General features: G+C 40.2%; 4 protein-coding genes across 5 annotated transcripts; 1 reads left to right on the top strand and 3 right to left on the bottom strand.

Annotated features, from left to right (window-relative positions):
- The first annotated feature begins 33034 nt into the window (after positions 1–33034).
- DAPP1 (dual adaptor of phosphotyrosine and 3-phosphoinositides 1) lies at positions 33035–63492 on the top strand. Its single transcript, XM_053461550.1, has 9 exons — positions 33035–33241; positions 48945–49067; positions 51907–52040; positions 60009–60139; positions 60616–60663; positions 61917–61979; positions 62244–62329; positions 62631–62718; positions 62931–63492. The coding sequence occupies exons 1-9, from the start codon at positions 33138–33140 to the stop codon at positions 62961–62963; spliced, it is 810 nt and encodes a 269-aa protein (XP_053317525.1). The 5' UTR covers positions 33035–33137; the 3' UTR covers positions 62964–63492.
- A 7198-nt stretch (positions 63493–70690) lies between these two features.
- DNAJB14 (DnaJ heat shock protein family (Hsp40) member B14) lies at positions 70691–82224 on the bottom strand. Its single transcript, XM_053461549.1, has 8 exons — positions 82027–82224; positions 77019–77181; positions 74353–74498; positions 73147–73332; positions 72843–72937; positions 71988–72097; positions 71499–71671; positions 70691–70960 (listed from the first exon to the last, which is right to left on the bottom strand). Exons 1-8 carry the CDS (start codon positions 82157–82159, stop codon positions 70836–70838), a joined length of 1131 nt encoding a protein of 376 aa, XP_053317524.1. The 5' UTR covers positions 82160–82224; the 3' UTR covers positions 70691–70835.
- A 1692-nt stretch (positions 82225–83916) lies between these two features.
- On the bottom strand, positions 83917–86337 carry LOC128486866 (histone H2A.Z-like). The gene is made up of 5 exons (XM_053461560.1): positions 86223–86337; positions 85427–85504; positions 84879–84992; positions 84360–84489; positions 83917–84262 (listed from the first exon to the last, which is right to left on the bottom strand). Exons 1-5 carry the CDS (start codon positions 86223–86225, stop codon positions 84201–84203), a joined length of 387 nt encoding a protein of 128 aa, XP_053317535.1. The 5' UTR covers positions 86226–86337; the 3' UTR covers positions 83917–84200.
- Positions 86338–112311: 25974 nt separating this feature from the next.
- Positions 112312–114700, bottom strand: DDIT4L (DNA damage inducible transcript 4 like). Of its 2 annotated transcripts, none has more exons than XM_053461556.1 (2): positions 114575–114700; positions 112312–113251 (listed from the first exon to the last, which is right to left on the bottom strand). In XM_053461556.1, exon 2 carries the CDS (start codon positions 113238–113240, stop codon positions 112767–112769), a length of 474 nt encoding a protein of 157 aa, XP_053317531.1. In that variant the 5' UTR covers positions 113241–113251; positions 114575–114700; the 3' UTR covers positions 112312–112766. The 2 variants fall into 2 exon arrangements, with proteins under 2 accessions (XP_053317531.1, XP_053317532.1); XM_053461557.1 differs by lacking the exon at positions 114575–114700 and adding an exon at positions 114387–114438.
- Between the last annotated feature and the right edge of the window lie 29479 nt (positions 114701–144179).

Raw genomic sequence — 144179 nt, 5'->3', positions numbered from 1 at the left:
ATATAGCATGCTGCCAGACAAATCCACCCACTGGCTGTACGTTGCAGCACCTGATCTGGAACAGTCTGTGTGGTTTAAACACACAAACTGTGAAGTGCATGATGCAGAAGGTAAAAGGTGTTATCAGAGCAATTCTTGAAGAATGTGAGAAGTTCTATCAATACATCTATGGTAGACCTGCAAAAACTGAGACAGATCACAAAGCACTAACTGTATGAGTATAATGAAAAAGCCATTAGCCAGTGGTCCGCCACGGCTACAGAAATGATATCAGATTTGCAAATCTATGATTTACAGGTTTATGTACCTTGGAAAGAAATTCTAGAATATTCAAATCAGGTCATGATGACAAAGAGCTATATAAATACAAGATGATAATAATAATAATAATAATAATAATAATAATAATAATAAATGTGTAACAATTGGTGAATAGTGTGATAATTGTAACATTCTGTTTTATTGCAGTCATTGTTCTTTGCCACTAGGGACAGTCATCCGTTAAAGCAGGGCTCTCTCCACCTAATATATGTATTGTATTAAGCGCTGCATAAATTGTTGGTGCTATATAAAAAAGATAATAATAATAATAATGAGGAATGGAATTTAGAAAAATGTGTACAGTGTTCTAAAGCATCTACAAGTCAGTAATACAAAGCTTAGTGAAATGTGGCAGAAAAGGGACAGCTCCATGCAAAATCTAACACAAGTCAAGCGTAGCTGCATATGAAAAGTAGATTACCTGCCGAACACTTCTATTTCTGCCAACAATGCCTGCTTTTGTACCTCCTTCATCTTCTCCCTGTTCTTCTTTTCCATCTTCAATATGCTATCTTCTTTCTTTGTCTGCATCTCCATTGACATGACACTGGGGGCAGAATGGGGGTCACTGCAAGTGGCGCCATTTTGGCAGAAGTTCCTACCAGGTTATGTCTGTGGACATGAGGACAAAGAAAGAAGAATGCAGACTGATGATAGAATGGAGACGATAAGGGAGAAGATAGAAGATGCGGAAACAGAAGTGGTCGTCAGAAACAGAAGTGGTCGGCAGAGAAGTTATGGGAAATATTTAGAGAGCATGAGAGAGAGCGAATCTTTTGACACTACCTCTGCTGCTCTCTTACAGTGGTCTTCACTTCAGCCACACACCTAGACCTGGAGACAGACAGGAAGAGGGTGTTGGCATTCTGCTATCCTCCCCCCACACCGCTGCACCTTTCAATGCCTGCCACCAATTCCCTCTCTCTCTTTTTGTCTTTCGAAGTAAACTCTGTCAATCTCTTCTCCCCAATTTCTCTTCGTGTTGCAGTGATCTACCGGCTTCCTGGCCCTACTTCCAAATTACTTTGCTGCATGGCTCTCCCAATTTCTTACCTCCCCCATACCTACATTAGTCATGAGAGACTTCAATATACCTGTTGATGAACCATCCTCATCTGCTGCTTTCAAATTACTTTAGCTCTCCTCCTCTCTCAGACTCTCACAATGGACTACCTCTCCCATGCACAGTTATGGCCATCAAATCGACCTAGTGTTTTCCCACCTTTATTCTACATCTAATTTCTCCCTTCTGTCTGTCTGACCACAGCCTGCTAACATTTAACCTTGACATGCCGCCCTCACCTCCTCTACCCAAGACAAACCTACAGAAAACAAAACCTCTGTGACATCAACACTCTACAGCGTTGGCCACTTCTCTCAAGTATCTGTCCTGAGCAGCGACAGCTCATTATAACCATACTCTAGTCTCAGTCCTAGATATGATTGATCATGTAATTGTGCTCCATCCCCCGTGCCATCAACCCAGGGCATGGCATTCCAAACAGACCTGTCTCCTCCAAAGGTGTTCACGTACCACTAAGGACCTGTGGAGGAAGTCTCATTCACATGAAGACTTCACTCATTACAAACTCATGAAAACAAACACGAAGGGTGCGTTTTTGTTGTTCAGCCCGAATACCGAACAAACGAACATGGCAGCGTGAAAACGTATACGAAGAATCCTCGTCTTCGTTTACTAATCTCCCTGATCCCATCCCCATCTAGCTTGTTTGAGTCCCCCTCCTTTGTTGTGCTCTGCTGTATTACCTTTGTTCGAGACCCCTGCTTGATCCCCGGATTTCCCCTTTGCCTGCCAGTTGCCTATTACCTGGACTGTTTCTGGTTAACCATTTATTTGCCTGCTGCCTGCCTTTTTGAACCCTGGACTGTGACTCGGATCTTGTGTACCTGCTGCCTGCCTTTTAAACCCTGGACTGTGACTTGGATCTCGCTGCCTGCCCTTTTTGACCCCTGGACTGTGCCCTGGATATTCTAATTTCGTTTGCAATGTGGTGGGACTTTGTAATTATATCTATCTTACACCTGTCTCTTTTGGTGTGGGTGTCTCTGGCTTTGTGTCCCTATATATATATATATATATATATATATATATATATATATATATAAATATATTCCTGCATATCCCTTTCTCAGGGACATTACATCTGCTCTGTCCACTATTCCTGACAAATCTCTTACTGTTGACAACTCCACTATTCAACCGACAGGTCAAGTTTGCTGCCATGGTATCATACTTCACTCTGCTCTCTTTTCCATCCCTCACATCCAGTCCCTCACCAAATCCTGCCGCCTTCACCTGAAAAATATCTCCCAAGTCCGCCCATTCCTCTCACAAGAAATCTCTTTTGATATCCTGTTTGGACCTGTCTTTCACCTCTCCAATCCATCCTCAACACTCCAGCTTGATTAATATTTCTCTGACACCATTCCTCATCTGCTGCTCCATTATGCCAAACTCTTCATTGGCTCCCCATACCCTTCAAATTTAGACATGACCTACAGAGCCCTTAACAACTCCACACTCCTCTATATCTCTACCCTCCTATCCAAATACACCCCTAATTACTCTCTTCTTCTTCTCATGACTTGCGGATCTCTTCTACTGTCCATACCTCTTTTCACTCACGTATTCAAGATTTCACCTGTACTGCACCCCTTCTGTGGAATTCCCTTCCACGTCCCACCACTTCAGTTTCTGCATCTTCTTGCACTTCATCTTCTCTCTCCTATGTTCTCTATTTCATCTTCCCTCTTCTATCTTCATCTGTGGACATAACCTGGCTTGAACTTCTGCCAAAATGGTGGCGCTTCCAGTGTGCTCTCCCCTATCCCCAATGCATGCCTGGACACATTTTTATGCTCATATAACATGTGGTCGGATATATCCAGCCCCTGGCTGCATGCTGCAGGACTGACTGGAGCTGCAGATCAGGTGGGTGGGTGTTGCTGTCGAACAGATATTATTCAATTGCCCTTGAAATATTCAGAAAAAGGGATATTGATATACACGGTGCCTTTTCACAGCTGATTGGTTGAAAAGGCATATTGATACTGTCATCAGGCCCAGAACAAGCATTCTGACAGTACTAAACACTCATCCAGTCTACTGCTTCATCTGCAGAGTGTGGCACTGTCAGCCAGAGGCCAGCTGACCATTTGCCCTGTGTGCCAGATGTCCAGTCCAGGTGACAGTATCCTGTTCAACAGATCAGCTGTCAATAAAAAGCACTGTGTCTCGCAATATTTCAAGGGAAATTAAAAAATAACTGTCTTATTTCACAGAAGCAGAATTTAATTTAAAACTTTGCTATGATATGATTCATTTGTAGCAAGAAAAGATATTAATGCATATACCTTTGAAACTAAATAGCTGTTAGTAACTGCCATCATTGTTAAATGAATCAAACCTTAAGTCATCTCAGTAGATTTGCTAAAAACAAAATGTATTCTAAAAATTGCAAAGGTATTCAAGAAGACATGCTTGCTATATAATTCTATTATCTAATCACAAGTTAAAACAGATTTGAAGGGAAGTAGAGAATAGAGAATAAAATCTACTGGATACAAAAGTTAATTCATTCTTATTCCTGCATGCAATTTTTAAAATATTTTTCCAAGCCTCTATGTATTAGCCTAAGCCCTACTGTAATTTTTCCTAGAAGAATTACGCACGTTAACAGAGCTTATACTTGTCATTTTATCTTAAGTTTTGATTAAATGTTCCCTAATTTCCTGAAACACATACCTGGGTAGCGGAGTTCAGCAAACAAATATATTACCTTGAAGAGTTGTTTTTCTCACTGCTACACTATTTATGTTCCTGCCTCAAAAAATTAAATTAACAGATTTAAGACTTTGGGATTTAAGTCAGCATTAACACCAAGAGTGGATATGATCGAGTCTCCTTTTCCAGGCACCTACAGGTGTTTGTGTATTGCACAGTACACTCCATTTTTAGAAATGTTTTGGGCCACTGGTTCATTGCCCGAGCAAGCTGGGCTAAAAGTTACCAGAGCTCCCTTGTTGTTTGAACTCTAGTATTGATGCACTAGTTACCTTTTATTCTAGACCCCAATAAGAGATCAACAGCAGTGCCTGCACGACATGGGGCAATGGCATCACGGAACAACAATTAAAAATTAAGGGAAAAAAGTTAGGCTTATATTAAGCAAACTAGAGCTACTGAATTAAAATGTGATGTTCTCATCTTGCAACTTGCGTTTTTGGCTAGACACAGGGTTTCGACAAGGATACCAGTGCATACAACAAAATGTGTGGATGTAATTGTTCTTTATGAGGTATTTTGTAAAAAAAAAACATCTGACACTACCACAGTGCCCACCCAGCTTGTATCTCTTCTTTTTGACTGGTTGCTTATTTTGCACATTTCATTGACACATTTGCTATCTGTGGGGGAGAAACAGTATGCATTTAGGTGGAATTATACTAACAGGATCCTGTTGAGTGGGTAATTAACAAATAGGCATGTTTAGCTAGTTTATTTGTAAGTGATTGATTTTACTAGTTAGCATAGCCTTCTAATAGCTTTAACATTTTTGTCCCAAAGACTGAATGTACAGTGCAGTTGGAAGAAGAGAACAGGTGGTGGATTGAGATGAATCTAGTTACCTTGATAGAGAGTAAGGTCACAGATGGTACTTGGCTGTGAATCTCAGTAGCAAAGGAAAGACTATAATGCAATTTCTGAGAGCTGAATATACCAGCTGTATACTGGTGTAATTCAAATCAGTTTATTTGCCAAGAGTAAAAATAACCCAACATATCATGACAATGATTATTTATACAGATAATAATCCCCACAATTGTAACACATTTACCTTCTGAGTAAATCAAAGTAAATTATTACAGAGATATCTAGAGCAGTGGTAGTGGTTTTGTAGATTTGTAAACCCATGGTTTTGCATTGTGAATACATTACTTATATATGGTTACCAAGAAAATGAATATGGTGTGCCCACCAAAATGAAGAAAATATCTGCACAAAGCCCCTTGTGGTTTTGTTAATCAGTCAGTTAGTGTAGTAGAGTTGGGGTTGAATAAAATATGGATTTTGATGATTCTTGTCAGCCTCTTATATTAAGTGGTTTTTAAAAGCCCGCTAGTAGACCTATAAAGTTTGTCTACCTTTTTTTGTTCGTTGAAGACCTGGCGGAAATGCCAGCAGCAGCGGAGGTTGTATGCATTGCGCAGATGTCCACCTGCTGCCAGAGAGGAGGATTCAGATCCCCTGCAGCGCTGCGGGGGATCTGGATCCTAACCCTGCTGCAGTGCTTAATGATAAAGAAAAGAAAAAGAAAACACCTGCCCTGTGCCCGGACCTGCATGTCCCAGGCGGAGGGCGATACGAATTGTGCATCCATATGCTAAACCCCGATTATAGGTTGCACACCCACTTTAAAGACTTAAAGTGGGGGGAAAAAGTGCAGCCTATAATCGGGCCAATACGGTACTAAAGAGCGTTCATAATATAAAAACCATATGCTAAATACGATAAGAAAACCAACTGATCAACAGCTTTTTTAATATTCAGTATTTTATGTAAATAGTGTGTAGTTTAACGCATAAGATAGAATTAACATGATTGTAGATACAGGAGTTGTTATGACAACACCTCAGTGTTATAAATAGAAAGGTTGGTGTTTGCTTTGCGATCTAATTTCACTGCTCGTAAACCCCAAATAAACCCTTCTGCTTTCAAGATTTATTGTTAATGACAAAGATGGGAATTTGAACTCCTCTCATATACTCATTAAGGGGCTTGTGTAAATAAGCAAGTGTGTTTATGTGTGTATTTTTGTCTATATATACAAGTAAAGCAAGCAAAAAGCTTATATCAATATAAGTGGTCATCACGCTGACATTGAGGTAGGTTCCCAAAAAGGGGGATGTCTGCAGGAAGGATGTAGTTTTATAAATACCGTATTTCCTCGATTATAAGACAAGGTTTTTTTCAGAGCAAATGCTCTGAAAAATATCCCTCGTCTTATAATCAAGGTCGTCTTATAATCAGACCTCAAATAGAAGTCTGACTATGAGACTAACATCCAGATCCCTCACGGTGCTCCTGCCTGGTAATCTCAGCTACTGCACTTCCACTGGGGCTTCTATCACCGAGCGCCGGCGAAAGTGCCAGCAGCAGAGGAGGTTGTCTACGCACATTGCGCAGACCTTCCCTGGCTGCCAGAGAGGAGAATTCCCAGCAGCGCTGCAGGGATGTCTCCTATCTGAACTAATGCTGGCCTCCACCCACTGACCCCACTAGGCACCAGGGAGTCAGAAGCACGGGTAAGTCGGGTAGGGGGAGTGATGATGTGCCTTTTAACCGCCTTTATGCCACTCTGCCTCCTGAAATGCCTTTTAACCACCTAGATGCCACTCTGCCCCATGATATGCCTTTTAACCCCTATATGCCACTCTGGCATATAGGGGTTAAAAGGTATATCATGGGGCAGAGTGGCATATAGGAGGTTATAAGACATATAAGGGAGGCCGAGTGGCATATAGGGGGTATAAGGCATTTCTGGGGGCAGAGTGGCAGGTTGACAAATAAAAGGAAATAAAAACAAAAATATATATTTTTCTCAATCATAGCTTTTATTAAATATGAAAAAATTGTTTACATTAATTAATATTTACTAGTACAACTTTTTTCCTATAGGGTAGTCTTATATTCAGGCTTCTTCTTTTTTTTTGCCTAAATTAATATTCAGATTTTGGGAGGTTGCTTATAATCAAGCAAATACAGTATGTGTGTATATATATATATATATATACACTGTATATATTTGGTTATGTTAATGACCTAAGGTCATAGGCTAGCATTACTGTTTCTAATTACTGTAAGTAATATAGTTAGAAGGCAATGTAACATATTCCCTATTGTAATATGAGATTAGGTCTAAAATGGAGGCATAGTGTGCATGTACATTCTCCAGGCCTTTCATTCTTATTTGTTTGGATAACTTTTGCAAATGGCAGGTCTGTCCTCAGATTTGCATGGCCTGGGACAAGGAAAGTTTATGCAGTCCCTTTCCTTTCTTAGGAAGGGGCAAGCACGGGACCTGGTAGTTGTGGACTCTGTTTCTAAGTGATAGGAAACAACAACATATTTTAGGGCTACTCTTCACTCAGTGATGCGGAGACCACAAGTGTGAGAGAGATGTGTGGATGTAGTGGCACTACAGGGCCCACCTAAGTGCGATGCCTGGTGCGTGAGCTACCTGTGCGCCGTACCCTGGGGCCGGTTAACAATGGGGCAAATGGACCAATTGCTCCAGGGCCCCTGGTGTCAAAGGGCCACACTTGCTGCTTGCATGCTGCACTGCACAGCATGCATACGGTTCTTGTTGTGCTTAATGATAGAGGAGGTATATGAAATGTACCACATATCTTCTGCAGACAACATAAGCATTACCTCTAGTTATTAGTTGTATCCATGCTAATTTATGCAAATCAGAAAAGATACTTACCGGTATGTCTTTAAGATACAATTTTTCTCTTCTAGTGCAATAAATCACCAGTAGATGGCACTAAAACGCAAGTAACAGCCTCTTAGTTCAGACCAATACAGTTCAATTGCAAGATTAAAAACAATCACTATCACTGAAAAAGACATTTATTTTTTTTTACTTTTTCATTTAGCCCTGCTGCGGGTTAGGATCCAGATCCCCAGCAGCACTTCCGCCATGGCTTCTATGACAGAGCGCCAGCGTGACATTACTTTCCACCATAGAAGGCCCGTCAGAAGTGCTGGCGGAGGTTATCTGTGCAGAGTGGCATGTCTGGGGTGCAGAGTGGAATGTCTAGGGGGACAGAGTGGTTTCAGCAGTCAGCCCTGGCTCACCTCTCCCTGATTGGTCAGTCCTGGTCAGATGTGTCCTGCATGAATAGCCTTGTCTATTTTGTCATATTAGCAGCTCGGTGTAGTTTGCTATCCCAGTTTGGAGGTAATGGAAGTATGGAAAATGCTACACCCAATCACAAGTGATTGGAGTCTCGCTGAGCTAATAGAGATGCAACTCCCACCTAGGAAGTGACTTGGAGTGGCACATTATGGAACTTCTCACATTTTTAATCTGTTATGGAAATAAAATAAATTATTTTTTTTTATATATTCCTTTGGTTTGTAGTTGTAGATTGTAGGAAGTGCTAGCGCCTGCAGCTTTACAGGGAGGCTATAGAACAGGTGTGTCCAAGTTTTTTTCTGCAGTGGGCCGCTTCATCACAATTGTATACGTGTGAGGGCTGCACTCATTTTTCACTGTGAGAAAATATGGCCTTTAATAAGATATGCAGACTGAAATAATGTAAATGACACAAAACCTTTACTTTTGCTCTCATTGATTTCTGGGCCTAGAAAGTTTTGTGACTACAAATTCAGGATTCAGGATAATTAAAAATGAAATAGTTCTATTTATTCTAGGGATGAACCAAAATGAAAATTCTGGACCAAAACCGAAAATTCAGGGTTCACTTAGCCGAAACCGAAAATGACCCCCCACCTTTAAAAAGAATTAAGAAAACCCCACACTTTTAATAAAAGTTAGTAACACACCACAAATGGACAAAAAAATTCAACAATATGACTTGGCATGATATCATACCCAGGCAACCAGTAAATGATAGAACCTAGGCATGATGGGACTGATTGCTGTTAGCAATCACACTCCTATCATGCCAAGTCAGCCAGTACATGCTGGTAGAGGGTGGCTGTAAGTGATGTGCAGACCCCATACTGCTAGCAGCATCAATACACAAGGGGGGCAGCTAGCCAGGTTTCAGCATGTACTGGCTGACTTGGCATGATAGGAGTGTGATTGCCAACAGCAATCACAGTCCCATCATGCCTAGGTTCCAGCACTTACACATCCATTCTATCACACACACACTCATTCATATACTCATTCATTCACAGATTAATTCCCTCAATCACGCATACTCATTCAAACACCCTCCCCCACCCCCTTACCTGTACTGCAGCTCCCTCGATGCTGCTCACACACTTCAGCAGGGGGCGCGGCCTCCCTCTGCATTCTCCTGTACTGCACAGAGGAAGCAGGACTGGAGCAGAGTCATGTGATATCACGTACATTCACGTGACTCTGCTGGGTTCCACTTCCTCTGTGCAGTACAAAAGACCCTCCCACGGGTAAGTAGCCCGGCTCTTGTGATCCCGGTTGCCCTGGCTGCCGATCTCACGCGGGCTGCATTTGGCCCACGGGCCGCATGTTGGACGCCTCTGATATAGAAGATAGCCTCATTTGGTTAGTGAACCAGCTAGGTGAAGCCTTCTGCTTTCCCTCCTCCGGTGTGAGGATTTGTGGACTGTTGTACAAAAGCAAACAAAGGGGTTTAATAGCTAAGTTAATGAGATGTTGCTGGAAAATCACTGACCTTTTAATTATGCACTACACAGGAGCAGCTCAGCCCTTCAAGTACGTATGGACTCTCCTGTCAACCCTCCTTCTAGGGAACACTCTCCAAAATATTGAATGTAGAATACTTCTTCCCAGCCGATGAACCAAGACAGGCTTATACTAGTCAATCAGCAGCTGCCCCTCAGCCCCTGATTGATGGGTGGTGTCACCTGACCAATCAGAGAAAGATGAACCTGGGCCATCTGCTGATTGGTTGCTGGAATCAACTGACTAGACTCCAATCAGAATATTCAATAATATTGCATGCTACTTTATGCAACAATTTTTAAAATTTTTGCTTGAATTTATGATGACGGTAATTGCAACATGGTTAACAACTACCACCACTTTTGCCAAGGAGAGTTTACCTGTGCCATTACTAGTGTGACAACAAGCCAGCAGTAGCAGGATTTGAGGTTACAGACAACCAGGTGGAAGTCCAACACCTTAACTACAACTCCATGTCAGAGATACAGGACTTTATTGGGGATAGTTACTAAGCACTCTTATCATGAGTCTCTGTATTGTAATAGTTTAGGACGGTGCTAGACTTGGATTAGTGTGGTTCTGTGTTCAATACCCTATATCTTAATTTTCACTTTTTCCTCAATCTGGTTTTTTTTTGTGGTTTTCTGCATTTGGTAAGGGAGAAAAAAGCGATTCTGAGCAACCACGTAGACCAAAACATATGCCATTTTGTCTCTGCCTTACATTCTACCACTCTTTAGATTATTTAGTGTGCTTGGGAGTATGTCCAGCGAAAGATCCATATTAGGGTAAAAACTAAAGGATTTCTTCTCAGGCATCTTTATGATTGGCTCTGTAGTGTGGTGGTTAAGGTGTTAGACTGTGTTGTTTGAGGTTCTGGGTTCAGTTCCCTAAGCTTTCACCCTTTCCTGGATCTTCCTTTTTTTTTTTTTTGCATTTTATAGGGGAGAAAAAAAGCGATTCTGAGCAACTACGTAGACCAAAACATAAGCCGATTTGACTCTGCCCTTACAAGCCACCCTTCTTTAGTTTATTTAGTGCGTTTCTTTGAGAGTCAGGCTAGCCAAAGGACTGTAAAAACTAAAGGATCGTTTCTTCACACTCACACCCTATTCTCTGTGGTGCAATGGTTAAGCTGTGTGATTTGGGAGCTCAGATTCTGGGTTCAATTACATAATGCTTTATCTTCCCCTTTTCCTGAATCTCTTCTGGGGTTTTTTTTTTTTGCATTCGGTAAGTAACACATAAGCCATCCAGTCTCTGCCCTTGCAAACCTCCATTCCTTGGTTTATATAGTGTGTTTGTTTGGGAGGAAGGCTAGCTCCAAGACTGCATTAGGGTAAAAAGTAAAGGATTATCTCAAAGATTTTCTCATCTGGCTATGTAGAGTAATGGAGGTCCTGGGTTCAACTCCCTCAGACTTCATCTTGAATGTTCACTCAGCTCTCTTCTACATTTTGTTTTTATGTGTTTGGTGAGGGAGAAAAAATTCCATTGTTAGCACGCAGGTAGACCAAAACACAAGCCACCCAGTTTATGCATTTAAATTGAATGATTTAGTCAAAAGGCTTTGGGTCACTGTCAGTTGGGAGTATTCAAATCTTACTGGAATGGGGTCTATTATGTCACATTAAAAGCTGGGTGGAGTAACACGTATAATACATAGCTAAATCAATGAGATTTCTCCAGAAAATCCCTGACCTTGTTAATTATGCGCTATACAGGAGCAGCTCAGCTCTTCTGGCAAGAACCTGCGAGTTTGGGCCCTTTAGAAGGTATAGTGCACTATCCTGCTGAAACCTTTTTTTCTTCCAAGGGCCATTTGGATATTTATTTTATCATTCACAGGCCATACAAAATCATCAACTTATAAATTAGCCCTTACTCCTGCCTTCTGATTGGCTGAACCTGGTCAAGTGACTCCACCAGCCAATCAGGCATTTGTATTGAGTACCAGGGGGTTTGTAAGCTTCACTTTCATCCCTTGTTTCTTTTGATGTTCATTTTCTTTGAGAGATCCAGGTGCTGTGGTTGCAGTGGGATGTGTCCAGGCCAGGGCTTATATTTGTAAAGCATTTCCACTGTCTTTGTTTTTATGCTGCCATTTGTTTTTTTCCTGCCTCCACCTTTGCTCTTACTGAAGGTTTATCAGACCCTATAGTCTCCAATAATACTAATGTCTTTTCCTTCACTTATCATGAGTAGTTCTCCTTTCCATAGCTTTAATGTATCCTGTTCAATCCCTTTCTGTTGTGTTGTGTCTCTGTAGCTAACTGGCTCATGTTGGTTTTTATGCCTATCGCATGCATGTTTACATTCCCTCACTTTATTAGCCTCCACCGCTTCTGCTGGGAGTCTGTTCCATTTCTCTACTGCTCTCAGAGTAAAACTTCTTTACATTACATTTAAGCCTCTGACTCACTACTTTCAGATTATGACCTTGTTTAACCATTTCTCTTCTTTTGAAACAAACATCTCTCCTGTTTTTGATTTGTTAAATGCTTTTAAGGATTTGAAGTATTTTCTCCAAACATATCGAGATTCCTTAGTCTTTCCTGATCCCGAGCCTGCATTATTCTTATCTACTCATTTACTGTAACTCATCTAGCGCTCATCGTTTTCTCAGATAATTGTGTTGCTTCTTTACATGTGGAGTTACATATAGTTTATTGGTTTTGAATTGCAATTTGTGTTTCTCTTTTTTTGTCTTTTTTATTGCTTTTTCCCGCCATTGTCTTTATCCCTTTTCCCAAGGTCTGTATCTCTTAGTATTCTAGCCTATCCTCTCTCATTGTTTTCCTCCTATTACCCCTATCCTCACTTTTTACCCTTTTTTTGCTTATAACTTTTTGTTGCAAGAATATTGTTGCATCAGCATGAGATAATATCCATTGTACATGTTCCAGATAATGAAACCTGTTGTCACATAAATTATACAATGTTTTGTTCAGTGTAGCATACACACTGTAATCAAAGTACAGATTTGAGACATATAAGAAAATGCAGAATGCATGTAAGTGTCGTGTTTGATCAAATATGAACCATTGTATGGTTTATAGACTGGGTCATCCTCTCCATCTAATAAATATGTTTGAGCGTCACCAACACTTCCCCAATAGAAGGTGGCTCAGTCTGTTTCAGTTTCTTGCAATCATTACTTTAACAGATAAAAGCAGGAACCCTAGTAACCTATGATATTTAATTTTGATATGCTGAGGAATGGCCACCATAATGTGCAATTGTGGTGAAGAACTTTCTTGGTAACTTCTGAATAATTGACACATCTAAAGACTTTTGCTAAATGAATAAAACTAGACCCCAAATTTCTGGAGAATATCGCACGTTAAGCTCTGAAAACCCCACTTCCTGATAAACCTAAAAACGTTTGGGGACGAGAAATCTTTAAAAATAGACACACACACAAATATAAATATAAATATATATATATATATATATATATATATATATATATATTATAACCTATAGACATGAAACCATGTGAATATGCAGCGTGTGTTGGCCCAGGACAGCACGGGTACATATAATAATTAACAATGTTGCAATTGTGAAAAACACATTTATATAATTTTATCCAGCATTTCTTGTCATTTTTGAAATTAGGCAAAGATTCTTATGTGGAACAGATCTACCAGTTTGTCTATTTTGTTATTATTATGGAACCCCCCCCCCTCAGTACTGTATGTCCCATTATGCTCTCTCCTGCTTGCTTCTATTAAATTGAGAAGTCTCCCTCAACAGTTTGTTTCCACTCTGCTTTTAGTTCCTTGGCCAAATGTTCATTCTCCTAATCTTTTTGCTTTCCCCCTTGTGAGTACATTTATTTATAAAGAGTCCATGGAGCTGTGCCATTTTCTGCCATGCCATGATCATTTTTGGCTGTGAGTGCACCGTCTTCATCTCACATCCCTTTACCAGGGGATTTCCATTGGAGATTTCCACTATCCCCTTTTTCCTTCTGTCTGTGTCCATCCTCAGTCTCTCCATGTCTGTTCTGGTCAGTCACATGGATCCTGTATATGTTTTTTCTTTCAGAAATGTAATTCTTTTGTTGGAGGGGGTTATAGATCGGCGGTACAGCCTCTCAGTCAGAAGTGGTAGAGTTTAGTAGGGTAATGGAAGTTAAACATTTGCCAGGAAATCGTATAGTTGCCCTGAAACAAAGACAAAGACTTCAGCCTTAAGAAACACACAGGCTAGATGGGCCCTGTGGTTCATATTGTAATTCAATCTCTCTATGTATGTTCGTTTTGGAAGAAAAAATGGCCAATGTGGTCATCCTAGTCTGTGTCCCACAGGGTAGCTCACAATAGCCAAGGGAGTGTGGCACCACAATATCTCTTAAGAATATTGGCATCTTAATTACAGTAAAGTCTTTAACACTGTCAAACTTTCTGTGGACACTGGCTATAGAGAAGACTAAGCCATCCATTAAAGGTAAGACCTTTCTGCTTAAAAAAAGACATTGAGAACGCATACATCTTCCCCTCTGTGTGTAAAGATACTTCTGGGTGGGGATGTATTAGAGGACTGAACGGGATTGGGTTATGGAATTATTTTTTTGAGGGGTTTGCAACACTTATGGGATTAAGCAAAGAGAGAAGTATGCAAAAGGGCAATGAAACCGGGATGCAAGGAAGCAGTTGTATCAAATTGGTCATTTTAGCATCTTGGTTTAGAACATTGCCTATATAGAAAATGCTGCATAGATACCATTTAGTCAGATCTATATCTCTGATAAAATAGGGAATGTCATCCAAAGGAGTACAAGAGAAGAGGGGATCTATATATCTTAGCTTTCCGTTTAAATTTAAGCACCATTGTGATCGTATCATATATTATAGGGTTCAAATTAGATAAATCTTTTAGTTGAGTTACATCGGCCCAAAACAAAAGATGTATTTTTTAGATGTTTTATCCCTTGCTAAAAAATGAATCAACATAGCTTCATGAAGATTAATGATATTTGGATACGATATTCCCCCTTTATGTGTTTTTTCATTAAGGAGTTATACGTAATTCTCGGTCTCTTATGCTGCCAAATAAATTGGTCGATAGTTTGTTGATACTGCTTCAAGATAGGAGGGTGCACTCTCAAAGGTATTGTTCTAAAAAAAAAATTGAGAATTTTTGGGAAAATGATATCTGTTCGAGATTTATGCGGCCAAGCCAAGAAATCTCCAGGTTTCTCCATCCAGAAAGATGTATCTTTTTTTACAATAATTTTTTATAATTGCGATGAATTAATAAAGATATATCTTTTGTGATATTAATTCCCAAATAGTTCATGGTTCCAATTAAGTCCGTACTGAGACCCAAGTTCGTTTTTTTTTTTTTATTATTTTTTTTTTTTCCTTTCATCTTGGGTAAGACAGGTCATAATGACCTGTGTTTTCCCGAGATTTATTTTATAATTAGAGAATGAGCCAAATTGATGTACTAATTTGAAAAGAGCAGGGATGGAAAGAGAGTTTCGTCAAAGACAGAAGTATATCATCTGCATACAGATAGGGCCGGTCCTGCCATGGAGCAGAGTGGGGCAATTGTCCCCAGGCGACACTTTGCCGCCCCAAGCGTTTTTTTTTGTTTTTTTTTAAGCGGAGGAGAGAGAGGGGCGCCGAGTGGTTTTTCGCCTATCAAGTTGTTAGTACCCACTTGGCGCCCCTCTCTCTCCTCTGTGAGCCCTCTAGCTCTCTCGGTGCTGGCTTGTAATGCTGAGTGCCGGAATATGACGTAATTTCTGGGGCTCAGCAGTGAAGCAGCGCGCACCGCGGCAGAGTAGGGAGACTCTCGCCGCAGGACTGCTGGAAGGTAAGTGAAGTACAGTGAAGGGTGGGGGGATAGGGTAGATAATAGGGAAGGAGGGAGGGAGGAGGGTAGATAATGAGAACATAGGGAGAGGAAGGGTAGATAATGAGCAGTGGCTTAGGCCTGGGGGGTGGTGGCATTTCAAACTTCGCCCCAGGTGGCAATATGTCTTGGGCCAGCCCTTCATACAGAGATATTTTAAACGTATCAGAGTTCATATGTACCCCAGATATCTTATATGATTGTCTTATCAGTTCTGCTAGGGGCTCTATACTAAGTGTATATGTATGTATATTAGTAGTGGGGCCAATGGACATCCCTGGTGGGTTCCATTTTTTATTGGGAACCAGTCAGAATCCAGTAGATGGCCTATGACTGGCAGTTGGGTTAGAATAGAGCGTCATAACATAATCTTTAAATAATCCATCGATGCCAAAATTTATTAAGACAGACTCTAGGAATCTCCAGTTCACACGATCAAAGTCTTTTTCGGCATCCAATGCCAAAAAAGCTGATTTAGTTCGGGGAAGGTTAACCTTGTGATCTTCTGCCCTCCACAACTCTGGTCTGGTCTTTATGAACAATTTGTGGTATCACATGTTTTAACCTTTGTGCTAGTATTTTAGAATAGATTTTAATATCTAGGTTTATTAATGATATGGGTCTATAATTGAGTGTTGAACTTGGGTCTTTACCATCCTTTGAGAATTGCAGCTTGGAGGAGTTCCTTATGGAGAAGGAAGAAAATAATCTCTAACAACGGAGCTGTCGTCTGCTGTAATGAAACATAGGAGGGAAGAAAAACCATCTGGACCTGGCGCTTTACCTGGTTTCATATCCTTTATAGAATTATTAATTTCAGATATTAAAATTGGTTGATTTAAAGATTGTGCTTGAGAGCCTGAAATTTTAGGGAGATTTAATTTCTGTAGGAATTTAGCTATTTCCAGATCGGAATGCGAGCGCTCGGCCAGGTTATATAGAGATTTATAGTAATCAGCAAAAGCGTTGGATATTGCTTTCGCAGTAAGGAATTGATTGTTTCCCACAGTAATCTTTTTAATTGTGTCGGATTTATATTTAGATTTCATCTTATTAGATAGTATTTTACCGATTCTATTACTGGAGTTAATAACATTTTTGAAGAAGTTGTAGTAACATCCAATTGATTTTATCCATTTATTTTCCCCCTATTTCTTTCCTAATGCTTCTTATCTGTTGCAAAATAGCGGAGTCAATGCTATCTTTGTCAATTCTCTCTAATTTAGCCAATTTTATATGTAGGTCTGTCAGTGTAGAGCCCCTCTGTAACTTCTCTCTGGTTCCCATTTTTATCCGATGGAATCCGATATTTCTCCATTATCATTTTCCCGAAGGAATTGCTGCGCTTCCTTTGTTAGTTCTTGTGGATTTACTGTGTTTCTCAAAGATTCATTTAATCTCCACTTATTCTTTATATTATATTCTGGGTTGTTATTGATCTCCAGAAATACCAGAGCGTGGTCCGACCATGTGATGCTTCCTATGCGCGAGTAAGTTTGCTGCGCATTTGAGTAAAAAGTGTAATCTCTTTCTAATGGATGGGTAACTCTCCAACAGTCATACAGAGAATTCTTTAATAGGAAATCCTGGATTCCCAAAGGGGGACGTGTCCCTTCATGCAAGGCCGACTTAGGATGGCTACGATCTATTTTAGGCTCCTGGAACAAGTTAAAATCTCCTCCAATCAAAAGTATTCCCGATTGAAGGGAGTCCATTTTAGTAATTAGTGAATCAAGAAAACGAGGGGATCTCCGATTAGGAGCGTACACATTAACTAATGTGTACATAATATCATTCATTTTTACAATTAATATTATAAAGCGTCCGTTTGGGTCGAGTTCCTCGTAAATAGGTTCTATTTTAAGTTTGTTTGAAAATATTTTTGCAACACTCCTTTTCTTCTTAGTCCTTTCCAAATTAGCTAAATAAATATAGGGGTATTTCTTAAATTTCCCTAATAAAGTTTGAGGTTTGATCCAGTGTGTTTCCTGAATAAAGGTGAGACCAATATTATCTTGGAGCGTTTTATATAAGACACCTCTCTTCTGCGGAGAATTTAGTCCCTGTGCGTTTAATGTTAAAATCGTAAGGGTGATAATAGTTAAAGCAGTGATATATTACCCCGAATGTCTCAGTTCTCCCTCTTCCATCATACAGGCAAACCAAACATTCATCCCATACTTGCAACATCTTTAGAGTTTAGAGCTCCCTAAGAGTTTCTAACCCTAAAAGGTCCTGTTACCACCACAGGAACTAGGTGGGGGGGGTATATTTGAAGCTACCAAATTCAATATAAGATAAATTGTATTCTACAGCCCATTTTGCGGTCTCCAATGCAGTCTCTAATCGTAGTATCACATTAATGGAAATAAGTTCCATCAAAGGATGGTAATAACATTAATAAGACTTAAACGGTTTGCCAATATCGAAAGAGAGAGGGAGAGAGAAAGAGAAAAAAAAACACAAAGAAAAGAAGAGCGTGTCAAGCCTCAGAATTAAACAAATATGGTTAACGGTATATGGTTGTATGTACAAACTCTGAGCAATCGACAAACTTATAATATCCTATTTTAGGTAAGGCTTAAGCCAATAGTAATTATAGCAGGTCCAGTCCAAGCCTCAGGATTAAAAACAGAAACGGTAACATATGATTGTAAATACAAACTCTGAGCAATCGGCATAATTCATCTCGTACAAGTTAGAATACATGTCAAACCTCAGCTTAAATACAGGTATGATTATGGGTACAGGCTTGAGCAATCGACACATAAATAAACTCATAATATCATATTTCAGGCGAGGCTTAAACCCTAAGCCAGTAATAATTGTTACAAATCCAATATGTAAAAAAAAAGGAAGAATACGTTTCAAACATCAGCTTAAATACCGATATGATTATGGGTACAGACTTTGAGCAATCGACATAAATGAACTCATAATATCATATTTCAGGTGAGGCTTAAACCCTAATAATTGTTGCAAAAAAAAAAAAAAAAAGGATAAATTTAAGTTGGAAGTGACAAAGTGAAGTGTAAACTGTGGGCTTAGAACAGAGGCGTATCTACTGAAAATAGCGTCTATGGCAAGCACTGAAATTGCGCCCCTGTTCAAATATCTAAAACGCATCTTTTAGATCACTTTCACAAAAAAGAAAAAAAATCAGCCGAGAAATACAAGTTGTGATGCTTGTATTACATTTTATATATGTGTATATTGTTTGTATTATGCATATGTACATGTCCATTAATGCATGTGTATTATACTCATGTTTGTGCATCTATTATAAACAGTGGCGACTCTAGAAACAATATAATGAAGGGGCACATAAGATACCACAGTCAAAACTGTGGGGCATTAATAATTTCCACCATTAAATCATATAACTGAAAAACACATATATATACATATATAATACTTGGTCATTCAACATAGGAAGTCTGAAGCCATAATTTGGTGCGACAAATCCTTGAAATAAATATTATAGAGTAAATAACACAATACCTTATCTTTTCCACTAAATGGATTTTCCACACTGAATTGTCGTTGATACCCCCCTTAGTGTTTTTGCCCCTTGTGTATTGATGCCTCAGCCAGCACCTTTGTAGCAGAGGTGTATCTAGGGTATGGCACCTATGGCTCGTGCCATAGGTGCCATTTGAAGGGGGCGCCAGTGAGCGGCATTCAAACGCCGTCTTTTTTTAAAAAAAAAAATTTTGATGCGGAGGAGAGAGAGGCCACGAGGCCTCTACCTCCGTCCCCGTCCCGGCGCCGGCATTTCATGGTGAGCGCCGTAATATGACATCATATTTCGGCACCCAGCAGTAGGGAGGGAGACGGTATATAGTTGGTGGTGGGAGGGTATATAGTGGGTGGGGGGAGGGTATATATAGTGGGTAGGGGGAGGGAGAGGGGTTAGAAAGTGATAAGGGAAGGAGAGGGGGTTAGAAAGTGATGGGGGAGGGAGAGGGGGTTAGAACGTGATAAGGGAGGGAGAGGGGGGTAGAAATTGATAAGGGAGGGAGAGGGGGTAGAAAGTGATAAGGGAGGGAGAGGGGGTAGATATAAGTAAAGAGTGTACATTAATGTGTGGATGCATTGAGTGAATGAGGGAGAGCATGAGTTAATATGTGAATGTATTGTCTGAATGAGGGAGAGCATGAGTTAATGTGTGGATGAGTTGTCTGAATGAGGGAGAGCATGAGTTAATATGTGAATTATTGTCTGAATGAGGGAGAGCATGAGTTAATGTGTGGATGAGTTGTCTGAATGAGGGAGAGCATGAGTTAATGTGTGGATGAGTTGTCTGAATTAAAGTGTGAATTAGTGAGTGACTGTAAAAGTGTTTGTGTATCATAGATGTATAATTGTGGAAGGGCAAAGATGGCACTAGCAGGAGGTTTGAGCCTTGGGGACCAAGATGGCACAGGCAGGGTGTATATGGGACAAAGATGGCACAGGCCAGACTGTTTGGGGACAAAGTTGACTTGTGCTGGGCTATTTGGGGACAAAGATTGCAAATCTAATGTGTGTTATCTGGGTGCTGGTCAGGTTCTATGTGGGCAGTGTGGACGCCAGGGCTGACTTTGGGGTGTGCAACCTGTGATCTATGCCTGTAATTTAGGGGTTTTTCAATATACCTTTAATGCTGTGTTTTTATGTGAATTCCAATTGATCTTTACCTGCAAAGCTGGGTTTGTGTTATTCTGTAGATCCATATCTGATATGCTATGTTTCCATACATTATTTATGTGTACCTGCAAATACAGGGTTTTTATGTCATATTCAGTTAATTAATACCTGCAATGCTGTTTCCATGTATTTATTTGATCTATACCTGCGATGCTACGTTTCATATATTATTATTGTATACCTGCAAATACAGGATTTGTATGTCTGATTCTGTTTATTTGATATATACCTTCAGTGCTGAGATCACAAGTGAATTTCAATTGATCTGGGTTTGTGTGTTGATCTATACCTGCTATTGGCAGCAGGGACTAATATTTTTATATATATATATATATATATATATATATATATATGGGCAGCAGGGGCTAGTAAATGGGTTTTAGATATTTGGACAGGGGCGCAATTTCAGTGCTTGCTATAGGCGCTATTTTCAGTAGATACGCCTCTGCTTTTTAGTATAAATTAATGTGGTGCCCCCAGGCCCTTGTATGATTGCCTCCAGCCAGCACTATTTGTAAATGCCCCCAGCAAGCCCCTCCCTTTATTATTGATTTATGTGATGGCCCCATCACATATACGCATTAGACATGCATTTTTAACTACATAATAAGTATTTATCTCTTAAAATTGAAATATGATTTCAAAATAACAGCTGAAGGTATCACTGCATACTTTGCAATACTCTGTTTTTTGACATTGTGTAGATATATATATATATATATATATATATACCGTATTTGCTCGATTATAAGACGACCCCGATTATAAGACGACCCCCCAAAATCAAAATATTAATTTAGGAAAAAAACAAAAAGCCTGAATATAAGACTACCCTATAGGGAAAAAGTTTTACCAGTAAATATTAATTAATGTAAATTATTTTCATGTTTAATAAAAGCTATGATTGAGAAAAATATATTTTTTAAATTTCCTTTTATTTGCCAACCTGCCCCCCCCAGTTATGCCACTCTGCCCCCAGAAATGCTTTATACCCCCCTATTTGCCACTCTGCCCCATGATATGCCTTATACCCCTGTATGCCACTCTGGCATATAGGGGGTTAAAAGGCATATCATGGGGCTGAGTGGCATATAGGGGGGTATAAAGCATTTCTGGAGGTATATAGGCATATCATGGGGCTGAGTGGCATATAGGGGGTTAAAATGCATTTCTGGAGGTCCAGAAATGCATTTTAACCCCCTATATGCCACTCAGCCCCATGATATGCCTTTTAACCCAGCATGTACTGGCTGCCTTGGCTTGATAGGAGTGTGATTGCTGTTAGCAGTTTGATATATATATATATATCAAACTGCTAACAGCAATCACACTCCTATCAGCCAAGGCAGCCAGTACATGCTGGAACCTGGGGATGATAGCAGTGGGATTACAGCCTCCATATGCCATGCTACAACCCCCACCCCCCTTACACATCCATGCTATCACACACACACTCACACTCATTCACAAACATTTAAATACTCATTCATTCCCTTAATCACACACACTTCACACATACTCAAAAACCCTCCCCCACCCCCTCACCTGAACTGCAGATCTCCCACTCGCAGACTTCTGCAGGGGACCGGCTGTAGCAACTTCTCTGGCCCCGCCCTCAGAGGAGGGAGGGGGAGATAGAGCTCTGTGAGGACGCTGCAAGCTTCCTGCCCTGCTTCTAACAGAAGAGACGCTGCTCGCGACCGGTAAGCAGCATGGCGCCAGCATTTTTTTGGGGTCTGATTAGAAGACGACCCCGATTATAAGACGAGGGGTATTTTTCAGAGCATTTGCTCTGGAAAAAACCTCGTCTTATAATCGAGCAAATACGGTATATATATATATATATATATATATGTATTAATATCAGACCCTGCTGCCCATATATATTAATATTAGCCCCTGCCACCAATAAATACATGGAAACAGCATTGCAGGTATTAATCAACTGAATAAGACATACAAACCCTGTATTTGCAGGTATACATAAATAATATATGGAAACATAGCATAGCAGATATGGATCTATAGAATAACCAAAAAACCCAGCTTTGCAGATATAGATCAATTGGAATTCACATAAAAACTCAGCATTAAAGGTATATAGCATATAGATAAAACCCCTAAAACCCCTAAATCACAGGCTGCATACCCAATCCAAATTATACACATAGGACTTGCCCCAAACAGCCCAGCATGAGTCTAATCATAGATCTCCATTCAATAATAAACGGGTACCATAAATGAGCCTGTTACTCCTTTCAGTGTACTGCCTATAACTACAGTACAAACAATATGTACAAACGATATGTAATATGAATGTTGCCAGGAAGGCTTTTTCTATATGACTTCATGGTTATTATTGGGAAACTTATTTCCTGCAGAGTGCATAACCACAAAGTTCAGCTGCTACGCTTCCTGCACTAGCCACTTTCAGTTCTTCTTTTTAATCTGGTACATATTGATAATGTTCAAAGTATTAAATGTTATGTTTTTTATGCATATTTATATTTTTTTTATAGTTATTAACATAAAGTGTTTATATTATATGTATAAATAAGCTTATATGTTAGATGTACGTTTTATGTATTGCACTAAGCATACATATGTTGCAAAAGGGACATGTATCAAAACCAATAGATAAGACCAATAAGAGATTGTGGGGGGAAAAAAACCCACACAAACAAAAATACTTTGTTGGTGAGAACAGCTTCTGTAATTTACGCTAGCCTGTTCCTGATGTAGAGAAGAATACTTAGGGGGAAGTATAGCCTCTCTTTAACACAATAAAAAATTATTTACCACCAAATGCACACTCACACCAACCACCCTTGCTCAACCTGGCTGCATTGTATTTTCTTTTAGGGTTCTTATTAGATTGTATGTGATAGCAATACCTGAAACTAAGATTATGAGTCAACAAATACACTGATACTCACCCACACAGAGACTCAGGAAACAATGGCAATAAGCCATGTTCATGATACAAAGACACACCTAAACAGCAAGCCATACAGACGACTTGTTATGCTGACAACTGGTAATAAACTTATGGCATAACACAAATGCATTCAGGGTGTGCAAGTACAGGATAAAGTGCACAAATCACGGTTGTTCATTAGTGATATTTTATTAGCAATTAAGCATCTTTCTAATTTTTCAGCAGGCTTACACTTAACCTTGGATGAATATGGCAAGATGTCATTTTGTAAAAATTTATACTTTGTGATGCTTCAAAGAGGCATCTGCTCTTTTGACCTGGAAGTCCTAAACAATACTAGAAGTATAACTACAGGAAAACATTCTGACCTATCTGGGTGTCTAGTTGGCACATGTGAAAAGATTGTTTAAAGTTCATTATGCTAAAGTGTTAGATGCATGCAGTAAAAGGAAATTTCAGATTATTTTTTTACTAAAACTTTGCTATCAGTTTTACACAATTCCTCAATTCTTGCTTAAAACAAGATTGGTTAGATTTCCACATATGTTTCATGCATGTTTGGTCCTGTAAGAAGGCTAGAAATCAGGCTACAAATGAGCCCTTTTTTCTGCCTTGACTCCAAAAACATACGTTTTTATTACCTTAATGCATCTAGCTACATTCCATTTCACACTCCTAGATGTGTCTCCTTGGAAATCTGGTTTTGTACCCAGTTACATTTCACATGTTGTGATTTACTGTTTCAACATCTACCTTGAATATGATGATGCCTTGTGGCTCAATATGGTTCTCTTCATAGGCTTTTTCCATTAGGTTTTTGGAAGGCAATTCATTTGGTCCATGGTCTACTGTACATAAGAACTTTGACATTGCCTCCTATCAAGCAACTAACTACTATCCCTGGTAGGTAGACAATATAACTCTCCTCAAGCCTTAATTAAGCGCATTTTTAACGTATTAATTTTACAATCTTACAAAAACTATAGAAAACTATAGCCCAAAGCTTCCAAATAGCTCTATTAAATATGCTGCTGCCAATGGTAACACAAGCAAACAAATAATGGACATATTAATAGTGGTTAAAATATAGGTGGCAGGCTTGGTAGATGCTAACAAACCTTGTGAGTATGCCAGGGCTTCCAACGCCCTATAATCACACATTAAAATATGGTCTCTTCTGTTTTATTGTTTTTTGTTTTTTTTTTGATGAGGGGGTATTTCCCTTTTTTACAGGATATATGGTAGGGTTTATTGCTGAACTATTGGATCCAAAGTTGTTCCTGGACGCTGTATATACCTGGAGGTATAATTATGTGGAATTATGTGGAACACTACTCTTTTATCATGTGGGACCAGTCAAAGTTGAAGGAGTTCCTAGTAAGAAATTTGTAAAGCCCGCTAATAGCCACAAAGTTTGAAAAAAATAATGAAAACAATAATATTCTAAATTAAATACTCAGAGTATACAGTTTTGATTGCTTGCTGTGCATAAACTTTAAGGCCAACATAGTCACATAGGTTGAAAAGCCATGCGTCCATCAAGTTCAGCCTTTCCCATATCTGTTCATTTCTTCCTGGCAGGCAGAGAATTCCACATCCTTATTGTCCTTACTGTAAAAAACCCTTTCCTTTGTCTTATACTAAATCTCCTTTCTTCCAGTCTAAATGCATGACCACGTGTCCTATGCATAGTCCTGTTTATGAATAGATTTCCACACAATGGTTTGTATTGGCCCCGAATATATTCATATGCTATAATGCTATCATATCCCCTCTGAGACGCCGTTTTTCTAAACTAAACAGATTAAAATTAATTAACCTTTCTCCATAACTAAAGTGTTCTGTTCCTTTTATTAATTTTGTAGCCCGCATCTGCACCTTTTCCAGTGCTATAATATCCTTCTTTAGAATAGGTACCCAAAATTGCACAGCTTATTCAGGGTGTGGTCTTACAATTGATTAATAAAGAGGCAAAATTATATTTTTAGTCCGCTAATTGAAGCCCCTTTTTCTACATGACAATACCTTACTGGCCTTAGCAGCTGCTGACTGACATTGCACATTGTTTCCTAGTTTTGTCTATAACAATTCCCAAATACTTTTCATTTGTCGTTATCCCTAATTCACTACCTTTTAGGGTGTAAGTTGCTTATGCATTCCTTACCCCCAAGTGCATAACTTTGCATTTATCTACATTAAATTTCATCTGCCATTTGTCTGCCCAGTCTATCTAAATCCATCTGCAGCAAAGTAGTATCCTGCTCACATTGTATTACTTTACCTAGTTTAGTGTCATCTCCAAACACAGAAACATGACTATTGCAAACACCTATTGCAAAGTCATTTATAAATGTGTTGAATAAAATTGGTCCCATAAAAGAACCCTGAGAAATAACACTTAATACTTTTGTCCAGTTTGAAAATTTACCATTTATAACAACTCTCTGTACTTTATCACTAAGCCAAACAAGAATTTGCATCTAGACCAATTTCTTTCAGTTTGAATACTAATCCATTGTGTAGAACCGTGTCAAACGCCTTGGCAAAGTCCAAGTAGATTACATCCACTGACAGGGCCGGCCTTAGGTGTTCAGGCGCCCTGTGCGGACTACTCCTCTGGCGCCGCCATCCCACACAAAAAAAGGAAAAACTAGTCCCTCTATCCCAATTTATGTCTGAGTAATTAAAATCTCCAATAATTAGCGTATTACCCAAATGTGTTCTTCCTCATCAGTATTAACATTAGGTAGTTTATAACATATTCCAACCAGTAGTTGATTTCCTTTTTTTTTTTGCCTCAAGCTAATACCTACCCATAAAGCTTCCACATTTTCCTTGTCACATTCAAGCAGAGCTGTAGCTAGCTCCTTTTGCACCCGAGACAAGAATGGAAAATTGTGCCCCGAGCTATTTTTTTTTTTTTAGAGAGGTTATTTTATTCTTCAGGCGTCCCGTCCCATGTATGATGATTTTTTTTTAGTGTAAACTAATCAACTCATTTGGCCTCCAGTGTCATCTATATGCAGATGATACCCAAATCTACCTGTCTTCTCCTGATCTCTCTCCATCTCTCATGTCCCGTATTACCAATTGCTTGTCTGCTATTTCTTCATGGATGTCACAACGCTACCTGAAACTTAATCTTTCTAAAACTGAACTCATTATCTTCCCTCCCTCCATCTCCACTCCACTACCTGAATTCTCTATCACCATTAACAACACGACTATCTCTCCTACTAACCAGGCACGATGCCTTGGGGTCATCCTTGACTCTAACCTTTCCTTCATCCCTCATATTCAGTCCCTCGCCAGATCCTGCCACTTGCACCTAAAAAACATCTCTCATATCCGTCAATTCCTCACCCAAGAATCCACAAAAACTCTGGTTCATTAACTTATCATTTCCCGTCTTGACTACTGCAATACTCTTCTGGTTGGCATTCCACTATCTCGACTCTCTCCTCTACAGTGTGTCCTAAATGGCGCTGCTAGGCTTATCTTCCTTGCACCTCGCTCCTCTTCTGCTTCCCCCTCTGTGAAACCCTCCACTGGCTCCCAATTACATTTAGAATTAAATTTAAAATCCTGGTACTGACATATAAGGCCATCCATAATACTGTTCCTCCATACATTTCTGACCTCATTAGCAAATACTCTCCTACTCGATCCCTACGTTCTTCCCATGCGCTAAGGCTCTCCTCCTCACTTATCACCTCTTCCTTTTCCTGTCTACAAGATTTCACTCGAGCTGCCCCATATCTCTGGAATCTACTCCCAAGGAACCTTCAGCATTCACCCTCCCACCCGACATTCAAGAAACATCTCAAAACCCACTTCTTCAGAGAAGCTTACGATCTTAGCTGCTAGAACTTCCTTGTCATTGATACAACCACCACACTACCTCTCACCCTTTCTCTGTGCCTTATGTTTGTCACCCCATTCCCTCAAGATTGTAAGCTTGCGAGCAGGGCTCTCTCGACCTAATGTATCAGTTTGTCTTAGTCTGTCAAGTCTTATCTTGTCATATCCCTTAAATATATGTATTGTATTAAACGCTGTGTAAACTGTTGGCGCTATATAAATAAAAGATAATAGTGTACAAGTGTAATAGTGTAAAAGTGTACTGATGTACTCCCAATCCCATCACATTACATCAACATGTGTTCGAAAATCAGGAAAAGATGGGCATGGATGGTGGGCTGATTCGGTAGTGCAATGGGCCACTTGACTAGACTTGCCCCCCAGGCTGTAGGCAGCCAGACCTCCCCTGGTGGCCACACAAAATATTGACACTTTGGGGCCAATTTGGACATTTCCACTTAGGGGTGTACTCACTTTTGTTGCCAAGGTTTAAACATTAATGGCTGTGAGTTGAGTTATTTTGAGGGGACAGCAAATGTACACTGTTATACAGGCTGTACACTCACTACTTTACATTGTAGCAAATTGTCATTTCTTCAGTGTTGTCACATGAAATGATATAATAAATTATTTACAAAAATGTGAGGGGTGTACTCACTTTTGTGAGATACTGTATATGAACTTGTTGGACATCTCATTCCAAAACCATGGGCATTAACACGGAGTTACACCCCCCCTTTGCTTTTCGGCCAAAAGAACATCTGTAAGGTTAAGTACAGATGTTGGACGAGAAGGCCTGGCTTACATTTGGAATTCCAATTAATCCCTAAGATGTTCAATGGGAACTCAAGTTCCTCCACACCAAACTCATCAAACCATGTCTATAGATCTTCCTTTGTACACAGGGGCATACTCCTGCTGGAACAGGGTCTTCCCCAAACTGGTGACACAAAGTTGGAACTAAATTGACCAAAATGTTTTTTTGTTCTGTGACATTAACATTACCCTTACTGGAACAAAGGGGCCTAGTCCAAACCTGGAAAAATATCCCCAGACCATTATCCATCCTCTACCAAACTTTATAGTAGGCACTATGCATTCTGGTAGGTACTTTCTTCTGACATCCACCAAAATCTCTTTAGTTCCCCCTGTCTCGCTACAGTTCCCCCTGTCTCGTTACAGTTCCCCCTGTCTCGCAACAGTTCCCCCTTTGCTGTAATCCATTCCTGGATTTCCATATGCTCTGTTCTGTGATTCCGATTCCAGTTCTGCTCTCTGCTTCAGCTCCGTTTCCTTTATAACAGGGGCGTCCAACATGCGGCCCGCGGGCCAAATGCGGCCCGCAAGACCTCGAGCTCACCTGACCCCCTTCGATTTGTTAATTATGTGCCATGTCCCTGCCTATAATTCTATGCAAATCAGTCCAACCTGACAGCCTGTGCTCCTCTTCACAATTTGTGAAGAGGAGCACAAACTGTCAGGTAGGAATGATTGTCATAGCTGGTTCAAATAGGGGCACATCTTAGTTAACTACATTTTCCATGATTCCCAGGGTGTCTTAAGCGTGACTGAGAATCATGGGTCATGTTGTTCCTATAGATGTGCTATTCCTATCTGAGCCACTGACTGGTGAGCAAGAAAAAAAACTACACATGCAATAAGTTTTGATTTTTTTTCCCATTAGGGTAGTCGTATATTCAGGCAATTTCTTTTTTTTTTCCAATAAGATCCAAAATTTGAGGGGTCGTCTTACAATAGAGCAAATAGTACTTATCTCTTTGAAGTAAAGACTGTGATTGAAGAGCTGAACTGACAGTTAGTTTTCATTATTTAATATCAGATCCTGCTGCCGATGTATATTAATATTAGCCCATGCTGGCAATATATACTAATATTAGCCCATGCTGGCAATAATTACTTATATTAGCCCATGCCGATAAATAGAAGACCCTGCTGTCAATTTTATATTGAAATAATTAGACCCTATGCAAGCATTTATTTGGGCCCCAATCCACACTCCCTAGAACACAATAATTCCCTCCACTACCACACCATAAAAATTATTTGCCACACTCACTACAGATTAGGGGAAGACTGTGAGAGTCAGTGCAGTCTTCCCTACTTCTGACCCTACCGTGACATTGAGAGGTCCTCTCCCCCATAATCATCCCCAGAATCTACCCTATAGCTCAGGTATAAACACATAATAAACACATAAAACAGCACTTGTATAGATCAACTGAATAAGACAAACAATCCCTGTATTTGCAGGTATACATAAATAATGTATGGAAACATAGCCGGTGCAGATCAACACATGAACACACAAACCCAGCTTTGCAAGTATAGATCAATTTAAATTCTCATGTGAACTCGGCATTTAAGATGTAGATTAAATAAACAGAATCAGACATACAAATCCTGTATTTGCAGGTATACAATAATAATGCATGGAAACATAGCATTGCAAGTATTGATCAATAGAACACACAAACCCAGCATTGCAGGTATAGATCAACTGGAAATCAAATGTACAGCACTGAGGCTATTGATCAAATAAAAAAAACACATGGAAACATCTTTGCGAGTATTGATCAACTGAATAAGACATACAAACCCTGTATTTGCAGGTATACATAAATAATGTATGGAAACATAGCATTACAGATATGGATCAACAGGATAACACACAAACCCAGCTTTGCAGGTATAGATCAATTGGAATTCACATAAAAACTTAGCATTAAAGGTATAGATAAACCCTCTAAATTACAGGTATAGCTGACAGATTGCACACCCCAAAGCCAGCCCTGGTGTCCACGCTGCCCACACAGAACCTGACCAGCACCCAGATTACACACATAAGGCTTGCCATCGTTGACCCGAAACATCCCATCATGAGTTAACTTTGTCCCCAAACAGCCCGCCCTGTGCCATTTTGTTCCCCAAGGCTCAAACACCCTGCTTGTGTGATCTTTGCCATTCTACAAATCTATTATACATTTAGGATACAGCACTTTTACAGTCACTAATTCACGCTTTCATTCACATAATTCATTCACACAATAATTTATTCTTTCGCTCATTCACACTATTCATCCACACATTAATTCCTTTCAGTATTCTTACTACCCCCTTTCTCTCTAGCTACCTCTTCCTCCCTTTTCTCACTATCTATGCCCCCTTTTTCTTACTATCTACCCCCTCTCCCCCTTCTCACTATCTAATACTATCTATCTATATACACAGCCCTTACAATCCTTTCTCCCCATCTCTTACCTTTCTCATCCTTCATCATCTTCAATCATCCTGCATCCTCCATCATCTTCTTTCTTCCATGCTGTAATGAAAGCCTCTGCTTTAGTGCTCCCTCATCATTACGCACCGGCTATTGATGCAGAGCACCGGGGGTGATGTCATATCCCCGCGCTCTGCATCATTGCTGATGCGTAGTGGTTAGGGAGCATGGAAGCCGAGGTCTGAATTGACAGACCTCGCACTCCTTAATGTTGTGCCTTTTAGAGGGGGATTGTGATCCCCAACCAGCCCTGCTCATCGGATACCTCATACCCAGACCAGCGCAATGTCCACAGGGCACCCGATGAGCAGGGCTGGTTGGGGAGAGCACAATTGTGCAGCTGCCTCTATACTCCCCTGAAGACCGCCCCAGGGAGGTGGCCTTTGATCACCCCTTCCCTATATAGACGCAATTTTTTTAGGGGCTTTGTGGTGAATCACATTGCTGGCAACTGCCCAGAGTGCCCATGCATTTACATGGTTTTCTAAATGTTGGGCTGGTTAGGGAGATCCGTGATCTCCCCAACCAGTCCTGGAGGCTGCAGCTGCTGATCGGGCGGCTGTGCGCCCCCTCGCAGTTGCGTCCGACCATGTTTCCGTTATGCCTATTATATCATATTGCTTAGTGTATGCCATTGCCTCTAGTTCCCCCATTTTGTTATTTAGGCTCCTTGCAGTAGTAAGCATACATTTAATATTATAATGAGTCTCTTGTATTTTATGAGAATTTTTATTATTACACACCTCCTCTGTTCTGATCTTGCCCCTCCCCATCTCCGCCCCCTTGTTCTGATCTAAAGCCCCTCCCTCTCCTTTCTGTGCTGTCTACATTTTCTAGATTCCTGTGCCCCCACAACTAGTTTAAATACCTTGCTTTCATGTGATATTGTACCTTTCTAGAGGACTGTCATGGTTGCTGGCTTATGAGAAAGCTAGACTTCCAATCTATCATCCCTGATAACACCATTCTGTTCTCATGCAACTTTCGAGGAAGTGATTATCGTAAATAGGGCAACACCCCCGGGAACGTTGCACAGAACTACTAAACAGCATCTCTCTCATGATCTAAAACTCATGCACTTAAAAACTAGTGCACTTGAGTCTGTAGAAGTAGAAGCTCCAACTGAGTATTAAATGTTCTTTTAAGACGGACAATTAAAGGGTCAACAAAGACTAATAATTATACAATATTTTTTCCTGAAATTATCTTTAAATAAATAAAATTATTGCATGAAAGGTAGGAAGAAAGGTAAATAGATGTGTTCTGATTTATAATTCATCTTGACTTCCTTTCATGTGAGGGGGAGAGGATGAATATATTCATAGCCCTTCAGTTTAGATTAATTTAGCCATATTTAAAATACATTAAGGATTGACATTTTTCTTTAAATCAATGTATTTTTTATTGCTTTCCCCTAAACACTTGCCCACCGTATTCTGTGGGTACTTATTGTAGCTGAGTTTTTTGTTACTTGTCCACACCTAAACATTAGGCATATGCCTTACTCCCAAAGATATTTGCCAAGGATGGCCTTGTCTTTGATTTTTAAAAAGCCAGAAAAAAAACTTCAAAAAGGCTGGCAATCTCTGGTCATATCAATGTCAGAATAAGATATCCTCAATAAATGAATGATGAATTTTGCAAACATACAATCCATTCAGTGAAACGTTTGATGAGACTTGTTGTGTGACGATGAAGACTTTCATGTATTAGTCAGAGGTAGATCATGGGTAAATATTTATGAGATGTTCCCGTGCAATAAGATTGCATTATACAGTGGAAATAGTGACTATTGCAAGTGGCACTGTATTGTACCATCCCTTGAATATCCAGGATTTCATAATGCATTGCAAAAAATATTTTACCAGGCATTCGTAAAGGACAATTTCCATATTTTGTGCATTTTTGGCATTGTCTTCCATTCATTTAGATACTAATTTACAGATTTTTTTATTCATTTTGTAAATATATGAGCTTGAAAAATCAGTGAGCATTTTCACCAGGTTCCCACTTCTCAAGGCTCCCTGAAAGCTTAGTTCTATTGTGGTGGCAGTTACCTTTTGTGAAAACCTAAGGTTTTGATTATTTTACCGTACAACTTACTTATGGTAAATAATCAAGGTTTAAGTCTGACAGCTGAGGAGCAGCTTCAAGAGGAAGGTGTCTTTACCTAAGAACCGAAGAACAGGACTGCATCCCTATGATTATTAATGGGTAATGATTCCAAAATTACTAATTAAACCTTAGGACTTCTCCTCTTAGGACTCCTAGAATATTATAGGTCCCAGGAATATATCAGATTTGCTTGTCAAATTGGAAATTGACAGGTTAGTGTCCCACAAAGCCCCACAACTAACCAATGCATACTAAAGTACTTTGTAAGTAAGTTACACTACTATCAGTTGAATTAATTGTGGTTACACATCCTTTGCCTTTTCAAATTAGTTATAGCATGAGAAAGATGGCTAAACATAAGAAGTTTCACCGTTCTCATATGTGTGGCATAATCAAACTCCATTTGATTGTTTATGTGGTATTTCCTCTCCTGGGGTTTTGGTGACTTTTGTAGTGGGATGGGCTTGAGACACTTCCTTGTTTGTGTTGCATTGTGGCAGGTCTGGCTTGCAGTGTCTGTGTAACTATCTAGCAGGTGCTGACTGAGACAAGCAAGGGCTGTGCCTTTTAAGAAGTGAGATCTCATGGAAAAGATTAAAACATGACATTCTATACACGTAGAGCAAGCTGGAGAGAAGTGAAGTATGAACCTGAGGATGGGGATGAGGAGGACCACCATGAAGTCAATGAGCTGGAGTCTCTGCGGTAACTTACATTCATAATATTTTCTAACACAGGTGAAGATTAAGAGAGGAACCCAACTCAGTTCCCACTGCCTTAAAGTGGTTTGATAAAATAGTGCTATGCATAGATGTGGTTTATGAGTTATTTTAGTAAACTGTGCTTTATACAGTATACACATTAGTTGGAATATGCTTGGACATGTGTTACATGACATCAGAAAAGAGAGATTGCATTCTGATTTTGAGATGTATTTAAGTGGTCTATATATAAGCTAGAAGACCGTTTTTTCTGCATAAACACGTGTTTTTCTTTGATTTATCACTAAAAGTTTAAGCAGAGGGAGGATCTGATGAAATCCATGTCTGTGTTGGTTTCTTGCTCAGCCACAGTCACACCCACAGTTACAGCCACAATCACACTGGAGACATTCCATGACATGTGTGTGAGGTTGACAAACATGGAGTGCAGCGTTTTAGTTACACCTCCTCTAAAGCTTGTGTTTGTGCATTCTTTTCAATACAAGGCAAACCAGCTACATGTTTACAAAATGGTCTGTTAAGTACTTAATGTGATGGCTGATGGTCACTTTAAATAATAAAGCAAATGGAGAACTCAAAATTAACAATGTTCCTTGGGTAATGTGCGTATTGTATGTCCCGCTGATGGTCCCTTGTCCAGTACTCCATAAATACAGAAGTACCACGCAGTCCAATAATAAAGGTACACCTATGTCTGAGCATTTATTCACTAATCACCACCGTTGTGGGGGGGGGCACGGACACATTTACTACTGGAGTGTGTGGTACTATGTTTTTTTTTAATTTGCCTTGTGGTACTTGAGTGTTTAAGTTAATCATGTGTTCCTTAAATGATAGTTTAGTACACAAAAGGAGAAATTAACATAAACCTAATGTTCTTATTAGTAAAGCAACTAATATTTGTGGTTTTGTAATTCAATTTTGAGGTTTGTTTTCAATTTTTCTGAAAAAATTATGCATCTGTGGTATTTCTTGCATACAGTTAATATTGACTACTACATAGTTAGTGGTTTTCTAGTAAAAAAAAAAAAGCCTAGGTAGTAACATTTATTAAGTAATACCATAACTTCCATTGGGAAGAGAGAGGTGCTAATCATAGCAAGATAAGGGGGGCGCTTGAGTCGCTTGATGGCAGTCCTGTGCCACATTGTGCTTCCCTCTCTTTTCGAAAGTAGATGTGACTAGCACTGGGCACAACCTCTGACCTTGCCCCAGACACCAATATCCCCAGTTTTGTGGCTTTGATATTGGGTTAAGCTAGCTTATTCCTGAGCCAGGCTTGTGCCCAGTACATGGTTAAGATCATCTTAACAAAAATGAGTTAAAATGCTTCTATTTAGTATTTGTTCCTCGTATGTATCCTTATGGTTACATGTGGTTGTCTAATCTGCACCTTAACTATACAGGCTTCTTGCTTGGCCCACGCTTGGGTAATGCCACTCTACTGGGTATCTATGCCACTCTAGAGACTAAAGGTGTTTCATCCTGTAAATAAATGTATTCAATTTAACGTGTTTTGCAGATTCAGAATCTTAAATTGTAAGACAATTATTGGTATTGGTAATTTTATGTTTTTGCATGAGTGATACACAGTTTTAGGAAAGCTACCTTGCTGTTAAGGTTTAATAACTAATATTTATTGTTCCATTAAAACAACAAATCCTAAAACTTATAACACCACGTGTATAACTACAGCAGTTGTTTTATTATTAAAGTCAAATGTAGGAAATGAAGGATTTTTAATTCTCTCATATAGTGTGAAGTTGGCCAGTGTCATGCTCTTATCAGGCCTAAATAGTGGCTATATCTGCCTATTAATATTACAGATTCTGCAGCGCTGTCAGAGTCAGTAGAACAAATTTCACATACAATAACAAACTGGTGCAAAGGAGAGGAGGGCCCTGCTCTTACGAGCTTACAATCTAGTCGGTGGTTGAGGGGAAGTGAGACAAGAGGACTGCTTGGATGGGGATGAGTTGCTCTGGTTCGGATGATGTGTTGAAGCTGCTTTCTGCAGTGGTGCTTGGTATGTGGTTTCTCTCCTGTTCAACTCCAGTGTAACTCTTATGAGGAGGTCACTGGGGAAGAGGCCACAGCAGCTGCATTTCCAAGCAAGCCTTGGCTAACAAGTGCAATTAAGCTATACTAGAGGGCACCAAATTTAACCCTTTGAGAGCAGCAGGGTATGGAGACATGCAGGATGAAGACATACCGGGTGGAAAACAGGGGTAACAGCAGGACATGAGAGGTTCAAATGAAATATGTTATATTCATACCTGTAAGAGAAGGAGCTATGGCAGACATTAGTGATTGCCAGAGGAGTAGTTGGATGAAAGCATGAAGACCAGTAATGGATGTCTGGATAGTCCAGTGTAACTCTTAACCATTCATGAGGAGGCCACTTGGGAAGAGCTACATTTCTATTTCAATTAATAGAAGATACTTCAATGACATGTAAATAAGCTGTATCTGTAAAGGCAAAGAAAACAAGTAAGACTGAAAAATAGATATACTGTATGTGTTAAATAATTGTAGTGGTGCTTGGTTCGAGTATGTAGTTTTTTTTTTCCTCAAATCACACACATTTAAACCTCAGATGAAATCCAGACTTACTGAGCTGTTATCCTTATGGGGGCATATTAATTGGGGGCCTCTTTGAAATATCCATTTTTCCCACTGATTAAAGTTTCTCTGGTTTGTCTTGATCAAACAAGGGAAAATCCTGAAATCAGCAGGGCTATGGGTTTTTTTTTAAAAAAATGGTTCATGGTGAATGCATCTATTAAAATAATACGTTCCAAAAAGTCGTTACATTGGAACATGTCATTAAAGAAGATCCCTATGTATGCTGGCCTGGTAGGATGACAACTTAACCCCTTCAGGACCGAAGTGGCAAACTGCGCCTTCCCTTGAAGACCGCAGGTTTTTTTTAAATATTTAAATTCCGTGCTCGTGATTCGCTTCAAAGCATACACGTGCACGGAATTGAGGGGGAGTGGCTGCTACGGATCACTGGGGACACCCAGCGGTCAGTAGCAGTCGCCCCTTGCGATCCCAGCGTATCATCGATGACGTACCTGGTACGTCCCGGTCTGCCGGTGACCTTTGACCCGGAAGTACCAGGTACCAGGTTAAATGTAAAAACCCTCTACTGTGCAAAGTACAGAAAGTGAAAAGGGACAACAACAGCATTTTTAAAATAAAATTATATACCTTGAGGAAACATATGCAGGCTCTTTGGTTTGGTACTGAAAATATGCAAAGTTTTTTGTTTGCGTTATGTCTATGGTAATGCTTATATTGAAATAAGAATACCTTCATGCTTACTTGGATAAACAGGAGAGTTGTAGAACAGGCTCCCATACACAGTTTAGTGGCGAGATGTTCTTGGAAAGTATGAAGAAGCTTTTCTTCACAGAAATAATGGGGAAATAGTAAAATGCTCTGAAAAAAAGTTTGGAGTCTGCAAACTTTCCACCTATTTTATGTATCCTAATTATGTAAGTGTCTGAATATCTCCAAATAATAACCTTGACCTCAAATTCTTACTAAAATCTTTTTAAATTGAGTGATTTGAGAAAGCAGTGGTTCCAGATCACAATGTAATTGATATCCAATACCAATGCCTGCATTAGGGGTTAATTATAATAAAAAAAACAAGTTATTTACTTACTTGCTGTATAACATGATTTTATTTCTGATTATGAATATTATTCAAAGAGTAAGCATGACACGAGGCAGCATTTTGTGCCATGTATGTGCTCTGCTATGTTTGTCTTGAAGAAGGACAATACTTGGAGGAAGATGGGACTTGTGTCTTGATTCAGGCCCTTGCAGCGTAATTTGGCATATTTGGAAGCATTCCATTTGTATTTTCTTGTATTCTAGGCATTTTAACTGATTTAATATTTTGAAATATCAGATCATACTACATAATTGGCATTATTCTCCTTTAGGAATACAGTCACCAAGCATTAAAGTCCGGCCTGTCACAAGCATAGTCTGACGACCTCTGGATGCACATGTCCCTGACATTTATAATGCACACAACAACCCAAAGTCACAGAAGCTAATAAATAAGAACCATTCAATCTACTGTGACTTTTTCTAGTTTCAAAAACAAATGTTTTTGATCTTCATTTTTAGCATAGCCTTAGTTTATCCCATGCATGTAGATATTACCTTTAAAATGTGAGGATGCTTTTGCTGCCTCATGCTCATTCCCTCCAGGGCTTGAGCCCATTTATGCTCACCAAGCTCTATTGTCACACGGGTCTGCCTTACTTGCAGTGGAGGCTCCTCCATAGGAGCACATGCGCACGTGAACCCCCAAGCACAAAAGGAAAAAAGAATTCGCAAAATTCATCAAAAATCCATTTTAATCTAAATTAGATTAAAGAGGATTTTTGACTAATTTTGCATTAATTTTTTTTGTTTTGCGCTTTGGGGTGTTCAGGTGCCATGAAGCCTCCTGTCCCCTGATGTAGCCTACGAAAGACCCTATATGGCTCAATTGCTGCTGCACTCGATAAAGCGCTGGCTGAGCCGCCGATTTGAACCTTGTTCGCGCAGTAAAAGCTGTGCGAGCGGGGGAGGAGCTCCCAGCCGTCAGCTCCCAGACAACACAGTCCCCGCCCAGCCCGGAGTCCCCCCTGGTGACTAACTGCAATCCTGTGATTGCACCAGAGTGACATATCTGGTGGTATAAGGCATATCAAGGGCACAGTGGCATATCAGGGGGTCTAAGGGATATAGGGTATGTAAGGCATATGTGGGAGGCAGTGTGGCATATCTGGGGGTATAAGGAATATCTGGGGAGGACGGAGTGGCATATCTGGGGTATAAGGCATATAGGGTATATAAGGCATATGTGGGGAGGGCCGAGTGGCATATCTGGGAGGCATGTGGCATAACTGGGGGTATGCGGCATATCTGGGAGGCAGTGGGGCAAGCCTGGGCTCAAATGTGCATAACTGGTGGGGCAGGTTGGGAACTAAATACAAGAAATGCATTTTTATCAAAGTTTCTTTTTATTCTGCCGTTTATTTTTAACATCTTCTTTGTTTATTAAATAATTTTAAATGAAAAATTTACATTTAATTTTGTGTCCGATTAATCGAAAAAATAATCTGCCAACTAATTGATTATGAAAATAATCGTTAGTTGCAGCCTTAGATTTTTTTATTTTTTTTATGAAGCGGAGAAGTCCGATATATTTCATTATTTTAGATTTAAATATGTTAAACACACTGAACAATTGGTTGTAAAATAAATATTGACAATCTGTATTTTTATGGTACTGATATTAAGACTAATGTACAACTTCCAGGTCAATATCACATTCTAATAATGTATATTGTTAAATAGAATAAGCAGAAGCAATAATAAAATAGTTTAAAATTATGAGCCTCAATGGTGGTATTTTTATGACCATTTAAAATATTAGATGTATATACTTGTTAATGGAAACCTTAAAGTTCTTTCAAATTTGTAATAAAGTTGTGCTAACAGCATTAAAAATCTGCATCAACAAATTACCAGTAAAAGGTACTTTCTGCACCAGTGTCTTCACATTTAAAGGGAACTAGTGTTACCTTTGTTTGTTCACTTTTGTTATCGTCGTTATCAAAGGATTATATTTGCATATGGTGTGTATTTATAATTTACCGGTATAATCTTGTACATGAAGACCTAATACACAGAATTATCAAACTATGAAAACTTTAGAACGATAATATTCCTCATTTCAATGCCGATTTAGAGTTTCTGGGCGTTTTGTAGTCAATGAAAAGACAAATGTACATCAAGAGTACAATATAACATGTTACAACGCTTATTACAAGAAAATAAAGCATAATATTGCGAAAGCTGTTTGTGGACATAGAACAACCAATTAAATATATATTTCAGAAACTATCCCTGGCTATCATAGCTGCCTTCCTCATAACAAAAGCCAGCTACAAGATGGGTAGTCGCTCTGGCACAAGACTTATTTCATCATACAGACAACAATGGCAAATACATTACACAACAGAGGTAAAGGGATTGGGGAAGTAACACTGAAATGTAGATGAGCAAGACATTCTTAATGTATATACAGATGGAAACGAGTGAAAACACAAAATGTTGCAACTTAATCCCTGCAAGTCAAAGTAAAATTGCAGTCTAAATAATGTTGCTAAAATGGCATGTTGTTGTCACGACACAGCGTACAGAGGAGACTCCGTAGTCAGGACTGCAGGGATGGTCCAGAGAGCCGAGGTCAGGATACCGGAGAGCAGGAAAAACGAGGAGCAAGCCGAGGTCAGGATACCGGAGAGCAGGATAAACGAGGAGCAAGCCGAGGTCAGGATACCAGAGATCAGAATAGTCAAAAACAAGCCGAGGTCAAATACAGGAATCAAGCAGAGGAACGCTATCTGGGTGCTAGCACAGGGCATAGACGACCATCAGAAGGCAAGGTCTTGGTGTTCTGAAGTCTCTTAAGTAGGCACAGGAAGTTAGGCACTAATTGGAGATCTCCCGCCAAAATTTCAAAGTGCCGTTACGTCACTTCCTGCGCGGCCATCTTGTGGTTGGCGATTGCGTAATCGTCCTATATAAGCAGGTGCAGTTTCCTCGGGCGCCACTAGGTGGCGTGAAGAAGAACGCGTCCGGATACCAGAGCTGGACCTGTGAAGCTGCTGGGAACGCGACGTGGAAGAGGTAAGTTCCCCTTCCATCTGCAGCGGCTGTCTCCGCTGTGCAGAAGCGGGGGGTCTCCCCCTTCTCCGCGGCGGCTGCGCCTGCCCTGCAGAAGCGGGGGGTCTCCCCCTTCTCCGCGGCGGCTGCGCCTGCCCTGCAGAAGCGGGGGGTCTCCCCCTTCTCCGCGGCGGCTGCGCCTGCCCTGCAGAAGCGGGGGGTCTCCCCCTTCTCCGCGGCGGCCGCGTCTGCTGTGCAGAAGTGGGGGGTCTCCCCCTTCTGCGCGGGGACCGAGGTTGCCGTGCGGGAGCAGGGGGTCTTCCCCTACCTCGCGGCGGCTGCTGCTGCCGTTCAGAAGCGGGGGGTCTCCCTCTTCTTCGCGGCAGCTGCGGCTGCCGGACCGAAGCGGGGGGTCTCCCCCTGCCTCGCGGCGGTTGCTGTTGCCGGCCGGGGGACCCAGCGGATCTCCCTGCCGGTAGCGTGACAGTTGTCAATTAACTTCTGGGCCACATCGTGACTGATGGCAGCCCATTCTTGCATAATCAATGCTTGGACTTTGTCTGAATTTAGTGGTTTTTATTTGTCCATCCGCCTCTTGAGGATTGACCACAAGTTCTCAATGGAATTAAGGTCTGGGGAGTTTCCTGGCCGTGGACCCAAAATGTTGATGTTTTGCTCCCGAGCCACTTAGTTATCACTTTTGCCTTATGACAGGATGCGCCATCATGCTGGACGCAAAATCAGCGGGAGCGGGATTAAAAACAGTCCCGCGCAGGGCTCTAGTCTGAAATCGGGGGTATAATGGTTTTTTGGAGGCAGAGTGGCATATAGGGGTTAAAAGGCATATCAGGGAGGCGGAGTGGCATATACAGTAGGGGTGTATAAGGCATATCTGGGAGGGGGAGAGTGGCAAATAGGGGGTTAAAAGGCATGTCAGGGAGGCAGTGACATATATGGGTAATGTATGGTTAATTGGCAGTAATTGTGTTTTTCTGTTATTTGCCTGGTACTTCAGTTGTCACAGAGGAGTTAAGAACATATTTTGTTATTTTGGTGTTTTATATTAAAATATCATCCAATAAAGTGCATATAAGGCTTCCTAGTTTTTCATGGAAAATTATATACTACCAAACCATTAATGAGATTTACATGCTTTCAGGAACTGACATATAAAATCATCTGTAAGCCAGTAATTCATGTTATTTGTGTTAACATAATTTGCCACATATACAAATCTGTACACAGCACAGGGAAAAAATGTTTTTGCATATCTTCCACGTGCCCCACTTTAAGGTGATCAGATCTTTTTGGGGACCAAGATCACTCTGTCCATATTGCCCCCTGGTGCTTCGATTTATCCAGGTCCATACAATTGTGAGTAACAGTGTTGCACAGCCCTAAAAGTCAAAATCTTGTGTATATGAAAGAAGAAAGGAGTTACACTGTGTAAATAGAATATAAAGGCTATCAATTGGTTACAATACCATATAAAAAAAAGTATTGGACCCTAACCATGCATCTAACTACATCTCCTATAACAATATCACCAATTGTTGAGCTATGAGTAAAAAAAAAAAAAAAACAGTTCTGCTACAATGAATTGCTAATTTGACAGCACTGAACTGTCTTCTACTGTCTCAGTATCTCACCAGTTTTAGTAGCCAATCAAAAGCCAAGAAAGGTGTTTGCATTGAAAGTCTCATTAGACCCCTTGGAAATCTTATGCAAGCCAAACCTGTGCATGTGCTTTGGAAAGCAAGAGCTAAGGAAATTGTGAATTGTTGTTCTCCCAAGCAGTCTTTCGCTAGTTGTAGATTGAGAGGTCCCTAAACAACTCCTCATTTCATCATATCATCAGTTTGGCCCTAATGTAATGTACAGCCACTTGCATGCAATATAGCTAACCCATTCCAATTTGGCATCTTTGTGTCCTTTTTATTAATAACCCACAATGGTTTTCCACTGAAAATAAAACAAATTCTACTTTAATAAAATATGCTACACAAATATCCCCAAGAAATCTATACTGCCATGTTTGACTTCCAAGAGCTCATTGGAATGGAAAGGGTGTCGAGAGAGTTTAGAAGGCCATTCCCACAATCCCGCATTGATGTCTTTAATCCTTCATCCCTGGTAGGATGTTGTATATTTTTAGTCTCTGCCCAGAACCTGCACTGGAACTAATAAGCCCTCTGCTTTGATATGGATATGTGACCTTTAACTGTTAATTAATCTGGCTCTTAGAAAGCCAGTTTTTGCCAGTAGATGATTTAGCAAAGGATCTTTGACCTTTAAACAAGTATTATGTTTTAGGTTTAACTGTGGATGTTGTTCTAGGAGTTAGAGCTACAATTCACTATCGCACAGGAAGTTTCATTGCAATTGTATTATGTTTCCAATAGCCATGGTGGGTTACAGTATATATAGTTTGCATACGAGTCCATGTGTGCCTGGAAAATAATACCCAAAGAACCATGTGTATAGTTTGGGAGGTAGCCATCTGTTGGTTATGAAATGAGCATAAACAGAGGTTAAGTTACTTCCGCCTAGAATTACAGTACCGTATGTGTAAAATGAAAAACACTGCATTATATAATAATTATGTTATTATTTTGTTGTCAAACTACGCATACATTTTATGTAATTATTCTTTGTAGGATTAGCTGGTTTACTGTTTTTTTTTTTAATACGTGAATATTTGCCTACATTCTGTAGAATTTTACATGTAGACAACTCCTTGCTAACTGATCTTACAACTTCCTATGTCTCTCCTCTGAAATCCATTTTTAATTTAGCCGCGACGCTAGAATAATCTTTCTTTCCGCTAGAATATTTCCTCTAGAACACCACTTAATCTAAAAACCCTATAAAATGGTGCATCGCCATCAAAATCTTCCATCTTCCAACCTTATCTATGAAATTCCCTACAACTGGACATTCACCTAGCTTCAGTTCTCCACAACTTTGGAAGGCAATTCCCCACGAAGCCCCTAAACCTGAAGCGTATCTCTAGGGGAGGGGTGAGCGGAGAAGCCGCCTCCCCTGGGCTGGTCTTCATGGCCGCGCCGAGGTAGGTGCAAGATCGTGATCTCCCCAACTAGCCCTGATCAGCGGGCGCCCGATAAGCAGGGCTTGTTGGGGAGATCACGACCTCCCTCTAACTATCCCAACATTAGGGAGCTCAAGGTCTGGCACTTCAGACCTCGGCTTCCGTGCTCCTTAATCACTATGTGCCGGCTATTGATGGCGAGCGTGGGGATGACGTCATATCCAGCCGCTCGGCATCAATTGCCGGCGCGTAGTGATGAGGGAGCAGTAAAGCAGAGGTCTGAAATGACAGACCTCACGCTCCCACAACTGGATGGAAGATAGAAGATGAGAAAGGTAAGAGATGGGGAAAAAGGGTTGTAAGTGCAGTGTATGTGTATATATGTGTGTGTAAGGTCAGTGTATGTGTATGGTCAGGTGTGTGTAAGAGCAGTGTAGGTATTTGTGTGTTTGTAAGCTGGTGTGTGTGTGTGTGTATATATATATATATATATATATATATATATATATACAGGGGTGTGTGGTGAGGGCAGTATATAAATGTGAATGTATGGACAGGCGTATGTTAGTATGTGTAGATATATATATATATATATATATATATATATATATATATATGTGTCTAAGGGCAGTGTATGTATGTATATGTCTGTGTATGGGCAGTGTATGTGTATGGACAGGTGTGTGTAAGGGCAGTGTATGCATATATGTGTGTGTAAGCTGGTGTGTACATGTATATGTGTGTAAAGGAAGGGGTGTGTGAGGGCAGTGTATGTCTATACATGTGTGTGTGGACAGGCATATGTTAGGGAGAGCTGACCCACCCAATCCAAGCAGGCTTTGTATACAACAACCAGCCAATCACCGGTAAGGTACATCGCTTGCCGTGATTGGCTGGTTGTTGTATACTGGGTAGAGGGGTAGTCTTATACGGTGAGTATAGCCAAAACTCTATATTTTAACTGGAAAAGTTGGGTGTCGTCTTATACGCCCAGTCGTCTTATACGCCGGAAACTACAGTAGTCCTTTCTTCCAAGAACCCCCATCCCTAATATAATCATACTTCATTCAGTGTACAGCAACCATAATAGCAGTAGGTATACTGTACTTTTGATACAACAGCACTTATTGTACTGCCCTTTACTGTATTAAGTACACGTTTATCTGTGAATTACCTGGGACTGATTTTAGCTTTGTGGATGAGGGCTTAGTCATTTTTAACAGTTAGGATATGAAACAGAATGTTTCAGGTCTCAGGAATAATTTATATATGAACAAAGGTGAAGGGGCCTGTGTAATATCTGTAGAATCAGAGAGAGATAAACTAGGTATTTTTGGAGTGGTGGATCATTTTTCAATACATTTGGAAAGGTGGTTTAGTTCAAACAGCCAACACATAGTTGGGCATTTGCCTTGACTTATTAAAGCTCTTAGGGAGATTCCCTATGAGTATATAATCTGTAATGGCACAAGAGCTGTGACTAATTTGAGACAGCCTGCACTGAGTACCATCCCTTAGGTCAAGCCGTTAAGATTTGTCCATTCTTGGTTGAGCATTCCTTGCTCTTTAGGATTCTCCAGACGTGTAGCCCTTGCTCATGGTGTCTTAAAAGCCAGACATCAGTCTGCTCAGGTGGAGCGTTCCCCTGTAATTAGGACTTTTTTGGGTGCCCCTAGGCACAATAATACTGGCAGCCCTTAATCAATTTCTTTATTTTTTAAGGTGTTGTTGAAAGGGAACAGATTTTGACTGTGTAAATCAAGTTATAAATGTGGCCCAGTATGCTGAAAAAGAGGTGTTTCCAATATGTCTTCTCCATGCAATCTGACTCTTACTTTGAGCAAGAGGGATCTTATCAATGGTAGTTTAGATGAGTAAGAGCCAGATGTCTGACCAATACTGGTAGATATCTCATAGCTCCATCACAGTAATAAGAGACTGAAAAGAAAGCAAACGGCTATGACCACATGACTTGGGAACCTGTATTCCTAGGTGACAGGCAATGCTACAAAATTTGTGTTAGCAGACAGATCTCATGATACACCTCAAATCACAGAATAAGCTTGGAGCCTCTTATTAGGAAAACCTTCGAGAACTGCCATATTAGACTTAGCAAAGCATGTACAAAAGCGCTAAAAGCTGTTTACTATTCTATGGTACAAATTGCTAAACTAGGTCTGGTTTGGGTGTTCAGTTTGAATATATGCTTGGCTCTTATTAAGTCATGCTTAACATGTCTACATTTTTACAGTATGCTATATAATTTAAAGTCAATTTGTAATTGATATAAAAGTGTTAATTTGCAATGACTTAGATGTATAATTTATAATAACAATATGTTAGTAAGAGGCGTACTAACCTGGTGCAATTCCTTGGCTAGGATTTCTGGAGTGCATGTCTGTCAACAGAGTAAGATCTGTTCTGACACTGGGACAAAGTGAACATGTCACGCAGTGTATTCACTTACAGTCGCTTGCATGCAATATAGCTAAGGCCACCTGGGTTTTGAAGCATTAACCCTTCTAAAAAAAAAAAAAAAAAAAAAAAAAAAAAAAACAAATCTTGTGCTTCATATAATTTCTATCCTGTGTAATTTGAACAGTGAATGAACAGTGTCATGGTGTCCATTTAAAAACGCGTATTTATATAAAATTACAGCTCCACTTCCGTTATGTCCTATTTTGAAAGCACATTATACCACCTGCAAGGACACCAAGGCCTCGTTTTTCAACACGCATATTATCTTCCCATGTGACTTGTGGTACAAAATGTATGTAGACAATATAGTCACACTATTATAGAAAGGCACATTGGTCTCCACATACTTTTTGTCAAGGTTTTTTCAATCTAAGTTAAAAATAAATATTTTAGTTTCATACTTCTATTCCCTCTTTGTTTTACAGCCCGGTCTCTTTGTTACTGGTTTAACTGCTTCTTTCAACTCGCGTATAAAATTAAAGGGTCACTCCAGCCATCATAGGCACTTTTAACACGGCCTAATAACTTTGTGGCTCAGTTGACGCTGCAGGCAAGGGTCTGTTCTGACCCCCATGCACATGCGTGGAACTTTATTTATCTACTGACAAGAATAGGTGGACCATTGAGGAGGTAGGAAGCTGCTGCTGCAGGGCTGGCTTTTGTGTCTCATGTATGTGCTCTATTTAAAAAATATATATTTTGGAAGAATGCTCATTAAAGTACAATGTTGCTTCAGTTCATCGAGGTTTGCTGTCATTTGTTTATGGACAGCTCTCTTAAAGTCCTGCCACAGAATTTAAATCGGGTTAAGGTCTGGACCCCGTCTGGGCCTTTGCAACACCTTGATTCTTTTCTCTTTTAGCCATAATTTTGTAGATTTGCTGTGTGCTTGGGATCATTGTGCTGTTGCATGACCCAATTTCGACCAAGCTTTAAATGTTAGACAGATGGCGTCACATTTGACTCTAGAATACTTTGGTATATAGAGTTCAAAACAAGCCCAAATAATTACCCCTCCACCACCATGCTTGACAGTTGGTGTAAGGTGTTTGTGCTGTGTTTGGTTTTCACCACATATGGTACATGGCCAAACATAATTGCAAAAACATTTCTTGCAATTTCTACTGATCATTGCACGGTTGCTGGGGCGTCCACTGCTGGGAAGATTGGCAACTCTCTTGAATGTTTTCCACTTTAGAATAATCTTTCTTATTGTAGAATAATGGAAATGGCATTGTAACCCTTTGCAGATTGATGGGCAGCAACAATTGCTTCTATAATATCATTGCTGATGTCTTCCCTCCTTGACATTGTGTTAACACACACATGGAGTGCTCCAGACCAGCAAACTGTTAATTTTTGGCTTTATTTTTAATAAATCATGACACGATATAATACACCCCCCCCGGGCCCCCCATTTTAAACAGTCTGTGCCATCATTGCCCACACACAACTGGTCTGTGCCTTTTTTTTTTTTTTTTAACCCCTTTCCCAACATATACTTACTCATACTCACTAACACACACTCCATCTCACCCCACTTACACATCTATGCTCACACACACAATTACAATCCATTCTTACATATATATATATATATATATATATATATATACATATACATATATATACATACACACGCAAACACATATACCACCTCCCTCTTGCCCCTGCTTACATCTAACGGCTCCTGCAGGGTCACCGCTCCTGCAGGGTCACATGATGTCACGTGACCCTGAGACACTTCCAAATTAGTTTAGGGCCCTTCCGAACTGGATCGAAACAATTTTGAAAAGGCACGGGGAGACTGGAAAAAGGGGTCGCACCGGGCCCCCTAGAGGCACAGGCCCTGTGGCAGATGAAACCCCTGTAGTTATGCCAGTGGTGTCACCAACATGAAGTGCTGTCTGCAACTTGGTTTCATGCAGAAAAATAGGACACTCGGGCCCAAAATCATTTGCCGTCACTGTGGATTATTATTATTATGCAAATGAGGGGGAAATACTACATGTCCTTTGTCTTGATTACTAAGGATCATTAATCAAACCTTGTTGAATGTGTGCTTGGTTGATTTAGTGTATTTATGGTTTAAAGATTTTTAACTGAAGAACTGCTGGATGCTTAGGTTATGAGTTGACACATCTTGTTATGGTTCATTATTGGGGATTGTAAAACATCAGGGAATCATGATAAAGTGTTTTACTTTCACTTGAGTAACACAGACAGAATTAAACATTCCTAACATTAACATTTGTTTTACCTATTATTTGTCATTTTTTAACTTTTGGGTTGGGGGCAGGAAAGGGAATTTTTAATTTACATTTCTAAAGGAAGCGGTACAAGGCACGTATTTTATACATTTAAGCACGGTTTGTATTTTTTTTATTATTATTACTTTGTAATGGAGACTGTGGGTCAAACCCAGGGATTTCCCAGGTATGGAAATAACCACGTGTACACTTTTTAATCATCAATATTAACAGCATAAAGGCAATGAAGTATAGTTCAGTGCGGTACAATATGCAGTTATACAGTATAATGCCTAAGAGCAGTGAGTTTGTTTAAATGTAATGGGGATACCTAGTGGCATTGCCTTTTGTAGGTATGTACGACAATATGATGTACATTTGAGATTGGTGTGATGTAATTTGTGATCAGGTCTGAAATTATATAGGTGTCAATTGCTGTAAATTGAGTCAATGTGAAATAAGCACTGCCTATACTACTACAATATTTCTATACTTTTTTTGCTTCCCGTTTTTAGTATCTGTATGTTTATGAAGTGAAATGCATACACCAGCAAAACTTGCTGTCATAAGGGTTGAGATTGTGACATTTTGTCATTGCACGGAAGTGATTTGTCTACTTAATTTTGCTGAAACTGCAAAAGATTGTTGGGCAGCACAAATCACTCTATCTCCCTTAAAACAGAAAAAGAAACATCGAATAAGACAAGAATAATTCAGCTCATTTAGTCTACCCATTTTTCCTGATGATTGGTCAGGTCCTATAGTGAGTTTAGCTTTATGTCTATCCCATGCCTGTTTAAAGCTTCCACCACTTCTACTGAGAGACTGTTCCATTTATTTATTTCCCTCTGAGTAAAGTAGAACTTCCTTACATTACATCTAAGCCTCTGATCCTCTAGTTTTAGACCATGACCCCATGTTCTAACATTGCTTCTCCTTTCAAGGAAGCTTGCCTCCTGTACTTTGTCGAACCTCTTTAGATAGATCTCTTTCCGTAATTTCTGTCCTGCAAACCACTTACCATTTTTGTAGCCCTCCTCCGAACTCTCTTTAACGTGTCAAAAAAAAGAAACATTTGTCTTTAGAGCTGATTTAAGAATTAGAACGCAGCACAAGAAATCAATAACTGGTGTTTAAAAATGGAATAATCAGATGGTTTGCTCTTATAGCATTTTGTTTTACTATCACAAGTTTGGTTTCTCATCTGCTACTTCTTCATTTCCTGGTAGGTGGTACCATGAAAACCTGTCACGCCATGCAGCTGAGGCACTGCTTCTTACAAATGGGAAAGATGGGAGCTACCTCCTGAGGAAGAGTGACTCCAAAGCTAACGTATACTCGCTCTCAGTGAGGTAAGTGGCTCTTTCATGGGCACTACCGTAATAGAAAGCTGCTTATAATGTGTCTCACAAAAGTGACTCTACTCTTAGAAATGCATCAAATAGCTTCTAAAAAAGTTTGATTAGAATATACGTTAGTATGCGTGTGTGTAAGTATGTCAGTGTGTATACAGTTGTGTTAAGTATATTATGTATGTTTATAAAGCGTTAGAGTCAGTGTGTGTGTTTTAGATATAATATACACAGTGACTCCAAACCTAGACTAGTGTGTTAGAGTACCACGTTTGGCTGTGCAGTTACTGAACAGGCTACATTCCTGGCCTCAGAGGGGGATGTGGCAAGTTCTAGCTGTAGCTGACAGGGGGAATGTCCTACTGCCTGATATCAAGTCCTCATTGGTGGAGATGCTGGCAATGCTGAAGAAGGGATGTTCCTGGCAATCATGATCTGCAGGAGGTGGCATCCTGATACTGGTGATATAAGTCTTGAATCTACTTCCCTAATTTAACCCTGCTCACCCTTCATTCTACCCTTGAGTGTTGTCAAGCTGTGTTATCTGTCTCTATAAAGTCATTACCCCTACTTAAACCAGCTTGACCTCGCTCGACCTCTCTACTTTTGACCTTTGGCTTGACACCTGGATTACCCTGTCTGTCTCCTGTTCTATGAACATGACTTGTTAACCCATTGTGACCCTGTGCTGCCTGCATTGACCCTCTTGACTGATTATTGACTGTTTTTTTGGTGTTAGGGACTGCCAGCTCCTAGGTGTCTACAACTCCTGCCTCAGAGATCCCAACCCTGTCCCAACAGATTGTATGATGTTATCATGAGTTTATGTGTCAGCATATGGTGGTGGAGTGTTGGGGGTGAGCATAGAGTTAGTGACCCCTGGGAGGGGAGAGGAGGGGCAGGATAAAAAATGTGTATAGTGGTAGATCGAGTGGGTGTTAAAGCGAGTTTTTGTGTTAGTATGGATGTGTGTTGGTTATAGGGTGCCTTGAAGAAATACTGCACCCAGGCACCACTAACCCTAGGCTTGCACTTAAGCGGAGTGATAGGTGAAGGAATTTGTAGGCCACTGGGATGGACATGGGGCGGGCTGATGGGATTGGCATGGGGGCCCAGGCTCTAAACATGTAGTAGCCCCTAAGAATTCTGATGGCGGCCCTGGAGCCAGTGATCCATTAAATAAAGGCACTGTCCTAGGTCGGACCCATACCCAAACACATGGATATTTATTGCAAAGATCCCTCCATTGTGAGAAAACAGTAAATTATATTACCTTGATTTTTTAATTTTATATTATCATTTAGGTTATGCAGTATTTTACAATAAGAAGTACGGTATATAAAATAACGTATTTAAACAGGTGTGCAGAGGGGCTATTCCCAAAAGCTTATAACTGCAAACATTTCTAAAAATCTTCTGATTCCTGAAAATTATGTATGGAAAAACTTTCTCTTCGTTAAGCATCTGCAGCTTTTTGGGGTTATCCATTACCAACTCCAATTTCCATTCCCTACATTACACACTTGAACTGAGTCACATTTTTTCTAAGCCTTTGCAAAATAAGAAGTTTGTGGTTTTAGTCAGGCATCTAGAGCATTGTGTGATTATTTGCAACGCAAATAACATTTTATTATTTATTATAGAAATGTACTTTTCATGCAAATAAGTAGAACTCATGTGCTATTTGGTAGAACTGTCTGTACAAATGACACTATTCCTACACACTTTTGTTGATTTAGTATAAATGGTAGCACTCTGATGCTGCCATCTAGTGGAACTTTGCCTGGCTCAGACATTCTTGGGTTTTGTAACTGTGGTACTTTCAGAATAGTGATTGATTAGATTATTAATACTTTTATAACTAGTTCTAAAAAAAAAAAAAAAAAAAAAAAGATGTTGCTGGCTACAGTAGGAAAATTGGAACATATGGCTACAATCTGGGTAGTGATTAATATTGGGCTACATGGCTACATTCTGGGTAGTGATTAATATATATAAAAATGATCAGAATAAAAAAGGATGAAAGTAAAGAAAAATTGGAGCTCTGGGTCACATCACGTTATGGAGCCACACCTAGCCTTGACCTGGTGGAGCGCCCCAGCCGCCCCCCGAGTCTGCTGATTTATACTGGCTGTCCTTTTTCTGGCACAGAGCTTTGATCTTTCCATCCAGACAATTGAGTTGAGGCCAACTGGGGATTCTAAACATCCAGCAAGGCAATCTGTTCCTGGTAAAGTGATTGTGCCTCTCAGATCTGCCTCTCCAGCCCTAGCCAACCTGAACCACAATGCACCACTGCCTGGGTTTTTTGTTGATCACATATATAGCATGTTCATCAGCATGCCTATTCTATAAATATCTCCTTCAGTAAGACTGGAAAATTCATCCTCGTTAATCTGCAGTGAGAGGGATTGCTGTAAAAACTGCAAGCATAGCCATTTTTACGCTGAAATTTATTTTTTTCTCTACATTGGACTTTTCACATTTTACCTTTTCCTTATCATGGGAATGCTGGTATGCTGCGTCTACTTCCAAATGTCTTATTCAGTTATATAACTAGCTATGGGTTGTGAATATAACACAAAAAGTTGTGGTTAAGTCCAGTCCTCATGCTTCTTGCCACAAACCTTATTCAAGTGCGCTTTTTAGGCTTTTTGTGATGACCGGAAGAGTGAATAAAATCTAGGGGCGTATTGTATTGTACGGCATTTGATGATATGTTTTGTGTTTTGTTTTCACACACCTTGTGGATCAGAATGCACAAAATGCAAGAAAATGGCAGTTTCTCTCCTTAAAGAAATACATTCACTAATTGTTTTTTGTTTGTTTTTTGTTTTAGGGCCAAAGATTCTGTCAAACATTTCCAAGTTCATCAGTGTGGAACGTTATTGAAGTTTGGTTTCAATGAGTTTGCAACTATAAAAGATTTTATACAGCACTTTGCTAACCAGCCTTTAATTGGAAGTGAATCAGGTAATTTTAAGATGAGCTATTTAGTGATACAAAGATTTACAGTCCTTTACATCACAACATAATAACCAGTGATATATATATATATATATATTATACAGCAAGTTAATACTGCTTTGCCAGAGATACACAGAACTGCTCTCTGTTTGTGGCCCTCAAGGACTGGAGGTGGAGGACTGTAATAATCATATCTGATAACTCTCAGGGGAGTCTCTCAGGGTTTTTGGCCCAATGTCAGGGTCTCACATTGAAGGAACTGATTTTCAGTCTGTCTTCTTCCAATTCTACGTTGCTGTAATAATATCTAAGACTTCCAATATGTGCTTTTACTTCCAGTAAAAGCCATTGTCATTATTGATATCCCTGCTTGATTGCAGGTGACTCAAGCGTATCTTTAAATAGTGACAAGGTTTCCAAGAGGTATTAGAGCCATTTGGTTATGCGATTTGGCGAGTCACTACAGAATCTTCATGATATTTCAAGAGTTTCAGGCTCAGCTCATTTAGAAGGCTCCCAGGTAGGGCAATAATCTGAGTGTACCATGGATGCACGTGGCAATGTGTATCCAGCTGGTGAATGCACTCTGAAAGACGGCAAGTGCGACAGTAAAGGTATGTGGGAGGTACCATCGTTGCAGACATCTACAGGTATCAGGACAACTAGTAATACAGGAACAAGTTACACACCCATATTGTGTTCTTATGAGACAAGCCGTAAAACCTGTCTTACCACACATTGCACAATGATTTCTTGGGAGGATAGGATATCTGTGTCTTGATATAATAATGGAAATTCCTTACAGTGTCACCCAATGCATATTTCCTAATGCTGTCTTCTTTAATTATATGTTTATTTTAAAACATCAACTAATGCGTGGCTTAGAATAGGTTTATTAACTTCCTAAGTATATTGAGGCACATTATCACACCTACCGTATTTGCTCAAATATAAGACGAGGTTTTTTCATTAGTCTTATATTCAAGGTAGTCTTATAATCTGACCTCAAATAGAGGTCTGACTGAAAGACTAAGATCCAGATCCCAGCAGCCCTGCAGGGGACCTGGATCCTCCTCTCTGGCAGCCAGTGGACGTCTGGATGATGCCCGCTGACAAGCTCTGATGCTGCCCGGCACTTCTGCCGGGGATTCTTTGATGGAGCGCTGGCATGACATGACCTTCCAGTGCTCTGTCATAGAAGCCCTGGTGGTGCAGGGAGTCTAGAGCACAGGGGCAAGTCTGGGGATGCATTAGTAAGTCTTGGGGGGCACAGAGGCATATCTGGGGACAGAGTGGCAAGCCTGGGATCAGATGTGCATAACTGGGGCAGGTTGGCAAATAAATGGGAAAAAAAAACAAGAAATGCATTTTTCTCAATCATAGTTTTTAATAAATATGAAAAAATCGTTTACATGTGAAATAATATTTACTAGTAAAACTTTTTTCCTATATATTCAGGATTATATTCAGACTTTTTTTCCTAAATTAATATTCAATTTTTGGGGGGTTGTCTTATAATCAGGGTCATCTTATAATTGAGCAAATACGGGAAATGATATTGTCACAGGCAGTGGTGAATTAAAATGATGAAAGGCCTATGCAGGGTTGCCATATTTTAATGACATGTATACGTTTCACACATGCTGCTCTCCAGATTCTCAGTTTCTCAGTTATACATCCCACACACTGGAGCAAAAAATGGCTAATAAGGTAACCCTTAGACCCAGCGACTTCCAAACCCTACAGGCAGCTTAGATTTTATGTCATCTCAGACCTTGTCTTTGTCTTTCCATCAATGGGGTTTTTTCAATGCACAAAGCGTTTCAAATAGTTTAAAGTTAAGTTTAAAATGATTCCACTGTGCATTATGTACTAACCCCGGTATTTCTTTCAAAATGAGCTGAGTTGTTAATGGGGGAGATTTATTTCAAGGCCTCCTTTCCATATTTTCTGTCTTTGCTCCTACCTGATGTGTTTTATCCATATCCATGGTGGTCTATAGGATCAAAACCTGCACTAACACAGCTGTCTCACCATGGCTGGCCCAAGACATAATGCCGCCTGGGGCGAAGTTTAAAATGCCACGGTGCGCGCTGCTTTACTGCTGAGCGCCGGAAATGATTTCATATTCCGGCGCTTCAGCATTACAAGCTGGCACCAAGACCGAGCTAGAGGGCTCGCAGACGAGAGAGGGAGGGGCACCGAGCGGTTACCGAGCGGGCGCCCCTCTCTCTCCTCCGCTTAAAAAAAAAATAAAAAAAAAAGGCGATTGGGGAGGCAAAGTGCCGCCTCTTCAAAAGTGCCGCCTGGGGCAATTGCCCCACTCTGCTCCATGGTAGGGCCGGCCCTGTCTCTCACATTGTGCGTGCCTAATTTACGGTTGATAATGTAACTTCCCAGCAAGGTTGCCCCAGTACACAATGGACAAATAGAGCATGATTTCACTAGTCACCCAGACACAGTGAACAGGTACTGCTTCCAATCTAAATTATTACATTTCTACCACTGGCACCTGAATGCATTTTTGATATTAAATAAATCACTTTATGACCTGACCTCATAAGTGCTGCTGACATTAAAGTTTGAAAATCCTTCAGACAAGAATTTAACCTTACCATGCCCCTGCACACACATCACAGTTATGGAAGGGAAATTAGCATGTAAAGTATGCCCCAAAATTAAAGAAATTAAGGAAAGAATTCGATTTTGTAGCTGTGACAGTAGCCACTTTATAGGCAGCATATGAAGAGGTGTACTGTTCACAATCCTGCACCCCGTAGAAGAAAAGGTTCCTTATTTTTGAGCGATTCTAGATTTTAGCTACATCTGGCCTCTGTCACCTGCTTTAATGTTCCGTGCCTCTCTGCTGAAACACCATTTAAAAAAAGGATCAGCACCAGCAGTGAGTGGGCGGCTTAGCCCTGTGGCCAGCAAGTCCCTGTGCTGCCAGCAAGCATAATGTTTTTGTGGGATGTGGACACCTGTCTGTTGGGAACTGGACTGAGACCATAAACTCGTTGCACACAGTTCACGAACCAGCTGTCAGCCACAACTAATTTTATGCTGTACTTGAGCAGGGTCAAATTGGAGGTTGATTCCTCGAGTCGAAAGTTGGTTAATCAAACTGTCTGCACGTTTCCCTCTTCCAGTAATGGAGAGGCCTACTAAAGCATGGCATATTAATGATGCTTTCTTTAATGGACAAATGTCAACAGTTTACATAAGAAAAAGAATATATTGATACTTTGTGTATATATATATATTAGACTTGTGCATTCGTTTGCGGACGAATGAATGCAACATTAGACGAAAGAAACGAAAAATGAATGCGCACAATATGAAAATTTTTGTTTACAGCTGCCATTTTAACTACACTAAGAGGAGGAGAATCTCACTAAGAGGAGGAACGTTGAGTGAGCTGATCATCGTTTGTCAGATCGGCTCAATCCTGTCACATCATACTGAGGGCTTATACAATGGCTGTGCTGCATCTTTCAAAGAAAGAAAAAGAAGCAGACTAGTAAGGTAGAGAGCCTATAAAAGAGCAGAGCAGCCTGGTGATCCGTTCATTTCACTGTGATTGCTTTATGTGACACTGCTGTGCTGCATCCGAGCATTTTATACAGTGAGATTCTTCTGTGTGGGACTTGGGGAGCCTCGGCCTGCCATTTCTAACAGTGTCTAAGACTCTATAAAGTTTTAATTTAATTAAGATCATTAATTGAATTAAGATCATTTACCCAATCCACTGCTATCCTTCACCTTAGCCCTATATAATAATAGTTTGCCTATGGCACTAGAAACGGCTGGTTCTGCTTGCAATTTTATTGGAAGATTAATGTAACATGCTCAACTGCAGCCTCTCAGATTATGTATATAAGTGTATAGTAAACTGGTTTATTTACTGAATAAATCCACCTGACCCCTGAATTTTATTATGTTTGTTATATCCATGTTTTTATGTTTCCCTCCTGTTTTGATTGCTTGTTAATCTACCATGACTATGTTGTGCTGGACAACAATAACATGTTGATAATGTTGTCATAAAACATACCATAAACGTAATTATCCCAGGCTATCATCAGTAACAACAAATTAGGGGAGTTGGTGAGGGTTATCTTTAACGTTGGGCAAAGTGGACAACTTCTGCGGGCCCAGGCTTACCTTAGAGGACACCATAGCCTATGGTAGCTGCTGGTGTAGCCACACTACCTGCTTTGTGGCCACACTACCTGTTGATATGGGTATACAGTGTAATATCCCAGTGTCCAGCAGAGGGCATCATGGAGACAGCGAACAAGCATGTGATTGTACAGAGGTCTCCGACTGGTGTAGGTGAGGCCCACGGGGGAAGTTTGCGACAAGCCACATTCTATAGAGAGCCCTGGGTTTTGTAAATGTGAAGCAGAAAAGTGGAACTAAAAAGACAATATGACCATATGCTGAGATTTCAGCGCTTTCATTTTACTGTATAGTGAAAGGCATTCTAACTTGACAATTCCCCAAATGACACACGTGTTTTAATAATATCCTCCTGTAAGTAGTATTCACCCTCTATTCACCTATGGATGTAAAGCTGGAATATTCTATGTCAGCATTCCCACAGAACACTACACCCAATAATCAGGACAGGCAGAACCAGTGCATAGGGTTTTGTCATCCAGTTGTGTTGTGCTTGGCGTGAAACATCATTTAGTTTCTCCTAAATTAGGGGAGGGCTGGCAAGGAGGGTAGATGGGCAATCACTCGAAGCATTGTCAATTTTACATGTATACACTGGTTTGCATAGTATAACAATGAATAAGGACACCATTTACATCTTTATTAGATCCTTTCTGTGTTCCTTTTCGGCTTTCTATGCATTTTCCCTTTCGACAAAAGATGTCTTTTGGATAGGGCTGTATAGTATACACAGAATGTGTTGTCTGTCAAATATGCCCTTAGTTGTCTTTTCCTGAGCCAATTGGCCACATTATTATTGTACAACTATTGAACAACAGTAGATAAAGAATCAAAACAAATCTAGATTTATAATAATGACGTTCTACCCGGAATCTTTAAAGTACAATCTCACGTGAGATTTCGTATATTCATGATGTAGCTTAAATGTAATTATTGCAGTATTAGCCTGCCAAGCATTGTTTGAAGCCATCGAACCATCGGTATTTTGCTCTTAAATATATTAGAACAATGCTTGAAAAATGTCTTCATACTTTGTACATGATTTTCTTTTTCTGTTTTGAAAAAAGGAAAATAAGTTGACCTTTTTTTTTTTTTTTTTAAATGCTTTGGAGGTTAATATAAAAAAAATATTTTTGTGTTTAAAAATATACATTAGCTAAAATCTTTTTTAAGTTTCTTAGAACCCTAGCTTGAAGGAGATACAGATCCGCAGTGTTGTCATTTTTTTTTTGAATTCTTGAACCTGCAAAGCAAGGATATGATCTAGATAATTATCTTTGTGCATTATAGCGTTTTCATGATAGGTGACAGGTGAAAACATGCTATATTAACTGTACATATCAGTTATATGAGATGTGCGCCATAAGCATGTGTGAACGTTTTGATGGTTTGCATGGCCAGGAATAACACACCCGCGATTTGAACTGTGACTCAGTAGTGGTACTGTAATGAGGGGAACAGCTGGGGTTTAATTTATTTACTGGTGTCCAAGACTGCTGCCATCCAAAGTTTTGAGAGTAAAGTAACAGCAAACATATCAGAGTCCTGTTGGGCGTGAAATGCATGTGTTAAGTCGTGCTTGTGGTCTCAGAGAATACACACACATCCCTCTTTTCCCAGTGGGCTTCTTCTGCAAAAAGGCTTGAAAGGGCCTTGTATGCTGCATAGGGTCATGTTAAAATCCTTCTTACCGATTAACCTATGCATTATACGGAGCCAACTCAGCCCTTCCTGCGGACGAAATGCAATGGGTTCGCCTTTGATGCATAGCTGAAATATTCAAGCTCGCTCTTTAGTGAATAGACCCCTCTAAATACGTCATGCAGGCTCCTCACACAACCAGGTAGTTTTTTTATGCTGATCATGTCGTTGTAATGATATTCGGAATTAATTGCTGTGGAGCTTCTGAAAAAAGTTTCACGTTATGAAATTTACCAGCTTTACATTAGTCATAGGATCCATGATTGCTTGGTAGGTTGGGAATGCAGTGTGACAACCTATGTTTTTAATACTTGTATGTACTTGAGCATTTGTTAGTGTCCTGTTGCCGTCAGTGCAATAAAATAGAGGAGGGAGGAGTGTTATAAGGCTCATTATGTTTTATATATCAATGCAACAATATAATACACAGTTCTGTCATTTGGGATGAAATGGGAGATACAATCAACATGTGAGTATCACTGGCTTCTGTTTTCCTTACGAATATGCTCAACTATTAGCTTGACTTTGGCTAACTAACTGAAAATAGGCTAGTTACACGTTTGGTTAACAATGAAAACGTGATCTTCCAGAAAAATCAGATATTGTTCACTCTTTGGAAAATGAGTACCATTTGTATGTAGTTCTATTTTTTGGGGCTTTTGCGTTATGATCTACAGACTATATAGGGTTAGAAGTAATGTGAGTGCAGTAAGTGACAAAATAAAATGCAGTTATCCAGTTTTGTGGTGAACTGCAAATCCCATTCTGCTTAGACATCCTAATGGTTGGACGGGGTTCAGAGCTGATTTGGCCCAGATTTCCAATTTTCCATTAAGTTAAACATACATTCATGCACTGCAAAGGCATATGATGCCTACATACAGTGATTCCAGAACACAAAATATTTGCATTAGGCATCCTTTTATACAGTATCTGCCAGATTTGGGAGCACGGTGTCATGTCATCCACCTATCTGCAATACTGCAAGCACCAGAAGGATCTCATGTGCATAAAATGGATTTCCACCAGGTCAATCAATGAAGAAGTTCAGTACCACAAGTGAATCAGTAAACCCAAAAGGATCTAAAACATTTTACATGCGTTCGTCAGCGACACTTCAAATGTTAATGTGGCCTAAAAAACGTGGCCGATGTGCTCACCCTACCTGGATCCTGAAATAAAAAGCCAGAGACCAATGCACTGTGTCTTAAATGAAGAAACATACATTATGGTTATTTAAAACGTATCCAAGTGTGAATTATGCTACAGCAGGGCTGTCATTCTCCTATAGCAATTACCTGTTTTAGTTTAAAGGATCCTCTAAGGGCATAAGTGTATTTTGTAAAGTGCACGCAGTTCTATGGAATGCATACAACATTTTTTTCTAGAAGTTAAATCTTCTTTTGTTCCTGATTCACTAGGCATTGTGTTTTCAAAATGTAAATGTAAAACAAGAACACATATAGCGTCCAAGTGCTTTTATCAGAATGACCAATCAAGCGTTATAGAAATCTGAATGGTGAAAAGAGGCCATCTACTGGCCATGTTTATAATTACATCACTTAAATAAGGTTAGAGTAAGTCAAGAAATGACTTATGAGCTTCATGTCTGCTAAGTTTTGAGAGCTTGGTGCTATCATTAAGATTCTGTTTAGGTGTCTTCCCAAAGTCCATTGACAATAACCAACAATCTTTAAATAAACAGTCACAGGTATTCACACTGGCACAGGCACAGGCTGGCACATGCAACCTGGAAGCCATGCTACCAGACGGTGTCAGAAATAGTTAATGTTAAGAGGTGAAGGTATTAATCTACTGTAACAAGGTTCAGCTGTAAAATTCTTAGGGGTTTCAGGGACTCTTTACACCTCTTTAACATTATGGTCAATGGCATGTTATCATTACATTAAATTTATTTATAAAGCGTTGGCAGATTCCGCAGCGCTGTTACAGTCAGTAGAACAATTTAGAATCACACACAATAACAAACTGGTACAAAGGAGAAGAGGGCCCTGCTCTGGCGAGCTCACAATCTAGTCGTGTTTAACTCTTTAGGATGCTACATACATTGTCACTTTTCATTATCTACAGGAACCTTAATTGTACTGAAATATCCCTATCCTCGTGAAGTAGAGGAACCTTCAATATACGAGTCTGTCCGAGTTCACACAGCCATGCAAACCGGGCGCTCTGAGTCCGATCTTGTGCCAGTGGCACCTTCGGTAAGCCCTTTATTCAGCCCAATTTGTGTTACTTGTCAGTTTATCTACATTTGACATCACAGGTGGACTTACAAGGCAGGAATGCAAACGAAAATATACTAAATCTACCAGATGTGATTGTTTTTCAAAAAAGCTCTTAAACCAGAACATATTAATATCACTATTAGTTGATTAGTCATCACAGCAGCAATCACTTTTGAGTCATATTCAGAAGGGCAGTGACCCGAGTTTCTTGACTGCATGTGTATCACGCATCTCCGTCAGATGGTTCCAAGTTGTGTTTAAACTTGTGTTGATTCAGACCAAGGCACATGTGTGGAAATAAAGGTTATCAGCGTAGAAACATGATTTAGTGAAGTTTTTGTTGGGAAACTTCACTTTCACAGTCAAATAGAAAAAATATATAATCCTAGTTTTTCTACAATCAGTTGTGGTTTTGTTAACTATACCCTTTTTCTATTTTTTTTTCCTTCAAGCTGGGCACAAAAGAAGGTTTCCTTACAAAACAAGGTGGACGCGTAAAGGTAATGTTCTTTTAAAATTAAGATAAACTCAGTTGAGATGTTCTTCGTTGTTGTTTGAAGTATATTGCACCCTACACAAGGATCTATATTCTAATTATTTGAATATATAGTATGTTCACGCTGAACATGTATCATTATTAGTATGTTTTATTTATTAAGCCACAACAAATTACACAGCGCTGTAAAATTTAAATGGGGCAGTTAGCAAGTAGATAGCGAATACATATTAATATATACAGATACATTGGGAGTTGAGAACCCTGCCCGTAAGCTTCCCATCTAGCCTTTTGGTACACAAAGTTCCAGGTAGATAGGGTGGCCTTATGAGGGCCCCGCTCGTGATCTTCCGATCTAAGGGAGTAGTAGTGGTAATTGAAACAAAAGGAGTAGTAGCTCTCTAGTAGCAGTAATTAGGCTTTGTCATTTAGGCTTTGCTTCTTTAAGGCTCTGATTACCAAAAACATGGCAAAAAAAAAAGCAGTTGATTAAAAAACACAATTTAAAGGGACAACATGTGTAGAATCTGCTCTGACAGTGTTTGCCTCCAATGAATCTGTTATGATCTACTCATTAAAACAAACACAGGAGAGAACATTGAGATTAAATATGCAAATAATATGATTAAATACGTTAGAAAATGCATCATTGCCATTGTCTCCTTTTAAGGCAGCTAGTGAAAGAAATGAGTACTGTATACTGTATAAGAGTGACTAGGTGTCCCTATTATAACGGGAGAATATCCTTCTAAAGTTTTCTCTCCTCAGTTTTTGTTTGTCCCTGGAATTTACATTTTTCAAGTGTTAAAGGTAAATGATATTCATAAAACCAACTATATATATACATATATTGCTTTAAATGCCATTAAATGGATTTTACATAAGTCAGTAGCATTAGAAGTATCCTCACCAGTCAATCTGTTTGAAAGGCTGATATGGAAGCCAGAATGTTTTTTTTGTTTTTTTGTTTTTAGAGCCAAAAGCATTACATCTATTGAGACCATTAAAAAGTAGAAAATAAAGAGTCATGGCTGCCTGGATTGTGAGTTTTGTCTACCCCAGCCTGATGCAGTTGTGATTCTACCAAAAGCTCAAAGGCGGCATTATTAACATATATATATTATTTTAGTTTGTACCAATTTATGCTACATGATCATCTGCAGTGAGTTTACACGCTCCTTGTTACTGGTTTCTACAAATGTACTTGTTTGGTATGCTAGACTTTTTATTAATACAACAATCTCCTTCTTATTGCAGAGTTGGAAAACCAGATGGTTTATTTTGAACCGGAACGAACTTAAATATTTTAAAGACCAGTTAGTAAGTTGTGCTTTTGATGTAAGATGAAATACTGATAATATTTATATCTATTATCTTGTGTTTATAAAGACGCCTGGAAATGTTCAGTGATTACATTGTGCTGTAATGCAAGACCTCCAAAATTTGGGGTAAAAAATATGAGAATTTAACATTTTGCAAAACAAAAATGCAGAGGTTCCATACAGTCAGGACTTCAATAGCCCATAAAGTACATATACATAATACTCTAAAGAATGTCTTAATGGATACCCCTTTGTTCTGAAGTCCCCAGAACCTATACGGACATTGGATCTAACCGAATGCAGTGCTGTACAGTTTGATTATTCACAGGAGAGAGTCAATTGTTTTTGGTAAGTGCATTATCTTTCCTCACTAATACCGCTGCGGTTCTCTGTATGTTATATGTTTTATAGTTTATTGATTGATTTGTAATTATTATCATTATTATTATCTTTTATTTATATAGCGCCAACATTTTTCGCAGCGCTTAATACAATACATATATTCAAGGGGTATGACAAGACGAGAATTGACAGACTAAGACAAACCGATACATTAGGTGGAGAGAGCCCTGCTCGCAAGTGAATCTATCCATATAATGACTATATAGATCCGATTCTTGCGCAGTTAACCATTTTTGTTTCTTTACAGTTTAGTTTTCCCACTACGAACGTATTACTTGTGCGCAAAGACGGGGGCAGAAGCTGATGAGTGGATTAAAATTTTAAGATGGAAAATGGTAAGTTTAATAGACGATTTGAGGTAATACATAAAACTGGAGTGTTTCTATAATGTTTATTTCATCTGGGAAGTTCTCAGACAGATGGACTTCTCATCTGGCTCAGCATCTAGATGGCTAATTTTTTTTTGTAAAGTTTCTAAATTCTTGCTTCATTGGGATTATATCCACATCGTATCTTTAACCATCTGTATGTTTTTCTTGCATTTTAGTCTCAATTAAAGAAACAGTCATCCAAAAGATGAAGATAACTGTGGATGGTCATAGACTATTTTTTAACAACTAGACTCAGTGCCTTTTTCCAAAACCATGAATGTGAGTACTCTCATGTCATGCACCAAGATGAAACTGACATCCAAGTAAACACCTCTGTTACATACAATAAAATCTGTGGACAAGGAACCTAACCTGTATGCAACATGGTTGAATTGCTGTATTATTAACTGACGGCTAGTAACCCAGGAGAAGATTACAAACTCAGACCCAATGACAGTTCCGGGTCCAGCTTTGCATCATGCTGCATATGAAGAGGAATCTGTGATTGCTCGTCAACACACATCTATTCAAAGAACTATTTTTTTTAAAGCATTTAGGTTATTGACATTTGATTTAGTTTATAATCTTTGGCTGTGTTGTTTTACCCATTCCATTAAGCAATAGCTCTTTGATTTTATCAGCGTATTTTCAGTTGTTCCCTCCTCTCCGGCCTAAAGAAGTTACTGGAGTTACTGGTTTGCTGTTACTTTTTTATTAAAAAAATCTTTGAGCACTAAATGCAATTCTGTATGTATAGTATAGTTTAATATTGAAGAAAAGTAGAATTTAAATGTGTTCTAACAGTTTCCCTTAATCTGCAGGCCTGTAGGTAGTAGTGATATTGATGGTGACTTTCTTTACTCAATCACACTCTGAGCTGATTCTTGAACCTCTTGAGGTCAGAGGATTTTATAACCTAAGGACCACATATAGTGGAAGGTCTAAGGGGCCCTATTTTTTTGTAAGAGAAAACAATTTATTATTATTATTTAACTGTTCCCAGCGCAGTATGGCGCGAGATCCCTTTGGGGACATTTTTGATGTCAGTGGGGCTCTGGTGACATCACTGGGCTCCCGATCAATTTGTTTATCATTTTTTGTAAGGGGAGAAACTATTTTTCTCCCTCTCCTCCTAATCTATCGGCGTGATCTGCCAGCATGCGGAGCAATGGGAGAGCCCAGCTTTCCCGTCCTCAAGTAAACTTTTAGTGGATGGCAGCAGCGACACCTACTGGAAGGGAATGCTCGATTGCACGATTGGGCATTGCTTGTGAATCAGCCCACGATCAGTCGTCAGGAAGCCAGCAATATACAGCCTGATCTTCCATGGAAATGTCCCTGCTGCTGCAAAAGTCAGGATGTACTGGTACATCCCAATGGGCTTCTTGCCACAGGTTTTAAGGACGTATGGGTACATCCTAAGGGTTAGGCAATGCTAATGAAGTCCACATAATTAAATGAAATTCAGAATATCAATCTGTCTGGATAAGACAGACAGTCTGTTAAACACGACTACGTTTTTTTTTGTTATGATCCATGTTTACAAAGATCTGCTTACTGAAGCCAAATGAAGCCAACATTAAACATGGTCAAGAGTGCATCATTTAAATACAAAGAGAATCAAACAGTATATACAAGCACAGACATTTTATCTATTAAACACAGAACTCAAAAAATACTTGAACATAAAATACAGTGCTGTATAGAGTAATGTAGGCTAGCATTGGCAAAATTCTGATTTAATTTAATTTTGCTCCAATAAACTCCCATTATCTGCAGATCTGGAGGCTGCCATTGTTGTAATCATGATAGTTTGAATAAAGGTTTCTGCTGAAACATGAAGCTGTCAATGGTACGGAAGTCCCGTCTGTTCAATGCAATCCCCTCATCCATAGACTCTTTAGTCAAAAAGGTTTAATTGGTAAAAGGAGAATTTGCAGTAGGGTGTGGATTTAACTTCCACCACTTAGTTACCGTATTTGCCCTCGTCTTATAATCGGGGTCGTCTTATAATCAGACCTCAAATAGGTCTGACTATGAGACGACTAAGATCCAGATCCCCCGCAGCTGCAGGGGACCTGGATCCTCCTGTCTCCCCCCCCCCTCGCCCCACTTACCGGTACTTCTGAGTCCACGGTGTGTAGCTGGGGCAGCGTGTCGATTCGCGTAGACAACTTCCGCTGCAGCAGGAAGGAGATGTGGCTAGCAGCGGGGGTTGTCTGCGTCCATCACGCAGACCTTCCCCGGCTGTCAGAGATCAGAGTTCCCCGCACCGGTGCCAGGAACTCTGATCTCTGACAGTCGGGGAAGGTCTGCGTGATGGACGCAGACAACCCCCGCTACTAGCCACGCCTCCTTCCAGCTGCAGCGTAAGTGCGTGGATCTACATGCTGCCCTGGCTACATGACAGGGGAGTCAGAAGCACCGGGAAGTTCGGGGGGGTGTTAAATGGGGGGGCATAAGGCATTTCTGGAGGAAGAGTGCTCTGTGAAATGCCTTTTAACCCCCTTAATGCCACTCTGCCTCCAGAAATGCCTTTTTAACCCTCTATACACCACTCTGCCTCCTGAATGCCTTAAACCTCCCTATATGCCACTCTTCCCCATAATATGCCTTTTAACCCTCTAAATGCCAGAGTGGCATATAGGGGTATAAGGCATTTCTAGAGGCAGAGTGGCACATAGGGGGTCAAAAGGCATATCATGGGGCACAGTGGCATATAGGGTTAAAGGGCATATCATGGGGCACAGTGGCATATAGGGGGTATAAGGCATTTCTGGGGCAGATGTGCATAACTGGGGGACAGGTTTGAAAATAGAAGGAAATAAAACCAAAATATTTTTCTCAATCATAGCTTTTATTAAAAAAAAATAGTTTACATGAATTAACATTTACTGGTAAAACTTTTTTAGGGTCGTCTTATATTCAGGCTCTTTTTTTCCTAAATTAATATTCAGATTTGGGGGGTCATCTTATAATCGAGCAAATACGTTATTATAAAGGGCTAGCACTAGGTTTCTTGAGCAGGAAGGGCTGAGCTGGCCCTATATAATGTATAGTTCAGTGAGTGAAGAGACTAAATAGATTTAACTACACAATCAATAGTAAATCAAAAAATGGTAGCGGTAACTCTTAAAGCAAAACATAACACACACATATACATATATTGATATGTAGTAATCTGTTAACGTTTGTGCTACTTATACTTACCTTGACAGAAATCAGCAACACCCAAGCAGTTTATTTGTCATGGAAAAGAACTTTATTTAGATATATGCCTGGCATTTATTACATCAACCACATTTAAAAAAAAAAAAAAAAAGAAAACAGCCTTTCATAAGATGAATTTATTTGCTTTTACACGTTTATCATTTATACATTTTAGAACTATTACAGGGTTTTGTTAAAATAAAATGCATTTAGGTTTATACAGAAGCTGCCAAGAAAGATAACAGTTCATGAAAAAAATGATGGTAAAACAAAACTGAAGCCCTCAAAAATCTATTGGAATAACATTTTCGGCCAAAGTGTTGGAATGTTTATGCGGGTGAGCACTTTTTATATAATAATAATTGGGACATTATATATTCAAAGGAAAAACACTTCATATTTGAAGGAGTACAGCCGTATTCTGTCATTTATTTAGCCATTATCCTACATCTTGCAATAGTGTGAAAATAACCTTGGGGTTTGTTTAGTATTAAAACAATATGTTTAGGCCTCAAAATTACCAGTTTGTAACAAGTAGCAAACTGGCTAGTGCATTTTCCTAGTGGCTGGTAAGCAATCTGGAATGCTCAGGCTAATAGCACGGATACATGGAAGAGCACGAACATTTTTGCTCTTGTTATACTATATTTTAATGTTTCTTTTTCTAGCATAATGATTTTTAATGATCTACAGATTAGTAAGAAAAGAAAAAAAAGGTTAAAATTTGTGTAGACGACAATGAAATCATCTGACATCTAAGGCCTTGCAAGATGTCAGATTATTGCGGATATTTTCTACATGACCGGCGGCACTAATAACTTTGTAACATTGCATGACCGGAGCATAAAATAAGGATCTCTACTGAGATAACAAACATTATTGTGCAGGAACATGTTACATGCCATAAAGAAATGTATTATGGAGTCTGGAACACAAAACACAAACAAAAAAAATCCAAGGGACAAGATCACAACAGACAACAGGTCTTAATATAGTGTGTGTGACATTTACCTTAATGCACCACATCTGCTGAAAGAATTAAACAATGTTTCACAGAGACAGGGAATGTATATTAAAGTGAGTTTTGTGCCCACGTTTTAATACCTTTATTGTTATTTAAGAATACAGTTTTAGTGAATACTACGAGAGATTTACTAAAGCTGGAGATTGCAGGCCAGTTCTACCGTCAATTCAGTGACTGTCCTGTGTATAAAAGCCAAACCTGACAAGTTTCTCCTGGAAGAAGGGCTGAGAAGACCCTGTAAAATGCATAATTCAGTCTGTGAGGGGAAGCCCAGGTAATCTCACAGATTCAACTATGCATGGCACAGGGCCCACCAAGCTCTATTTGAAGGGAAGATCTGCAAGGGCTGATGTTCACAATGTTCTACAAAGACTGTATGCTCCTGCAAGTAAGTAGCCCTTATGAATTTCCATGCTGACCCCCTTGCACATAAATGGGGAATTCTGCAGAATCCCCCCATACGCCTTTGGTTCTACCCTCATTCCCACACAACTATTTTCTCTGAACATGACACGCTCACCTACAGTCAGCCCCAGGACACCATTTAATACACATGAAGGTCAGAACCTCTGCACACGTGCGGAAAGATCCTGGTAGAGCTTACCTTCTGGCTTTAAGCAACCGATCAGCGCCAAGAATTATCACCACAGCACATGTAACTGGTTCATAAACATTATCACTCTAGGAAGCGTCAATCCCAGGGAGTTTCTCTGGAAGGAAGAGCTAGGCTGGCCCTGTGTAATATATAGTTTAATGAGTAAGATTTGAAGTATGCATTATCCACAGCCGGCTCAGACGTTCATGCCGGAGAAACTCTCTAGTGTTGGAATTCATAAAGAATAAGAGAGGGGGTATAAAACCACACCTTCTCCTGAAAACTATCCTTTTTTATGAGTAAACACCAGAAAACTGTTACCATACTTTATATATCAGTTAGAAACATGCATATGAGCTTACAAAAATAAATAAAAATCCACTGTATTTTAATAAATCTTTTAAACCTAAATGAGTCAAATATCAGAGAAAGGATGGCATACATATGAAGGAAAAGGCACATGTTCGAAGCTGTGCCCCGTTAATCCACATAAGGCCTAAGATGCCTACACGTAGCAGAGATAAATTTAAAAACACTTGAATTGCACTTGCTCCTTTGACCGTGTATATTGCCTCGCATCATCCCTTACGATAAACTCATAACTAACCTGATGGTGAAAACAGCATTTGATTGTAAATATATGGCATGGAGAAACTAATATTAAAGTAGGGAAAATATCCTGGTGTCTCCTTGCATATGTACATCAGTTAAGCAGTGGTCCATGTTTTAGGCTCCTTTCAATTGCCACAACTTTGTATTGTTTTTAAATCTACAATTTAGACATCTTATGGAATTGATTATTTGGGTTTGCAATGGCAGTGACTTCTTCAGCCTAATGAATTACAATCAGAAATTATGCATTCTGTTCAGGTTAGAATTTCACCTTTTCTAAAGGCCAGTCCTACCAAGTACCTTTTGAAAGACGACCTGATCTGGTCATGCATGAACTACAGAAAAACTCCCAATTAACTATACAGTATGCAGTGGAACTCTGGCCCATAACACAGACAAAGCTTCCTATGGTTGGTCCTTTATAATGCATAATGACATAAAGGAGTTAGAATAAGAATATATATGAGGTGTATTCATTAAACAGAGAGTTTGTTGGTGAGCTCAACACTTCAATTCACCGACTTGATTATGGATTATAAAAAGCCAAGCCGGTGAGCTTGTTATGCAAGAAGGGCTGTGCATATATAACACAAATCTAAATTAGTCTTTAAAGAACTCTCCAAGCATTAACATTATGAGTGGTCAGCTTAGTCAATTTTACAGAAGTCTTAGTTATGTATCGTGAAGTCAGTAAGTTAAAATATTAGTTTCACCTGCAGACTCCCTGTTTAGTAAATACATCTAACTGCAGGCAGTTTACTGAAGGGTTTAATGCATTGTTAAACCAATGAGATTTCCTCATTCTCCTAACCCATTGAATTCTACATCATACAGGGCTAGCTCAGTCATTTTTACTTAAGAGTTTTCCAACGTTGGCCATACATAACGAATAGTGAAGTGAAATCACAACTCATGTCTGTGCTCCATTTAGTGACAAAGCCGCAATAGTACCTTGAATGTTTCTCTTTAAAAACAACGTTTTGGCAGTTATTGGTTAAAATGGGAGTTCCAGTTTTAAATAACCAACTTCATTATGTATAATAAAAGGCCCAACTCAAGTTTCTAATTAAGAAGGATTGAGCAGGCTTTGCTTAATGCCAGTTCATTAAGGAGTCGTTTCTCAAGAAATCTCACCAATTTGACTGTAATAAAGCTCTTCTTGCAGAAGCTAACGGGGGGTTTGGACCTTCAGAAGGTACTTTAGTAAAGAATTACTTTTAACTTTAATAGTAATAATAATAATATTTATGATTTGGCCATATTGATGGATATCCAGCCTCAGAAAATCTTTGAAAAATGTGTTTCCTGCATATTTCAAGTTTAAAATGCATGAATGTATTTCCTTGCCTGCCATGTACATATACACAAATCTCATTTTGTGAGACTGCGCAGTTAATTCACTACCGTGTGATCTCCAAACATGTCCCAAGAGATGTGAATTACGAAAGACAGGAGACGCTCAGAAATACATTCAGATAAATATATACAGCAAACAACAATTCCACAGAGGCAGGAATCTGCACATCATTCAAAACTAAAAGGTAAGCTTATTATATGTTTAGTAATCAAATGAATGAACCCAGAGGGAAATTGCATCATCATTTAACATACTTTCTAAAATGAGGAAAAAAAAGAGGACGATTTTAGGGAAAAAATTACATTGTGCAGTTAGATCCCTCTTGTATTTACTGAAATGGTGAGACAATTGCCTCTTTCCAAGGATATACATATAAACTGGCAAACTTCTATATACACATATTCCAACATATTAGAACAGAGGTTTGTTTCCACCCAGATGCTGGATGCTCAAGCACAGTCATATAGTCCGATATATTACCATTCAGTACATAGACTTAAATAAATGTAAAAAAGGGCACTTGTGTATTATCCAGATGCCACCTACTGTATATTATCCAACAATACAGTAAGTGGTGCCCAGATAATACACAAGTATAGGTGGTGCCCAGATAATAGACAAATATCAGCAACAAAAAACTTCTCAAATATTGCATTTTTACTGAATTGTGGTTTCTTCTGTGCACCTTCATTCGTACAACTACTGATCAGATATTTGAACCTCTGCTATGTATTGCAATGACTATTTGAGAACTTGGGAGACTGGGTTTGAAATTTTTGGGATTCGTTTCAAGTATTTCAGCACTGGTTAGAGTACAGATAGGTTGAGTGACTAGTATTGGGGTAAGCAAACTACATGTTTTATGGCCAAGGCGTGATGAAGGTGCACCCAAGAACCAAAACACTAAAAAATGCTATATTTTTACAATATTTAAATAAGGCTGTTGTATTTGTGAAGTTTTGAGTATTAATTGCTATATACAAGACAATTCTGTGAAATATGTACATGTCACACAAGAGTTCAGATAAATTTCATCACTGACAATTGCTATTCCTAGATTTTGCACCCATGGAACGAATGGAAATCAAAAAGTTAAATAGGAAAAAAAAACAAGGAGAAGAGCAGTGTGAGCTTCAAGTTCTTTCAGGAGAATAAACATGAGCCTGTGTTTGCTCAATGGGCAGGTTGTTTCACATTTTACCCCCGGCATTACTATGCATGATAAAACTACAGTTTTTATATTTTACATGGAAAAGGGATGTTTAGCTAGGCCATCATTTATTTCATCCGCCTTGATAGAGGGTGGTCAGTCTCTTAAGTTCTTTGCAGTTCTCCATGGATATTGATTCTGCTTTCATTCTTAATCGCTCATCTCTATACACTCTTGCTGCATGTGTTAAATCGGATTCTAAAAGGAAAAAGGCAAGGTAATATGTGGATTATGGCCCCAGATGATACTTTAAACAGTGAGATTTCTCGACTGATCTACACATAATGCAGGGCAAGTATAGCCATTCTTAAACCTGAAAGCCATCTGGGATGGCCCTTTACATAATGAGTTGTAAGCTGAAACTGCAACTTTCCTGCATCATGTTTTCTACCTTTTATATAAATCATATCAATTTGGTGGGAGTCCTGACAAATCTTGCAAATATTTGTTCAGGTATTTGTCACACAACACCTCTGTATGTTCAATCAAATTTAACAGGAACATACCATTTAGACACACATCAACCTTGTGTTATCCCACCATTCAATATAAAGTAGTCATTAATTTCGTAAATTTTAGTTTGTAAAAATATATTATATTTCTATACAGGAATCAGCAAAACCACTAAACCACGCATTTTATACTCACTAATGTCTTTCAAGGGTACATTTTCTGTTATCAAGAAGTCATATTGTAGCATTGATATTTGTGAAAAAGATATAACAGAGCCCCTTACTTTGCTGTCTCTCTCTCCAGCAGTTATTCCTGATATTGGCCACGTAATCCTCTTCAATATTCTTTTCTAATTTCTGTAGTGTCCTGCCACTATATTCTGATTGGAATTCCTTGCTGACATAGTAAGGAATTCTTAGATTTTCTGTTAGGCGTTTGATAGTCTGTCCCACACCCCTGTAAAGAAGAAAAAAAAATGTCAATTAAACGAAAATAACCTCTTATATATGTTTGAATGGAAATTTAAGAAAGCTATCATAGTGAATGAAAGAAACAATTCACATAAATATGCACCTTTACACTAAATTCACAATAGGAGAGGGCAGCAGTGAGCATACCATTTTAAGCCTTGTATATAGTAAAGGTTTCAATAATGAGAAATTGAACAATGCAAGTACATACAAAACTGGTAAGATAAATCCTACCAGTCTTTATGACCCTTAAGCACTCCTATCTATTGTTAATGTGTGTTTAAAAAGAAAACTGTACTTACGATCTGGGGTACAAACTGTATGGTGGGTTTGAGACCATTAACTGGCTAAGCAAGGACACGAGAATCAGTACGATTATAGGCATCAGCTGAATGAACATGGAGAAACCACCCTGTGGGAAGATTTGAAGAAGATTACACAAACCAGTCTCCGAGTCTAACCCTTCTCTCCTAAAAATGAGAGGAAAGCAGTACTTTCTGTCCAAAGGAACTCTGGCAAATAAAAAAAAAGGGGGCAACATGTCCTCTGACATCAATGTAGGTTGTGGACATTATGAAGCTCACAACATTACCTATATACTGGATGCCAGAATACAAATGGAATTGAAAACAAACAGAACCAGAGTAACAAATATTTCTACTTACTGCAGGCAAACAAAAAAAAACTCCAGCTACAAATGGACATCTTACATCGGTTTATAATCATTTAAAAATATTATATATCCATACCATGTAAAACCTGTGCAATACAGACACTCTGTGTGTTTTGTCACAGGATTTAACCTTTAGCAAAAAACACTCAAATCGCCTGAATCCAATGCATTTTAACAAGCAGTCGTAAAGTGGCATGGGATTTCTACTACCTGCAATTATCACTAAAACACTGTAACAGGCAATACAAAAGTAGTGACCAGATTCCTTCTGCTTCTATAAAACAAAAGAAAAATGCTTCAACCTTCAACATAGCCGCTTGAAACCGTTTGCATGACCAAAATCAAACATGCAAAACAATAATAATAATATATAATAGATCTACCTGACATTTGCTTAGCACAACACATAACTCATTTTATAATTGTCACAAAAGCAGCATTTGAGGCTCTGTAGTCACCCATTAGGCCAGCTGATTTCACTTACATCTCCCCTCTCATCTTCTCTGTCATGACCACTGTGATGTTGATGTTGATGATGGCTGTACCTGGTACGTCCATTGGAAAAGGTATGTACACTTGCTGTGGATGAGATAGTATATAATAATATAAAAGTATCCAATGGCAAATCTCTATTATTTTAATGCCATGACGGAGATCAGATTATTTGACTTAAAGACAAATAGTATCTATCACCATAGATTCTCAAAAAAGTTGCTTTAACCATTTTACTAAGAGAGGGGCCTGTAGGATGATAACAAAACTGTCAGTTTCCTATGCCAAAAAGTTACCTGATGGGAAGGCTCCACCAAAAAACATATTAAACAGATCTTCGGGGGTAATATCTGCTTCAAAGCCCCTGTGAAAGTCAAAGCCACCATTTCTGTGGTTGTTCTGCACCTGATCTTCACTTCCAGTTAGATCGTATTGCTTGCGTTTTTCTGGATTACTCAACACTGCATAAGCATTTCCTATTTCTGAGAAAAGAAAAACAATATTTATAGAGTTAAAGTGTGATACAAATCATGAAAACCCAATGGCATCTGATTTGCAATTTCATGGAACACAGTTTGGTTGCCTAACTCCTTTGTGTACTTAGTATCTACAATTACATCCTGGAACAAAAATAGGGAATATGGGAAAAGGGGAAACTCTGGATGAAAAGGTATATGGTAAAATGGTGGTTTTTAACCTCTTCTTTACTAAGGGTGTTTTGTGGCCAAAAACCCGAGTCATTTTCAGCATTTTTACATTTTTCTTTCACCATGATGCTCCTTTTTCATTTACTAAGGCAAATTATATTTTTCCCCCAATGACAGATAGACATTTCTTTTGACTATCTTTAGATGCATAGTCCAACATGAATAGTATGAATAATACATCATAATAATGAAAAAAAATTAAAAGTGTTTCTAATATTTAATTAACTTTAACAAGGCTGCTGACTGGTCCCAGCCTTCTCACTACCCGGCCTCTCAAATGCTCTACAAGGTTGGATGATTAATTCCCACAGAAAGACTCTTGTGGAAAGCCTTTCCAGAAGAGTGGAAGCTGTTATAGCTGCAAAGGGGGGGACTAAAGGCATAGCAATGTCTATGTGTAATTGTCAGGGGTCCCAATATATATATAATAGAATATATTCTATTAATGGACTATTCCATTCATTGCTATGAAAATAAGAACACGTTTCAACCTAGAATTTCTTGTCATGCATAACTCATTATGAAGTAATTTTCAAATTGGTCAGTGGAATGTAAGGGCATCCTTTCACCTTCACCAGTTCTAAAAAAAATAAAAAAAAAATTACATGGCTTGAAAATGTGCACAGCTATTCCTTCAGTGAATGTAACCTTCAGCTTTATGGAGTGAGGTTACAGAGGATGATTTTGATGCAGTCACAGTTTTCCTGCAGACCTAACCAGAATCTAATCCGTCACTAGAGCATGATTCGGCTTTACAAGACAACAGCGTTGGGCAAAAATGTGCTTTACACTTACTTTTAAAGGCTTCTGTCGCTCCTGGTGCATGGTTTTTATCAGGATGAAATTTGAGTGCAAGCTTTCTATAGGCCTTCTTTAAGTCTTCTTCGCTAGCATTAGCACTTACACCTAACACTTCATAATAAGTTTTACACTTCTTTATCCTGTTTAAAAAATAATAATAATAAAAAAATTTAAAGGCCAGTCACAGTATATCAGATGCAAAGTTTGCTGTAAGATTCTTACAGTAAATTGCAACATATTTTTTAAAATTAAACACAAGCTTATGCAATTCATGACGCTGCATTGCTTCTTCCACCTACAGCTAAACGAATACCAAGGGAATACAGTAGTGCAATCCAGCATTAATTGTATCTCTGGATACCCTACAGAGGATCTATGACGGAGTCCAGTATCACGCCAGCGAGTAGTAGAAGCCACCAGTTATCACATTAACGCTATGTAAACAGGCTCAATCAATGGTGGGGGGGCACAACAGGATCTTGATTAGACTATCATCATAGAATGGGCTGTGGGGATTAAATGTTCAGGTCAGCATTGTGATTCTGAATCTGTCCCCCTCTCCCCAAGTCAGACAGTCACATAGGCAAGGTTAGCTGTTCATTAAGCTTTCACCTAAACATAACTCCCTTAAAGAAAGCTGCCTTACCAAAAAGTTCTGTCTAGAAATAAAGTGTTAATCAGGTTCATCAGGCACATCGAGTGTAATATTTAAAAGCTCTCTGGTCGCTTGCATACTGCCTTGAGAAGTTACTGTTTATTATGTGTAGCCGCCAGTTTAACCTCCTTGGGTTTATAAACCCTTGGAATTAGAAATGATCTGGCTTATTACATTTTGGGACACTAGATTATATCGTGAACAGTTTTTCGATTGTGTGAAAAGTTTTTCGAGCTCTAGTTCATCAATGGTTTAGATCTGTTGACTTCCAAGTGTATTGACTAATAGCGACATTTTCGACCCCGACTTCTCTATACACCATCAAAGCATGACCTTCAACCTCTCCTACAAGAAGGGCACGCTAGTGATTTATTGAAAATCACCTTACTAATTATACTGTATCTTTTGCATAGGCCAGCTCGGAGCTTCTTGCAGGAGAAACTCAATGGCCATAGTGGCGCTACGGAGCTGTTCAAATGTAGTAATCACAGGAAAACCATTCACCAGACATACATACACTGATAATTTCTGAAAATATGTAACAAATAAGAGTAGCTTTAAAATTATACACAAATTCTGGCTCTGATGTTTAGGGCTGCAACCAACGATTATTTTCATTGATTAGTTGATTATTTTATTCAATTAAAAAAAAAAAAAATATGCAAATTTTTTGTTTATTTAAAATAATGTAATGAGCAAACAGGTTGTTAAAAACAGACAGAATAAAAAACTTAATTTACATTAACATGTCATTAACCCTTTTATCTTTATCACAATGGTATTTCTCTAATTGCCTTCTTAATTTACTGACATAATAATAAAAGCTATATTTTAAACAGTACAAGAACCCAATCACAATATATCTCAAATTAGGTTTTGATATCTAAAAAAGGTTTAGTAGTAAATATTAAATCACATGTAAACAATTTTTCCAAGTTTAATAAAAAAACTAAAAGAAAAATGCATTTCTTGTTTTTATTTCCTTTTATCTGCCAACCTGCCCCCCAGTTATTCACATATGACCCCAGGCATGCTACTCTGCCCTCCAGATATCCCTTATACTTTCCTTTATGCCACTGTGCCCCCCCGATATGCCTTACACCCCCCTTGATATGTCACTCCCCCGCATACTCCCTGGTGTCTAGTGGGGTCAGCTGGTGAACCGTCGCTGCGGGCCGGCACTTTCGCTAGAGCTTCTATGACTGAGCAGCGGAAGGTCATGTCACGCTGGTGCTCAGAAGCACCAGCGGAAGTGGAGGGCAGAAGCGGAGGACATCTGTACGCATCTCACAGACGCCCAGCGGCTGACAGAGAGGAGGATCCAGGTCCCCTGCAGAGCTGTGGAGGATCTGGATCTTAGTCTTATAGTCAAACCTCTATTTGAGGTCAGATTATAAAACGAGGAGCATTTTTCAGAGCATTTGCTCTGAAAAAACCCTCATTTTATAGTCGATTAAATCAATTCAACTAATCGGTTTTATCGAATAGTTGTTGCAGACCTACTGATGTTATTCCACACCTGTGTCCAGGGAAATACTCAAACCCAATTTTATGTCCAAAGTTTAAATTCCACTTATCTGAAATATATGAATAGGTTGAAAGGAAAAAGTCTACACTAAGGCTTGAAAACCCTCAGGAATTAGATTCTACAAACTAACTTTTGTAAGTGCTTTATATACAAGTTGGATGTACCGTAGCGCTTCCTTTGAGCCAAAGACAATGAAGTTGACACATGAAAAATGACCTAAATTCTAATGACATTTGGAGGCAAAGCAATTAGTAGTGCAATTTTGGGCACGACCACTACCAAACTCAACTTTACAGAGGAAAAACAGTCCCATGTTTATGAAAATATTAGAGTTAAAAAGAAAGAATCCTATAGGCAGTTTCAATGAATTAATGTCATAATGGTTAAAGCTGTGTAGATTACATCAGGAGAATGAAGAAATGACAAAGTGCAGCTATTAACAACCAGTTACAAAGACAATAAAAGACGGTACTTTACCTCTGTACTCCATCCATTTGATCCCCTGTGAAACTTTTCCCAGACTCTCCAAATGCGACGCCACTAGCACTGGGTTTGGTTTGTTCTGGTTCTGTTGATGTTTTTGTACTTGAAGGTTCATTTCTAGAAGCAAACTCATCTTTTTCAAGAGCCTCCAGCAATTCTGTTCAAATGTTAAAAACACAAAAAGGTAAATTATTATTGAGACTTCCAGAGAAGAAAAAGGAGAAATTGTCCACTAAAGATCTCATAACACGGTGTTCATTTCTATAAATTTTAAATCTCACATATAATACAGTACATTTATTTTTCTACTTTATGACATTTGAAGAGTGTGTACATTAGCTGTATTGTACACATTCTCATTGAAAAGTCATTGAAAATCAGAATGTTACTTATATTAAAGTCCTTAACAGAGGGATTTTTTGTTGGAATTTACTGTGGTAAATCGCCACGGGAAGAACAAGTGACCAGTGCATGTTTGCTAAATATGGCTAAATTTACACCATGGTTGACACCCTATAAATTGAGACTGACAGCAGACATCATGTGTCCCTGTCTTGAAAGTGTGCAAGGCAGGATCCTCAACAAAGAGTACATATCAAAGTGCTATGTAAGTACTTCCATAAAATAAACATCAAGTTAATGACTTACTTTTAGGAGAAGCTGCAGCAGAAAACTCAGTTGCCGAACATTTCGTGCCACTGATTAGCTGCTTGAAGCAGGCAATCAGTGGCAAGAAAATAAAAAAGGGCTTTCTGCACATGTAGGGCTCTCATTAGGCTTGTGAGTGAGAATGCTTGCCAAGCTAGCGCAGTGGTAAGTATATGATGTGTGCTGAGCCAAAGCTGGAGCTCACTGGCGGTCTATTTTTCACATGGCAGGAGTTGCGTTAATCCGAAAAATCGGGGGATTAGGGAAAGGGGCAAATACATAAAAGGATGTTCCTGTAAAATTCCTTTAAGCATTTTCAAGGGGCATGTCACAAAAATATAAAGGGACCTCTCAGCTATCATATGCATTAAAGAATATACACCGATCAGCTATAACATTATGACCACCTCCCTAATACTGTTTTGGGCCCCCTTTTGCCACCAAAACAGCCCTGACCTGTCTAGGCATCAACTCCACTAGACCTGTGCTGTGGTATCTGGCCCCAAGAAATTGGCAGCATATTCATTAAGATTAAGATTCATTAAGTCCTGTAAATTTTGAGGTGGGCATGGATCGGACTTGTTTATCCAGCACATCGCACAGATGCTCGAATGGATTGAGATCTGGGGAATTTGGAGGCCGAGTCAATATGCATTGTGGTGTTCCTCAAACCATTCCTGAACTATTCTTGCTTTGTGCATTATCCTGCTGAAAGACGCCAATGCCATCAGGGATTACTGTGTCCATGAAAGGGTGTACATCATCTGCAACAATGCTTAGGTAGGTTCCCAGCAGAACATTGCCCAAAGCATCATACTGCCTCCCCTGACCTGCCTTATTCCCATAGTGCATCCTGGTGCCATGTGTCCTCCAGTTAAGCAACGCACCCCACCCGGGCATCTTAACTTTGAAAACTAAGTGACTTGCGCCAACAACTAATTGCTACAGATAGGCAATAATCTATTGATCGTAATTCCACATGTATATGAACAAAAGCAGGCCAGTAAGCTTGTTGAAAGTCACCTCATCTGTTGAAATATTTTTTATGCTGGGCCAGATCAGTAAAAGAGGAACTTGCCACTCTTAGCTCTTCATAACATACAGTGAAGTGTACTAAAACTTCTCTGCAAATAAATCCCAATATCTAAAGGAAAATACATGTCTTTATGATTGTTGATATGCAACAGTCACAGAATTTACACGTACCGCTGTGGATCTTTGTTCTGCACCATTTAGTAATGCCGGCACGGGAACTGTTGCCTTTGCAAGCTAGAATGTTAGGACCCAATGGTTTTTTTTTTTTTTTTTTTTTTTATATAGAAGCAGTGACAACACATTCGTACACTTGCTCTTAATAAGAGTATAGAAGAGAATGAATTTAGTATACTGAATGCATCACTATAATTTTATCAATGGGACCCTTTTAAATCACGCAATTGTATAAAAATATACACTTTATGAATATTAAACAACTTTCACCACAAAGAGTTGAACATGTAAATAAATGACACTGCAGCACACCAGTGCTATTTATGTCATTGTTTATATATATATATACACATTAGGCGGACTAACAACATTCCCAACAGTTTTTATATATGTTCCATTCTTCAAGGAAGCAGAAATATCCAGTTGTCTCTTCCTTGTTGCCGCTAACCAATCACCCTAGTGAAGTTTTGCCGCCCAAAAAGTGTTTTAGATCTAAACATAACTGCGAGAGTAAGAAGACCGGTTTGGGGAGAAAAAAAAAGTTAGGATAGATACAGTGTAAATTTGCAATTGCTATAGCCCTAGTTTCAATTTGTTAATACTATGAGACAGATGTGTAAATGACTCCTGAATGAAAACAATGCATGCATACAGCACTACTGTTTGTACTTTCCTCAGGACAGAGTCCACATGTGCAATATACTCAAAGATAAATAAGCCATAACTAGTAGTAGATACTTTTGAGTTAACCTGTCATGTGCCAGAAAGCAACACTCCAAGTGGTCTGTGCATTTTCATAAAAGTATGATTGGCAGGATCTGTATGTATGTGGTCTGTCAATATGGCAGCTATAAATGGGACACTGTCTATAGACCTTACCACTTGTACAATCCATGCATTGTAACCCAGTTGCCCAGGCATGACATAACCTGCGGCCATCCTCTATGAGTAGATTTTTCTCATGTACGTTTTATGGCACAGCATAACCGATTAAAACGTAGCACAGTTATATACACTGATCAGCCATAACATTATGACCACTGACAGGTGAAGTGAATAACACTGATAATCTTGTCATCATGGCACCTGTCAGTGGGTGGGATATATTAGGCAGCAAATAAACATTTCATCCTCAAAGTTAATGTGTTAGAAACAGGAAAAACGGGCAAGCATAAGGATCTGAGCGACTTTGACAAGGGCCAAATTGTGATGACTAAACAACTGGGTCAGAGCATCTCCAAAACTGCAGCTTCTGTGGGTTGCTCCCAGTCAGCAGTGGTCAGTACCTATCAAAAGTGGTCCAAGGAAGGAAAAGCGGTGAATCGGCGTCAGGGTCATGGGTGGACAAGGCTCATAGATGCCCATGGGGGGTGAAGGCTCAAGTTGATGAAATAGTTATTACTGGTTTTGACAGAAAGGTGTCAAGTTGATGAAATAGTTATTACTGGTTTTGACAGAAAGGTGTCTGAACACACAGTGCATTGCAGTATTATGTGTATGGGTCTGCGTAGCCACAGACCAGTCAGGCTGCGAATGCTGACCCCTGTCCACTGTTCAAAGCACCTACAATGAGCACGTGAGCATAAGAACTGGGCCACTGGGCAATGGAAGAAGGCGGCCTGGTCTAATGAATCACTCATCGTTTACCTGGAGAACACATAGCACCAAGATGCATCCATGGAGGCCCCACCTCGCAATTTACAAGATCTACTGCTAATGTCTTGGTGTGAGATACCACAGGACATCTTCAGAGGACACCAAGTGGAGTCCACGCCTCGACGGGTCAGGGATGTTTTGGCGGCAAAAGGAAGACCTATGTTAGGCAGGTGGTCATAATGTTATGGCTGATCGGTGTATATTACCAGTATTATCACTGTGCTCTACCAATGGAATACAGTCAATGGCGCAATCTACGTACTATATTTTTCTTCTTTATTATTATTATTATTTTCTTTTATTTATATAGCGCCAACAGTTTACGCAGCGCTTAATACAATACATAAATTCAAGGGATATGACAAGACAAGAATTGACAGACTTAGACAAACCGATACATTTGGTGGAGAGAGCCCTGCTCGCAAGCTTACAATCTAAATAGGTTTAAATAGGAATTTTTAATGCTGGATAAATATTGACACAAGCCGTATTCCTGTGATGCCTACGGAATTAAACTGACTTTCATGGAGTTGACAGATGCACTGGTGGTGTGAAAATATCCCTAAACCAGCATTGTCATCACAAACCTGAAACTAAGGCCAGTCTAAATGTTAATGTTTCACCAGACGTTAAATGATTATTGTGCCTCTCTTCCACAATATCATCGTTGAAATTCCTTGTGTTCAGCATGGTTGAGTTTGATGCAGATTGCCCCTCGAAGAGTAGGAAACATATAACTGTATTTGTAGACCAGCATGAGATAATTCAGGTGTATGTGCCTTTAGCTATACAATTGTTACATATGATATGTCCCTTGGATATTGAATGCCTAAAATCTGCATGAAACAGACATACACTAGTAGATGGCAGGTCATCTTTCATTGTGTGACTAGTACAGCCGTAGTGCTATCGGACCACGCTCTACCAAGGCTTAGAATGACCTTTGATTCTTCTGGAATACGGTACATCGATGATGCTCTAACATTCAAGTAATCTTTAATTGCGTGACTAGTGCAGCAGTAGTGCTATCGGAAGACACTTTTGCCAAGGCTTAGAATGACCTCCGATCTTCTAGAACATGGAACATTGATGATGCTCTTACATCCAAGCTGGAGTTTGACAGAGAAGCAAGATGGCTGCTCCCAATACTTACTCTTAGAATTTTAGTGAGATAATCCTTAATATACACATGAAATTTGCGTCAAGAAATCAAATGGTCGTATACTGTTATAATTTAGGGGGACCATAAACAGATTTTTTTTAATTACATTCTAGAAAACGTTGTCATTGCTGTAACCATATCTGTAACACAAAATTAGGCCCAGTGTCTCCTCCACACAGAGTGACATCTGTCACATCATCAATTTACATGCCTGTCCTGTGTGGGTAACAAGGGTGCAAATATTACGCCCGCACGAATAAAGCAGCCAGTCAGACACATATGACATCCTGTCATACGGTGTGTACATGTAAATAGAACGCCTCTCACCTCGGGCCTCTTTGTTCGGGTATAATTTATCGGCTTTCTGCAGAAATCTTCGGGCTCTCTGCTTATCCCCGGCATCCAACGCCACCCTCCCGATCTTTATACACCGCAGGGCCTCGTCCCTATTGCTTTCCATGGTCCCGGGGCTCCTCTCCTCCTCCAGCCCCGGCAGTGTAGTGGCTGACAGGGAAAGGGGAGGGGAGGAGGAGTAAAGATGAGCTGAGCTCCTCCTCTCACACGGACATTATAACGCGGCCATCTTGCTACACCTCTACAACGGCCACGCTACATCCGGGAACCTCGGGCGACCTCCAGTAACCTCTGCAGAGGCGGGCATTACACGGTTATGGTGAAATGATTTATACGATACGTAGTAAACCAGAGATACGCGCGTGAAATAAATATCAGGCGACCGCTCATTATGGCTTTGTTCCCACATGTGCCACGATTTCCAAGGTCTGAGGCAGCCTGAGGAGTAAAATATGTCGCGGGCGTTTGCAGCAAATGTTACGAAGGGTGTACTCATTCTCCTGGGGGGTTGCAGATTAACCTTAGAGGCAGTATGGTAGCCGCCAAATCTCTTTACATTTTTATGGTGTCCCCCTTGCAAGTGATACAGTCTATATGCATTTGCCCACTTTCACACCTCTCAGGTAACAGGCAACTGATTGTTGGGCTCTAACATCCACCCATGCACAGGTTCCTTCAAGCATAAAAACCCTTGGACTACAGAGGGTGGTGTTCTGCAGCTTCTCCTTAAGTTCTCATGTTAAGACGAACGTGAACGAATGTACGATGCTGCCAGCAAGCTCCTACCTTAGTGGATAAACGCCATTAGAAAAAGGACAACTTGAGTAACTGCCTACAAGTCTGCCCTTCATAAACCCACCTACTGCTATCCTTCAAACTGAAAACCTGCCCATAAAATGAACCAATCTGCCAGTCCATGACCTTGCTGAAAAGCAGCATTAAATATTTTCTAAATTTGAAGTAATCCCATAATGTGCACCACCCTCCGGAATACAAAGCTCTTCCGCACGGCTTTTAAGCACAATTAAACTTGACCTTCGCTTACGTAATTACTTAATTTAAATCAGCCCATTTCTTCCAGGGGCCATAAGGCCTACAGAAGAGTATTTGTTCCATACTACTTTCGCAATATAACAAGCAGCTTGATGAGGCATTCTCCTTAAACAGGCATTGGCCCACTATAACTTACATCTGTTAGTATAAAAATTCTTTATGTACTGAGCAACACATTGTTTTGTAGTGTCATATCTCTGCACATAACTACTTTATAGTATGGAACTGACCATCCATGCAGATTTATACTACTAAATGCCAAGCAAACCAAGTAGCTTTGTTAATACCAATATACTTAGATTGGACATAACCATTCAGTACCCAATTTGCCTCAACGGTATTGTGTAATGAACCACAATTGTGTTTATCTGTATGGTGATTGTACCATAGTTAAGATCCACTTCAAACATTTTGTAGCCATGAGATGGTAGTTCAGTGGCACTAGCTGCTCACTTAAGATGTAAGGGAGAATGTTAATCTTCCTTCACTTGTGCATCAAAAGAAACTCTAGTTAAAGTCTTGTTTTAAAATAAAGTGGGACATACATTGGGCTTCTATAGGGAATTTAATTTCCACGTATGTTTAGTGCAATATAATTATGGAATTGACAAAGAGGAATAGAAGTACCCTTATTGGCAGACTGGCAGTCTAGGCGACGCTGTTGGTGAATTTTAACCAAAACCCTAGACTTGGGACATATGTTCAATGTCAGGAGCAGAATCACTGCCAAGGAGAAGATTCAAGTTTTGCTTATAATGAACTTGGCAGAAAGGCATAGAGCAACCTATTATACAACCCATAAATGAACAGTTTAGGTTACACATTTATTGAGGAAAACAAGGAGATACCCGCATAGTTACTTTCATTGAATCTATACAAAAAAATGCTTCAAAATATATAAAAAATATTAAAAGCCACAGAACACCCCTCCCCCAACTGAGCCATTGTAGATTTTGCTTCTTTGAAGCCAAGGAGCTTAAAATTTAGATTCCAGTCCTGTTGCTTGGTTGCATAAACAACTCAGTTGTGTCAGCAAAGTAAGTTGCTCAAAAAAGAAGATGTCCATGACCAAGCTTCAAGTGGGTTCTTGTGAACTAAACAGTCTTCTGCTGACCTTTCTTTCCAATAAGGGACTTGTGAATATGTGGAATGACACCTACAATGAAAAACGGTTTGTATAAGTAACGAGCAGCAAACATGACTTTCAAACATCACTGAATATGCACAATCAGCAGCCATCAGGTAGCACTTACCTCCACCAGCAATAGTTGCTTTTATAAGGGCATCCAACTCTTCATCTCCTCTGATGGCCAGTTGCAAGTGACGTGGAGTGATACGCTTCACCTTAAGATCTTTGGAAGCATTTCCCGCTAACTCAAGAACCTGAAATGGATAGAAAGGGTCATTAAAAAAAATAAATAAAAGCCAAATCTTACCAGGTGGTCAATTTATGCCTCAGGAAAGTCATTACTTTTTATATAACCCCCAAACATTTTAAGTCAGCTTCATTTTGCCAAGTAAACGCCATTTGCTATAGTCACAGCCAGCATGAGGTAGATGCCTGTGGCAGAGAATTGTGATAAAGCTGTTTCTTTTAGCAGCCATATCTGACTAAAACTAGCCGAGATAGACCACCTAGCAAAGATTATATAATAAATCCATGTATTGTGATACAAAGTCCTTCAACAGCAGGTTATCCTTTAGGGTGGCGTTTAAGGCAGGCCTGGAAAAATTCTAAGAACATCACACAGACACAAGAAAACCCGTCCTACCTCTGCAGTAAGATATTCCAAGATGGCAGCTGTATACACAGCAGCTGTGCCTCCCACACGCCCATGACTTGTAGTCCTGTTCTTCAGAAGTCGATGGATACGACCCACTGGAAACTAAATGAAAACCAAACATTTTAAAATAAACTACTGCGGCATATATAATACACACACACACACACACATCTATATATAAATAATTTAAGCTACCTACTGGTCCAGCATTAGATCCTATAAACATGAAGCATCAACTTAATATTTAAAGGAAAATCTTATGTACATTTCAGCAGATAGCCCATTTCAAGTTCACCTCAATGCATCTAATTAACTGCATGTTAATGGAGACATCTGCCTCATTTTCCTCCCCACCTACCAAGATGAAAAGCAGGAAGCATAATTAAGCAAACTTCCCACAAATAAGCTCCCACTGAAGTGACAAGGAGCCAATGTATTGGTTGTTGAGTTTTACACGATTATCCTAATTAAATTGTTACACAAATTCAGCAACTTTGTACATTGCAGCACATCCAACTCCCCCCCCCCCCACCAACCTGTAATCCAGCTCTGGATGAGCGGGTGATAGAGGTCGCCTTGGCTTTTCCAGTGTCTTTTCCAGCTTTTCCTCCAGCCTACAATCAGAACACCAATATCCCAGTTAATAGAAGCAGAGGACTAACCCCTTAATCAGGGAACGTTACAAAGCCTTGCCCCCGACCTCCACACAAACAGATGCCTAATGTGATTGGTGGGTTGCTATGGCGCTACAAGGCTTTAAATACACAAACCCTTTTATATGTAAAACATACATCCTAACAAATAATAATAAAAAAAATGCATTATAGCTCGCGGTTTTCAGATGTATGCAACTTGATAAAAAAAAAAAACAAAACAAAAAAAAAACACAGATTTAACACGGATTCGAAACCAATTCTATCACAAAAACAGAAAACGTAGACTTTATCTCCAAGGCAGTGAAGCGATCTACAGGGAGCCAAAACTACTACAACCACACAAAGGGTGAACTGGTTCAGTGTCTTAGATAGCGCCAGCAGTTAAGGCAGCGCTGTACAACAAGCTACGCGTCCAATAACAAAACAATAAGCGAAAAGAAGGGTAGTAGTTTTATTGCGTATTGCTAAGCCAGGAGTTTAAGATCATGCAATTCAGAAATCGAAGATTGGGTAGCTTTACTCGACTCGGTCACCGAAACAATACACCAACTAGCAGAAAGACTTATGTAAAAGCATGTAAAGTGCCAAGAAGAGACCTCGTTTGGCTTGCAGTTAATGGTACAGTCAATAATTTTTCAGCGCAAGTAGAACGAAGCACTGGAAAAAGTCCTCTTACCATGATCCGGTACGGCTCTCACAACAATCGTACAGCCGAGTCTATGCGCCAAACTACAGAAATCAAAAGTGGGAACTCTCGCGCGCGCCCAGTCACATCTTATAGAGTGCAGGTTACATCCGGGTTCTCGCACTCGGAATCAGACCAATAGCGAACTGCGTCTCCGCCTATGTTGTAGCTGTATGGCGAAAAATGGAGTGACGACAGTCTGGGCGGGGTGTCGCGGCGTTGTTAGTGGAATGGAAGCCGTTTGGGCGCGAAAGTTGAATAATGAGAGTTGGTTTCGTTGTGTGGTATTTATTTTAATTAACATGTCGGTTTTATCATAAAGTAAGTAGAGCGTTATAGATGATCAGGTATAATACGTTGCAAAAGGTGCATGGTATGTTAGGAGTGTGAGTCCTTTTTTACCGGTATTTATTTGATGAACTTATTTGTATTTCTGGTACTAGGATATAGCTGTTATTTTTAGTCACTTAAAACGAATATTTATAAAATATAATGTACAGAAACATCATCAGTACAAACATTCATAATATCAGGGATATAAGTACCGTGATGCAGCCCAGGGCTATTCACATACGGTACAACCTCACATTTATGGAAAGCTCAGAATTAGTGTTTCTGTTTTCTAGGACACCTAGAATTTTTAAATATTGCTCGCCAGCCCAGATACAATGCTGTCCCACATACTGAAGGACATCATTTTATCTGTGCTGGTCAGCAATATGTAAAATTGATTTGTCCTGGAAACCATGGCCGATGTGGTCACCCTAGTCAAAATATGGTAATGGTAGTGTGCAATTACTATTTCACACATAACGTACAATGGTTGGTGCATTGGAAACTGACCTTGAGAAATAACGTGGTGTGGGTTGAGAGTGGGGCTAGTCCTCTTCCTCTAGACTGTCCATAAGAGAGTAGTCGCTCGGGAACCTGTGGATGAGCCTGCAGCAGTCATGGACTGTGACCTGCTCATTCCGCAACACCAGGTGGTTCCTGGCAAACCATAAAGCCTCAAGCATCATCAGTGGAGCGCTCGGTATGTGTTCCTAGCCCGGCCCTGCATGTCCTTTTAAAATGAAAAGTAAAATAAGACCACAACTCTCTGTTTAGTGAATAATCCCTATTGATGTACAATACCCATAATCCTTGCTACTCACTGCGTCATATGATTCTGTATGACTGTAAAATCACAGTGTCCCACAAGCAACACTGGAACCCCCATTGTATTCAATAGTGATCACTTCATAGTTGTGTTATATGTAGAACTGGTATTAATATAGCCTTAAAACACATCTGAGGTTTAACACATCTCATTCTTTTAACGCCTTAATGACAAAGCCCGTACATGTACGGGCTCAAAATGCATTGTTTTCAATGGGTTTAGGGACCGCCCATTGTCCTTGAGAGGGTTAAATTTGTGTTATAGAGACCAGGCAAGCACTTCATGCAGCAGAATCTTAATGTTGATGGGCTTCGTAAAAAAAAAAAAGCAAAGTGAGTTTAAGCTTAAACTCTCCTGTCAACTCTCCCCTTAGTGAATAAAGCATAACGTAATTTGCATATTAGTATTATAGCTTCTTACATATTGTATACTATGCTGTAAATTCATTTGAGCAGGGTTCTTCTAACATGTTGTCCCCAGTGCTGGCAGCACTCATACAGGCCCAGACCATGACACTCCCACCACAATGCTTGACTGTAGGCAAGACACAATTGTCTTTGTAATCCTCACCTGGTTGCCGGCACATACGCTTGACACCATCTGAACCAAATATGTTTATCTTGGTCTCGTCGGACCACAGGACATGGTTCCAGTAATCCATATCCTCAATCTGCTTGTTTTCAGCAAACTGAAGGCTTTCTTGTGCATCATCTTTAGAAGAGGCTTCCTTCTGGGACGACAGCCATGCACACCAATTTGATGCAGTGTGCGGCGTATGGTCTGAGCACTGACAGGCTGACCCCCCCCCTGCAGCAATGCTGGCAGCACTTATACGTCTATTTCCTTGCCATCCCAGGTGACACTACAGATAGACTCCTCCTCCGAGATAGGGCAGGACTCCAAAATATTTAAATGCCCCTCCCCTCCTTATATCCCCAGTTTTTTCTCCTGCCCTACATCAGGTATGGAGAACTCGTCTCCCATTTGTTGTTTTTCTTCGGCTCTAGGTATAGCCGGTTCCCTGGGCTAAGCCCCCCTTATCGGGGGATGCCTTTGGAACTATAGCTGGATGGCTGGTGCCGGCGTTGCCCGCGCGCACTTACCTCTCTGAGCTGCTGTTGCAACTCTATCCTCTCCACTTCTGCTCCTCCTCGTGTGCAGTTGGTAGGAGTTCCGTTCAGCGTGGATGTGTTCCATTAAATTCCAGTTAGGAGCATTACGCACTTCCGGAAGTGCGTTTCAAGCCTCGTTTTCGGACGATTTTGGTCAAATTGTCACTGTTGCAGCTTACAGCCTGATTACTAGTTATTTAGCTGATGAGTCAGTAGCTACTTTGCTTTTTTGGTTTCTGCTGCTTGCTGTTTGGGTTTTCCTGGGTGCTGTTGCATCTGCAGTTATTATTATGATAATTCTGAGCCCCCCTCTCTGTTGAGGACAAGCCTAAAAAGGCTTTAATTAAATCCAAACATGCACAGTGCTCGGGCTGTCCCAAAGCCTTGCAAGATTCCAGGAAGAAGCTTTGTACCGCTTGCCTAAAATTGGTTGCAGATTCTGAGGCGGCTGGAAAAAGAGAGTTTTTGACCTGGGTTAAAGAGGAGATGCAGTCCACCTTATCTGCCTTTCGTCAAGCTATCCCTGCACCTTCCTATCCTCACCTTCCGACAGTACAAGATCCCTCTCTCCTGAGTCGTCAGCCTCAGTTCTCGGACTCAGAATTTGATGATCCTGAGGTGGAGGAGTTTTCATCTGCAGAAGGGGAGATCCCGAAAGACAGTTCCTTTCTTTGCCTGGTGGAAGAGATTGAGACTTTTATCTCTGCAGAAGGTTTGCTATGCATCTGGAAGAAACTGCTACCCAGAAGAGTGATCTCTTCTTTGCCAGTTTCTCCAAGCATTCAGCCTCATTTCATGTTCACCCTGATACTATTAAGCAGGAATAGCAGCACCCGGAGAGAAGGATTAACCTGTCTAGTCATGTTAAGCGTTTATTCCCCTTTGATGATGACTTTACCCAGTTTTGAGCTACTGCATTGGTGGACACCGCGGTTATGAGGGTCTCCAGAAAAACCACAATACCACTACAAGATGGTTTGCATTGACCTCATTGAGAAGAAAGCTGAAGCAGCCGTCAAGAAGTATTTTGAGGCCTCTGCTTCTATTTTCAAGCCAGTTATCGCATCTACTTCAGTATCCAGATCGGTTATGATTTGGCTTCACAGATTGAGGAGGATGTTGCCGCCAAGACCTCTAGAGATGTTATCCATAAGATTATCACTGCTGTTAAATTGGCTGTGGACTTTTTCTGCGATGCTTCTATTGAGACCATCAGAATGACAGCTAGGGCTTCTGCACTCTCAGTTGCGGCTAGATGAGCCTTGTGGCTGAAAGCCTGGGCTGCGGATAATGCCTCAAAGAATAGACTGCTTAATATCCCCTTTAAGGGTAAAACTCTGTTTGGTGAAGAGCTGGAGTCCCTTTTAGAGAAGACAACAGGGGATAAACATTGGATGCCACGGTGAAGATCTGCTTCCAAAAGAGGGCCGCAGTCCTTTTCAGCCATACTTTCAGAGACTCTTGGTTCTCCATCACTCGAGACCCCTGGGTAAGAACCATTATATCTCAGGGTTACCGGCTTCAATTTCTTATCAGACCTCCAGAGTGTTTTTTGGTCTCCCTCCTTCCTCAGAATCAGGTGAAGCAGACTTTCCTGTTGTCCACCATACAGCAGTTTGCTGATCTACAAGCCCTGTTTCCGGTCCCTCAGCTGGAGCAAGGTCGAGGATCTATTCTCCTGTCTTCCTAGTACCCAAAGCAACGGGAGGTTTTCGTTTCCTGAACACCTCAGGTACGTCCAGTTCAAGGTGGAAACCATAAGATCCACTCTAGTTACCTTATGTCTCCATGACTTCATGGTCTCTATACACCTCAAGGATCCTTATCTGCATGTTCCTGTCCATCCGGCTCATCAGCAGTTTCTGCACATTGCTGTTCCTCGGGGTTCAAGTATCCAGCATTTCCAGGCCCTTCCGTTTGGTCTTTCGGCGGCCCCCAGAGTGTTCACAAAACTCCTGGCAGGAGTGGCGGCTCATTTCAGACTTCAAGGAAATTCAGTCATCCCTTACCTGGACAACTGGCTTATCCATGCCCATTTAGCTTAGTTTCTTCAATCTCACCTTACCAGAGTGGTCAGCACCTGGATTCTGGTCAACCTTAGTGTCAGAAGCCCTCTGAGGCTTCCTGCTCCGAATACAGAGACCGTCCAACCTGGAGGTTGAGGGTAAGGACCTGAGGGCTCAGGGTTTTTCTGATACAGTGCCCAAAACTCTTCCTCGCAGTAGGAAGAAGGTTACCTCCTTCAGATATATTAAAATCTGGAAGAAGTTTTGCGGTTGGCTTTTCCCTTCCACCTGTTCCCCAGGATCGATTCTATAGTTTTTGCAGGAGGGGTTTGACCTTGGTCTACAACCTTCTACTATCAAGGTCCAGATTTCTGCTATTAGTGCCTTACTGGGTGTTGATCCTGTCTCTCTTCCAGTCCTCAGACGGTTTTCTAGAGCCATCATTCGTGTGAACATTTCCAAGTGCTCCATTGCTACATAGATTGTGTCGGCCATCAGCCTGGCATACTCTGCAGCTGGCCAGTCTTCACCTACGGGGATCCGAGCTCACTCTACTCGAGCAGTCTCTACTTCATGGGCGGAACAGTGTCTAATTTCTCCTGAACATATTTGTAAGGACTCACTTTTCAATCAGAAGGTCCTTGAGGCTATGTTTTCCTCTGAATGATTTCACACCTTTCGTCTTGGGTATATCTATCTGTAGTGTCACCTGTGATTGCAGGGAAATAGTAAGTTCTACTTACCGAGAGCTTCTTTTGCCTGCTGATCCCTGGTGACACGTTTTTTCCATCCCTTCCTTTTCAATACATTTTTTGCATCAGATTTGTTTTCCTGGTGGTTTTGGTTATTCACTGGGGATATCAGGAGGGGAGGGGCTTTTAAATGTTTTGAAGTCCTGCCCTATACCAGGTACAGAGGAGGAGTCTATCTGTAGTGTCACCAGGGACCGTCAGGGAAAAGAAGCTCTCGGTAAGTAGAACTGTTTCCCAAAGAACCTCTGGATATGATGCTGAGCACGTGCACTCAACTTCTTTGGTTGACCCTAGTGAGGCCTGTTCTGAGTGAAACCTGTCCTATGAAACCGGTGTATGGTCTTGCCCACCGTGCTAACGCTCAGTTTCAGGGTCTTGGCAATCTTCTTATAGCCTAGGCCATCTTTATGTAGAGCAACAATTCTTTTTTTTCACGTCCTCATAGAGTTCTTTGCCATGAGGTGCCATGTTGAACTTCCAGTGACCAGTATGAAAGAGTGTGAGTGTGACAGCACCAAATTTAACACACCTGCTCCCCATTCACACCTGAGACCGTGTAATACATGACACCGGGGAGGGGAAATGGCTAAATGGGCCCAATTTGAACATTTCCACTTAGGGGTGTGCTTACTTTTGTTGCCAAGGTTTAGACATTAATGGATGTGGGTTGAGTTATTTTGAGCGGACAGCAAATTTTACACTGTTATACAGGCTGTACACTCACTACTTTACATTGTAGCAGAGTGTAATTTCTTCAGTGTTGTCACATGAAAAGATAATAAATATTTACAAAAATGTGAGGGGTGTACTCACTTTTGTGAGATACAGTGTATATCACATTTTGTTTATACTCTTACTAAACTATTACTACTCCCACTTCGAATACCCATTACTACTTCTACTGTATAAGCTTATCGTAAAGAAAGGTAAGATAACATTATACAGTTGCCTTTTTAGTAATTGCTTTCTTCTCTATTGCATGGTTTTTTTTGGTATTTGGAGAAAAATATTTTTTTCTCTTAAACATTATTGAGGAATGTAAGAGAATGAACAAAAATAGAAAAGGAGAGTGAAAGAGAGGGAAATAGAAGATGGGTGTGGATGTGATGAACATGAGGTGTGGATAGTTGGGTGTGATGACTAGAAGAAAAGGCAAGTGAAGAAATGGAGCTATGGAAAAGGAGACAGGGACATAAGCATTTGACAAAGAAGGTAGGGAGACATTGAGAGAGTGTGATTGCTTCCTAAGCTTTTTAAGTTTTTTTTTTAGCCAGCATTTTTTGGGGTGGTGTCAGGGGCTGGGTCCATACAGAGGACTGTAATGACCCAGAGTGCCCATTGATGGAATTCAGAAGTTATTGCACAGCAGCGGAGTTGGACAGGGCCTGGTGCAGGGTGACTGCACTCTCCAGCGTGTTGAGCACCTAGGGTTGTGTGGCCACATACCAGGGCCCTGACAGGCAGCGGATGTTGTCCAGAACAAAGCAAAGTGATATCCTGCAGGCAGCCTGGAGCAGGCATGACATATAGCTCAACAGAGAAATGTGCAGGGTGGTGCAGGCTGGGAGTAGGGAAGCTAAGCAGAGTAATAGCAGAGGGTAAAGAGAAACATAACAAGCAAGGGGGACAGAGCAAGGAACAGGGAGACAAGACATACATGGTACAGTACACAACAAAGGACAGGGAAACAAGGCAAGGAACACAAGGGATGGATTGAGGAGCCGAGATCCTCAGATGATTTGCCCTGGGCAAAGGCACATCAAAGACTGACACGCATAAATACAGGCCTAGGACTATATGATAACAATTGGAGATTTAGTCGCATTTTATGGCCATAGTATGCTTAGCCCACCACTACACCAAAGTACTTCAATATTCGGTGGGTCCTAGCACTAAACCCTGTCTACTGAATTACTAAAAAGCTGAAACTAAACATTGAATCTAAACACAGAACCAAGGACATACCTTTAGACTGCTGACAGAGACAAACATAACAAACGGGTGGGGCACACCTTATAAAGAAAACAGAAGCGGAAGCTAAGAGCAGGACTGGAATCAAAGAATCAGAAGTACAGGACAGAGCATAAGGAAATCCAGGAATGGATTACAGCCAAGGGGGAACTGTAGCGAGACAGGGGAACTAGAAAGAAGCAGCTCCGCAGCCTGAATGGGGCCTGACAGTTGGGGCTTCCAGGAAAGTTTTAATTCCGCTGCATTTTAATGCAGTGATTTTAAAGCAGCCTGTACATGCATTGAATTTGGTGTCCCTTATATGTACAGGCTTTGTGGTGTAAAGAGCAAGTTATAATCTTTGCGTTTCCTATTACCGTATTTGCTCGATTATAAGATGAGGTTTTTTCAGAGCAAATGCTCTGAAAAATACCCCTCGTCTTATAATTGGGGTCGTTTTATAATCAGACCTCAAATAGGTCTGACTATGAGACGACTAAGATCCAGATCCCCCGCAGCTGCAGGGGACCTGGATCCTCCTGTCCCCCCCTCCCGCCCCACTTACCGGTACTTCTGAGTCCCCGGTGTGTAGCTGGGGCAGCGTGTAGATGTCTGCGCGGTTCGCGTAGACAACTTCCGCTGCAGCAGGAAGGAGGTGTGGCTAGCAGCGGGGGTTGTCTGCGTCCATCGCGCAGACCTTCACTGACTGTCAGAGATCAGAGTTCCCGGTGCCGCACCCTTGCGGGGAACTCTGATCTCTGACAGTCGGGAAAGGTCTGCGCGATGGACGCGCAGACACTGCTAGCTACGCCTCCTTCCGGCTGCAGCTTAAGTGCGTGGGATCTACACGCTGCCCCGCCTACATGACAGGGAAGTCAAAAGCACCGATAAGTTGGGGGTGGTGTTAAATGGGGGGCATATAGGGAGGTTTAAGGCATTCAGGAGGCAGACTGGCGTATAGAGGGTTAAAAAGGCATTTCTGGAGGCAGAGTGTTCTATGAAATGCCTTTTAACCCCCTTAATGCCACTCTGCCTCCAGAAATGCCTTTTTAACCCTCTATACGCCAGTCTGCCTCCTGAATGCCTTAAACCTCCCTATATGCCACTCTTCCCCATAATATGTCTTTTAACCCATTAAATGCCAGAGTGGCATATAGGGGTATAAGGCATTTCTGGAGGCAGAGTGGCACATAGGGGGTCAAAAGGCATATCATGGGGCACAGTGGCATATAGGGTTAAAAGGCATATCATGGGGCACAGTGGCATATAGGGGGTATAAGGCATTTCTGGGGCAGATGTGCATAACTGGGGGGCAGGTTGGAAAATAGAAGGAAATAAAACCAAAATATTTTTTCAATCATAGCTTTTATGAAAAAAAAAAATAGTTTAGATGAATTAACATTTACTGACAAAACTTTTTTCCTATAGGGTCGTCTCATATTCAGGCTTTTTCTTTTTTTCCTAAATTAATATTCAGATTTGGGGGGTCATCTTATAATCAGGGTCGTCTTATAATCGAGCAAATACGGTACATGGGAATAGATAGAATCTTAACTCCTCACCGTCCATGTGTGCTGGATAAAGATGACATCAGTGCTCGGCAGATGTATGAGATAGAACCTTATGTGATGGGATTGGGAGTACATCAGTACACTAAAAAAAGTCATCAGACATGGGACGTCTGAATCCGCAATTTTGCGCCGCTAATCTTTTTTAATAAAATATGCAGATTGAAAAAGAGTAAATGACACACAGCCTTTACTTTTCCTCTCGCTGATTTCTGGGCCTAGAAAGTTTTGTCCTCTGAAGTGACCACAGGCTTTTTTCTCTGGATAAGTAAAAATGAAATCCTACTGAAAGTAAAGTGCCAGGAAACAGATAACCCAACACACACACACCAGGACAGGCTCTGCCACACTGACACCCAAACAAACACACCAGCACAGGCTCTGCAACACCGACACCCAAACACACACCCCAGGACATACTCTACCTTACTGTAGCATAAAAAATGTATTTTCTACACGGTTTTGTCATTAACTGCCCCTTTTGTATTTTTGCCCCTTGTGTATTGATGCCCCAGCCAGGCCCCCTTAACTATGAATTAATGTGTCCCCCACAACCTTTGTATTCCCCCCCTTTGTGTTTTGATGCCCCACCCCTTTTGTATTGGTTAATGTGATACCCCCACTGCCATGTGTATTACCCCCAGCCATCCACCCCCCCTGTTTATATTGATTATGTAATGCCAAAACCCAGCTGCCCCCCTTCCATGAATATGGGTCCGCTTTCCTATAACTCTTTTTTTTGGTAATACGCTTACATTTTTTCCTGCTCTCCTCTGCTGTGACGACCCTCTCCTTGTCATGAGGAACACCTTCTGTGAGCCCCCCCCTTGAACACCATGTCTTCAAAGCGGCCACCCGGCCGCGAAGTTCAAAGTAGCCGTCGTGCGGCTGTAAGACCGCCTTCGTCGGCCGACTACTCAATATGGATGCGCGCTGAAGGCTGGATGGGGAGAAAAAATGGCCGGAAAAAAATGGTATTTATGTTCATGCATTAAAGTTTTACAGCAGATCTGATGTTATAATTGTTTAAAGAATTTAAAGAAACATTTTTTCCCCACTACTTGTCCTTTAAAGTGCAAGGGTCAATTTAAATCCCCAGTCTGGCCCTAACTGCAGCTGTTTTAGTAGCACAATCTAGTACCTCTAAACAGGACTGTCCACCAAAAGCACATGATGTATAGATGTCAAACTCAAGTATACATTATTTGTAATAACATTAAACTTTGAAGTGATTGTGCAGTAGACTTGCGCATTCAGATTCTGATTTTGGTTAATTTGGCGATTCATATGAAACCAGGAAAATGATGCCAGACCCCCCCCCCTACAAATTGTATGGATAGGCTGTTACATAAGATAAAATCCTTGTTTGAACGTTTGTCGACTTCAGCTGTTGTAATAATCAGTCTACTTACCCATAGCCACACTGTTCAGTAGGAATGACAAAACACAAGAATAAAAGTGAAAGAATGTAAACAGAGAATTTATTATGAGAGACATGGAATAATATGGTAACCTTTACCATGACTTAGGTTTTTTATTGCACAGCTTACCTTGTGAAAGCTGAATTCTTTACTGAAATATGAGCACTAGATGTCACTGTATTCTTTCAGAAGTTTGATGCAAGTTTTGCTTTTGTACATTAGTATAGAAAAGGTCTGTGGGATTCTTTGCTTCTGTGTCTCTTAATAGGATTATATAAAGCATATTGTAATATGAATTTCAGAAAGACTAAATTGTTCTGTATACATAACAAATTTTGAATGCTGTTTTTAGTTTTATATATATTCTAAAGAACTAAATGTTTTCCTCATAGGTTTAGTGCACAGATTAAACAACCGTAATTAATAATGTATAACTAGTTGCCAACATCAAAGAACTAGCATCAGGGGCATGGAAAACTGCTGTACAAATGACATCAACGGAGGAAATTAAGTAAATCCCTAATGACACACTACACACTGTCTAAGAAGACTCTCTACATCCTGTTGGGATGACAGACGGTGTTGCCTGCTGCTGGGGGTCTGGAGACGAAGTTGCACATATACGTTCATGCACACACATACACTTACACATGCATATTATTCTGCATACACACTCTCATTATACATTCATACTCCCTTATCCACTCCCTCACACGCTTCTCTCACTGTTATCTCACCTGCATCTTTCTCTCTGACAGCTCTTGCCCTATGTAAAATGGGCATATTTTGCCCATAGGGCTTGTGCCAAGGCAATCAAATCTTTCTAAAACAAGATAATTTTTTTTATTTGCAGTCAATAGTATTTTTAGATATATAAATGAGAAAAGGAAAGTTAAACAAGGATTAGTTAGACTAAAAACAAAAGGCATATATGTAGAAGAGGATAAAGGTTTAGCTGACTGTCTCAATGAATATTTCTGTTCAGTTTTTACAGATGAGAATGATGGAATGGGACCTCAGTTGGGAAAAAAGACTGAATCATTTGAAATATGTGAGTTTATCGAGGCGGAGGTTTTACTTCAGTTGTCTAAGGTAAAGACAAATAAGTCGATGGGGCCTGATGGGATACACCCCAAGTTATTAAAAGAGCTTGGGGGTGTACTAGCAAAACCGTTAACTGATATATTTAACGAATCATTGGTAACGGGAGTTGTCCCTGGGGATTGGAAAGTAGCGAATGTTGTGCCTATACACAAAAAAGGCAGTAGGGAGGAGTCGGGCAACTACAGGCCAGTTAGTCTTACATCTGTAGTGGGAAAATTAATGGAAACAATGTTAAAGGAAAGGATTGTTGAACATCTGAAGTCACATGGCTTTCAAGATCAAAAACAACATGGGTTTTCCTCAGGAAGATCTTGCCAAACAAATCTTATTGATTTTTTTGATTGGGTGACTAAAGTAATTGATCAAGGTGGTGCAGTAGACATTGCGTATCTGGATTTCAGTAAGGCCTTTGACTCTGTCCCACATAGAAGACTTATAAATAAACTGCAATCTCTGGGTTTAGATCCCAATGTTGTTGAATGGATTAAGGAGTGGCTGAGTGACAGAAAACAGAGGGTTGTAGTCAATGGCGTATATTCAGAACAAGGTCTTGTTACCAGTGGGATACCTCAGGGATCTGTACTTGGACCCATTCTCTTTAATATTTTCATTAGTGATATTGCAGATGGTGTTGATGGAAAGGTATGTTTATTTGCCGACGACACAAAAATTTGCAACAGGGTTGATGTTCCTGGAGGAAGAAGCCAAATGGCAAACGATCTAGGTAAGCTGGAAAAATGGTCAGAGCTGTGGCAATTGGCATTTAACGTGGATAAATGCAAAGTAATGCACCTGGGGCATAAAAACCCAAGGGCAGAGTATAGACTATTTGGTACTGTCCTAACCTCAACGTGTGAGGAAAGGGATTTAGGGGTAATTATTTCTGAGGATTTAAAGGTAGGTAGACAATGCAGTAGAGCAGCAGGTAATGCTAGCAGAATGCTTGGTTGTATAGCGAGAGGTATTAGCAGTAGGAAGAGGGAAGTGCTCATGCCGCTGTACAGATCACTGGTGAGACCTCACTTGGAGTATTGTGTACAGTACTGGAGACCATATCTCCAGAAGGATATAGATATGTTGGAGAAAGTGCAGAGAAGGGCTACTAAAATGGTTTATGGATTACAAAATAAACCTTACCAGGACAGGTTAAAGGATCTTAACCTATATAGCCTGGAAAAAAGACGGGACAGGGGGGATATGATAGAAACATTTAAATACTTAAAGGGAATCAACAAAGTAAAGGAAGAAAGTTTATTTAAAAGAAGAAATAAAACCGCAACAAGAGGACACAAGCATAAACTAGAGGGGCAAAGGTTTAATGGTAACATCAGAAAATATTACTTTACGGAAAGGGTAGTGGACGCATGGAATAGCCTCCCAGTGGAAGTGGTAGATGTTAATACAGTAAAGTCATTTAAGCAAGCATGGGATAGGCATAATGCCAAGCTAGATATAGGATAAGGGCAAGTACTAAAGGAGAGTACTCAGAGGTTGGGCAGACTGGATGGGCCTTCTGGCTCTTATCTGCCGTCACTTTCTATGTTTCTATGTTTCTATGTGACCAGCATCCCTTTTACCATGGGGTCACGTAACACTATGTCCCCCCACTGCGTTTCTGCCTCCCGAGCAGTGCCCAAAACTGTTAACAAAGGACCTATCCGACCTTTACCACCCACTTGTGAACAATTTTGGACCAGATAAGGGGCCCACCCCTGATTTAAACCCATACTATGTGTAGACTATAGAGGGTGTCATAATTTACTCAGTACAAATTCATGCTACTTTCATATCCACCCTTTCTTCCAACCAATGACACCTCTTTTCTACCTTCAACTCCATTCTCTGTCCCTCCATACACGCCCCACAAACCACTCTCACTGCCCATGATCTTGCTACCACTTCAGAGACAAGATTGAAACTATTAGACAAGACCTCTCTTCTTTGCAACCCCTTCCTACACCACCCATTACCACAACTCTCTCCACTCATCCCATACTAACTGCCTACCACTAAAGAAGAGAGAGACACTTTTCTTTCTTCCTCTCACCCAACAACCTGTCCCCATGACCACATCCCATCCATGACTCGCTTCTACAGACAATCGAGATACAGCTCTCTCCTGGATCTAATGATGAGTTAAGAATATTGACTATTGACTGGATAATGATTCATCTGCCACAGGCTGCAACAGAATGAGGACAGTCCTAGCCAAATGTTCAGAAACAGTATATGTTCCTCAAAGAGGTTTCACCTCCACCAGATGAGCTAATGCCAGAAGGTGGCACTGTTGCTTGTATAATCAAGGATTGCTTTTACCTGGCTAAATTTCCCTTCCATATGACCAGAATGATCCAATGTAATGTTCTGGGGTTATTATTATTATTATTAAAGCAGCACTTTACAAAGAAGAAAATGTTACAGATAAGTGTAATACAGCAATTGACATACAGATACAAGAGGAATGAAGGGCCCTGTTCCCGTATGAATTTACAATCTGGGTTACCCATTTCCTAAATTAAATAAAATGGGTGCATTCTAAAGAGGGAGATTGAAGGACAGTTTCTACTCCCTTATCTAATTATGCACTATTTAGCCCCATCACGACAAGTGATGTTCTGTATCATTCTCAAAACAAAGGTCCTTTATGACCATGCAAGTAGAATAGAATGTGCTCAGTTTTGTCACCCACATCTTCTGTGGTAAATGTAATTAGTGGGAGATCAGGTTCTCTCTTCTGTCAAAAGGAGCTGGCATCACTAGCTGTGAGCTGACAGACTTTGTAACGGCACTTGTGCCAATGCCATTACACCAACAGTTTATAAATGTGTGAACTGAAGTTTGGGCATCTGACCCTGCGGGAGGCATTTGACAATGTAAAGAGATCCTGCAGGGATTGTATGGACCCTCCTGCTTCCTGATTGCTGCCTGATCTGCAGGCAGGGTAATCAGAGTGAGAAAATCAATGAAAAAGAACAACAAATGATTAAAAAAAATTAAAGGAAAAGTAGAATACAAATTGGATGTTGAAGAAATTTGTCATAATGGTCTTCTAATGTAATGTTTCAATATCCAATAAGCCATATCACATATAAGTAATAAATATACAATATATATTGTAATGAGCCATACCAATGTGTAACCTGTGGATAGTGTACATTACTCTTACCTAACAAGGCATAACTATTAACTGGTAGGTACAGATAGGCTAGATGAAACACACAGGGCTGGATAGCTGAGTACCGGCAGGACTGGTAAGTGCGAAACAGGACCATGCACAGAGAACCAGCAAACCAGACCAGGCAGGTAGAACAAACTTGAAGTTCGCCGACAGGGCTGGAACTGCAAAGTCTACAGAAAAATGCATTAGGCGGGATAGCCTTTGGACAAAGCACTGGGCACATGGCAGGATATCGCTCGGACAGGGCCCTGGGCACATGGCAGGATAGCCTTCGGGCAGGGCAAATGGCATGATACAGACAGGACACTGCTTAAACCAACAGAACAGGTGCCAATGACAGAGTCACAAACAATGGCTAAAACTCAAACAATGCAAAGCAGCAGGTATTTAAGAAGTAGGGCTGTACCAGATAACGAGGCCCAGCTAACAATATTAAAGTAGCCAGAGTTGCTAAACAGACGAGTGGGCACTAGAGGCTCCCAGTGGAAATAGCACCACAGAACATACAGGATCCTGGAAAGCAGGATGGAACTGTGATATCATGTCTCACCATTCATAATTCACAACCCTGCAGCCTTTACATTGTTTTTCTAGAAGTGAGAAATGTTGGGGTTTTCATGTTACCTTGTAAACAAGATCTGTCTATGGAATGTTTGAAATGGATTTCCTTGTGTGACTAACAATAAAATATCTCTATTACCTTTTTGCTGTAATCATTTAGGCACCTCATATTATTTACTAAGTGTTAATGTTGTTTTCCTTGAGCAACCTACTCCCTGTACAGAAAATGTCACAAATGCGGAGTTATACCGCATTGTGGATTTTATACATAACATGACAACTCTGCTTGTGGTGGCTATTGTTCTGTTGACACTTGCTGTTGGATGCTGCTTATTAAGAAACACCATAGTGTTTTGAAATACACCAGGGATGCAACTAGAAACCACAGGGCCCTGGTGCAAAAATTGCCCCAGGGCCCCCAACTTCAACAGCTGGTCTGTACCATCATTGCCCCCAAACAACTTGTCTGTGCCTTCTTTGTCCCTTGCCCCTTATCACACAAATGATACACACTCATACTCACTAACACACTCAAACACATTCATTTTAACACACACTCTACACATCCATGCTGACACACACACAAACTTCATCAGCTGTTTTGACTATATGCAAAACAACTGCATCAAGAAAGTAAAACTTTAACCCCTTAAGGACCAGGCTGTGTTTTACCTTTTGTACCATTGGGACCGAGGCTGTTTTAACACTTTTGCAGTGTTCGTGTTTAGATGTAATTTTCTCCTCACTCATTTAGCGAACCCACACAAATTATATGTTGTTTTTTTCAGGACAAGAAGGGCTTTCTTCAGATACCATTGTTTTAATCATATTATCTAATTTCGCATAAAAAAAATAATAAAATATGATGAAAAATGTAAAAAAAAACCAAAACACATTTTCTGACTTTTACCCCAAAAATCTTTTACTCATCCAAAAAAGCTAATGAAAAAACCTACTAAATATATTCTACTATTTGTCCTAAGTTTAGACATACCCAATGTTTTTATGTTTTTTTTGTTTTTTTCTGCACGTTATGGAGCATTAAGTACAAGTAGCGTTTTGCTATTTCAAAATCATTTTTTACAAATCTGGTAATTCTTCCCCCCATGTGCCATTTCGGGTATCTTTGAAGCCGGCCAATGCAATTTACCTCATCAAATCATATATTTTTGAAAACTAGACACCCCAAGGTATTTCAAATGCTAGAATTTTAACTCTTTCCATGCACTAATTCTACCACCAGTCTTTGTCAAACTTTGTGGTAGTAATTTATTTTGTGTTTTTTATCGCTAAAATTGCTCTTCAGGTATGGATTTGCAGCTCCTGGTATACATCACTTTCAAACAACACCCCAATATGTGTTCAGCAACATCTCCCGAGTACAGTCATACCCCCCATGCATGGGTTTGTTGGGTTGTTTGGGAGGTAAAACGCCACATTTAGGAAGTGCACATTTTTTAACTTGGAACTTTTACATCTGGTCATTCTGCCCCCATGTCCTAATAGGACCATCCTTGAAGCCGGCTATATATATAGATATATATATTTTTTTTTTCTTTCAACCAATTATATATTTGGTTGAATATATATATATATATATATATATATATATATATATTTAAAAACTAGACACCCCAAGGTATTTCAAATGCTAGTATTTTAACCCTTTCCATGCATGAGATTCTACCACCAGCCTTTGCCACACTTTGTGGTAATATTTTTTTGGTATTTTTTTTACACAAATTGTACTTTGGCTATAAATTTATAGCTCCAGGTATACGTCACTATCAAACAACACCCTAATATGTGTTCAACAACATCTCTCGAGTACAGTGATACCATCCATGCATGGGTTTGACTGCTGTTTGGGGTTAAAAGGCCACATTTGGGAAGTGCGCTTTTTTTCCCCTATTTTGGTCAGTCTGTGCCTATGCCTTATCTTTGAGCCCGGCCACTACAATTTACCCCATCAAACCATATATTTTTTAAAACTAGACACCCCAAGGTACTTAAAATGGTAGTATTTAACCCTTTCCATGTATCAGATTCTACCACCAGCCTTTGCCACACTTTGTGGTAGTATTTTTTTGGTATTTTTGTTTACACAAATTGTACTTTGGGTATAAATTTTTTAGCTCCAGGTATACGTCACTATCAAACAACACCCTAATATGTGTTCAGGAACATCTCCCGAGTACAGTCATACCCCACATGTATGGGTTTGTCTGGTGTTTGGGGTTAAAATGCCACATTTTGGAAGTGCGCTTTTTTTCCCCCCATTTCGGTCAGTCTGTGCCTATGCCCTATCTTTGAGCCCGGCCACTCCAATTTACCCCATCAAACCATTCATTTTTTTTAAATTAGACACCCCTTGTGTATTTTTAAATGTTACCATGTTTTTTTTAAGCTTTTTCTTTTTTTTCTTTTTTTCTTTTTTATTTTTTTTATAAATATTTTACTAATCACATAGTGATTAGAAATCTGGGCTCCACTGACTTGTATGGTTGAATGCAGTACCTGTATTCAACCTGTAAGTGGAGCCAGAGTTCTTTAGAGGGTCTGGAGACCATCTAGCGAACTTTTTCAACTTTTTTTTTTTTTTTAACCGGCCGGCGGCCATCTTGCGGATTGCGAAGACTGGCCCGTCCTGGGGTAAGTGTTTGGTTTCGCTGAATGCCTCCTGATCGAGGCATTTCAGCGACACCATTGAAGTTTAGGAGGTGGTCGGTGGTCACCCTAGTGTGTGTGTGGGCAGTGTGTGTGTAAGGGCAGTGTTTGTAAGCTAGTGTGTTTTTATGTGTGTGTGAAGGCAGGGGAGTATGAGGGCGGTGTATGTGTATACATGTGTGTATGGACAGGCTTGTGTAAAGGCGGTGTATGTGCATACGTGTGTTTATGGGCACATGTGTGTGTGTAAAGGCAGTGTGTATGCGCAGTTTGTGTGTAAGAGCAGTGTAGGTATTTGTATGTTTGTAAGCTGGTGTGTGTGAAAGGCAGGGTTGTGTAAGGGCAGTGTATGTGTATATGCGTCATAATGGGCAGGTGTGTGTAAAGGCAGTGTCTAAGGGCAGTCTGGTGTAAGGGCAGTGTATGCGTATATGCGTGTTTATGGGTAGATGTGTGTAAGGGCAGTGTATGTGTATATAGGTGTTTATGGAAGGTGTGTGTAAGGACAGTATATGTGTGTTAATGGGCAGATGTGTGTGTAAAGGCAGTGTGTATTTGTATCTGGACTATGTGTACTCCTTATCTGGAGTTATCATGCTTTATTATCTGGCAGTCTGATAGTAAAATGTGATTTTGGTGGATGCCAGAAGAAAGCTACCTACCAGAATGCATAGTGCCTACTATAGAGTTTTGTAGAGGATGGGTAATGGTCTGGGGATATTTTTCCAGGTTTGGACTAGGCCCCTTTGTTCTAGTAAGGGTAATGTTAATGTCACAAAAAGAGACATTTTAGACAATTGTATGCTTCCAACTTTGTGTCATAAGTTTGGTGAAGACCCTGTTCCAGCATGAGTATGCCCCTGTGTACAAAGCAAGATCTATAGATATGGTTTGATGAGTTTGGTGTGGAGGAACTTGAGTTTCCATTGAACATCTTTGAGATTAATTGGAATTCCAATTGTCAGCCAGGCCTTCTCGTCCAACATCTGTACCTAACCTTACAGATGTTCTTTTGCCCGAAAAGCAAAGGGAGGTGGGAAACTCCGTATTCATGCCCATGGTTTTGGAATGAGATGTCCAACAAGTTCGTATACAGTATCTCACAAAAGTGAGTACACCCCTCATATTTTTGTAAATATTTTATTATATCTTTTCATGTGACAACACTGAAGAAATGACACTCTGTTACAATGTAAAGTAGTGAGTGTACAGCCTGTATAAAAGTGTAAATGTGCTGTCCCCTTAAAATAACACAACACACAGCCATTAATGTCTAAACCTCGGCAACAAAAGTGAGTATACCCCTAAGTGAAATTGTCCAAATTGGGCCCAAAGTGTCAATATTTTGTGTAGACACCAGGGGAAGGCTGGCTGGCTACCGGCTGGGGGACAAGTCTAGTCAAGTGGCCCATTGCGCCACCGGATCAGCCCACCATCCATCCCCATCTTTTCCTGATTTTCTAACACATGTTGATGTAATGTGATGGGATTGGGAGTACGTTATCATCAAAAGTCATCATACACGGGATGCCTGAAGCCATAATTTAACACAACTAATCTTTTTTAATAAAATATGCAGATTGAAATAGATTAAATAACACAAAACCTTCACTTTTCTGCTCACTGATTTCTGGGCCTAAAAAATGTTATCCTTTAAAGTGACTATAGTTAAATTTATTCCTACAGAAAGTAAAGTGCCAGGAAACAGATGATCAGATTCACACCAGGACAGACTCTGCCACACCGACACAGGCTCTGTGACACCGAAACACCAAACACACACACCAGGACAGGCTCTGCCACACTGACACCCAAACACACACACACACACACACACACCAGGACAGGCTCTGCCACACCGACACCCAAACACACACACCAGGACAGGCTCTGCCACACTGACACCCAAACACACACAACAGGACAGGCTCTGCCACACTGACACTCAAAAACACACCAGGACAGGCTCTGACACCCACCAGACATGCTAAGCTACAACAATAATAAAAAAGAAAAGTATTTTCCACACTGCTTTGTCGTTGACCCCCCCTTTTAGTGTTTTTTCCCCCTTTTGTGTAATGGCCCCAGTTGTGTATTGCTGCTGCCAGCATAGATAAAACGCTGCCCTGAAGTATGGGGGATATATATTTGACTAGTTTGTTCCTTCCATGAGTCTATTAAGCAGAATGTAAAACATGGCCAATGCAGTCACCCTAATGTATTGCCCCCAGCTAGCCCCACATTGTATATTTATCCCACAGCCCAGTCCCCCCTTTAGTATTGATTTATGTGATGCCCCCAGCCAATAGTAAAAAGGTTAAAAATAAAAGCGTTGGCCCCTTAAAAAGTAATGAGGGAGACGTTATAGACGGGGATCAGGAAAAAGCTAATCTATTAAATATATTCTTCTCTGCTGTATTCACAGAGGAAAATGAAATGCCAGGTAATATACAGCAGGATGCCCCAGTACATGTCGCCTGTCTAACCCAGGAAGAAGTGCAGTGCCGCCTAAAAAAATCAAAATAGACAGATCACCAGGTCCAGATGGCCTTCAACCCCGCGTTCTAAGGGAGTTAAGTAATGTAATAGACAGACATTACGGGGTGAATCGCTGGATGTCGTATATCTTGATTACAAATGGATCTGCATAGGTTGGAGGCTTGGACTGGGATGTGGCAGATGAGGTTCAACACAGATAAATGTAAGGTTATGCACATGGGGAAGAAAAATCCAGGCTGGGAATATGTATTAAATGGGAAAACACTGGGCACGACTGACATGGAAAAGGACTTAGGAGTTTTAGTTAACAGTAAATTTACCTGTAGCGACCAGTGTCAGGCAGCTGCTGCTAAGGCAAATAAAATCATGGGGTGCATCAAAAGGGGCATAGATGCCCATGACAAGGAAATAATTCTACCACTGTACAAGTCACTAGTCAGACCACACAAGGGATACTGTGTACAGTACTGGGCACCAGTGTACAAGAAAGATATAGTGGAGCTGGAGAGGGTTCAAAGACGGGCAACCAGAGTAATAAGGGGAACGGGAGGACTACAGTACCCAGAAAGATTATCAGAATTATGGTTATTTAGTTTGGAAAAAAGACGGCTTAGGGGGGGACTTAATAACTATGTATAAATATATAAGGGGGCAGTACAGAGATCACTCCCAGGACCTATTTATACCCAGGACTGTATCTATAACAAGGGGACATCCTCTACGGCTGGAGGAAAGAAGGTTTCTACACCAGCACAGACGGGGGTTCTTTACAGTAAGAGCGGTGAGATTATGGAACTCTCTGCCAGAGGAAGCGGTAATGGTAAACTCAATAAAAGAGTTCAAAAGGAGCCTGGACGTGTTTCTTGAAAGCAATAATATTACAAGTTATGGATATTAGGGACAGAACGTTGATCCAGGGATTTATTCTGATTGCCATATTTGGAGTCGGAAAGGAATTTTCCCCCTGGTATGGGGCAATTGGCATCTGCTTCATAAGGGTTTTCAGTAGGTTCAGTAGGGACACAATATGTATATAGGTTGAACTTGATGGACTTTGGTCTTTTCTCAACCTTATGAACTATGTTACTATGTTACCACCCTCTCGTGAATCAATGCCCCCCCCACCTTAGCACCAAGATTTCACTCACAGGATCTGACCAACACCCAGAATGGAAGCATAGGACTTCCTACCTTTGTCCCCTAACAACCTGTCTGTGGTATTCTCAAACTTACACATCCATGCAATCACACACATATTCATTCATTCATTCATTTGTTATTCACAAACATTAAATCACTCATAAATATATTCATTTCCTCATTTACAGATACTAATCATTTACAGATACTCATTCATTCACCTATTGACAGATACACATTCATTTCCTCAATCACGCATACTCATTCATACCACCTCCCCCACCCCCTTACTTGAACTGCAGATCACTCTATGCCACTCGCAGACTTCTGCAGGAGCCGCTGCATCCCTCTGCGTTCTTCTCTTGTACCACCCGGGAAAGCAGGAATGGAGCGGAGTCATGTGACATGATGTAAAGTCAGCATAACTGAACCCAACAGGGGTTCCCATTATTTAACCAACAGGTGGCAACACTGCCCCCCCCCGCAGAGTACCACCGGTCAGCTGGAGAACCATGGGACGTTGGGACAGATCCGCCATCAACTCTTTAACTTTTAGAAGGGCACCAACTCTAAACTCTAACCATACAACATTACATGCCACTACCAGCATAGTTTTCAAACTCTCCCTATGGATCAATACTTAGAGCTTGGCACTGGAAATGAAAAAAGAACACCAATCACAAGAAAAACAAGCAACTTGCTTCAGTTTTCCAAGAGATACCCTCACTATCCGTGCCTGGGCTATTTATCCTCTCTCTCTCTTAATGCCCCTAGCCCCCCACCCCAGTCAAAGCCCCCACAACTCCCTTTACATCCCATCCTTCCTTTTTAAGTTAACCCTTTACTATGACTACTATGAACTGTTCGTGGGTGACCCTCCTGCAGTGCCGATAAATTCCCTCTTGCGCCAAGGACTCCAGGATATTCTTTTTTATGTGTGCTACTTTGAATTTACTTTTGTTTATGAAGCTTATTGGATTCATATTACTATATTCTCAATCAACAATTGGAGTGTTTTTCTAGTGGTGTTTTTTATTTCTGTGTTTCCTTTTCATAATAGTTTGTCTAGGGTGCTCTACGTTAAAAGCTGTATTCATTTTCTATAAGGACTTCAGCAGGGCAGCTGCCTCACCTTCCCACGTATAATTTCCCTTTAATAATAAAAGATAAAACTTTTCATTTATAAAGCATTTATACTACTACTATTAACTAAATTATCTGTGTCAATACAAACACGCCACAATCTATCTAGTGTATTATTTTTTTTATTATTAGTTACTGTAAGTTTATGGTACATTTTGTCTACTTTGAATTAGTTAATATGTAGTTAATTTTAGTGCATTCAATTTCTATCTCTAATCTTTCATCATTACCATTTTTGCTTTATCACATGTATAGCTTGAACTACCAGCTGCATCTGGTCATTTCATTGTTATGACACCTGTTGGTGCCCTGTTTAATATTTAATTCTTTTCAGACCCAATATGCTTGAATTTTAAACAACACTACTGACTCATAAATTCCCACTGAGAAATGGGTCTACCAATATATGCTGCTAGAGGAATCTATATAATACTGTAAAAATCTATAACTTTAAAATAACCCATACTTGTTTGGCATTTTTGGAATACTTACATAGCCAAAAAAACTGAAGAATGGTCATAGACCACTATGGTATGCTATGAGTGCACCTCAGCAATATGAATTTAGTTCAGAATGCAAGTATTGTGAGTTTGCAAAAAAAGTGCAGCAGCAAACTTACACGAGTTGGACAAATTCAGAAACACTAACAGTGCGAGTTGTAAAAATTCTGTAATCTGCCCTACCTACCCATCCACTCCCCTAAGTCACCCTGGTTTGACGTATGGGATCCATCAAATCACCCTTTGCCATGAGGTTGACACCACATGTATGGAAAGAAAATATATATATATATATATCTTTTGAGAGCCCAAGTAGTGATGACCCACCAATCCTCAATTTTAGACCTACACAAAGGGGCCATCCAAAAAAATAAAAGTGTGTGCAGGAGCATATTTGTATACTTTACCATGCATGTATATTGCATCCTCCATTGGTATCCTGGCCAGGTACAGTCAAGTCCTGTGTTTTCTGGCCTAAAGAATGAGATGGCGCAATGGTGTTTCTCGAAAGGTGCTTCTCATAAATTATTAAAACCAATACAAACAATAAAACTTAGTAACATTCTGAAAACAAATAATCAACTAAGCCCATGGTAAACCGCCCTAGACATGCTTGAGATCTTGCCCATTGAAATTACCTGCTGTTTTACTCCAAGCACAGCAATGGTGGACACACACTCCCCAGGGACATCACCCATTAGGTAAGCCCACACCAGGTCCACCAGGCTGGTGACCTCAGCTTGTTGCCCAACGACAAGTGTTATGGTTGGTAAATATATGGATTGGCTGGGTTCCAGCTCATGTAATGGTTAGTTATATGTTACATGTGTACCATCATGTTAACTGTTTACAACAGTGTTTAAGTATATGTTCAGTGTCATGGGGCAGAGCTGCAAGGTGAAAAGCACATTATTTTGTTTGGGGTAAAGGGATGCCGTACTAGGCTCTACCTCAGTCGAGTGTTTTTTCTTTCTATTTTTCGTTATGTTATGGCCACTACAGAGACCGTATTTTAGAGTGTACAGTAGAGTACTTAGTTTTATATCCTTGTGTGCTCTGCATGACCTAATGATGTTGGATTTAATTAGGGTAGGCTATGTTATACTAAGAACTATTATTTTTAATTGCACAACGTGATCATAGTAATCAGAGACCGGTTTGGATAGGTTATGACTATGAGTAATACCCTTTTTTCAATGCTGAGTATTCATATACTTGCATTCAGTCAAATATACATTTCATTTCTTCAAATCACCAATTCGAAAAAAAAGTATTGGCTCGCTTTGAAGTTGGAAACATTTCTCGAACAGTCTGGTTCTTTTATGTGCCATGCTTTGAGGTGTGTAACCCATTTATTTGCACTTGAAAATTAGTTCAGTTTTCATTTTCTGATGGAAAACAAAACCCCATTAACTTAATTACCTGATTTGCTTTTCATGACTTATTTATGTACAAACAAAATATAATGCATCATTGTTATTCAAATACGCATTTAAAGACAAATGAAGAAATACAAAAGTAATCTATTAATGTCCAATAAGACCTTTACAGTTCTTGCAAAAATGCAAGTCACATATGTAAATTATAGTTAGTTCTATATTGTTTTATCATGCTAAACAACACTTGTTCTGCTTTCAAATTCCTGGCTTACATAAATTTTCTTTCAAGTTTTATGCTTTCCTCGCAAGGTTTTATGATTTCATGCTAATTGCCACTAAAGAATACCCAGCAACACGTGAATGAAGAAAAACAAAATGTTTATGGCATCAATAGGTACAAAGCATTGACGGTTATCATGATCTTTGCCAACGTAGGAGTATATTTAGAACACAAAGCTGATAGATAGATTAGATAGATAGATAGATAGATAGATAGATAGATACCGAGGTATGCTGGTATATTATTTAAATGCATTCTTAACATTCAATATTAGCCACATATATGAGAAAACCGTAGACCACACAATGATTTTGATAGTTATGAAAGATTAAAGGTTATTTTTGTTTGTGTGTTTAATATTTTAAATTGTATGGTTCGTACACAGCATTAGGTTCCTGATTAGGTTTTAATGAAGGCATTTGGAAGGTCATGATTCTATTGGGAAATCAAATCAAGAAAGCCAGTCATAAGCTTAGTTCACTAAGCTTTGAGTTTTGCCATTGTGTTTTATAACTGACACTAAGGACAAACTTGCTCAACCTTGTCACTGTCAAAAAACAAAATATGTGTTCAGCAACATCTCCTGAGTACAATGATACCACCCATGCATGGGTCTGTCGAGTTGTTTCGGATCAAAAAGGCCACATTTGGGAAATGTGCATTTTTCAAATTGGAATTTTGACATGTGGAAGATCTTTGAAGCCAGTCAGTTCAATTTACCTAATTAAATCATGTATATTTGAAAGCTAGACACCCCAGGGTATTTCAAATGCTGGTATTTCAACTCTTTCCATGCACACATTTTACCAGCCTTCATCAAAGTTTGCAGTAGTATTTTTTGTGTGCTTTTTTAGGTACACATTTGCGACTCCTGGTATGTGTCACTGTCAAACAACACTACAATATGTATTCATCAGCATCTCCTGAGTACAGTGATAACCCTCATGCATGGCTTTGTCAGGTTATTTGGGAGGTAAAAGGCCACTTTTAAGAAGTGTGCATTTTTTTGGAATTTGGACATCTGGTCAGTCTGTGCCCATGTCCTATTTTCAGGACATCTTTGAACCGGGTCAATTTGATTTACCCCATCAAATCATATCATTTTTAAAAATAGACATCCCATGGGCATTTAACGTGCAAGTATTTTAATTTTCACATAACTTTAAATACATGTGAAAGATTGTTGTGAAGATAAAGCTCTCATTTTAGGACTTGCTCATAAAAATAAACCTATATTTTTTTTCATTATTATTAATTTATTTATTTTTGGACATTTATTTATTTTTTACATTTTGTTGGAACTGGAAGGTTCCCCTGATGGTACCATTTTCCCATGTTCATTTTTTTAAAGGACACCACCATCTTGCGAGAGGCAAAATCTCTCACAGTTGTGCTTGTGACTGAGCTCCGGAGTGGTCACAGTGCATCCTGGGGTGGGTTTTTGGTGTCGCTGAATGCCTCAGTATCAAGGACCATAGACCTCCTAAGCTCTTTTAAACAAGGGGCCCACCGGCATACAATATATGGCGGACATTGACATCGGGGGAAGGGATCGATTCCTACACCTGTTTAAACTAATTACCTGCCAGGCACGTCAATTGTCGTTAACTGACTCTTTTTTCGTGATGTGTCTGTCATATCAATTGTCGTCAAGTGGGTTAAAATTCCCTTTAACGTCTTTTAATGGTGATATAATCATTCTGAGGTCCCAAAATCCTAACTGATGCAAGATCTTTTGTATGTTTATCCCAATAAAAGAGTCCATCTACTCTTGGACCGATATGACTATAACCATTTTCCTTATTAGGTTTTTTAAGTAGACAGAATATCAGGTGTCCGCTTCGTAGTGGCAGGCTAAGCAATATATGGCCATATAGTGTGACAGAATCCCCAATATTTGTGCCTCAGATTGGTGTGCGCTGATTCCATCCTTTGTGATTTTGTCTTACCTTATCGCCACTCATGCAACAGTTCTAGTCTTAAAATGTGCAGCCATATATTTTAATTTGTCATTTGGGTGCTACTTTTCTTCCCAAGTCCAGCCCTAAATGTAGAATATGTAAAAGTGGCAAGTCTGTTAACATGCACATATTGATGTATATTAACAAGCTAGGAGCTAAAAATCATCAGTTCCTGTTTCTGCAACTGAAAAATATAATCTTTTCTTGGCAAGCATGAACTTGGGACTTAATTTTAAGATATTTTGAAAAAAATTGGGAAAACATGTTCTGTTGATGAGATCTCTAAAATAGTCCCATGTCTGAATATCCTGCTTTAATAACAGCGAAAGTTCAAAAGTTGGCTCAACTGCAGAATCGTAAACCAATTTGCCTAGATTTATCTTCTTATTTTGAGCTTCTAAGTTCACGTACAGAACACAACCACGTAGTCCACAAGGCTCATTTGAAGAGAGCTTTAAGACTTCTTGAGCAACTCTTACTGTTAGCTCTTTTGGAACAAGTACTTTTGAGCAGTGAAGCTTGTGACGTTTTGCTTTGTACAGGCAATCCTCCAGCATTGTAATCAAATGGCAGGTTCTTACCATGCACAGTGCTTCATGAAGATTAGGTTCTGTGGAAAAATGGTCCATGTGGCTAGTGCCTACAAAGAAATATGCACATGTGTTAGGACATCAGAGATAATGGATGCGGGTACTTATTAGTCAAACTTATTACTTATTACTCAAGAATGGCACTCATAACTTTGGAACCATGAAACTGTTATACAATAGAATGTTTGGTACTACTGAGTAGAAAACGTTATTATAAAACATATTACTTCTCACACTAAGATTGTCAATATACTGTAAATTCATATATACTTTTGACCAGTAATTACTAAGCATACATAATTAAGACACTTTCACAAAAGCATTTTCAACATGAACAAATCCAATATATGTAAATGTGCTCCATGTATATGTGCGACAGCACACAGAGTGATTATTCAAAGCAGTGTGCCGTGGGTGGGGGGCAGATATAAGCTGAACAGTCAACAGGTCATTCTTGACAAAGCTCTAAGACACTGAATACCCATGAACATTTCCTTTAATGTTCAGATTGTATTTACCTTATTTCCAATCTTGTAATGGAGATGCATAGTGTAATAAAGTGCACTGTCCGCATAGCCATGCAAGTTACACACCACAACAATTAACTAACAGTTAATTACCAAATGATAAATGGTTTTGTGAATTTGGTAAACACCACAATAATTTTAACAATAGTTAATTTATTGACCATATATAATTTTGTGAATTTTAGCGATCTGCTTGTGTTGCTCAACAACTGAACATTTCAAATCCCTGATATCAATATGCATCATTAAAGGGCCACCACAAATGAGCTGTTTCTACAAGTTGGCCTCGTAAAATTGCATAATTAAGCCTTTGAGATGACCTTCAAGAAATAACCCCCATTGACTATGCATAATGCCATGCCAGTTTAATATTTCTCCCTGGGGATTGCCCTTATAATGACCTATGAATTCAATGAACAGAAACGTTTAGTTCTCCTGCAAACTAATACGTCCCACAAATGTGTGCAGAATGCATGGTGGTTGACTAAGCACACTGCATTACACGATGGCAGTGATAACCTTGTGGCATATCTCTATATCTATCTCTCTATTGGTTAGTGATTTTGCTTGATTATACCTTACCCAAATTATACCCAGCCATACACATATTTCTGGATGAAAATGCACTTTAACCAGAACAACATAAAATCGCATTTACTTTTCTACTTAGCTGCCAATGAACACACAATGACAAGAGGTCTCAGAACATTGCCTTGATTTCTTCAGCATATGTAAACTCCCGAGAACACACTATAAATGTTAAAACAGTAGACATGTTATGCTCTCCCGATTACTGCAAAAATCTTGCTATGTGATCAATTTGATCATAGAAATGGGAATACTCACCACTGATTCCTGTACTCTAAAAGATTACTTTTCTTTCTGGTTTCATAAGACACTGAAGCCCCCAGGTACAAGCACTATGTTGAAACATACATCTGCTTTATCTGTATAAGATACTGTGCTGACAAGACACTAACAGACGCATTTAACTGTGAAACTGTGTACAGAGAACTGGTTCTGTTTACATGACAGCGAAGCAGCTGCAATGTTTCACTGAAAGTATGAAACTAAGATCCTCTCATATAACCAACACTTAAAAAACACCACAAGCCCATCCGAAAGGTCATTAATGTTCATATGGTCAGCTGACGTTAAATTACTACTGTTTAGTAAAATCATTTTTAAATTCAGTTTCATGTACATATAATAAATGTCCATGTAACTAGATGAATGAGTAAATAAATATGTGTGTGGGTCACATCTGTGTTTTTCACTCATGCTTACTATATATAGAACACATCTAAATCAGCAGAAGTACTGGCCCATAACTAATGTCTCTAATGGATACCTTTTCTGTTCAGTCCTTAGATGTAAAAATGTCAATAGAATCTTTGATAAATAATTTGTTTTATATTTTATGTTAAAATCAGTACAGAGCCCTTGAGGGAACCTCTTGGACTTTTGCCTCGCCATGATGTTGAAGCCCCTAGTAGATATCTTTTGCTCAAGATGCTAAATGAGTAATGACATCTGTTCACTGCAAGAAAAAGCCTTAATTACTTCTGAGAGTGTGGCATTTCACATTGGCATTACACTTAATCAAATGGTAAACTTAAAATCTACCTGAAGATTCTAATTAAGCATTTCTCCATAGTAGAGCTGTATATTTATTAAAGGAAAATTATGCAAAAAATAAAAAGCAGGAAGCTCTGAAACATAATTAGTGTTATAATTACGTGTTACCACTTAGTCTTAACTGTGTCACACACACATATTAAAACCAGAAATATTTGCTTTTAATTAATTTGTGTTTCTAGACATCTAGAATACAGAATAGCAAAGAATATTGGCAGAGCTCCAGTGAACAAAGTTATGTGTTACATTTGATTATTAAGTATTAAGTGAGTTAACTAGAAGACCATTCATACATTGAGACACTGACTGTTTAAGGTACAAACAAGTGGGTTAACACCTTCTTGGTAATAAGTTATACTTCCTTACATTACATCTATACCTCCATCAAGTTTTAGTTTGCTCTAACATTTCTGTTCCTTGGAAATAAACTTTAGAAGATCCCTTAGTCGTTACAAAGAATTAGTGTGTGTAAGATATCCCAGAATGTAATATCAGAGGACTAAATAAAACCCCAGAGTTTAGCCTCCAGAACTGTACACAATACTCTACGTGAGATCTGAAAAGTGACAGTACCCATCAGAAGCCATGGGGGTTTGAATCAGCTACCCTGTGTATGGTAGGTACTACAATTAACCTTTACACCATCAGGTAGCTTTTGGGTCGCTGCACTCTCTGTCTTCCCATGGACATAAGATCTTGCTCGTGCCCTACCTGTTTCCTGAAGTCAATGGCCTATATAACCTAGGCATTCTCCTAGCTTCCTTGCAAGGGCACTGCAGTTCCTGGCCCTGTTTGTTGATTCCATGGATTTCTGTAGCATAGCTGATTCTCTGGTTTTGCCCCTGGTGTGGACTCTGACAATGATCCTGGCTTGCCCTTTGTACTATAACCGTTGGCGTGGACTTTGATTACCTGTTTGAATTTTCCTTTGGTACAATACCATTGCCCGTTCCACAGACTGTGCTGTTGTCTGTCCACTGCACGGACTTTGTTACCATCTGCTCATTCCACAGACCACCTGTTCTTACCAGTTTGTCTAAGGCTACAACAGGCAGCCATCTGCATCTACACATCAACACTTCTTTGCCTCAAACTGAGTTATACACAATACAGTGAAAACATTTCATATCACAGATTAAACTATACAATATGACAGGCCCATCATAAGTCATACATCTTTCTTGAAAGTTACATTGTATTTGGTGTGGCCAATATACCGGTATATATTTTTACAAGATTTTTTTTAGAGTTTTTGAATTAAATCCTTAAGAAAAAAGCTATTACTTTGAATGTTAAAGTGGTCCAACCACTGTTTTGCTGGCCAACGGTAATTTTGTTTGTAGTGAACATACCTGGCAACTCTGCGTCACTCTCTTATTTCTCTGGTACATACCAACTCCCCACCCAAATCCCACTCCCACTAGGATCCATGGCTAGCCCTGTCCCGCGTGTGGCTAACCTTACCAGGTATGGTGATCTTATCAAATGCGTTACAAAGTCATAAAATCACTCTTAGTGGGGTTGGATTTATAAGATTAAGCTACCAGTGGAATGTCTAAATTAAAAGATCTGCTCTAGTTTATTTGTATAGCATTTTAGAGATCTCAATTAACAGACCTTTAAACAGTTTCCTGCAAATTAGGTATACGGTGATAGAATGTAGTTGTCCACTGGTAAGTTTTCCCACCTCAACTGTGAAGCAGCTGCTTCATGTTTGTTTTCCTGGTGCCGTGTACCTAGTCACAGTTTTTCTTTATGGATATACTTCTGCAGTCACTGTTATCTTCCATATTATTTTAACATTTAGCTGAGCTCCTGAGATGTTCATATTTGGGGTTCTTTTTAACCCAGTCCTGTTGCATTTCCACAACCTCTTTCCAGAGTTATGTCGATGCATTGTTGATATTCATGATAATGTTGGCTACACTTTGAGATAAGGGGACTGAGGGGAAATAAAAGGGTGAGAAATTACAAAAAGTACGAAAAAGGCAGGCATGTGCACATACATCCGTATGTATATGCATATGTTTCATTTTTGAGATGTAACAATTCTGCATTGTTTGTGGACTTAGATGGGTGCAAATTGCCCGACTCACCTGTTACTCTCCAAGACAACAGATAACACGTGAGATGACAGTATATGTCTCATTTATAGATTTAATACTGTTGTTAAACTCATTAAGAAGGCTGCAGATCAGCATTAATTTAGCAATTAGCTAAATTTGCTGCACAGGCTTAGAGATGTAGTCCAGGTCTGTGAGGATGTGCAAAATATAAACCCATTACAGGAGACATACATGAAAAATTGACATAATTTGTTATAGTAAGCAGTATAAGACAAGAGAATGTCAATATATTTTATAAAAGAAGGGAACATAGTATTTATGTATTCCCAAGGCCAGCTGATGACAGTATCATGCCAGAGTGTCACTTATTTTTAGATGACTACAAAAAGCCTTAGTGGAACATACAAAAAAGAAGAACAATTCAATCTCCAATATGTGGGTAGACACTTCTGGGCCTTTGTGTATATAAAGTGACAAAAAGAATGATAGAATCTATCAGTGCCGGAAACAATGCAAACTAGTTTAAACAGGAAAATTCAACTGTCTTGAGGAACAACTTATAGTCAAGGGCTAAAAAGGGTACGGTATATACATTAATGTTCTTTAACCCATGGATATTACACTGTTGATTTATATTTTACATTATTATACTTATTCTATCTATCTATCTATCTATCTATCTATCTATCTATCTATCGTGTTGTATGCCCTTGGAGTGATTTAACTGGCTTGCTTGCTATGGTCTCAGGTGACAAAAAGCCTCAATTGAACTTTACCATACACACACGGTAAATATGCCACCCAAATAATATATATTGCCACATATATTCTGTTTATGACAGCAATCTCTAGGATTCCTGGCATATTAGGTGAACTATGTTTCAGGTACAGTACTCTTGCTAGCAATATTTATTTACGTATAAACTACAACTATAACCACCAAGTCCATCCATGTCTATTGAAAAATTGGTGAAGGCAGAGTGCATTATGAACACAGAAGCTGATAGCCCACTTCAAGCATTTGTTTTTATCTGTTAATGTGCTGGTGAGTTAGCTAGCAAAACATATAGGGGGAAATGTTGTTTTTTTTGCCTGAAATGGACTACATCATTTAAAAATTCACAGCTGATAGGTCTGCCTTAAGACTGAATCAGCATTAGGAAAAATTATATAAATGGAGTAGGCACACATTAATATATATCCTCCTTCACACAGTCCCTTCGCCCTTTACCTCATCAATGAGCGTCAAAACGGTTTGTAATAGCGATTGCTACACACGACAACAAAAGGACAAATCCTAACGAAATTTCAGCACTTTTGGAATTCGCTTTGTCATTTTCGCCAGGGAAGTTTTCGTTAACAAAAACAAGTTGATACAAATCCGAATGCACGTATCTATTCTACAGTGCTCCAGTAATACTTTTTATCATACAGAATATCTTAAGAGTCACTATCTAGGCAACAGAGACTGAGTCATACCTGCTTTTACTATAGGGCAGGGGTAGGCAACCTTTGGCACTCCTGATGTTGTGGACTACATCTCCCATAATGCTCTTACAGTCATAATGCTGGCCAGTGGCGTCTCCAGCTTTCATATTTAGGGGGGGCACATGGGGGGCCAGGGACCAAAGAAGGGGGGCCAATTATAAAACGGTACATACACTATATATATATATATATATATATATATATATATATATATACACACACATATACACACACGTTAGGCAGTTATTTCTCATTCTTTAATATTAGCCCCTGCTGACAATATATATAAATATTAGACCCTGCTGCCGATATATAGAAATATTACACCCTGCTCCTGATATATATATTAATATTAACCCCTGCTGCGGATATATATTGATATTATACCCTGCTGCCGATATACATAAACATTATCCCTCTCCCTCCCAATCTATCCTATCTATCCCCTCTCCCTCCCAATCTATCCTATCTACCCCCTCTCCCTCCCAATCTATCCTAACTAGCCACTCTCCCTCCCAATCTATCCTAACTACCCCCTCTCCCTCCCAATCTATCCTAACTACCCCCTCTCTCCCTCCCAATCTACCTCTTCTCACTTCCTATCTACCTCTTTTTCACTCTCTAACCCCCCCCCTTGAATTTCACTTACCTTGGGCTTGTAGAAGTCCAGCGGCGGGATCGCGAGGTCTCTGTCTTCCTGGTTCTGCCTCAGTGTGCGCGGCTTCATTGCTGAGCGCCGGATATGACATCATATACCGGCGCTTGGCTTGAAATGCCGGCACTGCGACCAAGGCAGAGGCCTCGCGGTCGCGGAGAAGAGTGAGAGGCGCCGAACGGTCGCTGAGGACTTATTCCTCAGCGACCGCTCCGCGCCTCTCTCTCTCCTCCGGATCTATTAAAAAAAAAAAAAAGACGGCGTTTCAATTGGGGAGGCACACCGGGGGGCCCTGTAGGGGGGGCCCTGGCCCCCTCTGCCCCCCCCCTGCCGACGCCACTGATGCTGGCAAAGCATCAAGAGAAATGTAGTTCACAACATCTGGAGTGCCGAAGGTTGCCTACCCCTGCTATAGGGCAAAGCATAGAATTAGAATAATCTAGTCATTTTAGCAATGTTACATAAAAATATAGTCATATAGTGTTATATAGGCAGTCAAAAGAAAACAAGTAATAACTGACTGGCAGCCTTATTGCATAAGATATAAGGTACAATTGTATCTCAGTCCATTTAGCATTTTCCTGATGCATTTGATGGGGAACCTGGGGCTGCTCACATGGACCTATTGAGTGTGGAAATCATGAAATAGAAATTATTAAAATGTTGCATATGCCAATTACATGTTGAGATAGTAGCCCCAAAACCGCTGGCATTATAATAGGCCATGACCTCCTATCCTTTATCTCAACTGAATCACGTGTTTCTTTTAATTTACCCCAGTACAGGTTACATAACAGCATATTTCTTCCGCCTTTTGAAAACATATTTTGTCGGTAGAAGTTCTTGAAACCGCTACTTCGTGACTCATTCTCTGTACACACAAACTATAGAAGATTTTTCATTTTGCAAAGTGTCAGTCATTTCTTATACCCTGCAGTTTTACCTTATTAGATGACAAATGTTTCTATAGGTTTTAGTCTTGATATAATGATTTCCTAAAAACTGAAGCATTGAATCTATTGTAAGGTGAAAGGTATATTCTCTAATTGCATGAACTCTATGAACCCTTAAATCTAAAATCTTTTCTTAGAATTATTTATTGTATAGCAGGCAAATGCTAATGCACAAAGTACAGTTAAAGTTCCCTGTTGGAACCATTTGTGTTTAATAAGTGAAACATCTCATATCCTTATTAGTTGTTTCCAGTGCAACCGTAAGAAATCTTGGGACCCAGTACAGTCATGAAGCCTGGGCCCCCATGCCCCTTCCATCAGCCTTAATCCCCAATATCCATCCTGTTGTCCAGCCAAGTGCTACACCTATGATCCACCCATCACTCCGCCTTATGATCCTCCCTTAAGTACACTTTATGAGAGCGTGTGTGGCGATAGACTGAGTTTGTGTGTTAGTAGGTATGCATGTTAGTTATTGGGAATTGGGAATACGGGACCCAGGTGCCCCTAACCCTAGACTAGGTTACATAAACACATACATTTGTTCTCCTGTTTTTACTCTCAATCTCCTAAGTGCCATTAACACTAGGCTCACCCTTGACACTCCAACACCACAAGCTGACATCCACCCACAGATACTAACACCGAATGCTAATAGATACACACTCATGTTCACATTATACAATAACATACACAATCTAACATAATACAGTAGCAAACACACATATAACACCACATATATATAAAATATACACACTTGCTCCAGCACTTTACATGCACTCTAACTTTAAAACTACAGTAGAGTATAGTACACATACATACACTTTACTTCCCCTCTATCTTATTCTTTTCTTGCAGAGACTTGTCTCCAGCTGCCACGCTGTTGCCTCTCTACTACGTGGTCACATGTAACATGTCTTATGTGACCCAGTTTCCACTCCCACCGCCTTAGTGCACCCCTGCTGCTAAGAAATGGGACCCAATCTGCATTTTCAGGTGAGAGAGCAAGTAGTTCTGGTATCCCTGCTTGGCTGTTCCTGGTGCTCAGGCCAGACTTGGCATATGTCCACATCAACTTTTCCATGGGCACACCTCCATTATCTTTACACCAACTGATGTTACACAGTAACATAGTCATTTAGGTTGAAAAAAAGACCTAAGTCCATCAAGATAAACCTTTCTACCCAACCTTTCTGATTTTGATCCAAAATAAGGTAAAATATTAATGTTTATTCTATCATGTTGCAGTGCAACCTGCTGAAGACTGGGCAGACTGGATGGCCCTAATGGTTCTTATCTGCCGTCACTTTCTATGTTTCCATGAGTGCTGAATAGGTTAGTGCATAGAATTTGAGGTATTGCTAGTGAAGAGGTCTTTGCTAGGAGCTGTACAAACTTCCACCTCTATTTCATTGTATCTCCAGGCATGAAGCTCCACCAATAGTTGGCCTGCAGGAGGGGCTGTGGAGAAGAATGACTGGGTTTGGGGGCACTTAAGGAAGTCTTGCCCAAGGCCTTATTATTTAATTAGAAGTTGTGTTACCTGGCATAATACATTGTGATTTGATCTACTCTTCAAGCACACCATAGACAACACTTACAGTAATGCAGTTACACAGGCTGCATTATCATTAAAGAAGGTCCAGATGTGCACAGGGTAAAACAGATTCCTAGCCTGTCCAGAGCTGGCTCTATAATGTTGTATTATTTAATATGAGGCTCCCAGTTGGGTGTTTCATACTAGCATTTCACAAATGAAATCTGCTTTTTCTAATGATCACCAGAAACATTTGATTGCCACAATTAGTGAGTACAATATTTGACATGGAATGTTAAAAGGCTAATATTTGAAGATATTAATGTTAATGAATCTTGGAGGGGGAGCAAGTTTCCCCTTTTACTAACATAGCAACATTTTTAGTTCACAATAATTATTAAAAGGAAAACATCTCACTGTGGTCACTGGGATGTGGTTGTTTAAACCACAGCTATACAGTCACCAGTGGTGACCTTTATCCAGATCATACCTGCTCAATTTCCCAGTTCCCTCTACATAACCTTAGATAAAGCTGAAATATTCCTCATGGTTTGTCAGTGACATAAAACACTGGTATCAGTGTTCCAATCAGGAACCTTTGTGTTAATATACTTATCTGTAATAAAGTACCCATTTACATTTGCTCAACATTATCACTAATTAAATAATAATCTTTTAAACTAGCTTTATGGAAAGACTGTACATTTAGCTCCTTGGCACTGCTTCTTCATATATAAGTTTACTTTTTTGACAGCAGCTAGGCATGGCTGTATGAGTTACAGTTTTTATTAAGTTTTTGTTCCTGGGACTTTATGATTTCTGCTACTAATATTTAACGGGGAACATAGATTTGCGATGACTTGCTGTTCCATTTAAGTTTATTGCTGTATTAATATGTTGTATGTTGTGACATTAGTGGATATTCTATCTTGAATTAAAGTATATATATATAAATATATATATATATATATATATATATATATATATATATATATATATATAATTTGAAAATACAGTTATTCAGATGGGTACAAATATAACTGAGATTTATTATCACACTGCATTGATTTTGAATCATAAAAAATCAACTCAGCCCTTCTTACAGGGCAAACTCACTGTAGCTGACAAGAAAGTCAATTTGTTATGGTATCTAAACATTTTTTGTAATTTTACAAAAGATAGACAGAAACAGGAGCGTAACTAGAAACCACAGGGCCCCAGTGCAAAAAATTGCCCCGGAGCAACAAGTCCCAAAGTACCCCCAAAAAGCTGTGAGTGCCACCTTTGCCCCCAAAATAGCCATGAGTGCAATCGTTACCCTCAACTAGCTTGCCAGTGTCATGTTGGCCACCAAACAGCTTTGTGCTCCAAGCAGCCTACTTAAGATGACATCTGTGACATCTTTGCCACCAAACAGCCTGCCCTTCCCATATTTGCCCCAAACAGCCTGCTTGTGCCATCTTTCCCCCAAGCAGCTTGTCTGTGCCATGTTTCCCTCCAAACAGCTTGTCTGTGCCATGTTTCCCTCCAAACAGCTTGTCTGTGCCATGATTCCCTCCAAACAGCTTGTCAGTGCCATGTTTCCCTCCAAACAGCTGTAATGTGGCCCCGGGGCATTCCTGCACCAACATCCAAGATTGTTCACAAAGAGGCAGTTGGACCTAGACAGGTTCGGTCAGGTCAGACCAGGCCTTTGTGAATAATTTTGGACCAGCAGTGGGGGAAGCAGGAATGAAGCAGTAAAACAGTGGTAAAAGACTGCTTGCAAAGCGTTCGAACACCAGAGAGGTAAGCTGCAGGCCCTTGGGGTACAGTTCTGACACAGGTAGTTACACCACTGGACAGAAAGACGAAGGTTGCCCTACCCTCATGATCAGATTCCCCACACAGTGTACTAATAAACTGATGACCACTCTTCTCTTTGAGTTGGCATAACTTAATAATAGGCCCTCATATATTTTTAATGCACCATTTTCCTGTAAACACTTTCATCTGTTGAAACAGTATTCATTTTCCTTTCTTCTGTTTTTTTGTAAAATTCTTTTAAAATAATAAACATCAATTACTCTCTCTCGTATGCTACAGTAAATGAATAAACCATAGCAGATCTTTAAATTTAGTATTTATTCTCTGAAAATGTAATCACCCAAACTTCTAAGAAGCTTCTTCACCTTCTATGGCAACTATCAGTGTCAGCTTTTGTGACAAGTATGTCAAACAAAAAAACAGTATTCAGAGAATTATTTATTTGAAATGGGAACTGGGAATGAGTTCCCCATGTTGCATTTAGTTACAAAGGAGTTCAATTAAAAAGAGTAGGTGTGGCAGCACCTTTAATTATTCACTGAAACATTATGAATGAGGCATTTTTTTAATAATTAATAATTAAATAATTAAATATTATTACAAATAAATCATTATTTTGAGCATCCATAGAAATGCTGGCATAATTTCTATTTTTGCATTTAAATATAAAAGTGCTAATTTTTGCAGAGTGGGTGGAACAGCACCAAAAAGTAAGGCCATGCAAAATTAGGAATATATATATATCTAGGCAGTATATATTATCATGTAATGTAAGATGTATTGAATATCCTCATGCATATTAATGAAAAATGAATTAATGTCAAAATGATTTCTTTGTATTCAATCTTATGACCCCTTTAAAAATCAGTTGCTTGGCTTTGGTAATACAAAATATTTTTTTTCAAATGACCTTTTGGTAAATTAATTTACATTTAGAAAACAACAACACAACACTAAATGAGTCATACTTCCCAGAACCCATGGCTGGAATATTTGTAACTATGCATTTCAGGCAGATATGAATATTTATCCTTATTCCTAAAGAATACAACGTCTAGTTATTTTAATGATGTGTGTATACAGTGAATTGAGTCGTTATAATTCCAGATCTTTATTACCAGAGACATGGCTTGACATTTCAGTTATCATTAATGGTCGATCAACACATTGTAAACAAAAGTTAGTTATTGGTCGACCAGTTTTAATGCTTACACTGGCCAGAAATATAATACAACATATATTTTGTCCAGCAATTATGTAGCTGTTTTAGTATTTAATATATACTGCACCTAATTTGATGACCACAAACATATATACATCTAGCATTTTTTGATGAATTATAAATTCCCTGTTGTGACAACTTTACCATGGATATCAATAGGGAATGCTGTCACGGTACATAGGGGTCAATTAGATGTAAATCCAGCTCAGAGCTCATTAATATTCTCACTTTCAAATCCTCCTTTGCAAGCCATAATTTGGTGTTGTTAGGAGCTTTCATAGGTGGGTAACATAAGGCCTGAGGCCATCTGGCCCCAGAGTTACCATCAGGGTTGTATAGCCAGTGTGGCTGGGTGGGTGGAGATTAACATGATGGGTTACAATGAAGTTGGGGCCTGTGCCTTAAGATGATATCCAAACATTCATTATGGTTGCCCTGCCTGGGACTTTCAAAGAGCACCATCTCAAAAAATGCAGATTGTTTCACACAATTAATAAAATGCTTTTTAACTCACTTATTCCATGCATGGGTTGAATAGCAATTGGTGTTTGCAATTAATTAATATTTGGGTAAACTGCAAATGAAAGGTCAACCAATGTAACGTTTCATAAATCTTACGCTCCTTAACAATTTACTTTTCAAATCATTGCCTGTCTCTGGCAAAGTCTCTTCATTAAGCATCAAGCTCTGGTATATTATAGAACTTATTCTAAATGCTATAATAGTTTATCTTTATGCAGTAATGTTATGTAAAACCTAATATACAGAAAATATTAGTTGTCATTTAATTTATGCAATTACTTTAGCTTAGAAAAATCAATCTAAATCAGGGGCGTACCTAGAGTATTTGGCACCTGGGGCGGATCCTGTAAGTGGCACCCCCCCCCCAAATGTAAAGACATCTACAAAATTATGTTGGCAAGAATATTTATTGCACCAATTTGTAAACTGTATGTCAACTGTAAACAACAAGAAATCTGAAAAAATAAATTAATAACTTATAAGTAAAATAAATATGTTTAAATAACATTTACTGAACATATAATAGTGCTTTCTTTAATAACCCCCCCAAAAAAACAACAAACACAACAAGTTTCTAAGAAGACCTAACAAATGAGTGACAAACATTACAAATTAAGTACTGGCTAAGCAGCTAAAGACACTATAAACTAAAAAAAATTCTGATATTATAATCAGGAGTCACCATAACATTGTTCTCTTTTTATTTAAGCATTTGCATATATAGTGGTGTTGCCATGTCGACTCATGATTATATATACCATATGAACCAGACACTGACTGTGGTATAGCATGACACCTATCACTATATACTGAGCCAGGCAGTGACGGTGGTACAGCATAATGCCTATCACTCTATACTGAGACAGACATTGACGGTGGTGCAGCTTAAGTAATTTCATTATATATTGAGGCAAACATTACAGTGAAACAGCATAACTCCTATCACTATACACTGAGCCAGATACTACAGTGGAACAGCATAACACCTATCACTATAACTGAGCCAGATATTGATGGTGGTACAGCATAACCGCTATCTTTATATACTGAGCTAGACACTTATAGTAGTACAACATAACTATCATTATACACTGAGGCAGACATTGACAGCAGTTGTGCTGCACAACTATCATTATATACTGAGACACGCGCTGACAGTAGTACAACATAACTGTTTCCATTATATACTGAGGCACGCGCTGACGGTGGTACAACAAAACTGTTAATATATACTGAGGCCCACATTGCCGGTGATACAGGATAACACCTATCACTTTATACTGAGCACACATTGACGGTGGGGCAGCGTAATCCATATCACTATACATTGAGCCTGACATTTACAATAATGCAGCATAACCCATATCACTATATACAAAGCCATTGATGTGGTGTAGGCCTACCACTTCAGTGTCTGGCTTAGTATATAGTGGTAGGGGTTATGCTGCATTATGGTAAATGTCTAGATCGATGTATAGTGATAGGGATTATGTTGTACTGCCCTCAACTGCAGATCAGGGGAAGACTGTGAGAGTCAGTACAGCCTTCCCTTCTTCTGACTGCACCGTGACATTGGGAGGTCCTCTCCCCGTAATCATCCCCAAAGTCCATTTGTCCCCTACGTCACTAAACCACAACTCTCTTTTAATTACTCCCTGTAGTTCAGGTATAGATCAAATAAACAACACATGGAAACAGCACGTGCAACTGAATAAGACATAAATATCCTGTATTTACAGGTATACATAAATAATGTATGGAAACATAGCATTGCAGGTATAAATCAACAGAACACACAAACCCAGCATTGCAGGTATAGATCAACTGGAAATCACTCAGCACTGAAGGTATAGATCAAATAAACAACACATGGAAACAGCACCCCAGGTGTTGATCAACTGAATAAGACATACAAATCCTGTATTTGCTGGTAAACATAAATAATGTATAGAAACATAGCATAGCAGATATAGACCAACACATTAACACACAAACCCAGCTTTTCAGGTATTGATCAATTGGAATTCACATAAAAACTCAGCATTAAAGTTATAGATAAAACACCCTAAATTACAGGCATAGATCACAGATTGCACACCCCAAAGCCAGCGTCCACATTGCCCACATAGAACCTGACCAGCACCCTGCGGTGGGGGTGCAAGGCCTCTGTCTCCCAGCTCTGCCACTGTACGGAACAGTATAGAGTGATGGGAGTTATGATGTACTTTAGAGCATAATTATAATGAAAAAGACATTGGAAATGGTACAGCATAACACCCATCACTCTCACACACTTACCAATCAACACTTACCAATCCACAGATTCCACACATACCAATCCACAGATTCCACACATACCAATCCACAGATTCCACACATACTAATCCACTCACATACCAATCCACAGATTCCACACATACCAATCCACAGATTCCACACATACCAATCCACAGATTCCACACATACCAATCCACAGATTCCACACATACCAATCCACAGATTCCACACATACCAAGCCACAGATTCCACACATATACCAAGCCACACATATACCAATCCACAGATTCCACACATACCAATCCACTCTCACTGTCACTCAGTCTTAATGAATGATTTCCTACCTTCTTTTCTACTTCTTTTCTTCTTACAGCAGTCTTCCTCTTCGCTCCTCTTCTTCTGTCTTCTTCCGGGTCAGAGGGCACTGTGGGCGCGGCTTCAGTGCCACCGGGGTTTGTTGTCAGATCCCGGCGGCACTGAAGCCGCGCCCACAGTACCCTCTGCACAGCAGCAGTTGCCGCGCGGATCGCAAGGGAGCAGAATCGGAGGTCTTTAACAGACCTCCGGCTCCCTTGAGTGATTTTAAGCCGGTTCAAGGGAACCGGCTTAAAATCACTCAAGGGAGCCGGAGGTCTGTTAAAGACCTCCGATACCGCTCTCTTGCGAGCCTGCTCCTCCAGCGGCGGACATTACTGTCCGTCTCTGGAGGGGTGCCGGGTGCCGGCAAGTTGGCACCCCCCTGATGAGCGGCACCCGGTGCGGACCGCCCCCCCCGCCCCCCGCTAGGTACGCTACTGATCTAAATATTTATTTACAACACACAACACTTTAATATTTGTTATCTTAGGTTTCTTCCCAGCAATTTAAACTTCAGAAAAAACTTACACCAGGTCTGTGTGGAATTTGTGGCGGACCAACAGGTTACAGTACTCCCAATATATTCTGGTAAAATTTTGTAAAAGTAGACCTATCACCATCAATTTTCACCAGAATTGCTTTCTATAATCCCATTGATTATCACCCTGCAGTGGCCTATAGGAATGTGACTTTGCAATGTGACACTTGTATCTCCTGTATCAATGATTTAGAATGCTCTTAAAGGCCATAACTAAAATGAACATTCAAAGTTGTCTGTGGTGGCACCAAGTTGTCTGGATCGTCTGAGGATTAAAACACGATATTATGTCATGTGTTTAATCAATATCCACGAAGAAAGAAGTATAACGTAAACTGGACAGTTGGTGTTGACAAAAGATGTATTAGGGAAGTAAAGAACTTGACAGAAGAGGACTATCTATAGGAATCATTGGAGTTTCCGAATACAGATTGGACTGGACATGTATAACATATGTAAATGAAGATGAGGGGGAGATGTCAACAGCTGCTAGAGAGGAAGATCCAGGCCCCCTGCATCTCTGCGGGGGATCCGCCTCTCTGGCAGCCGGTGAACGTCTGTGCCATACGGATGGACAACTTCTGCAGCTACCCAGAACTTCCGCTGGGGCTTCTATGTCGGAGCACCGGAAGGTCATGTCACGCCTGCGCTCCATCATAGAAGACCCAGCAGCAGAGGTTGTCTGCGCGCATCGCAAAGGCGTCCACTGGCTGCCAGAGAGGAGGACCCAGGTCCCCAGCAGCGCAGCGGGAGATCTGGATCTTAGTCTTATAGTCAGACCTCTATTTGAAAAATGTAATGGTCCTAAACCTTTAATTCAAACAGACTCCTGCATCAGAAAATATTAGTTGTCATTTAATTTATGCAATTACTTTAGCTTAGAAAAATCAATCTAAATATTTATTTACAACACACAACACCTTAATATTTGTTATCTTAGGTTTCTTCCCAGCAATTTAAACTTCAGAAAAAACTTACACCAGGTCTGTGTGGAATTTGTGGCGGACCAACAGGTTACAGTACTCCCAATATATTCTGGTAAAATTTTGTAAAAGTAGACCTATCACCATCAATTTTCACCAGAATTGCTTTCTATAATCCCATTGATTATCACCCTGCAGTGGCCTATAGGAATGTGACTTTGCAATGTGACACTTGTATCTCCTGTATCAATGATTTAGAATGCTCTTAAAGGCCATAACTAAAATGAACATTCAAAGTTGTCTGTGGTGGCACCAAGTTGTCTGGATCGTCTGAGGATTAAAACACGATATTATGTCATGTGTTTAATCAATATCCACGAAGAAAGAAGTATAACGTAAACTGGACAGTTGGTGTTGACAAAAGATGTATTAGGGAAGTAAAGAACTTGACAGAAGAGGACTATCTATAGGAATCATTGGAGTTTCCGAATACAGATTGGACTGGACATGTATAACATATGTAAATGAAGATGAGGGGGAGATGTCAACAGCTGCTAGAGAGGAAGATCCAGGCCCCCTGCATCTCTGCGGGGGATCCGCCTCTCTGGCAGCCGGTGAACGTCTGTGCCATACGGATGGACAACTTCTGCAGCTACCCAGAACTTCCGCTGGGGCTTCTATGTCGGAGCACCGGAAGGTCATGTCACGCCTGCGCTCCATCATAGAAGACCCAGCAGCAGAGGTTGTCTGCGCGCATCGCAAAGGCGTCCACTGGCTGCCAGAGAGGAGGACCCAGGTCCCCAGCAGCGCAGCGGGAGATCTGGATCTTAGTCTTATAGTCAGACCTCTATTTGAAAAATGTAATGGTCCTAAACCTTTAATTCAAACAGACTCCTGCATCAGGGTTTTTGTATGTCTTCTCCAACCCTTGTTTCTTGCTTTTACTTTTTACAGTATAACTCCCCTCTCCCCATTTGTATTCTCCTCTGTGTTTTGGTGGTAAGGAGGTTGCCAGAGGGAGAAAAATGTGGGTGTGATGGGTAAGTATAGCTGACATTGTACAAAATTATTATTTTCCTAGCCTGAGATAATGTTTTTTGTATAACACACTTATATCAATCACTAGCATGTATGTTCAGGATCAATGAAATGTACCCATTTAGTATTTACCTGGAGGTACATTCTCTAGCTTTATTGGTTTTATTATGTTTGTACCTTGATGCATCCCTTAAGATATTTCAAGCTATCGCCAACTAGCATATGGGCGGATTGAGAGTAGTTATATTAGGGTATAATATACATATATATATATGATTTGTCTTACTTATTACTTATGTGTGGTTTAAAAAGCGAACTTATTTATTTCAAATCGTATTAAATGTTTTACAAAAGTTACAGTTGTTTTGCTAGTGTTTGTGAATACTTGGTGTCCCCTCCATATGTTAATGATTTCACAAGATGAAGAGAAAGCACATCCATCAGAGATGTAGCGTTTTCTGTCACTCCGCTGGCAATAATTCAGTATAGCACCTATTATCTAAACCGCTATGCAAATTCAGAGTTACCCTTCCGAGTCCAGTTCTATTCCAATAAAAGTGTCATGCTTATTTTAAAATCCCACCAATTGAAGAGATGTTTTTAGACATTTGGAAGATGCTGGTAATGTTGCTTTGAGTCTTCAGAAAATATTGTCACTTATAATTAAATTTCTTTGTTTCTTATCATTCCACTGGAAGCATACATTAGAGGAAGTCTGGGTTAAAATGATTACTGTTATTCTCATTTTTCCTTTGCCAGGTCTGAAAGAAGTAAGTTTGACTGAAACAGTTTCTATGACAACACCATCTTGACCTGACAAACTTGCCTTTGTCCTCAATTTAGATGTAATTTATTTTGGTAAATAAGTATATTATGGTCCATGAATGTGCTTGGTACGCAATGTTCTCCCCAATATCTTAATTAAATGTTTAACCAAGTCTCTAATGAGGCACCATATGGATTAGGATTTGCTAAACTGGGGTTATTTTTATAGGGACATATTTGCATCTGCTTTTGTTTTCAAACATCATTCATAAGATCGTTGTGTATAGTGGATAGGTGATGACCCTCATTTTAGTGTATTTTGTTCTACAACATAATGGTTTGCTTGTTTTTGCTACTCCTTTTATTGCATATGAGATTTAATTATAGGGCTGGCATATTTGAGGGCATAGACAGTATGTGGCAGGGCGTTGTAGCTACTGTACACTCACTTTGTAGTGTAATGCCAAAAGGAAGTTAGACCCACCAGACATCAATGTCCTGTGGCCCACAATATAATGGCTTTATTAAATGCCTTCAATGCTTTTTTGCCCTTGTCGGTTAAAATAAATTACATTTAGTTTTAAAGTGTCAATAGATTCTATAGCACCGTTAAAATAGGGGAGAGTGAACATTTTTAACAAAAGCATTAAGGCATACTTGTACAAAAGGACAAGAGAGCCCCGCTCCTGCAAGCTTACAATCTATTTAAGTGCCATAATATGTTTGGGTGGATAAACAGAGTTTCTACTTTCATGTTATAATTAATAAAAACTGCAATATTAGAAACAAAAATGTTCACTTTTTACTGTTATATACTGTATTTGCTCGATTATAAGACGAGGTTTTTTCCAGAGCAAATGCTCTGAAAAATACCCCTCGTCTTATAATCGAGGTCGTCTTCTAATCAGACCTCATTCTGCTGGGGCCAGGCTGCTTACCGGGCTTTGGTCGCGAGTAGCCTCGCAGGAGAACAGGAAGCTAGCAGAGTCCTCACATAACTCTGCCTCCCCCTCCTTCCTCTGGGGGCGAGGCCAGAGAAGTTGCTCGCACAGCCGGGCCCCAGCAGAAGTCTGCGAGTGGGAGATCTGCAGTTCAGGTAAGGGGGTGGGGGAGGGTTTTTGTGATTAATGTGTGAAGTATGTGTGATTGATGGAATGAATGAGTATTTAAATGTTTGTGAATGAGTGTGTGTGTGTGTGATAGCATGGATGTGTAAGGGGGTGGTGGTGGTAGCATGGCATAGGAAGGCTGTAATCCCACTACTATCATCCCCAGGTTCCAGCATGTACTGGCTGCCTTGGCTTGATAGGAGTGTGATTGCTGTTAGCAGTTATATATATATATATATATATATATATATATTATATATATACCTCCAGAAATGCATTTTAACCCCCTATATGCCACTCAGCCCCATGATATGCATTTTAACCCCCTATATGCCACTCAGCCCCATGATATGCCTTTTAACCCCCTATATGCCAGAGTGGCATATAGGGGTATAAGCAGGCCCGGACTGGGACAAAAAATAGGCCCGGGCATTTAAGCCAGAGCAGCCCATTTTTATTTAAAACATCGGGGTTTGGTTTTTTTTAACTTTATTTAACATCCTCCATGTTAAATAAAGTTAACAAATGTTTTAAAGTTAACCGATGTTTTAATTTAAGCCCGCACACCCGTAAGGCCGGCCCTGGTGGGGGCTTCCCGGCCCCCTTAGAGTGGCAGACCCGGTCGCAGTTGCGGCGGGCTTAAGGGGCAGGCGCCCCTTATGCCCTGCGTTAATGAGGCCGCATAGGCCCAGTCAGTCCGGTCCTGACTGGGCCTATTTTAAGGTAGGAGCCTGGAGCTGCAGCTCCATCAGCCCCTAAGTCAATCCGGCCCTGGGTATAAGGCATATCATGGGGCAGAGGGACATATAGGGGGTTAAAAGGCATATCATGGGGCACAGTGGCATATAGGAGGGTAGAAGACATTTCTGGAGGCAGAGTGGCATATAGAGGGTTAAAAGGCACATCAAGGGGCAGAGTGGCAAATAGGGGGGTATAAGGCATTTCTGGGGGCAGATGTGCATAACTGGGGGGGGCAGGTTGGCAAATAAAAGGAAATAAAAAAATATATATTTTTCTCAATCATAGCTTTTATTAAATATGAAAAAATAGTTTCCATTAATTAATATTTACTAGTAAAACGTTTTTCCTATAGGGTAGTCTTATATTCAGGCTTTTTGTTTTTTTCCTAAATTAATATTTTGATTTTGGGGGGTCGTCTTATAATCAGGGTCGTCTTATAATCGAGCAAATACGGTACTTATACAGTCATTTATGTGAACTTTTTGCTTTAAAGAGCTAAGAAATGGATGGCCATTATTTAATTAAACATTAACAACAACACACATTTTATAATAGGGTTGAAATCCCCTATTACTCTTGAATTTGAAATGTTCAGTTGGCTAAAGCAATTTCACATTTGCTTGCTGTCAACATTTATAGCACTTTACATGATACATTGGCCAAGATCTTTCTGATGTGTACAAGAAGCAGTTGGTGCTAGAACATAAGGTTGTAACTTCTGTCCACTAGAAAGCAAAACACAGTAGGGAATGAAGATGCAGTCTGCCTATATGAAATTACATGATTATTTTCCATGTTTTGTTCTCATTCTGTATGTGCACGGCCACAAGATTTGTCTGGAGAAAACCTAGACATGTTATAATTTGCCTGACAAGGTTAATAAAGTTTTTTCCTTGAACAATGTTTTCAAACCATCCTCATGTTAACGTTTACAACACCTTCAGAATTCTCCATTTAGTGAATTGACATGTTTCATTTTGATATCTTTTACAAATCTGCAAAGATTTGAGTATCCAGTCCTATCATTTATATTTCAGATATTACATAAGCTTACATATTTTATACATACTCACCAACATTTTCATCCAGCATCCCGGGATGAAGGAGGCAGGGCCTAAATGGGGCAGGGCCACTGACCCTGCAGCTCTGGGGTAGAGCCCAGTGAGGGACAGTTTTTTTTAATCCAGCTCCCGTTGATTTTGTGAACATTACTGCCCCCTCCCGCAATGTGAGTGTTCCGCTCCTGCAACATATGTGATCAATCCCGCCCACCTCCTTACCTGAACTGCAGATTTCCCACGCACTCTTGCAAGGCTGCCTTCGCATTGCTCCCTCACAGCGTCTCTTCTCTTGTTCCGCCCAGGAACCCAGCGGCTGGTTGAGTCGCACAATGCAAGACAATACAGCATGATTAGCAAACAAATTTGAGAGGAGACCACGCTAGATCCTAGATAACACCGAATGTTAAATTAATCCTTATCATGCTGAAGTGTGATCATTTTGTATTGGTTTACTTCTTATTGGACCAGTAGAATGGTTCCAGTTCTAATATCGTTCTCACAGTGTTTTACATGCAGTCGCACAAGGCATTGGTTGACAGCTACCTTGAGAAGCCAAACTAGACACATAATTAGTGGCATAACAGAGATACACCATAACTAGCTGGAAGTGCAAAACCTTGATATGTCTTTATTTTTACAAACAAATATAGTATAACATGTTGACATATTCGCATATTTAAGCTGTCATACCCGTAAAACTATTTCTTGTAATGGACCAAGTATTATTACTAAAAATGTAATAAAAGTCGCTAAACAAAAAAATTGATTATGATAGGTTTCCAAGATATTCAGCAAAATAAAACAAATTGTAACTTATCCTTAAGTAATCATCATACTGTTTGAAATGTAGAGAGAGCACAAACCATGGACTGCAAGAATAAAAATGCATTTTAAGCAGTCATCCCTAACTTAAATACATTGCAGTAAAAATATGCTGACAAAATTGATATCCTAATAAAACCAAGCTTTCATCATCGGTCTAGCATTCTATGTTTCCTATTACAAGAACATCATAATAATGCATAACCATCATATGTCTTTTAAAAAGACAACTGTTCTGTGAGATTACTGTGGTCTGCTTTCAGGTCCTGCAGCCACTTTGCATTGGTGTTTTGTCTCTTTTTCTCCCATATGTCCTTTCAGTATGTATGCATGTGTGTATATATATATATATATATATATATATATATATATATATATATATATATATATATTGTAGGGAACAGCTCACGCATGGGGCGGCAATGACAGTCTTCACACCGGTTTCAAACGTAAAGCGGGTTTATTTAGATGCTGTAGGCACAGAGCACCTTATAAACAAAACAAACTCTAAGCCTGTCCGGCTCTAACTAAACATCCGGATACCTCTCTACAAGCCAAGGTCTGGCACAAAGCAAAGTAAAAGGTTTTGCATGGGTAAAGCCTCATACCTGGTCGGCTGCAGCGCTGGCTGTAGCTGCTCCTTCCCCCAGTTTCTTCTCTCTCTGCAAACCTAACAGCCCTCTCTTTTAAGGCTTCCTCCCCAGTAACGAGCTTAGGAAGCCTCACCTGAGAGCACCTGGGTTTGCTACCATGCCTGGCTGAGGTAACCAGGTGAGATATATATCCCATCAACCACTCTCCCATACACTTTACCACATATCCCCCCCGTCGACTCCAGACCAGAGGTCTGGACAGCGTCAGCAACCATACAGTACACCCTGGACAACGCATCCGCATTCCCATGTAACTTCCCTGGTCTATGCTCCACTGTAAATCTAAAATTTTGCAAGGAGAGAAACCATCTGGTCACTCTTGCATTTCTCTCCTTATTCTGTTTCATCCATGCCAAAGGAGCATGGTCAGTCACCAACACGAATTCCCGGCCCAGCAGGTAATATCTCAGGGACTCCAACGCCCACTTGATGGCGAGACACTCCCTTTCCACTATGGCATAATTTGCCTCTGCTGGGGTCAGTTTCCTACTCAGGTACAGCACTGGGTGTTCTTCCCCACTAACCACTTGCGACAAAACTGCTCCCAAACCTCTAGCAGACGCGTCTGTCTGAACCAGAAACTGTTTCCTAAAATCTGGAGAAACGAGCACTGGCTGGTCACATAGGGCAGACTTCAGACTCTGAAAAGCCTTCTTTGCCTCGGGGTTCCACTTTACCATCACTGACTTATCACCCTTCGTTAAGTCTGTCAATGGTGTTGCCATTGAGGCAAAGTTGGGCACGAACCGACGGTAGTACCCGGTTATGCCAAGGAAAGCCCTCACTTGTTTCTTTGTTACTGGCCTAGGCCAGTTCTGTATCGCCTCAATCTTATTGATCTGGGGTTTAACCAGCCCCCTACCAATGATATAACCCAGGTATCTTGCTTCCTCCAGACCCACTGCACATTTTTCAGGGTTTATGGTTAGGCCTGCATCACTAATGGAGTCTAACACGCCCTGTACCTTACAGAGGTGACTTTTCCAGTCAGACGAAAAAATTACCACATCGTCCAGGTAAGCAGCGGCATAATCACGATGCGGTCTCAAAATCAGATCCATCAGCCTCTGGAAGGTAGCAGGGGCCCCATGTAACCCAAATGGCATTACAACATACTGGAACAGGCCCTCTGGAGTGGAAAAGGCAGTCTTCTCTTTAGCCTCCTCAGTCAACGGTATCTGCCAATAGCCCTTTGTAAGGTCAAGTGTTGTGATGTACCTTGCCTTCCCAAGCCTCTCAACCAGTTCATCCACTCGGGGCATGGGGTACGCATCAAACTTTGAGACCTCATTTAATCTCCTGAAGTCATTACAGAACCTCCACGTCCCATTGGGCTTTGGGATTAGCACAATGGGGCTTGACCATTCACTAGTGGATTCCTCAATTACACCTAATTCAAGCATGCGCCTGACCTCAGAGGATACCGCCTCCCTACGTGCTTCTGGTATCCTGTATGGCTTCAGGTTCACTTTACTGTGAGGCTCAGTTTTAATATGGTGTTTTATGAGGTGGGTACGGCCAGGTAGGTCCGAAAACTTGCGTCTGTTTTCCTGCAGGAACTCCCTCACCTCCTGCTTCTGGGGCACTGACAGTGCCTCTCCAATTGTTACTGGGGGAACGGGTTGCCCCACTTCTTTGACCCCTGCCTGGGTTGCCCCCAAAGACTCCCGATCTTTCCACGGCTTGATCAGGTTTACGTGGTAAACCTGGAAGGGTTTTCTCCTGCCTGGTTGATGGACCTTGTAGTTCACCTCACTCATCTTCTCTACAACCTCATAGGGACCCTGCCACTTGGCTAAAAACTTACTTTCAACGGTGGGCACTAAAACCAGGACCCTGTCCCCAGGATTAAAGGCCCTCAACCTGGCAGATCTGTTATAAATTCTGCTCTGGGCCTCCTGTGCTCTTTGCAGATGCGTTTTAACTATAGGCATCACTGTCGCTATTCGGTCCTGCATCTGAGCCACATGTTCAATAACACTTTTATATGGGGTGGCCTCGGTCTCCCAAGTTTCTTTGGCAATATCTAACAAACCCCTTGGATGTCGGCCATAGACTAACTCAAAGGGGGAAAACCCTGTAGACGCTTGAGGCACCTCCCGGATAGAGAACATGAGGTAGGGTAATAGACAGTCCCAATCCCGACCATCCCTTTCTACCACCTTTTTTAGCATATGCTTGAGGGTTTTGTTAAACCTCTCAACTAACCCGTCTGTTTGAGGGTGGTACACTGAGGTACGGAGGTGAGTGATTTTAAACAACTTACACAGGTCTTTCATGACCCGTGACATAAAGGGCGTACCCTGGTCAGTAAGAATTTCTTTAGGGATCCCCGTGCGAGAGAACATGTAAAACAACTCCCTAGCAATATTTTTGGAGGCCATGTTTCTTAAGGGTACCGCCTCTGGGTACCGGGTAGCATAATCCAATACAACCAAAATGTATTGGTGTCCCCTAGCAGATTTGACAATGGGCCCTACCAAATCCATGGCAACTCTCTCAAATGGTACTTCGATGATGGGAAGTGGCACCAAGGGGCTACGGAAGTGTGGTGTTGGGGCACTTTTCTGGCATGTGGGGCATGACTCACAATAACTTTTTACTTCTTCATACACCCCAGGCCAATAAAACCTTTGGAGGACCCTCTCTTGCGTTTTATTAGTCCCCAAGTGCCCCCCAAACACATGGTTATGAGCTATGTCCAGCACCAGGTGTCGGTATGGTTTCGGCACCAGAAGCTGTTCCACAATTTCTGTGTTAACTTTGGTGACCCGGTACACTAGATCCCCATTCATGGCAAAATGTGGAAATTTTTGGTCAGCTTCGGGTTCCTGTGGTACCCCATTTACTACGGTGACATTTGCCCGTGCAGTTCCCAGAGTGGGGTCTCTCACTTGCTCGGTCCCGAAGTTACCCCGAGACATTTCTAAATCTAAGACCTGTTGGCCGGGTAGGGAAGTTTCTTCTTCTTCCTCCCCAGCTAACACCTGCAAGGGGAAAGAATCTTCACTATACATTTCAGGTGGGCCTACATCCTTTTCATCATGCCCCTTACTGGTATCATTGTTTCCAATGGCCATCTCACATGACCCATTATTTACAGGGAAGGGTACAGACTCTGCCGGAGTTTGTTCCCCCGCTGCAGAAACGTTCCCCCTTTTCCACAACTCCCAGAACAATGGGAAATCGCGGCCTAATATAACCGGATGCATAAGTCTTTTTACCACTCCGACTTCGTAGGTCACAGTTCCAGATGGGGTCACCAACTTAATGGGGGCCACAGGGTAAGCGACAATATCCCCGTGGATGCATAGCACTCTTATGTGCTTGTTCGGCACGTAGTCCATAGCCACAAGGCCGGCCCGAACCAAAGTCACCAGGCTACCCGAGTCCAAAAGTGCCTTCACGGAGCAGTCATTTATTGTCACCATACAAAAATGTGGCTCAGTCTCTGACTCTGGAATGGCTGCACAAACAGGTTCTGCAAATAGGGACTGACGCCGACTAGCGTCACACACCATGGGTTCTGAGTTAAGAGGGCAATAGGTGGCTATGTGTCCCCACTCGTGGCACCTCCAGCACTGGGGGGTCCCTGGCCTCTTTAGTAGGGAGTCCTTTCTAGGACTGTGGGGCCCCAGGGGTTCAGGATCAGTCTTTTGCCCTCGCCCAAACTCTAGAGCCCTGCTCTCGCTCACATTTTTCCATACACCTCCAGCTGGAACTCTCTTACCCAAAGATGTCGCGGGTCTGACGGTCTTGGAAGGTGTTGGTGCTGCAGAGACCTCACGGAGGAAGTCCTCGGTTGCTATGAACCTTTCCACCATGTTGACAAGCTGCTCAGCAGTCCTGGGGTCTCCATGCCCAACCCACCGTTGTAGCTCTGCCGGGAGGGCGCGGAAGTAGTGGTCCACTACCACCTTTTCCACCATCTGGGCTGGTGCAGTGGATTCTGGTTCCAGCCACTTACGTACAAGATGAATAAGATCATACATTTGGGACCTGGCAGGCTTGTCCATGGTGTATTTCCAACAGTGGACTCTCTTGGCCCGAACAGCGGGCGTAACACCCAGGCGAGCAAGGATCTCCATTTTTAGTTTTGTAAAGTCCCGGACATCCTGCTCCCCGAGGTCATAGTAGGCCTTTTGCGGTTCACCAGTCAGAAAGGGTGCAATCACTTCTGCCCACTCTGCAACTGGCAGTCTCTCTCTCTCCGCCACTCTCTCAAATACGGTGAGGTAGGCCTCAACGTCATCGTCGGGCGTCATTTTTTGTAAGCCCCGCTGAACGGCCCTCCTCACATCAACAGTCTCAAGGGGGCTTGCCTCCACTCGTTGGGGCTGAGCCACAACAGTCTCTCTGAGCGCAGCAATCTGCTCCATTAACAGGCGATTTGTTTCCTGTTGTTGGGCCATAGTCTGCTGTTGCGCATGTTGCAGGGATTCAAAAGCCTGCTCATGTCTCAGGTTAGCCTGTATCAGCTGTTTTATCACCTCCTCCATTGTGCCGGATGGGCCATACAGTGCTGCAGCCTTCACTCAGGACATATGCTTCCGGCCCTTTAAATGTCCACAAATTTCAGATGCAGTGTTTTGTCATGCCGTTGCTCCTAGCACAACTGTGCCCACATTCTCCACCAATTGTAGGGAACAGCTCACGCATGGGGCGGCAATGACAGTCTTCACACCGGTTTCAAACGTAAAGCGGGTTTATTTAGATGCTGTAGGCACAGAGCACCTTATAAACAAAACAAACTCTAAGCCTGTCCGGCTCTAACTAAACATCCGGATACCTCTCTACAAGCCAAGGTCTGGCACAAAGCAAAGTAAAAGGTTTTGCATGGGTAAAGCCTCATACCTGGTCGGCTGCAGCGCTGGCTGTAGCTGCTCCTTCCCCCAGTTTCTCCTCTCTCTGCAAACCTAACAGCCCTCTCTTTTAAGGCTTCCTCCCCAGTAACGAGCTTAGGAAGCCTCACCTGAGAGCACCTGGGTTTGCTACCATGCCTGGCTGAGGTAACCAGGTGAGATATATATCCCATCAACCACTCTCCCATACACTTTACCACAATATATATATATATATATATATATATACACAGTGTATATACTGTATGTATGTATTTATGCATACCTCCCAACATTTCAAAATGTGAAAGAAGGACACTTTTTTGAAAAAAAATCTTGCGGAACTCACCGATACAAGCAATTGCCCTTTACAATGTCGCGCTTGCATTGCCACTTAAAACACGCTTCCTTTTTGTCAGCACAGTCATGCATATTAAAAATAAGCAACACATTGAATTGAATTGCCATGAGGCTCAGCCAGACATACTACTTCCATGATGCTGGCTGAGCATTGTGGGAAGTGCAGCTGCAGATGCTAGCTGTGAACTAAAATTCCCATGATTCTCAGCCAGCCAGGTGTCCACCATAATGCTGACTGAGTATCATTGGAAGAGCAGTCAACAGCAACAGAGATTTTTTAAAATTAAAACAGGCTAATGTTAGCCTCCCTCCCAGGACCCTTACACACTGCCTTTACACACACCTGCAGGCATGAGACATAGCTCTCCAAACAAATGTGCAGGATGCTGCAGGCAGGGAGTAGGAAAGCTAAGCAGAGTAACAGCTGAAACATAGCAAGCAAGGGACAGGGAGACCAAGCAGGAAACACAACCAGACAATACATAAATGGTACAGGACACAAGAAAGGACAGGGAACAAGGAACACAAGGGATGGAGTAAGGAGCCGAGATCCTCAGATACTTCTCCTTTAAGCAAGGATAGGATAGCTTAACTGGGACAGTTTTGCCTAGTTATACTGCACACTATAACTGCATTGCTACATCAGTGCCCTTACACACTCATATACACATACACTGCCCTTACACACACATATACATGTACACTGCCCTCACACACACATACATGTATACTGCCCTTACACACACACACACATATATACACGTACAATGCCCTTAAACACACACATATACACTGCCCTTACACACATATATATACACATACACTTACACACCAGCTAAAAAATACCTATACTGCTCTTACACACACACAAGCTTACACACACAAGCTTACAAACACATACACTGCCCTTACACCCCTTCTCCCCATCTCTTACCTCTTCCACCATCCTACATCCTTCTTCCTTCTGCCTCCATCCTGTATCCTGTGGAGGGAGCGTGAGGTCTGTCACTTCAGGGTTGACATCATATGTAGTGATGAGGGAGCAGTAAAGCAAGGTCTGAAGTGATAGACCTCACACTCCCTAATGTTGAGCCAACTAGTGGCAGGCTGCAGCTGCTGATCGGGGATCGGGCAGCTGTGCGCCCCCCGCCGCTGCACCTGAGGTGATTACTTATCTCGCCTCACCCTTCCTCTGCACCTGCAAAGCAGGACAGAGGAAGGGATAGGCGGGACAGAGACCCTAAATCGGGACAGTTGGGGGGCATATATATATATATATATATATATATATATATATACATACAGTATATGTAAAGGCTGTTTACAGTATTTGTGGGAGGGGTCGTCAGCATCCTCTTCTTATATTTGTGTTCTGTCCAACCTCAGCCCACCCTCAGTTTCTATATTCTCTTTCCTTTTCCTCTTCCTTCTCCTTTCCGTGAGGTAGGCCCCTAAGGGGGCATTTTCGGGGTCTAGGCACCTATCCAAACCCACTGGAAGTTTCGCACATGTTTTATACCTATTCAGAACCACTGGGCATTTTGCGCCTTGTTTTACCCTTACCACAAATATATATCTATATATATACACACACACACACACACACACATATATATATATATATATATATATATATATATATGACACAAATGGGATGGAAGGATGATCGTTTGTCATTTAAAGAACACTTGTATCTACACTCTACAAAGTAGACCCTTCCACTGTTGTAAACACTTGGCATCAGATAGAATACTATGTATTTGCTTACAGCATAAAAAACATACTGTGTCATTATTCTTTGTGACATGAATATGATACATTGTCAACATATTCATTACTATTTATAAAAGTGGGAAATGAATGTATTTTCATACTTTTCAAAGGATTCAAGGATCGCCAAGCATGAAAGTTTTGTTTATAATAAATAAAATGAATACTATAAGAATTATTGTAAATGAAGGAATTCTTTTTGTTTTGAAAACATCACCTTATTTTGGCATCATTTAAAGAAAATACATGGGAATAATAAAATATTTTGCCTAGTTATACTGCACACTATAACTGCATTGCTACATCAGTGCCGTAGTGTTAATCGTGTGCCATACTGCAGTACGGGAATTTTGTCTATGTAGAGAATGAGGCAGAGCAATAAAGAAAGAGAAAAATAAACTTAAGATAAGCTATATAAGTATAGAAGCAGATTAACAATTAGATAAAAGTACAGGAAACCAGCAGTCAGCAAGCAAAATCATCTGTTCTTGCAAGGAGGCAGTCCATCAGCATTTGAGGATAGAAAAAAAATAGTGTTATATAAATAAGGTACTTCATCATAAGGACATACATTGAGAATCCGGCCTGACACTCCTTCCTACAGGAAACTTGCCAATTTCATTGAAAGTTTGTATGAATCCAAATGCAATCCAAAGTCTGATAAACATGGCATTTCAGATTCAGAAGTGTTGCACTTAAGCAGACTTAACGGTTTTGACGCATAGATTAACAAATGTATTAATAAGTGATAGTTTTAAAATATTACATGAAGATGTTTTATTTTCCTGTATATAATAGTTATGATTTGTAACAAACTCACAAATTATGAGTTAGAGTTTTTTTATTACATTTTTCTAGTCATAAGCTTGAAAACATAAATCATTGAAGGGTCTATTCACTAAGCAAAGAATTGGTGGGTTTTTCAAGGGGCATGCTAAAGAATTGCAAAACTGGAACCAAAATAGCAGAGTTGGAATAACATCTGAAATGATTTTTTCCCAACTGCTATTTTGGCCTCAATTTTGAAATTTGTTCCCACCCCCTTTGTCCTGATACAGCTGGAGGAAACTTTGGCAAGTAGGCACTTGGTAAGTAAGGGAGGCATACTCTGAGTTTACCTTCCTTATTATTAATGTGCTCACAAAGGACACTGCAGCCATCCTATGTACTTTGACACATGGCCCTATTTAAAGTTCTGTGGGTTTTTTTTGCAAATTCATGGGAGATTCTGCACAATCCCTCATATGCATTATACTATATCATACACTCATCTCCTGTCAACTCCAGCACTGGTTTAGGGAGCATTATG

This window comes from Spea bombifrons, chromosome 1 (genome assembly GCF_027358695.1).
Source record: "Spea bombifrons isolate aSpeBom1 chromosome 1, aSpeBom1.2.pri, whole genome shotgun sequence".
Taxonomy (NCBI): domain Eukaryota; kingdom Metazoa; phylum Chordata; class Amphibia; order Anura; family Pelobatidae; genus Spea; species Spea bombifrons.
This window is presented reverse-complemented; position numbering and strand designations above follow the sequence as displayed.

What these genes read in the sequence shown, in the direction of transcription:
- DAPP1 (XM_053461550.1), top strand. Translation starts at nt 33,138, where the DNA reads ATGACATTCTATACACGTAGAGCAAGCTGGAGAGAAGTGAAGTATGAA. An exon ending in AATGAGCTGGAGTCTCTGCG is followed by an intron (nt 33,242 to 48,944) that starts GTAACTTACATT and finishes ATTTCCTGGTAG; the next exon opens with GTGGTACCATGAAAACCTGT. An exon ending in GAGAGAGTCAATTGTTTTTG is followed by an intron (nt 62,330 to 62,630) that starts GTAAGTGCATTA and finishes GTTTCTTTACAG; the next exon opens with TTTAGTTTTCCCACTACGAA.
- DNAJB14 (XM_053461549.1), bottom strand. Translation starts at nt 82,159, where the DNA reads ATGGAAAGCAATAGGGACGAGGCCCTGCGGTGTATAAAGATCGGGAGG. An exon ending in CCCGAACAAAGAGGCCCGAG is followed by an intron (nt 77,182 to 82,026) that starts GTGAGAGGCGTT and finishes ACATTTGAACAG; the next exon opens with AATTGCTGGAGGCTCTTGAA. An exon ending in TACAGTTTGTACCCCAGATC is followed by an intron (nt 71,672 to 71,987) that starts GTAAGTACAGTT and finishes TCTTCTTTACAG; the next exon opens with GGGTGTGGGACAGACTATCA.
- LOC128486866 (XM_053461560.1), bottom strand. An exon ending in CATCCAGAGCTGGATTACAG is followed by an intron (nt 84,993 to 85,426) that starts GTTGGTGGGGGG and finishes GTTTTCATTTAG; the next exon opens with TTTCCAGTGGGTCGTATCCA. An exon ending in TGGAATATCTTACTGCAGAG is followed by an intron (nt 84,490 to 84,878) that starts GTAGGACGGGTT and finishes TATCCATTTCAG; the next exon opens with GTTCTTGAGTTAGCGGGAAA.
- DDIT4L (XM_053461556.1), bottom strand. Translation starts at nt 113,240, where the DNA reads ATGGACCATTTTTCCACAGAACCTAATCTTCATGAAGCACTGTGCATG.